This window comes from Centruroides vittatus, unplaced genomic scaffold, assembly GCF_030686945.1.
Source record: "Centruroides vittatus isolate TY-2023 unplaced genomic scaffold, ASM3068694v2 scaffold_464, whole genome shotgun sequence".
NCBI lineage: Eukaryota > Metazoa > Arthropoda > Arachnida > Scorpiones > Buthidae > Centruroides > Centruroides vittatus.
Window position 1 is genome coordinate 1,444,647 of NW_027122710.1, and position 126,130 is coordinate 1,570,776.

Here is a 126,130-nt window from a genome sequence, read left to right on the forward strand (position 1 = left end):
AATTTCAATGCTGTACCAGTAATCGATGTATGTTTACGATGTCGATATATCGAGGAAATCTCGATATCAAACCCGATAGTTATGTTAAAACTTTTGTTTATCACATCCCTACATCGAGACACTCGAGGTTTGTATAATTTTAACTTATTTAATTTATTAATTCTATTATTTTAACAATTTTTTTTTCAAATTAACGCAATCGAAAACCGTCAAAAAATAGTACAAGATACTTCGGATGCTTATTATTATTATTATGTTGGGTTAAGCTAGATATACTCGGTTAACACCGGTGGCTAAGTACTATGCCGGACCAAAGTCAAGGCATAGTAACCAAAACAGAAATTAAAGAAGTGTATCAGTGTGTGTGTCTGTATTCAGGAATTTTCTCACAATATGACATGTATTCAATATAGTGGCCTTCTGTAGAGTGATATATGTGTTTCTATTCAATTCTAATGTGCCCAGGCTTTTGTGTAGTGTGTGTGGTATGACACCTGTAGAGGAGAGAACAACAGGTACAATAAGCACCCTATCCATCCTCCACAGATGCCTTATTTCCTGGGCGAGTTCTGTGTACTTGCTAATTTTTTCAGTGCATGCGTTTTGTATATTGTGAGTGTTTGGAATGGATATGTCTATAATGTATGTGATTTTATTGTGTTTGTCAATGAGTGTGATGTCTGGTCTATTGTGGTAAATTGTTTTATCTGTGATTATGGCTCTGTCGTAGTACATTTTGTGCGTGTTGTTTTCCAATACTGTCTGTGGAATGTATTTGTAATATGGTTCGTGGATGTCTACTAATTTGTGTTTCCTTGCAAGCTCTTGGTGTATTATATTTGCTACTTGATTATGTCTGTGTAAATAATCTGTTTGTGCCAAGAGCTTGCAACCAGAGGTGATGTGTTGTATAGTTTCTGGCATGATGTGACATTTTCTGCATGTGTCATTTGTGAGTGTTGCATCTTTGAGTATGTGTTTTCTGTAGTTTTTAGTATTTATGACCTGATCCTGTATGGCAATCATGAATCCTTCCGTCTCCCCAAAGAGGCATCCCCGAGCTAACCAGCTGTTTGACGCAGTTTTGTCAACAAAATCCTGGGCCAGATCGTAAGGATGCCTGCCATGGAGTGCCTTTCGAGCCCACGATTGCTTAATGGTGTCTATGCTTTTTATATGTTGTGTTGTGTCCTTATGATGTGAGTGTAAGTTTAATGGTGTGTTATTCGAGTCTGCTAGAGTTACTGCTTTATGTAATTGTGATGTTTCTTGTTTTTTGTAGAAAAACTCTCGCAGTGACTGTATTTGTTTGTAGTGAAGGTTAACTATGTCAATCAGGCCACGTCCGCCATCTTTACGTGGAAGGGTTAATCTTTCTGTGGCGGATTTAGGATGATGTTGTTTATGCTTAGTAAGTGTTGTTCTTGTTTTCCTTTGGAGTTGCTCCAGATCTGTGTGAGTCCAATGTATAACTCCAAAAGAATATGTGAGTACTTATTATTATTATTATTATTATTATTATTATAGTTAATTAATTAATTAATTAATGACTAAAAACTAACGGCTTAAAATAGAGGTCCAACGAAATGTATGTTCTGTAATATTTTAAAGTTTCGGGACCACTAATCTAATTTATTAAAAATATTATCGCTGTTCATTAGTAAAGATTTCAAGCAGACTTTTATGATATGAGAATATAAGTTTCCTTTCATACAGTGCTATTTTTATTTACAGTCTTACTTATTAGTGAAAAAATCCGGAAACGAGTTGCTTAACTTTTCTGGCAACAATTGGTGGCGCCATCTGTTATCATATTTTATTTTAAAAAGTTTTTATACTTTTAACTATTACAAAATGACAAAAAGCTTAATTTTGAAGGTAAGGATGAATTTTATAAAATCTTGTTAATAGTAATGACGATTTTATTCGTTATTACTAAGTCCGATCCTACTGGAGATATACACGACCCTCTTTATCTCCCCACCCCCTCGACCTTTAATCACCAGAATTTAAGCATTAATCCCCTAATAAACAAACTTCACTGCAAAATTTCAGATATTTTTGACAAAAAGCATAGGGGTTATTAAGCTTCAAACAAGGTGAACAAAATCCTGCTCCCTACACACATAAACACACACTAAAATCCATACATACAGAAAAATCTTCCGAAAATTTTTACATTTCTCTGCGTTTTAAGGTATCCTGAGTCCAACAATCTTTGTGGGTCATTTTTTTGACCGATTGCCATACTTTCCCTCTGTTCTCCTCCAGCTGGAAAAGTAAAAATTGAAAAATAATTTCATGGAAACGTTTGAAATATAGACCAATATATACAGTAACATATGTATCGGAAAATATGCTTCAAACAGAAAAATTAATAAGAGTAAAAATTTAATATTTCGAAGTGACCTTTTTTAATGCTGCAAAAATAAAGCCTCCATTTTCTCTTCTGGTCACCTAGTCTCGTCTCGAACTATGCGAATAACAACACGAAATTGTTGAGAGTGTCACATGTTACAGACTGGTCCAGTGAATGGTCTCACAGAACCAGTTCATACCATGTGATATTCCAAACACGTTTGTTTCGCTACTCATATAAATCGAGACTACGCACCCTGCATGGAGCGAGGGTACAACTTCGAAATTTCAAATGAAACCCCCAGTTTTTTGTATTTTAAGTTTAATAACTTAAAATAACGAAATCTCATAATAGATGGCGCCACACACAATTTTATTTATTACGATTAATAATAATATAAAAGTTATTTTTTAAATAAAATCTCATAAGTTGGGAAAGTTATGCAACTCGGTGTTGGATTTTTTTCAATTATTTAGCAAATGTTTAAACAAATTTCCATTTTCGTCTGAACTTTTCAGTAATCGAGTGACAAAAATTCGCCGAACGGAAATTTTTGCAGTGTTAAATTTCCGGTATTAAAATGACACCAGAAATGTCGCACTCGCATCTCTTATTCTTTGCTTCATATTTTGAATCGCGGTCGGTTGTTGAAACAAAACTTGATCCTTTATGAAACCCCATACGCAAACTCTTTATGGTTTGCATTTTTATTAGGCCGTTATCTTCCAAATCATGAATAAATATGCTTGTAACTTCTAAATTATCATTTTTGAAAAAATATTCTCAGTGAATGTTTACCATTTTTTAATAGATAATCAAATAATTCCAAAATTTAGGTGTTTCATTTGAACGTTAAATTGCTTCTCGCCTTATCCCAAAAGTTGAGGATAGAAAAGGGCTTTATTTTTACGGAATTAACTAACCGATTTAAATCACATTTTGCATAAAAACAGGATTTTCCTCGGTCTAGGTCATGACCCAAACAGCGTTTTACAATTCGATCTTTGACCGGAGATATACAAGGTCAAAGTTCACAATGTTATGTCTATGGGAGAATGAAGCGAAGTGTGAGCAAACCTAATTTAAAGTTGTTTTGCTTTTTAATATTTAAAATAAAACATGTAATCAATAATAAATTTCAGAGGGCGATCGTTTCCATCACCACCTCTGAATCTGCCCTCCTATATGTATGGTATGTAAATGTTATTTAGATTCTGTATATATAGCAAATTTTGCTTCATGCTTCCATTCCTATAGATTCTATGTATGCCTATATATGTATGTGTATGTGCGACCTAACATAGTACATATAGACCTACAATATGTACTGTGTTATGGAAAGACGATGCATAAAAGTTGTATGATATAATTATATTGGTTATATAGTAACTGTATGCACTATATCTGTATAATAAAGAATATAGACTATAATACATACTTAGATATCAGTCTACTCAATAGAATATAAAAAAGATGCGATGAGGCTGGGCCTGTCACAAATGTTAGGCCAATCTGTCTCTAAAAACATAAAAATTTAAAGAATAAAATCAATAAACAAATAATAAGCAGCATATTTTTACCACTTATTAAAACATTTTAACTTTCTTCATAAAAAATTAAATTTTAAGGCCTCTATCTCGTTGGCTTGGGCCCTAGATACAAGGGGTCTCTTCACTCATCTTTCTGTGATAAACACTCAATATACTTGAATATACAGATTTTCCTTTAGTAAAATGGGCAATTTTCATAAATTTAATTTTAAAATTATTATTAAAAAAATAAAAATAAATATTTAAAAAGTTTAAATATATTTTATAATATAAATTAATTAAATATGATATTCAATTTAGATATAAAAACTAAAATTAAATTAAAATTCAATATTCATAGTAACTCCATTTTAAATTAAATTATTAAAATAAAATTTAAAAAGTAAGTTCAATTTTTAAAAAAGTATTAAAAAAAATAATTGTAACTATAAAAATATTTTTTAAATAAATTTAAAAATAAATAATTTATTATTGTACAATTTTCAATCTATAAAATTAATATAATTTTGTAAAAGAGAAATTATTTTTGTATATGAAAATAGGAAGGAAGAAGGTAATCCTTATATACATAAAAATTATATAAGCTGTTGCACTTTTGAATAAAAAATGTTATTAACAAGAATGAATTGAAGAAGAAATGAAAAGATTTCATAAAATTCCATTTTATTAAAGAATTCTAAGAGCAGAACATTGAACCAAATCAAAATTTATTATAAAAAATCGATATTGCGCTATCATTTTATAAAATCTCGTAAATATTTTCCTTTCCTAAAGTTAAAAAAGAAAAAAAATTAAATCATTTTTGCAAAAATAAAAATAAAATTGTATTTTTTAAAATTATTTTTTAAAAGAAATAAAATTATTTTTAAGTGTAAAACATAATTATTTTTTAAAATGTTAATGTTGTCTTTATTTTAAAAATAATTAATAATTTTAATTTTTGTGAATAAATGTAAAAATAAACTATAAATTAATATAATCATTAAGGTGTTTTAATTAATAGCTAATTTATTAAAATAATTTCCTGCGGATAACTTGCGGGTTGTTTGTTTAAAAGTCAATAGCAGGTGCGGGTTATACGCAGAAATTTACAGTAATTAAACTTAAAATAAGTAAAAATATATTTATTTATTTATTTATCATACTTTTTAATATATTTTATATATTAATTAATTTTTACTAATTTATTTTTCAGAAAAAAAAATGAGAGAATATAATATAAAACTATAAAATTTACAACACTTTAACCTTAAGTTTTAACTTTAAAACAATTAAGTAAATAGTATTTAAAAAATAAAATAATTTTCTTAATTAAAAAAAATATTTTTTTTTATTATTAAATAACACCCAAATTTTATTTAAAAATTTATTATTTTATTGCCATTTGTTTAAAATACAATTAGGTATTAAAAATGAAACGAGAAGAAACATTTAAAAAGTAATTTAATTAATAATAAATTTATTTAAATATATATATAAAATAATTTTATTTTATTATTTTTTTAAAATATCTTTTACATAATTGGTGCTTAAGGAAAATGCATTAATTTTCACGTTTCATCATTAGCGAATTCTTTTGCATTATTCATAAGTTTAGAACAAATTGATTCGTTTAGGGGGGAAGGTTAGAAAATAAAAAATTCTGTATATAATTAATTAATTGGGAGAGACTCATTACTGTTTGTGTATTGTCGAAAAGTTACATTTTCAATTATCTTAATTGATGTCGGAAGATTTGAAGTTACTTATGAAACTATCGTCATTCAAGTTTCCTATTGAATATTAATGGTAGCATGATATAAGCAGAAGTTTATATATTTTAATTAATGGCGATCTATTAATTGATCTTGAAAATTAAATATAACTTTGGTCAAATCTTATAGTTTATGCAATTAATTGTCTTAAGTTATTTTTAAAATATTTCACATCAAGAGAAGAAAAAATTTTGTAGGAAAAATGTAGAAGAAACTCACTTAGGCCTGGTTTTAGATTTATAAGTTTGAAGAGACTCTACCTCTTTAACAAATAGGAAACGATTTTAAAATGGGAAATTCTAATTATATTCTCGTAGTGTAAGGCCCTAAATTGTAAGTTGTTTAGCTTATATGTATGTTAATCTAAGAGATCTTATGCGTGTAAATGTATAGAAATGGTAACGAAATAAAATGGAGAAGAAATTATTTTATAAAACTTTAATTTACACTTGAAAATTTTAGCTGTTTTTCTTTACTTATAAATATATGAATTTATAACATTATAACTAAATGTTATCGGCTATAATCGTATAGGTCTCGGACCACCTATTATAATAAAAAGTTCACTAGTGGTGGAATGAATAAAATCACTGATAGACCATAATAGGTCGGTTAATCAAAAAACAAACCTGATTAACACGACCTGAAATCGCATCCATTGCGGTCGTGGGTTCGAGCCTCACCAATAGACTGGCCACGTGTAGTTTTCCGGGTTTTTTCACGTGTCTAATACCTAAATAAATGTCAGTTTCCTATAGAAAGGCCTCCTGGAAAGCATATTCATTACAGATCATAGTTCGTCGTCGTATCCCAACAAACTAAACCCATTAAAAACAATTTATCAAATTTATAATAGTCTGAAACTTTCGGGTAAATTTAAGATGAATCTTACGTTTAACGATTGAGAATTGTTTGTAATAATCAATGATTTTTATTTAATTATTATTTTATAAATTTTCATTGCCAGAGGTTATCAGAGGTCGAGAGGGAGACTACATCCGTATCTTTTTGAGTCCTTAAAGTAATAAAAACAAAATAACATTAATGAATTTTATTTTTTAAACGAGTAAAAATTTTAAAATATATGATCTCGATTTTAATAATGTACATCACACTTTACATCACACGGTACATCACACGATTTTAATATTGTACATCACACTTTTCTTAATAACAACAGAATCATACCAGTCATTTATCTAATTCTTTTCTCGAGATTAGGGAAGAGAGAGACGAGAGACAGCCAGACATACGGACGGCTATGGGAATTTATAGGATGCAATTTTCAATTGCATCTCTATAATGAAATTTGACAAAAACATTTTTTTTTCTCCTAACACACAAGAAATACAGGAGTAAGCATTAAAAATACTTTTGAGGCCTACGTCAATGTAAAATCTTGCCCAAATGGCCTTACTGGATCAAGTGATAGAAATAAGAAACGTTTTTCAGGCCCCATAAATTTAAGAAATAATTTATGAGGCCTCAAAAACGTTTCTTGTAAATTATTCAATCTCAGGCCCTATGATTTGATTCAGCCAAAGGGATAATATATATCTAATTAAATTATTATAGAAATTTATTAGAGATTAATATTACTTAATAAATATCGATTTTAAAATAAAATATAGTTCCTACACAAACACACATAAACCTGAAAAAAAATCAACCAAATTTTATTAACTTAAATTTTCCACTTCAGTAGCATTTTATTAAAATAAATACAGTATATTATTTATTAAAGGTTTTACGATTGTTTTTATCAAAGATCTACCGAAAATTCACTTTGATTTATAGTTAATTGAGGATATAAAGCATATTTGTGGGCTTGTATTATTTATTTATTTATTTTTCCCTATTGTAGCCCTCAGACTGTTTCCAATTCGTTTGGTAATATCGCAGACGGATTGCAGAAAATAGCAATTTTTCAAAATAAAAATAAATAAAATAAAATATGACAAGAATGCTTTTGCTGTTTGTTGGGATATAATTTTATTGTGACGTGTTTACAGAATTTTTCCTGCTGCAATGGACGAGAAGGGGCAAAGTTTAGTCAAAAATACTACCTTTTTTATCATCGTGGTGCATGGCCAACTTTACACTTCTCGAAATCCACTCAAATATTTCATACTTTTCTACAAAAATCTATCAAAAAATATATATATAGACCTACATAAAAAAATTAATATTTGCAACCTCACGTTGTATTGGTAACATTTCATCAATATATATACAGTATATTACATTCTGTATAAGCAGTATTTTTATATTATATAATATAAAATTTTAAATTGATAATTAGAATAAGTGTTTAATAAATACAGTTAAACCTCGATGTAACGCCCTCCTGATTAAATCCACCCCGATAAAGAGCGTAAACGGATTTTTCTTATGAATTTAAATGCAGTATCTATGACTTACTATGGGATTTTACACTGAATTGAGTGGCACTTCGGTTTAGCGTCCCTCTCGATTTAGAGACGAACGAAATAGTGGAGCTAGATCAAAGTTTACTATTTTTTTATTAATTAAAATAACAGATTGTTGATGTGTTTTTTAATTTATTTAATTTAAAATATATGTTCTCGATCTCAAATGAGTAGTGTCTTGCCCCTGTACATCACACTTTTCCTGATAACAACTGAGTCGTGCGGGTCATCTATCTAAGTCATTCTCGAGATTAAGGAACGACAAACAGACAGGCAGTGGGAATTTATAGGTCTACAAGTTTTTTAAATTGCAGTCTAACAGTACAGTAAAGCTTATATTTAGCGCCAGCATTTGTTTTGCCTCTGAAAATGTGCGTTACCGACTAAATCGTATGTAGTGCTAAATTGGAGTACCTCAAACAATAAGAATTGTAAAGACCTTGTTATTATAAGTAATAACGAGGTCTACACAAATTTTGACTTGAGATTTTTATAGACACGTGATTTAGGTGATAACATTTTCGTTTACAGTGCAAAATCGTAATTTTAATCATAAACAGGTGCTAAAGACTTTTCTATTTAATGTTTATGGAAATGTTCTGTTGGAAAATATTCACTGGAAATTTATGGAAGGGGCGCTATATCGGGGTTTGAATTATAATTTAATAAAAGTTATAGAAATATATCATTTTATTTTACAAATTTCTATTGTTAAAATCAATGGTATTTTTGCTTCTCATTATTTCAATATTGTATTATATTAAACAATAAAAATAAAATAATAATAGATTTACTGTGAATTAAAAGAAAAATGTCTACAAATTTTAGTGCAAATCAGGTAATTTTTTTAAATTAAAAATTAATTTAAAAAATAAAACAGTTTATTTCTTAGAGAATGTGAAAATATTCTTAAAATAATATTTTATGAATTAATTGCAAGTTAACATTACTGAAAATACTAAGTTTTAATTTAATGATACATACGTTTTGTAATTAATAACCATATTAATGAAGAAAATTACTTATTTTCATCATTAATGCGAATATAATTACTGATTTCATTATCTCAGCATAATTACTTACTGCTTGATTTATTAAGAACTAAACCCTTATAACTTTTTATTTTTATTTTTAAGTAGGTCAGATAAGTTTTCTTTAAATAATTATATATACATATATATTTAAAATATAAATATAAATTTAAAATTATTAATATACGTATATTAATAATTTTAAAATATTAATTTAAAATGTTATGACCTACTTTTGTGTTTTATGAATTAATTAGTATGAAGATGCATTTATATCAACGAGACTTTGTCAGTATCAGATATGCAGGAATTTCATAAAAGTAAGAGATTTTATTTGTTAATTATTAATATATATATATATATAATGTTAAAATAACGTTAATAAATATTACAATTAATCTATTTTGTAATTACAAAGAAAAAAACAAATTACAATATGAAATTAACTGAAAACACTACGTTTTTATTTTTCCTGTTGTATAACAGAAGGAAAGTATTTTAATCGGCCAAAAAATGACCCTCCCCAAGATATTTTACATTTTTTGACTCAGGGCACTTTTGAAACGTCGAGAAATGCAAAAAGTCCGGGATTTTTCTGTATGTATGGATGTTAGTGTGTATATGTGTATGTATGTATGTATGGAGGGTACCATTTTGTTCTCCCACTTTGAAGCTTAATAACTCCCGTGCCTTTTGTTGAAAATTTCTGAAATTTTGCGAATTTTGTGTATTAAGAGAAAATATTTATAGTAATTTTCAGGTATATTGGACTATTGGTTTGGGAGATATTAAGGTGGAAAGCCACATCTGGAAAAGCTTTCAACTTATCAATTGTTTTTTTTATTGTTGTTGTTTTTCTTATTTGTACGGATTTTTAGTTTACCAAAAAAATAAATGTATTCGCCTGGAAAGTTATGCAACTCGTTGCTGAATTTTTTAAATTTTCATGTATTTGAAGTACAGTATTTATATCGTGCAATGTTTTGCTGTTCGTAATCAATACTATGAATAAATAGAAATTTAAGTTTGAAGAATTACCAGAATATGTACGGTTACACAATACACATTATTTAGAGATTATTACCTGTTTCCAAATCACCAGCTTGCTATTCTGGAGGATCCGTATTTTGTGGGTTCGTCATCATGGAATTTTTTTACGTTTGTAACAACTAAATAGGAGCCAATTTTCCTCTCAGGAGGCATCTCCATGTTTTGAATTGTTGTATATACAACAAGTAAAAATATAATTAGTGCAAAGACTTGCATTTTTTAGAATTAATTGCTACACAACAATTAATGTTCTAATTGTATTATATAAATTTTACAGTGGCCCAAACGTCGAATTGGAGGAACCAAACCAATAGTTGATGATAATGGTTATCTGTTTACAAGAAAACCGATAGATCGAAACTCTCCTCGAAGCGATATTCATAGTCCGTGGGAACCAATACATAAAGGTCCAGGTAAAAATCTATAACGAAGTGTTTCTTTGTAGGTGGCTAATTAAAATGCATGCATTGTCATTAACTATTAATTAAAATTAACACCTCATACTTAAGTTTAATTGTCATGATTATAAAATAATAACGCCAGACAAGTTGTTATAATATACAGTATAAATTAGACTTGTTGTTTAATCGATAATACAATAAAATATATCACATGATACTTGTCAATTATTAATTAACAAGCCCTAATTAACTCTCTGTCTTCAAAAAAAGCTGAGGAGGATCTTGCTAGACTTTTCTGCGACTCGAATAGTAGGACCATTAAGAAGTCCACAAGGAAAATTTTATATCCTAGTCTAATTTTAATTCTAAGTAATAAAATAGCAAAAGCTCAAAAGTAGTAACTTTGTTGAATTGTGATAGAAATATCCATTTATAAAAATATTTAAGTAACACTATGACACTAGGTGAAAGATAAAATTTGGTGCATCATCTGTTACGAGATGTTATTAAAAATAAGTTCTATATTATTAATTATTGTAAAAAGGCTTAATTTTGAGGATACAGATGGGTTTTTAAAAATATTGTAAATGTCAATAAAGAGTAAAATTTCCATTGTCCGACTCCACTCGAGATATGACACATGACCACCCTCTATCTACGCACCCTCTCGACTTTTAACCACCAAAATTTAATGGCATTAATCACTCTAATACGCAAACCTCCTTACAAAATTTCAGAAATTTTCGACACAAAGCACAGGAGTTATTAAGCTTTAAAGTGGGTAAACAAAACTCACGCGCAGAAACCCGCGAATTCTTTGATGTTATGTGGATAAATAATTTGTCTTTGGATGAATAATTATTTTTGCATTGCTTGATGTTTCAAGGTCCCCGAGTTCAGAGATATAAAAATCTTGGTGGTGGGTCAATTTTTCTGAAACGAAACAGAATAAAAATTATTACAGCTAATTATTGAACACAAATGCAAATTTTTAAATTAACTTTTACAAATTAATTTTTCAAAGCTTTACATTGAAATTACTCTTGTTCTGTGTAAGTCTCAATTATTTTAATAAAAATAAAAAAAAAAAAACACATGCAGACATTTTTCTTGTTATCTAAATTCAACTTTAATAAATGCAATAATTCCTAATTAGAAAAAGAAAACATTCATTTCAATAGAAATATAAACAAACGATTTCAAAATGGATAAAACTCGAAAAGAATATATCAAATTCGGATGGAGATTTATGCAGTGAGTGGAAAATTCGATACTATCTTTGGAAAGGCAACTGCAAGATTTAATGTTAGCTAGGTGGATAATCGATGCAAAGGGGAAAGTTCAAGTAAACAGTTTAAATAAATGGATATTATTTTTTCTTTATTCGATACTCTTTTTTTGTTTCTTGCAAAATTTCTTCTCAAAATATAATTTTTTAAATATATATATATATATTTTTAATAAATTATATAAATATACTGTACAAAGAACTAAAGAATCATGATGTATTGTGTTCAAATATATAAGGTATAAGTTATGTACTGTACATTTTTGATATTTTAATTTATTGTTTAATATAATTTTTTATCTTTATTATTTTAAAATTTATGTTTATTTCAGTTGTATAAAAAATAATAAAATATATTGTTTATTTTTAATTTTATAAATTGTAATTTCACTTGCTTCATTTGTGTTTTAACATTCTTGAAAATTTAAGATATTTTATTATTATTATTATTATAAATAATTTATTATTTAAATTATTTCAAATGTTTGCTGTCACTTTAATCATATTTTATATGTTTATTGCTTCTCTTATTGCCTCCATATTTTATGTTTCTATGTCTCGCCTTAATCTTAATTTTTTTTTTTTTTTTTTTTTTTAGATCTTAAAATGCTTTTAGACCTATTTAAAAGAATTTTTAAGCATAAATCCTTCCTGATAACTTTCTTGATGTCAGGAATATCAAAGGATTCAGAAAAGCATAAAAAATCGAGGAAGAAAAGAACAGAGCATATCCAGATGTCATCTTCCTGGATCCTCTGGAAAGACATGTGGATATAAAATATAAAGTTGATAAAATTATAAAACGTTAAACACAAATGGAGCAAGTGAAATAACAGTTTATAAAATAAACAATATATTTTATTATTCTTCTTCCTGATTTCCAAAATATCCAGGAAGATAGTGGCATATGCAAATGTCTTCCTCCTGGATCCCAGAAGATGCAGAAAGAAGACATCCGGAAATGCCTTTATCTGGGATATTGTAATTAAATTAGAACCTGTATATAATATAAACAAGATAAAATATATTAAGACAAATACAGAATTAATAAGTTTATCCCTTGAAATAAGTTTATCCTAATTAATCCTGTGAAGCATTTACAGAATTATGCCAGAATATTTTTTAATCCTACCTTAAGTCGTTTCAATATAATAGCACGGAAAGAAATAAGTATAAAATTTCCGAACGAATGGACTTAATTTCTAATTACCGGTATTTATTAATGTTAACTCTTATTTCTTTTAGGTACTGTAAAAGGAATTTCTGTAAAACCAGGAATTTGGCTTGTATCGGGTAGAAGAGCTAACTGGATTGAAACTAAATATGATATTAGTCTAGAGCAAAATATTTATGATCACGTTAATATAAATAATTCACATAATATTAATAGAAAGCTCTTTCGGCATCCCTGGTTGTGAAATGAATTCATTCAATAAAGATAATAGTGACAAATATGAAGCACAGGATCGCAATGAAAATATAGAAAGTACTTCAAAATGTGGTGAAAATTTAAGTTATTATAATGTAAAAATACCAGATGAAAGTATTAAACATGTTGAAACATGTGTAGACAAGAAATCGTGCCGCACTAAAAAACCTAAATCGAATTTCTGTGCAAGCAAATCTATTATCTCGAAATTTGATATGTTAAAACACTCTAGAATAAGCTTATTAGATGAATATAAATCGAATATTTCGGATCACATTGCATCAATTGATGATAAATCATCTATAACTGGTCCTTTTAAAATGGGGCAATCAAAATGCTCATCTGAAATGATTTTGGTTCTCTGGAGAACTTGAATGCAGAAAAAGATTATAAATCAATCCCTTCTCAAATATACTCCGTTAAAAATGACAAATAAGATTAATCTTCATTATAAATATATTTGAAAAAACTGTTTTAGATTATAATTATTTTTCAAAATTACTAAGAATTCTGAATGATTTTTAAAATATTATTTTATAAAATTAATTATAATAAGAAGGTAAATATTTCATTAAAAAATTTATTATATATATATTTTTTATCTAATGAGAAATGTCAAAATTTATTAAAATAATTGTTTATTGTTTTGTTGATAAAAAATTTTTTATTTCATTTAAACTAAATATATTTTTGTAAAATTTTGAATGGATAAATACTAAACATATTTTAAACTTTTCTCAAGTTTATTGAGTTACAAACTTACAATTAAAGAATACAGGATATATCTATAAAAAACTTTAGATTAATTAAAATGTTATAAATTTTTTATTAATACAAAAACATACGCAATAAGCAATATAATCGAGTATGGTCGTCGAGAGGGGACCGTCTTTATATAATTAACGTTATTAATAATCTTTTATGTCAACGAAATAACAACCGCAATAAAATAACATTTTAAAAGTCGAAGGCCGGATAACCGAGGTGAAAAAAAATGCTAATCTATCGCTTCGAAGGTTCCGGGTTTAAATTCTGCTCGGATTATAAATTTTTTTGAGTTACTGAGTGAAATTTTTTGGACTCTTCCGGGCCTGCCATCATAAGTTTAAGGCTTCTTAGGATTCTTTCAGACGAGCCATTCGGCTGTGCCACTTACAAGTTAGTCGCGTCCATTCATCTCTACATTTTTGAGGTGTTTTCCACGGGCAGAGAGATGTGGAATTTAAAGTAGACGTAATGTATATTGTATTTCGTCTTTTATACTATGTTTATTCCGTCATGGCATGTTACTTGCGAGATCTGTAATGGTAATGGTATCTCTTGGTAAAATGTAATGGGTATCGCTTGGTTTGCATATCACGCAGTTTTCTTAAATATTAATAGTATCCTAATGTAAAAATCAGTAGTAAATTATTTCTCAAGTAAACTTTGTACTGTAATATGAATATCTATAGTGGCATTATACACATATAGCATAAATTTCATTAACTTTTTTCATTGAAAAATAAACCATCAACGAGTTGATCAATTTCTAGGCTACATTTAAAAGTTTGGTGGCGTCATCTATTATCATATTTTATTAAAATATGTGTTATATTTTTCAATACAGTGGGTGATCGGTTAACGAACAAATCGGATAACGAACACTTTCGCGAAAGATTTTTATGATCGGACAATGAACACATGTTCGGATAACGAACACTTCACTGAACAAACATAAAAATAAGCAACGAAAATAGCAAATACCGATTGATTTTCCCTTGTCTTCAGGTAACAATTCGATACTTTTCGGAGCGCGGGAGACGTCGACATCGACACTCAATCCGATATATACTGATCAGATAGTATTCCTCAAACTTTGAAATACTCTCTTGTAATTCTAGCCTTTTATTTTTCTGACAGAAACAATTCTTTTATAGTATTCGCGAGACTGTCAGGCGGGCACTCGTTAAGTTTTGCGTCAGTTTTTATTTTCGAAAGGTGAGAGTATAATAGTAAAGGTAGAGAGTGGGCAGAAGATGTCTGATGTTGCTGGGCAGTATGGCTTTAACAAATCTACAATACGGCGCAGTTCAATCTTATCTAAGAAAGATACAATATAATCAAGAAGATTCAAGCAGCTAAAGGAGTAACAAAAATCACATCTGAGAAATAAAGAACATTGAAGAGCTCATAATGAAACCTCAAACGGATCTGAACGCCGAGAACTCTTGAATAAAGAACACCAAGAAACTCTGCGAGATATGTTTTCTTCTGAAAAAGAAGATTAATGCCGATATCTGCTATTAATTAAAGATTTTTTGAAGGTGGGGAATGTCAGATCAACGGTCTTAAAATGGCATACATACCAGGTTGAGGTTAATAGGCTTGGGGATCTCTACAATTACAATGCTATTAATTACGTCTGAAAATCCTGAAGAGAGAAAAGCAATCGACATTAGACAGATTCTTTAAACCCCACAAATGGAAAAAACATGGCGTTTTTTATTTTTGGGGGTCTCCAGAACGAATTAATCAAATTCCCATAAAAACTTAAGGTAAATCGATAATCGGTTAACGAACAATTCGGATAGCGGACAAAGTTTTGGAACAGATTATGTTCGTTAACCGATCCCTCACTGTATATTCAGTGAAATGAGAATAATTTTTACGACATGCTTTACCAAAATAAATGAAAATGCATCTAAAAAATATTTAGGGTGCAGTAGGCTGTGGGCCGCATACAAACATTAACTGGACCGCGGGTTGGACATCCCTGGACTAGAGCGTCGATTTGGACCAATTTTAAATTTTTCTGGGATTTCTTCACGTGTCTAACACCATAATAGGGACCAGTTTCCCGTAGAAAGTCTTCCCAGGAGGCAAGGCGTTGCCTTATTTCTATCAATCCAATCCAATCCCTCGTGGTTCACCCAAAGGGGTTTTTGAAAAAAATGGGAATTTTATATTTTATATCAAGCAAGTAAATACGCAAAATTTTCCATTGTAATTAAGTTGTTAAAACTCCGTGCACCAGTATAATAGCTTCTTAATATAGTTTATAAAGTGTGCATTTACTGTTTACTAATGAAGGTAAAAAACCTTTACCTGATGGAAGTAAAAAAAAAAACATTCTTAAATCTCCTTATATTAAATTATTAATTGTTTTCTTCTATGTAGTTTCTTCTATTAATATAACTCGCTTATTTTAAAGATATTTCCGGTTGAATATTTGCAAAAATAAAGAGTACGCCGCCAGTTATTAAGAAACCAAAAGAATTGATCATGTTCTTGGGAAAAAGAATTGTTAATTGTTGTACATATACAACGCTTTTTTCCTCATTAAATAGTGTTTCAATTTTACCATGCATGTGCTTTGATTTCATTTTATGTCCTTTGGTGTACGCTCTTCGTTTAACCAAAAGTCTTATATTTTAATATTGCGTCAGTGAGAAACCTCCTGTAAGATGGCGGTATGAATTCTTCCATTTCGATCACGTCACCGCCGCGCTATGGATTATGCATGTCAAAAAGCAACTTTAATTTTATTTTCTATGTTTCCGAGACGGCAGGACGGACGAGGTGATTATGTATCAGCTTGCCTCTCTGGGGAATTTTCATGGATTTGTCCCGAATACATCGGACCCGCTCCTCACCACTCGACTGCTCCATTGAGTGTTTGGCCGAATCTATGATAGGTCTGAGAAAAGGCCCACTTAGTGCCCATAGAGCGGAGTCAAAAATGAAAATCTAACATAAATATTATTTATGTTTTAAAATAAAATATTATTATTACACTTTTTATAATATGAAAATTTTTCATATACGAAAGCAATAAAAAGTAACGACATAAAAGAATCAAAATTTAAAAAATTGTCCGATCTGGCAACACTCCATCATCTGAATTTGCAATTTAAACTGGCAACGTTGTTGTTAATGGCGGTCGATGTTAGTGTGCGAGTATAAACATCGTCGTTTGTAACTTTCATAGTCTCTAAAATGACACTTTTTCATTTCGGTAATTGTGTAGCGTTAGCGTATGTACCGTATTTTATGACTTACAAGTTCTCTGGGCTGTAAGTTTTGCTTTTTTTTATACATTTATATTGCATCATTTTGAAAAGTTCATCTAAATTAAAAGTTAAATAATTTAAATATAAATAAATGTATCGCTAATGATCAGCTGTAGTAAAAAATTAAGATACTTACGAACAGATTTTATTGCAAAACTACATTTTGAATTCCCGCAATTTTATACATTCGTTTCAAGGTCAATCATTCGGCTCTACCTTAATTTCATTGAGAGTCTATTTGACTAGTAGAATCTCTATATTACCATTATAATTCGTGTAGTCTTCCTTTAAATCTATGGAGTCAAATTGACGATAAAATTCTTATAATAGTTTAATTTTTATAGTACAATTTCTTCCTGTTATGTTATGAATTAAACCAGTTGTTCTCATAGTGTGGTTTGTGGACCTGTATGAAATGAAGCTCTGAATGAGGTAGTTGGGACCTTGTCAAAGCTCTAGAGTAAAAGAGTCTAAGGAACTGGTGCTCCATGTGTGACCTTGGCGAGATGTAGCCCCTCCTAAATCAGCTCGTGTGGAATTTTGAAGACCTTCGAAAATGGGTTAAAATTTAAAAGTGTGTTCGCAAGCGGGCATTGGATAGTTTGCAGAATAACCTACCTACTCATTTTACCACAATGTAATTCTATGCTGTTTGATTTAATTTAATCCTAGAATTTAGTAATCAAATATTGTAGAATTTTTATCTAAATTTTATAATAATCTATTTTTGTGTGTTCTTTTAATGATTCTAATGTATGTTGTTTTTGAGGAAAACCTATAAATAGGACTGGCCGCAGGACGGAGCAAACAGTGCACTGGGAATGGCTCCTTGCTTAGGTTATAACAAAAAATAGTCAAGTAGACTTTTTTGTTATAATGCAAGAATATTTTGCACTGGGCCCTGCTTTTCTTTGGGCTAGTCCTCCTTTTGAAGATGGTTAAAAACATTTGAAATATCATAAATAAGTTTGCTGGAATTATATGACTTAAGTTAATGTGTTAGAACTGTTACATTTAAATTACAACCATCAATTGTTCATAACAAATTAAAGAATAGGTCTTGGAAGTCCAAAAGTAATGAACAAAAAAGAAGTTCTGTGAATAAAATGCCATATTAAAAAAAGAAATTATTGAAGATTGTGTTATAAATAGTCGACTCATTAAAGACTTGGATATTCAAATGTTGAGTCAGTCAATTTGGGAATTTCTGTCTGATGATAATTTCTGAATTGAAGTTATAAAAAAATATCTTCCACTCACAGTTCACAAGGCAGTTACTTTTACTGTAGAGAATTGTTTTTGTCTTGATTATGATTCTGGGCATTATTAACAGTGAAGGAATATTAATTATATAATTTCTTGATGGACACAGCAATGCAGAAAAGTATTTGAACAACTTAAAGATAACTTTACCATTTTGTAATGAGTCTGTTTCTAAGAATAAGTGGATTGGCAACAAGACACACTGCTGTTCAGACCACAAGAATTGCTATGCATTATTTTTTAAAAGAAAAATATTAATGTCCTGGAATGGCCAGCCCCAATCTAAATATAATCAAGAATGTTTGGCACCTAATGTCATCAAAAATTTATGTCAACAATCAGTACAAGCTTGATGGCATAAGGAAATCAATTAAACAATGTACCAGACATTCCCGGTTAAAATTATTGCTGGTCTTTTGAAATAAATTCCAAAATGATTAATTTCTGTTATAGAAAATAAAGATGGTGCCATAAATTATTAATAAGTTAAAATCTGTAAACAATTCCATTTTTTATTTTTTGACAAATAAACAATTTGTTAATAATTTCTAATCATTTGTAGAAATGCAAGAGTAGGCATTGTCTCTTATATCTTTACCTTTTTGGTGTAATTCTTTTAAATGTAGACAAGTGGCATGTGTCTTGTCTGTAATATAGTATAAACTAGCCAAGATAAGAATAAAACATTAAATTTTATAAGCTATACTGTCCAACAATCTCCATGGGATTAAGACATACATAAAATTATAAACACTGGATATGGACTTGTACCTGGAATTGAATTTTCATCTATGGTGGTTCTTTTATGAAAAGCACATGTAAATTATATGGCACTAAAGAGTGATTGAGAATTTATGTCAGCCTGAAATGTAGAAGAGAAAATTGAATAATAAATTGTGCGTGGTTAAACCATTGGATACTTATTTGCTGTAGGAAATACTATACCTGACACAAAGGATTATAGAGTTAAACTAATAAGAATACAGCTAGGAAATATCAATGTTTTTTAATGAGAAATTAAATGATCTCTGATTTTATTTTATATAATTTATGGAGCCATAAAAATATTTTATTTTAATTACATTTAAGTAAGATATATCTTTAAATTACAAGTATTACATAATAAAATATATCCTAATGTATTTATTTTCCTTATTTTAGGTCTGAATATGGAGCATTCTGGAAGTGTATGCAAGCTGGAGCAATGTATCTCTGTACTCAATTAGTGAAAATGCTTGTATTGGCTACTTTTTTCCCTGCTAATGACTCTTCTGCTAATCTACCTGGAATTGAAGTTATTGGGGTAAGAGACAGATATTTAAGTTTTACAACATTCACTTTAAATTTGGTTTATAAAATAAATATTATAAACCTAACATAATTGCTGCTTACTATAATGACAATGTTCTACAAAATTGTTTTTGCTGTGAAGTATAATTTTTGATAAATCATCATTTATTTCTTAGTTTGAAAATGTATTTTCTTTTTATCTCTAAAAACATAGAACATAGAAATACAAGATGTTAAAAAAAGCATTCAGCATTTATATGGTGGTAGATAGTGCACATGTACTGAATAAAATCCTTAGTAAGCATAATATCTTGGAAACTACCTTGAGTTTTTGATCTACTGTGTATGTTGGTATCATGACTTTTTATTGGCTTCTACATGTTTCATGCAAAATGAAAAAGAATAATCTTGCCAAACCTTTACCTTATTATTTACAGGTGTTCCACATGTCCTTTTTCTATTTCTATGCATGCATGGCATTCATCATCATCATTAAGATGCAAACACTCAAAAATTTTGGGTCTTGTTTCTGAGATAACTAATCTGACAAAGCTTTTTACTTATGTTTTTTACTCAGGATGGTATGTATTATCTATCATATAAATGGTTTTTATAACACCTGTATATTTTTATGTTGTTTTAGTCATAGAAGGAAAGAAAAAATCAATTTCTATGTTCTTTTAATTTATGTAGGCCTATACATACTTGTAAAGACAATATTCTATTGAATATACTATAATTATTTTTTTTGAAATAACAATTTACTATTCATATTTTATTGAATAAACATAATTTATAGTTTATCCTGCAATATAATTTACAAATTTGTTAATTTTTAATTTTTTTATTTATTAGTTTTTAATACATTTATAAACTTTTACATAAGAAAAAATCCAAAAATCCATTCTTTTTTTAACATGGAAAATTCTTCTATAACATTTTAACATTACCTCGATTTAATATTATTGACTATATAAAACACACACAAAATATTTATTTAATATAAAAATACAGAAGAAACCAAGATGTCTTCCTTTCCATCCTGTCTAATCATCGGGAACCACAAGAATTGTGTTTCTGTATTTATTTAATGTCTAAACAAGCCAAAATATTTGAAAAAAGATTTCACTCTTGATGAATATGATTAAACAGCTTTTTTTATTATAAGTTACTCATAAAAGAATGAAAATATGCTAATAATTTAGAAATACAATATAACTTTGCTAATTCATCAGGGAAACAGGACAAAAGGTGTAATGGATTAAAGAAATACTGTAGGTGGACTGGTGAATATATGAAGGGATGGTTAAGAACACACACTTTGTACAATTTTATATCTAATTACATATATATACAAAAGTACAAATTACAAACCATATTATTGCAATATATAAATTTAATCAAATGAATACATTTTTTTTATTAATTGAAATTTGAAATTATTTTTGTTTGCTTATGTTTATTATGACACTTTTGCAAAAATGTTTTTTCATATTTGTAAATAAATTAAATAAGAGTTATGCAAAGTGATGCCAGTTAGGTAAAATGAGCCTCCCCAAAACAAAACAGAAGTAAAAATCAAAATATAACAACTCGGCAGTAATAACAGAAAAAATAAATTATAATATGTACTACAGTATATTAACATTACATCAACTAACCTGAAATATGTAATAAAAGCAATTGTTCTGTTGGATATTTTTTGGACTATAATATGACTAATTTTGGCAGATCTTTTGTCTTCTGTTAAATATTTCAGGTTAGTTGATGTAATGTTAATACATTTACACCATTCTGTAGTAAGACCAATAGCTGGCTGAGAACAATAGAGAGCTGTGGGCACAAGATGTCCCCAATCAGGGCAGTTGGTAACATGTGTAGTTATATATAAATTAATACCCTGCCCATTCTTTGCTTCCAGAAGCAAAGAATGGACAGGGTTCCAGGTGGTGTAACTGGTAACACATCTGCAGGGTAAACAGGAGTTGCGGTTTGAGTCTCACTCTAGAACAATCTTTTCTTCTGGAACATCCTAAATTTAAAGTAATTAATTTAAGTATTAAATATATTATGAGGTGGTGGCTTAACCTCTACTTCTTATCAAATTACTTTATATGCAATTATTAAAATTAGTGATTGACATAGCCCAAAAAATCTGGCAGATTGTTTGGTTTATAATACATATAGATCCTCTATATTTTCGACGGAGTTGACAAATCTGTAAAAAGTTCTTTGGGATATTAAAAGTCTAAAAATAGGAGAATAAAAACAAAAAGAGTTATGAGAATTAAAGTTCAATATAGATATGTTAAAATGAATGGGAATAAGACATTATTTTTAAGTACTCTGTCAAAATACAACTTTAACCTGTAGATGCAGAAGACCTAAACAAGAACATGCAATATTAGGAGAGTTAGTAAAAGTTAAAATTGCAAGTTTGTTTTATAATAAATGGTTTTGGAAATGTCATTTATAACTTTGTCTTTCTGCCTCTGCCTCTAACACTAAAATTGTATTAGAGGCAGAGATAGGAAGACAATAATTATTGCTTGGAAATTTCTAAAAATAATTAAATGTGAGATGAAACAATTTTAGAAGATATACATCGGCAGTTTCTCCATAATATTCTTCTGTTTAGGATCAAACTCTTTATAATTACAGTGTTTAAAAGTAAATTTATTGTTAAAATTATGCCTAGATCATTAATGCGGTTGACTATTGTAATATCATAATAGCCTGATTTCACATTTAAAATATACAGAGATCTGATAAGGCAAAAAACATAATAATGATCTTAAGGTTAATTGAGAGATTTAGATATTGTAATTTAAAGGACAGTTTAAATTCTTTTTCTATGTATTGTTCACTGTTAATAATCTTGATATCATTAATCTGCATAAACTATAGTACAGGTATACCTCGAGTTACGTCATTCTCGATTATATGTCGTTTGTCAAAAAAGTATATGGAAAAATAAAAATCAAGTGTAAGTCATTTTATTCGACTTTACATCTGTCCGCCACAAATATGTGCCACAAATGTTGAAGTCGTAATATCGTTTTTTGAACAGACTACGTCTTCTTGAATCGATATTTATTTTATGTTTACATAGAATCCATATATAATGTTATTGATACTTTGTCAAGAATAGAAAAACCATTATTAATCTTGTAAAATGTGCATCCTTGACGAAAATACACATTTGTGCATTATCATTCTCTGAATCACGGATTGACATTTTATTTCAATCAAAATTGTGTGGGTTATTTCTGAATTTCATGTTTACAGCTATTATTATTATTATTATTATTATGTTGAGTTTAGTGAGTTAGCTGCTGGTGCCAACTGAGTACAGTGGAACCTCACTTAACGAGCATAATTTGTTCCAGAGTTTTACTCGTTAAGCTAAACAATTTTTCCCATAGAAATTAATGTAAAATACGATAATGCATTCCATGCTGCAAAAATGCTCAAATGTTTTATGTATAACGTTTATTCAAAAAAAAATTGTACAATATACACTGTTAAGAAGTCTGAATCATCATCATCTTTTCTTCTAGTTTGGAATGAGAATTCGATTTGCAGAAACAAAAAAAAAATCACAGCTAATATGTTTGATAAACACTCCAAACGATATGCCAAATTCTCGGATTATGTAAAGGCTATAATTAAATATTAGAAATTAATTAATTTGACTAGAGTTAGGCAGTTACATTCGCATCTTGTATTAAATTTAATAATTATAAATAGTTAATTTTTAATTCAGACATTTCTAAAATTTAATTTGGAATCAGTCATTAAATTTAATGACCCAAGAATTTGGCATATTGTTTGGCGTGTTTATTATATAACGGGCTATGGTTGATGTTTATAAGTAGTACGAGCGGTGTTCAAAAAGTATCAGACGTTTATTTTTCGCGCGTAAACCAATGACGTGTGAGAGGCCTCCTTTGGTGGAGATGTGGAAGGGACAGTCATGCACAGTCCTGAATTTTTTCCCGCCCGCAGGAAGCGTCAGTTGCTGGCAATCGGCCTATGAGTGAGGACGTGTAGTGAGCGCTCGTCAGATTCCATTAAGTTGGAAAATGACTGAACAACAACATGAGCAGTAATATTGCATCAAATTTTGCCAAAAGCTTGGCGATACCCAAGCGGAAACCATTCACAAGATTCAACAGGCTTTCGGGGGATGATGTCATGAGCAACACATGGATAAAGGAATGGTACAATTGCTTCAAAGATGTTTACTAATAGTCGCACATCAGTCGACAGCAAACTGCATTCAGGCAGATCCACAACAAGCCAAAATGAAACTGTTATTGAGCAAGTGTGGATTTTGGTCATGGTGGACTGTCGTATCACAGTCAGAGAACTTGCGAACGAGACAGGAGCACATCAGTGGACAGTGAACAGCCTGAATGCAGTTCGCTGTTTGCTGGGTATCACCAAGCTTGGCGATACCCGAGCGAGCGCTGGGTATTTTATAATTTAATATTCTGTTCAGTTCTCATGATAATTATTGGCACACTTTGAAAAAGGGCTATAAAGTATTATCATACTTTATAAAATTATAACTAAAAATGTTTATTAGACTTTTTAATTGTACTAGTGACATGCCTCTGTACAATGATACCAAAATATTGTTCCATTAATTAAAATTATACTTAAAATTTTAAGTTGTGTGTTTAGTTTGGCATCAACCATTATAACAATTTTAAAAGTTAGTGGTAATCATTTATGTAACTCTGATGAAAGCCTTTTAAATAAGGTCAAAAATGTTCATTTGTTATTAAAGAATTTATGATTGTTTTTCTGTGATATTTTGTCATTAAACAAATATTATTTTAATAATAAATAGTAAAATGTAAGATAATGTAATGATAAAATTTTAATTTTTTTTTATCTTGCTTCTCACTGGAAGACTTCATTAAAACTGGACATGGTAAGCTTTTATTATATTAAGTGTGATATTAATTCATTTACCTCATTCAAAAGATTAACTTAAATATTTTTGGTGTTGTTTCACATGGTATCTTTAATTATAAATGTTTAAACTTTGATTGCCACATGTGTATGTATCACATTTTTTTATCTTGAATATTATTCTGATGATGTTACTGCTTATTACGGAAACCAAATCTTAATTGGGAACAAATGCTTCAAGCCTGGAATATATTATACAAAAATAGCAATGAATTGAACCTTTAAAGAAATTCCAGGATAATTAATTGCAAATTCGATAATCAATTGCAACCTCTAGTGTTTTCGATCTACTTAGATCTTCCTCAGGATTCATTACATTGGAATGCGGAAATTGGAACGTTTTTAAAAATTATTTAAAAACGTATAAACGTGAATTTTTTAACTAATTCTCTTAAAAATTTAAAATAATATTTTAAATCAATTAAAATATTACCTTAACCAAACGTGCTTTTACCCACTTCACATACTACGAGGACATGTTAAAAGAGCTTAAACATCTTGAGGGCATGGTTATAAAAACACTTTATTCGTAAATTAGCGAACGAGCACTCCTACACCGAATAACATTGTATTGCTAAGTGGGAACGCTCACAACATGTGCCGCATAGTTCTAGATTATAGCCACAACATGAAAAGCTTATCACAGAGGTGATAGATTAGCTTATAGGTATGTTCCCACTATTTATAACATCCTTTATCCTTAGAAATGGAAAGAACAACACCGACATGCTTAGGGTCCCTGGCATTTATAAGATCACTCTGAGAGACAATAGATTCCAGCGTGATCTTGAGTACATCGGCACCACCACACAATCTCTCAAAGTAAGGCTGGCTGAACACAAGTATGATATCAGTAAAGGAAAATACAACACTGCCCTAGCCAGGTATGCCGCAGACGACATTCAAGTCCATCTAGACCAACGGTCGGCAACTGGTGGTCCACGAAAAAATTTGGGTTGATCGTGAAGAAATTTGCTCAACTGAAGGTTACACGAAGTATTACAAAAGAAATGCAAAATGCTTAGTTGCTTTTTTTCACTCTTTGGGGGGTTTTTATTTGAATCAACCCGAATACAAAGTGACTGTTATCAATAAATAATGAACAATATTGTGAGTGTGATTGTCATCCTTCATGGAAAAGTGCTAAAAATCCATAAACTTATTTCAAACATGCAGCAATGAACTTTAGGCTTGCATTAGTTTGTTATAATTAAACACGTGAGTTTCATATTAATATAGTAAAATTAAACTTTTATGATATTATTATACTACAGACTTTGTATTGTTTAAAAAAAATTCACGATAGTGATCTGTGAGGTCAGAAAGGTTGCCAACCACTGATCTAGACCAAGCTTCCATCATAAGACGATCTAAACATGACGACCAAATAAGGACATTGGAAGCTCTTGAGATATTTAAATCCATAAAGAGCAGCCATTGCATTAATTTCAGAGGAAGGACAAGTATCTTATGCATGGCAATCATTATACCTAAGGGAACAGTCTAATTAAAAATTATTTTGGAGAAATTTAAATTTGATTTAAAATATTTTAAATTTTTAAGAGAATTAGTTGAAAAATTCTCATTTATACGTTTCTAAATAATTTTAAAAAAACGTTCCAATTTAATGAATCCTGAGGAAGATCTCCTAAGTAGGTTGAAAACATCAGAGGTTGCAATTGATTATCCTGGAATTTCTTTAAAGGTTCAGTTCATTGCGATCTCTTTAGATCAACGTCAGCCAATGTTTGAATTCAAAGAGAACAAGTGTTTTAAATTTAAAAGGGGCAAGCATATTTTGAAAGAAAATGTAATTAGCTTTCAAATATGAAATAAAATCTTGGCAATGTTATAGGTTAAGGACTTCTTATTTAGCCAATAATATCTAGGGCAGGTTTCCAATTATCAATTAGTGACATGGCATCATTAGCATTAATTACTGTTAAATATATACCTGTTCAAATATCCTGATAGACAAATAGAAACATGTTTGTGGTTACTAGTAAGAATATGGCCTCATTAGTAGCACCGCAGATTAAAAAATTTAAGTTCACTTTAGGTGTTAGAAGATCAGCCTTTCTAAATCTAGAGTTTATACCATGAAGTTGAAGCAAAAATGGGGAGAAATTTTACTACATAGGCTCCATAATAAGATTGGTGTCTAATAGAATTAAGGAACATTACAGGCCTGAAATTGGGCTGGGCCAACTGAGAGTAATCAGTCTACTGGGATAAGCTTGTAAATTTGGGATTTATAAAGATTAACAAAATTAACTTGTATATATGACATCATAAATTGATTCAAATTTTTTTAGGAATCAACTTTTTTCCAACAGAGAATCATCTAGTTGATTCTGTTAAAAATAGTTCTCGTTCTATTTAATTTGTAAATTTCTTTTATTGACTAGAAATGCCTTTCTAGTCAATCAATATTGTTAACCAGCTGTAAAGAGAACATTTGATTTGGAATGTCCACTTTGAGGGCACTATGAAAGTTTTTTTAATGTGTGTCCAAAACCGGGACCAAGGTTTTCAATCCGATCTCGGCATCAGCCTGCTGCTCTGAAGAGTCCTTTACCATTTGACCATTTTAATTGTTCATTAGCCCTTTCCATGCAGTTATACGCCTAAAGGCGTATGTCGCGTGACTTGCCGTTAATTCGTGATGCGGCATACGCCTTTCGGCGTAATTAATCAAAAAATTCGATTATTTTGCGTTATATTCGATTTTCCAGCGATCTTAGCTTTGATTCGCTATTCTGTACATCGATTGACTTTGTTTAAGCCAAAAAGTGTTTTGTGACCACCCCTGGGCCATAAATATTTCGGTAAAATAGACCCTCTCCCTGCCAAGTAATTAGAGACATAGTGTAAATAATGGCAATAACTTCTCCCCTGCTCTAGCTAGAGAGCTGTGGTTTCTTTTATTTAAAAGAAGACAGATGTATCTAACTAACAAATGTACAAAGTTTAGCGATTTTCTGTAAATTAATTATTTTTTTCTTTTGTTTGTAAGCTTCAAACTTTAATATTATTTTAAATTTCTATTAAACTAAAAATTAAACAATCGTAAACTGTGATATGTTCTTAATCAAACACAAAAAAACAGATTAAACATAGCGCGATTTAAAAATTATCCAAAAACTGCAAAAAATGCGCCGCATGACGAATTCCACTCAATTATTTGCTGTAGATCGCCAGCATGGAAAGGGTTAAATTAACATTATTAAAATTCACAGTTTAATGGAAGTTATAATACAAAACATTTGAGAATCATTGTATTTTTATTTAATGAAATACCATGTGAAATGACTACCAATATCTTTGGTTTGTTTGATTTAAAATTTTATAATTTCCAGAGTTGAATCCTGCCTGAATTATTATTTTTTTTTGTAACTTCATATTACTAAATAGATTTCTAATTTAGCATGTATCAGTGAGTTTTATATTTGGATGTAAACAAATAAATCTTTGATTTGTTTATAATCAGTAAAAATTGTCAAGTTTCAAAACTTTTTATCAAGGTGTAAAGAGTTCTGTAGTTAAAATAGAGAATCCTGATGTAGGATTATGTAATTATTAATAGATGAAGTGGTTTTGCTAAAATACGACTTTTAATGTGCATGGAGGACAGAGTTATTGTCTGCAGTGTCTGAGACCACCACTCAATATTTGTAAAACATACTGACACCTCTCCTTACCATGTAACATCATATGGTCTATAAAAAATTTTAATCTTCTTGTTCAACAGAATGTATAATGTTTGAATTCAAATGGTTTTAAGGATAATTTTGTCTTGTTTGATTTTGTTTACTCTATACAAAACAAATGATTTTACAGAAAGATTTATATTAAAAAAACATCTTATAAATCAAGTATTTGTTTAAAAAATAACCAATAACAATTTTAATACTATTAATAAATTTTTTCCATTCTTTTTGTTCAACAAATTCATTGGCTAAAGAACTAGGAGACTGCACAAAGCATTCGTTTTTGTATATCCACATATTGATAAAATGAATCAGTGATTTGTCTTTGGTATCCGTAATTGCAAAGTTAGATCATCTTGCATTGGCTCATTTCCAAAATTTGGGTGAAATAAAAATTTAATCCTACTTTTTTAAGATTGAAATGATAGCATTAAATGATTTCCTAATATTAATTGCTGTAAAATGTGCTTGACTACTGGTATATTTGGCATGAAATCACATGCTTTTAACTAAATTATAATAGAAGCTTATTTTAATGTAAATTTAAATTGCATTATTTTGTTAAAATTTTAGGAATTTTTGAAATCCACGGTGGATCTGGCAGATGTGATCGGACTGCACCTAGTGATGACGAAGGTGGCCGGAAAAGGAGAGACCAAATTTTTGGTGGCCGGTCTGGGTTGGGCCACGGCGGAACTGATTATGACGAGATTTGTCCCCCTCTGGGTCGGCGCCAGGGGTGTAGAATTTGACTGGAAGTACCTACAGATGAGTTTTGATTCCAACATTAGTCTGGTAAGATTTTTACGTTTGTGAATCAAATTCTGCACTCATAAGGTTAGAAAAGATTTCTATATCTAAAGCAGCATTTCTCAAAGTGGGCAATAACGCCCCCTTGTGGGCAGTGAGTAAATCTAGGGGGCACCGGAGGCAGGGTACTGAACAGAGACCAAAGGCAAAAGTTGGGGTCACTGACAGCCGTTCCCTTTCCTAAACAGATAAGAGGAAACATTGCATTTAATGGTTTCCAGATGTTGAGAACAATGTATGGTAAGGGCACAAAGTGTGAGATTCATAGAAAAGTTTTCTTAAGAATATTTCCAATCCTTTCTCACACAAGGGAAAATGGGTTAGGGGGCATTGGGTATAACTTTATGGAACAAAGGGGGTGGTGGATTGAAAAAGTTTGGGAATTGCTGATCTAAAGCATTTTTAGAATGTTACAATTTCGGAAGGTGGAATAATGTGTGTTGGATAGCATTAGTAAAACAAATTTTTATACAGAGCTCCCTAAATTATTTAAAGGTATGAAAGTACAGTCAAACCTGTTTTTATGCGGTGGATAGGGATCGCATGAAACTTCACAAGTGGCTATAAAAAATAGTTTTTTTATGCAGTCAATAGGGACCACATAAAAAAGTCTCACATAGAAAATAACTCAAAACCGTACGAAATAACTAGGAATTGCTTTTTTAAACGAAATCATGATGAGGCTTGGCAGCTACTTGGAATCTTGCCAAACCCTTTTCAATCTGATTTAGAAAATACATAAATAATACAGTACATTTACCTTCAATTACGCTTTGAAATGAATCTTATCTTAATGGTCCAGGAATGTGAAAGCACTTTGAAGGTTTAATTAATGTAATTAAAACAAACATAGAATTTATTGACAACAGATGTCAGCACTTGACTGCATCGTCTTGTCTATCGTCTGTTTTACGTATTTTTGTCCAGGTGGTGTTTTGTTGACTTAAAAAGTAAATTATTTCATTTTTCGCATATTCACGAAATAATATTGCTATAATAAGTCAACGTGAGACATGACAAAACGCATGAGACTAGTCGCCGACTATACCGCACAAATAAAAAAATCGCACAAAAAAAGACCGCATAAAAACAGGTTTGTAATTTTTAATTGTATTTTTAATATCCAAGAATTCACCAATATGATTGTTTAATTGATGTCTAAACAATCATATAAATGCTCTAATTTTATTATTAAAAGTAAAGTAAGTTTAATAATGATCATTTAAATTGTTGTGAAATTTCGTGAAGGTGTTAAACATTTACTCTTAACGTAGGTTCATCACATTACAACTGCAACTCTAGTCTGGCTGTGGAGTAGACATGACTTACAGAAGACTCATTTGCCGATAGTTATGATGCTTTTGGCTTTGGGATGTTACAGGCATCTTATAATGGAGTAAGTTACAAATTCTTTTTTTAGAGAATATGCTTGATATCATTTAATAGACCTGGTGATACACAAAATTTTTTAAAAAACTAAGGACCAAAAAATTAACTTTCCTTCTATATATATTTCTCCATCAGCATTAGAAAACTAAAATTTTGTATTTCTCAGAAAATTGAACTAGACCTTGCAATATTCATCTAACAAATTCAAAACCAAAAGGAATATTGCAAATTTATTAACTTCAGCAGCCCAATGTGGAATATGTATTTTTTGATCTTACCCTGTTTTCATTTATAGCAGGTGTTTATATAATCTTCTGTATTAAAATTAAAAATCATTGAGATCAGAAAGTGATCAATTTTAAATGACCATAGTTTATCCAAGTCGATAAACTATGGTCATTTAAAATATACAATCCATAAGATTGATTTCCTTGATAAATTGCTATTCTAAAGCTTTTTCTTACAAAAGAGTAGGGGTTTGCAAAATTTCATCTTAATTACTCAAGCATTCCAGATTTATTGTCATTTTCTGATATTTTGTAGCAAGTTCTACTCTCTAGCATTGTTATTATCTCTTAAAAAGAATTAAACCAGAAATTAATATTCCATTTTAAAATGAACTTACTATTCTTTCATGTCAGTATGTATTAATAATTTTACCTTCTACATTTCTTCCAGCTTTGTGCTACTGAACAAATTTAGTTTGAGTAATCTAAAAATTTGTGTTCTGCAATAAAAATAATCTTCTAGGCATGAACACCAGTTCAACGTTTGTTTGCTAGTAGGTAATAAACTCTTCTCGAAGGGAGGAAGATGGAGATTGGGAAATTAATAAAGGCACCCAAGACTGATCATTTTCTGGTTAAACTCAACTCATAATTCACACTATTTTGGCATTTGCCTCAAATATTTTTTAGTACATTTCATTCATATAGAAAGGTTGTGAAATACCAATTATATGGATGTGATTCTAAATGCTTCAGAATCCCTTATTCTTGTAATCTCTGCCAATTTGTGAAATTATCTGTGCATATCTCTTGATTTAAGTATGAATTTAATCTGGAAAGGACAAGTTTATTTTGCTTAAAAACACATGTTGCTGCTTGTTTTTCTGACTTTCTTGTATTACTTCTTTGTGGAAAGAATAAAATTCTTCATACTAATTTATGCATATTTCTTTTCAGATTATTCATTCAAGCTCTGGGATTCGGTCCTTGGACAGTATTGCTCATCAAAGCCATGGCCACGGTCGTAATAGGTTTAGTGGCAATGCACATTTACCTAAGTCTAACGCAGAGTCTCAATTCGTACTGATTAGGTCTGTATTGTATCTATAAAGTGTTTCGTAATAAACAAACTTTTGTTTTTGAAGACATTTTCTTCCAGAAATTTTCCAGATTTTTGTCATAACTATGTATTGGCAATCATTCAAAGTCTTATTTTAATGAAATAATTTTGATGTATTTGTATCAGCCACAAGCTGGAATTTCATTTTACTGTGACTGAGCATGTTGGATCTGAGTGATCAATGGTTGAATCTAATGTAAGTACGGTCTAAAGCCAAACTAAGTTTATACAGTCAAAATAAGACTGCAAAAGAATCATTGGGGTTTCGTCTCAAGGTGGATTGACAGTTATGCCACGAGTTGCTTCTCTTTTTCAGCCAATACATAGATTTTGTTGCACTGTTGAGGAAGTATGTAGCATGAAGATATTGTTAATCTTATGAAATGGCCCAGGGACAAGGTTTATAATCATACAAAGAAAGGCATTAAGGAGCCCAAAAGAGGCCTCATGGTCATCATTCTTAAAAAAAGTTAACTAGCAAAATTGCAAGAAATTAATTATTGAGCCTGGTAGCTGGCAAGATGCAGAGTTAATGCATCTTTGTTACTGGTTGATACTATGGAATGCCAGAAGATCAGATATTTCTTCTTTGCAAATTTATCTATATTCTAACATTTGTTCTTTCATAAGAATGGCAGCTGTCATGTGCACTCTCCCACTATCAGCAAACAAACTTATTCACAATTCCTCACTCCTCTAGCTCTTCTCATATGTACGCCCATCTCTGCCTTACATGCTCTGCTCTTCTTATTAGGGTTTCTCAAACGGGATCCCGGGAAATCCAGCAAATTTCTTAAAAATTCACTTTTTTCTTATTTTACGTTAAGGTTGAGGAAATTTTGCAAGTAGAAAGTATAATTAACTCATAAATACAAATGTATTCTGACAGTTTATTAGTTTTTTTTAAAATTTTTGCTCGTTATGGCACGTCACAAATGGTCAATAATCAATACGTAGCTTATTTGTGGCAGGACTCTAAAAATTCTTTACCAGTAATATCTGGAATAAATGTGCTTATGCTGTCTTAATTTTTAACCATGCCCAGTAGCTTCAATGATTGCGTAACGCCAAGTTGTGCAAATTGGGCCAGGATACAAACGAGTACGAAGTCAGCGAGTATGAAGTTTTTCTTCATAATCTGATTATTAAAGACAAACAAACTGCCAAATTATTGGGCTATGATGTTTCTATTAAAGTAGTCAAGATAGACAAATCAAGAATACTAGGGAACAAAAGAAGTACTACAATCTCGAAAACGAACTAGAAATCTTTCAGGATACAGGTGAAAAACATGATATTTGTCTTCTCCTAAACGCATTAAACACGATTTCAATCTCTCAGTAGCAAGACTTTTCGTTACTAAAATAAGAATTAGATTGAGTGATATCGGAGTATTGACCAGCTTTTTAAAATCTTATAAAAATTTACAATATTTTGTAAATTTTATTTAAAAAATCAAAAATTACCTTCTAAGTTAGAAGTTTGATCTAAATTCATTTTTCTTTAAATTTTCAACTCAATTCGAAGTCATTTTTTGTCTCTTTTGTTGATTTTCTGTTGTATGCAGTTTCCAGCAAACTTTAATAAATTTTTTCTATTTGTGAAAATTTCTACGTAATTCAAAATAATTTTTAATGTATATCTTACACAGCATTATTAATATGATTTTGGAGGTTGCAGAACGTATTAAATTACTTTAAAAGACGAAAAATAATTATACAAAATATCACGAAATCAAATGATATAATTAATTTTGTCCCGGGAAACAGTTCACTTTTATCCTGGAATCCCGGGACAAGCAAAAGACCGGGAAATGAGAAACCCTAATTCTTATACAGAGGAACTTCAAAAGATATTTTCCAGTCTTGCAAAACATTATCTAATCACCTCTGATGAAATGAACTTTAAGTCCCAGGTAAGACTGAGTATTAAATATTTGTCCACGTGTAGTGGGCGTCATTCAAATATTCCTTTTGTACTTTGCAATAAGCTTTATCATGTGGACAAATTAACATTGAGCAAAGACATTGTACTAAATTTTTAAAACTCACTTTCTACATCAAATGTTAAAATTGTTTAACATTGTAGCATGTTATGGAAAAGGACTAGGAATTCATGGATTCCTAGTCCTTTTCTGTTTTCTGGCTCACTTTGTCCAGATGACTGATGCAGAGAGTAGACATTTTCTGAATAGCTGTAGCAATATTTTGAGTAAAATCAAATGTATACATCAATATTGGAATAGCTTCACTTACCAACTCCCACACAACACTGATTTGGAAAATCGGGCACTTTAGCACCTTTGGTAGTTGATCCAAAAATTTTTCTTGCTATATTATGGTTTAATCAGGGAAAAGAGGAATTTAAAAGAAGTTATTTACCATTAAAATATTCTACATGAATTCATGCAATAACAAGAATGTTTTTATTTGAGTGTTGAGCTAGGTAGATGTTATCTAGAGCCTATGGAAGATGGCAACTTTACATATATGACATAGGGTGATTCTTCATCGTAAAGGCCATAAATCACAAATTGCCAAAACCAAACCAAAATTATTTTACCTGAAGTAGTTTGCCAGATTGTCAATTATTTGTACAATTTTAATTTCAATCAATATTATTATTATTAATGAGACTGCCTAAAATATCTAGCATCAGATTCTTCTTCAGAATATTGATGGTATCGATATTGGTCTTCTTACTTGTACGTTTCTTCAACCTATGTCCATCTTTACCCTACCATTCAAGGTATGCTTCCTTATTATTATTTCATTCCATCCATTCTTGAAACTCCATATACCTCTTTTTACACAGCACAATTTCTAACTTCATCTCCTTTGCTGATCAAAATGCTCCAGATCTACACACACACTTTTTCTGTTTCTCCATCCATTCATCATTATCCTTGAGATCACTAAATAAAAATTGAGTCACATCCCGCTCCTATCATCATCCTTGTGTCCACACTCCTTAATCACTTATCTCATACCCATAAAGACCACTGCAAACTGCGCAATATCGAAGCAAATTCGATCAACTGCTGCCTGCTTGATGGCCATCGACTTGATGTCACACTAAGTCATACCCTTTGATGGAAAGCACGCAGTCGATTTGATGCCTCAGGCAATGATTGACAAAGCTCATGCACATTTGAAAGTTTATGAGAAAGGAGCATGTGCCACACAGATGATGCACATTTCAGCCATGTATTCATTATGCTGGGATTATAAAACAGCTGTTTGATATATTCTTACTTTATGAAAATTAAATTATTTCATTGATTTCATAAATCTATTGAGTCTCCAATTTCATTTTCGTTTATTAAATTTCTGACAAAATAGTAGCTTCGGCTGCTTCCATTTGTTAACTGATGTTACCTTCAGCTCTTCCATTTGCTGATGCAAGTCATTGTCATCATTTTACAAAACTATCAAACAATAGTTTGTAGAGGGTAGACAAAATGTTCATTGGTTCTGTATAACTATGTCATGGTGATATCACAAGCAGTAAATTAGCCTAATTATCAAAGCAAAACAGTCACGTGACCATAAAAATTGTCTCTGACATCATGTCAAAAGTGATGGCATTGCCTAGTTTGCAGCAGCATTAATATTGATGGATAGCTCTGGATATCCAACAAATTCTGCACAGAACTCAACCAGCCTCAGATATCTCTTTATTCACATCTACACATATTCAGTATCTTATGAAACCTTTTTCAGAACTCATTCTTCTTACTGCTCCCAGTAGACTCACTGGTGCATAGGCAAGAATCAAAGTTATTCTTAGCATTTTCACTTTACCCAAAACCTCTCATTTACACAAAACAAAACCTTCATTATACATCTCTCCTTGTGGTCTCCAGATCACATCACCTTGCCTTTCTTGATATCCTTTGTTTGAGTGAAATAGTCTGTATGCACTACTTTTTCTCACATACTACACTTCAATTCTACATTCACACTTTTGTTTCCTGTTTGCCAGGAAACAACTCTTGCAATCAGGAGCCATATTTCTCTCGTGCTGCCTTTTAATGAATTTGTTTCTATGAGATTGTGGTGTTAGCTCCTTGCTCAACTCCTAGCTGGAGGTTCAGGAATCTCTTTTTGTTTGATTCCTGTCCAACATTGATGACTCTGGGTGTGACGTTGCTTGCTGAGTCATAGGATACAAAGGCCCAAAGAATATCAAGATGAGAATGAAAATAGCATCATTTTTTTCTCAAAGGTATGCTGTAGGAAATTGCTCTAATTCTATTATTCATTGTGGAACAAAAGTAATGGTATAATCATCCATGAAAACTGCAAATTCATGTATTGTAAATCCAAAATGTCAGTTTAATATTTATTTTTGATTCTTGCCTGTTCTAATAATATATGGAGGATGGTAAATTTTAAACACAGTTATCACAAAAGCCTGAAGATGCTTTTGTTACATAGTGATGATCATGCACAAATAGAATTTTTTAAATCCTTTTCTTTAATCACATTGGCAATTTATATTATACTAAACTTTGTTCCAAAACAAGCAGAAAGATCCAACTCATGTAATTGTAAAAAAACCTCTGTATTGTCGCATCAAGAAAGGGAACTGCAAAATCTCTATTTTGATTACGTAAATAATTAGAAGTAAATAAAAAGTGGAAATTAAGTAAATGACAATTTCCTGCCAATATTTTCAGTAATGTGTTAAATTAACATAGAAAGACAACTACATACAAGATCCAAGATAACCACAAACAAAATTATTTTAAATTATGTTTTGTATGCATTTCTTGATACAATTACTTTCTCACTTTCTGGTAAAAACTACAGTCCTTCTTTTGTTAGCATATTGAAATTTAATAACCTGTAATTTTTATTTCATAACATTGTCATTTAATAAATAGAAATGTTTTTCTGTAAATAGATAGTTAATCAATTACAATAACACACTATAAACTAATAATCTATAACAACGTAATCAAAATTATACTTTATTATCTTAATAAATGTAACAATCAAAATTATCTAAGAATAAAATTTGATTGAATTTATATATTATTAACTTTGTAATTGAACTTACCGTCGACTACAAATCGAGTCGCCCGGCGTCTCGAAAGATAATTAATTCTCGGGAAACGCCGGCGAGAAAGCTCTCTTCGGTCGTGATTTCGGGTCAAAAAATGTTAAAACGTTACATCATTTACATACGAGCCACATTTAAATAAAATTTTAATACACTAACAAACAATTGCTTTTGTTGATATATGTATATATAGTTTATTCTCAACCACCTTTTAATACAGTTGGCAAATTTACAACACATAAATAATGTTAAGATGGTTGAGAAAAACAAAGAAAAAGCAGATTGCAAATATTCTAAATCAAGTAATGAAAATATTCCTGCTCGATCTGTCGATATCATACCTTACTTATCTACAAGAATTAAAAAAGAAACAAATTATTGTCAATAGTATTACATGAGACTTCTAAACCTCAAATTTTAATTAAAAAAACAAGCAGTTACTGAGATTTATTTTACATACGATTGCTTCAAGATGAGAATATATAAAATCCATTCGTTTGTGTGACGTATCGATTATTTCAAATTAGTTTTTGTTCTTTTAATACTGATTAAAGTTTTCTAAAGTCAAAACAGTGCAAACTGGCACAACAAATTTTTATCTTACCTATATCCTATAAATTTAAAAGGATTGGATTCTTTGTTTTTCTTCTGTTGAGTTATCAGAATTCAAAGATATTTTGGTTGAATATTACATCTTGGTAAATTTGCCATTCTTAAGCTTAAACAATCAAAGACATGTACTAGGCAGTCAGTTCTAGATATGCAATACACAAACTGCCTTAACCAAACATTATACCAGAGATTTCAAATTCTTTCCAACAACACAGCATATGTTTTGATGATAAAATTTATTATCTATCAGTTTCAGCTAATTTCCATAAAAATCGTCATCTATCATTCAAACAGATAAAAAAAAAGTACAGTTATGTAATTATTTTGTATTGTTTGTATAAATACATCTACAGTTTACCTTCAATATCTCTCATCCACTTTGTTTCCTTGGTAAAAATAGGATTGTCAACTTGAATCCAATCTGTCGTATAAATTATATTCGTACACATTCCCAGCATCACAGTTTTGTTGAAAAATTTGTTATATGTTGATAGAATACATTTATAAATCTTGGTAAAAATACAGATTTAATGTATATAAACAAAGTTATTTGGATAACCTAAATTTGAAAATGTTTAGACAAATCCTTTATGTTAACATTCCTCTTTGTATTTGTCAATGTTTAATGAATTATCATTTTTGATTATGATCAATCAAATGTATTTGGCTTGAAAACCTTCTTTAAAGTGTAAAATTATGTCTTGAACACGACTGAGAAAAAACTACCCTTAGAGAAATTTATTAGTTTGCAATTTAAACCGCTTTTTAAGAGAACATTCTCTACCAAAAGACAATTCCGAAACCAATTTAAGGATAACTTAACTATCCATTTACATAACACTACAAAATTTTACAAATTAAAATATTCCTATACTCTTTATATATATACAGATATTAATAAATGAGCAAATTTCAGTAATTCAAAACTATATTTGGGCAGATACTTTGTGGAAAAAATTTAGCAATTTGTATAAATTTAAAATGAAAACCGATTCTTCCATAAATTGTAACTTTGTTAAAAATATGAATTTCTTTAAAACATAAATCACAGATAAATAAATAAACATTAATAATATATTATTAAGTATAAACAAACCCAATGTGTAATAAATGGGAGAAAAAAAGAGTTCTTATCTAAAAGTCTAATACGTGCTGTTTTCATTGGACTAGTTTGACCCAGTCTATATTACATTAATGACCGAAGGCACCACAACCGATATTTGGCAACTCGTCTCTAGTTTTGGTACGTGTTTCAAGACTGTGAGCACTGGATGGCGTTCGAGTTGTCTGCATCTTCATCTTCTGTGTCGCTGCTCTCCGAACTGCTCTCGCCTCGTTCCTGGCCTTCCATCTGAGCCTAAAGTAGCAACATGCATTAAGTAATGTTGGAAAACATCATTTAGTTATCATTTCAGTATATTAAATAAATTGTAATTTTAAATGTATTTCAATTTTTTAAAACATTGAAGCCTAAATAATTCTAATGATATTACCAGCAATAATTCTTTGTTGTTACCTCACTTGATATTTCGTAAACATGTACAGGAGTAAGGTAGTTTTTTATAACAACTTAATAGCAAATTACATTAAAAAGGAATGACAACTATATTGAAAAATAGGTTAAACTGTGTACTTTCAAATGATTAATTTAATTTTTTAAACACTTTTTCAGTGGGAGACAAAAGTAAAAATTCTTCACTTAATGATTTGAACAAGTTCAAGACTTCATCACGAAGTCTTGAACTTGTCATACAACAAGTATAAGCTAACAAAATGTTTCTTCAGAGGTTCAAAAAGGTAAAAATCAGATTATGATAAGGCTGGACTGTGCACAGGATTGTCCATTACTTCCCACACATACATTTTTAACCAGTCTGAAGTCTGATGTGCTCTGTGGGGAGTTGCATTAATGTGCAACAGGCAAGAAATTTCACACAAATGAAGAGGTCATTTGCAGAACTAGACAAATTGGCTTTTTCTGCTGGAGTGAAGACATTATTCCAGCAGTGTTTCAATTCTCAGAGAATATTATATTGAAAAATAAAAAAATAATTCAACCAGATTTTGTGTTTTATTATAAGCAATTCTGAGAACTTTCTGAACCTCCCACATATACTGCAGGAAAACAAAAAAGGTTTAAAAAAATGAAATTCTTAAAACTGAAGAACTAGTTATTTGGATCACACAGTTTCAAACAGATAAACAGAACCTTCCCTAACTATGTGCACTGTTTTCATTATTATTAATGAAATACCACGATCGCCTTAAAAATTGGGCTATAAATTATATTCAATCATTTAATTAGCCAAAGTAATTTTGCTAGAGGTAGATGTTAGGTACCATCTCTTATTTAAGTTAATAATTATAATTTAAGTAAATATTAACTTAGATAAGAGATGGCACCCAACTTCTACCTCTAGTAACAAATTACTTTATATCAATCATTTAATTAGCCAATTTATAGCCTGATTTTTAAGGCAATTGTTGGTATTTCATTATATACTCACTGGGCTTACTGATGTTTATTTATATTCATTATTATTATTATTAATTTAAATGACAAACATCTGAAAATCAATCATGCTAGTTTTTTGACATTTTCTGAGTGTTTAGAGAAATCTTTTGGACAAATAATCTTATTTAAAATGTGTATTGATACAATTTATTTTATGTTTTAAAAATTTTATGTATCATATTATGACTATAGTCTATTTATCCTAACTTGGCAGCTACTGTAAACAAACTAAGACACACCTCTCTTTGTTTATTGGCTTAAACCCACGTCCATCAATTAGGTACCACGTTGCATCTCATTTGTCCGCAGAAAATAGTTCTTTGTTATTTATAAAATCATTAATGAAATACTAGTCGCTTAGCAATGATTATAAATGTAATTATTTCATATTTGTTAAATTGTTATTTTAATAAATATTTTCACATTCTGAATCACTAAAAATAAACTTTTTCCGGTCATGCGCACTATAATGTCTTGGTTTCGTTTTCCCATTCATTTCAAACTGTGTGTTGTTGAATTACAAAAATGGAAAACTTGAATGTAAATACGATTAAACATCAACAAGGAAAATCGCTGAGGAGCTCGGATAAACGAATAGTATTAAATTTGTTTAATTCTCTAACTGAAACGAATCCGGAACTCTGTGTGAACGATATAGTGAAAATGGTAGCAAAGACAACAGGGATATCAGAAAGAAGCATTTACAGAATTCGCAAAGAATATTTTACTAATGGTAAAGTAATAACTCCTTCGAAAACCCGTAAGCGTACTCAACTTGTTGACAAATATGATGAATTCACAAAATGTGCCATTAGAGGTAAAGTACACAATTTTTATTTCTTAAATGAATTACCTACGGTAGATAAGGTATTACAGGCTGTTAATGATGATCCAGATTTACCAGACTTTACTCGATCCACGATATACAATTTGTTAAAATTACTTAATTTTAAATATACAAACCGTAATAGAAATAGTAGATTAATTGAAAGAGACGATATCATTTTATGGCAAAGACAATATTTACGAAAAATAGAAATAGAGAAATGCGTTCTTTAGGCCGTAAGATTTACTATTTGGACGAAACGTGGATTAATGCGGGCCATACCAAGAATAAAGTATGGAAGGATTGTTCAATTACGTCATGTCACGAAGCTTTTGTGTCTGGACGATCTACTGGATTAAAAAATCCTTCTGGAAAGGGAAAACGAATAGTTCTTGTTCATATAGGCAGCAATTCAGGTTTTCTTAATGGTGGTCTATATGAATTTGAATCAAAGTCAACAAAAGATTACCACGAAGAAATGGATGGAAATAATTTCAAAAAATGGTTTGAAAAAATATTATCGAAATTAGAAAGTAATGCTGTTGTTGTCATGGACAATGCTCCATATCACTCAACTAAAATTGAGAAGATTCCTAATTGTAGTTGGAAAAAAGCTGACATAATTTCTTGGTTGGAAAAAAATAGGGTTCGTCATAACGAAAAAATGTTAAAAATAGAACTTTTGGATATTGTTAAAAAAAATAAAACATAAATACGATAAATATATTATTGATGAAATGGCCAAAGAAATAGGTGTTGATGTGTTACGTTTACCTCCGTATCATTGTAATTTAAATCCTATTGAACTAATATGGGCAGATATGAAAGGTTACATCGCACGTCACAACACAACATTCAAACTGTCGGATGTGCGAATTTTAATGAATAAAGCTATCGAACAAATAACTGAAGAAAGATGGAGAAAATGTATCGAACACATAGAAAAAGAAGAACAACGAATGTGGGAACTCGATGAGATTTCGGAAACTGTTGTAGAAAAACTGATTATTCAGTGGAAGACAAATAGTGACGAAAGCGATATAAATGATTACTTCGAGCAACTATCTTCTGATACAAATGATTAATAAGGTAAGTTTACACTGTAATTATTTAAGAAAATTTTTAATTATATAAATATCACATAGATAAATTCATACATTACAGTAACGTTTTCCTTTAGAGGTTTGAGTATGATTTTTAAGGATTGCTGGAGAATTTGTTTTGTTTTATATCTATTTAATAAAATTGTTGTGTAGATAAAAATTCTGAAGTATGTTCAACTACACAATTATAAATATATTTTGTGTAAGTCTTAATAATATATATTTAATAATTTTTGACTATTTTTAAATGATGGAAATAATTTAAACGGCTACGTAAAAATATTAAAGTAGGCTATAATAAGTTTTCTAAGTATTATATCGGTAATTTTTAAATTGTTGTGACCACTCTGACCTACTTTAACACGTGCAGAGAAAGGGGCTTAACTAGTCAACATGTGTCTAGCCACTTCCGATTGTGATTTGACCAATAAAAATCTCCGGCAGATTAATACGACAAAATCTTTGTTTACAGTAGCTGCCAAGTTAGGATAAATAGACTATAATTATATAATAAATGTGTTAAAATTAATTTTATGTAAAGAGATGATTGTAATGCAAGAAGTAATGAATATGTCTAATATAATTTATAAAAAGTTCATTTAGAAAGTCAAAATGTATTTGTTACTGACACTAAAATTAACCATAATTTTTTAAAATGTAAAAATATCTTACTCTTCTTCTAGCTGATCTTTGCAAGTGCTTTAAAAGAAACCAAAGCATTTGTCCGTCGATGGTATCTGGTTCATCGTGTTTCCTGTCTTCTTCTCTTTCTTTTACATTATTACAAGTTCTCTGCAATAAATAGTAATGATGATAATAATAATAAAGAACTGTCTTTGAAAATGTACACAGTAATCAAGTATGCATAAATCTTATGGATTGAAGGAAAAAACAAAAGTTAAAACTCCATAGATAAATTCTTTTTAAAAAAACTAAATTTTGATTTAAAGTTTTGTTATTTCTATTACAGGCTTTATACTGTTGTTATTAACAAGTAACAAATTTAATTTTATTATTTTAAAAATCTGCAAATTTCCACTTTTTATAATAGAAAACAATTTTATCTATAAAAATTCATATTCCTTTCTCAGAGACAGACATCTTTGTGAAAATAAAAATAACTGAACTGTATGTATCAATTTGGATTCAGAAAAAGTAAACAGCTTTTACCGTATATCAATGATTTTAATATTTTAATGAATAACTCTAATTTAATAAAAGCAATAGACTAATGGAATATCATAATCATTTACGATAAAAATGAAGATAGAATATAGAAGTAACATAAAATAACAAACAACTGGAAAATAAATTGCACAATAAGAACAACACAGGGCATCACATACATGAAACCCAAAAACAACATTACCAGAGACACTATATAATACATGTGCCTTCGTACATTCTACAAAATACTCTCGTGTCATGAATCACAACAAAATATATCATTACATAGAACAACACAATATTCTCACAGATCAATAAAAAGACTCATAGAAAATCATATTGGTTGCAAAGAACAGTTACTTATAGAGTCAAACATTCTACAACAAGCACACAAACAACACAGAAATATACATACAGCATAGGAAGGCATTTGACTGCATCCAACATCCATTACATTTTCAGAAAATACAATGAAACACTGGAGAACAGACCTACCCTCAGACTTCACAACACACATTAAAACAAGTATGCATAAGACAAGACATTTTCTGGGTAGGCTAAGTCCAATTTGGTTTTATTGGGGCAAAAATAAAAAAACACCATGCACATGCCTAATGGAAAATAGGCACAAAAAGCAAAAACATAAGAACAAAGCAATTGACACAGAACAAATGCAAAGAATTGCCTGTCCATGACCAGCAAGTACAGTAGAACCTCACTTAACAAGCATAATTCGTTCCAGAGTCTTACTCGTAATGCAAAACACTCATTAAGCGAAACAATTTTTCCCATAGAAATTAATGTAAAATATGATAATGCATTCCACGCTGAAAAAATGCTCAAATGTTTTATGTATAATGTTTATTCAAAAAAATTGTACAATATACACTGTTAAGAAGTGTGTATCATCATCTTTTCTTCTAGCGCAGAATGAACCATCCCGGAATGAGAATTTGATTTGCGGAAACAAAAAAAAAATCACAGCTAATATGTTTGATAAACACTCCAAACGATATGCCAAATTCTTGGATTATATAAAGGCTATAATTAAATATTAGAAATTAATTAATTTGACTAGAGGTAGGCAGCTATGTTTCCATCTCATATTAAATTTAATAATTATAAATAGTTAATTTTTAATTCAGACATTTCTAAAATTTAATTTGGAATCGGTCATTAAATTTAATGACCCAAGAATTTGGCATAACTGTGGGTACCGAGGAGGGATGACGAGGTCAGACCTCTGTTTAGTGTCGGCAACAAGTCGGAGGGACTTGCCCACGAGTCAGAGATGGCTTATTTGTCGGTAGAGATCCCATAGGGACGGGACTGCTTTTTATCTGGTCAAGTGTAGGAGGGAAAGTGGAGTCGTGGTAAGACGATAGGCGAATATTCGAGCAACCAAGACACCATTTAACAGGATAACAACGATTTAATGGAAACAAAATATACATTACAAAAATCTGACATTAAAAGGGGTGACATATATATATATATAGCTATATATCCCTATCACGCGAAGAGAGAGAGAGTTCACATAAGTGGGTTCCATACCTCTTGGACAATCAGTAATTCAAATATGCTGTTCGTCACGATGATCGAATATTCCTTTCTAGGGAAGATTCGATGGTACTTGAGGCACAATAGTCAAATATATTCTGTAGGCACACAGGGTAAGATCGCGACTCGATCTTAATCGATGAAAGACTCTCCACCGGGGGGAAGAAGGAAACATCTTATATATATCTTTTTGCTGGGAATTTTGGTCACGTGCAGGTGCTTAGGCCATAGGTGTTCCCGGGATTGGAAACAATACGGCGAATTCGGGCGCTAACTATAAACTTAAGTTGCAAGATGATCTGTGCTCAGCGTAAGAACAATGGATAGTTGACAGTTATACGGCCGGGGACGCATGTTTTCTCGTCCAGGACCGTTTGTAGGCAGGATGTTTATATCCAGGACAGTTTTTAGCAGGATGTTTATAATAGGAAAATTTTCGAGTCGATATGGGGAACAATTTTATTATAATTCGTATTATATTCGGATTATATCCGGATATAAGAAAGGGGTAATTATTAATTCGGATATAATTTATTATAATTTTGTGTCAAAGGGGATTTCCAGATCTCACATATCATTTGGTGTGTTTATTACATAATGGACTATGGTTGTTGATGTTTATAAGTAATATGTATGAACACAAGTTTTGAAAAATATGTGATCACAAGCGACACTAAGATGCTAGCAAAACAAGTGCTAAACACAGACTGATGGAGCATGCCGCATGCACACAATTTGGGACTTCACCTCTCCTCATCACTTGTTAAGTGAGGCAAAGTTTTACAATTTGTTTTGCTCATTATGAGAAATACTCATTGTGCGAGGTGCTCATTAAGCAAGATTCCACTGTATAAGGATTGCCTTCTTGTGTGGCCTGCAACTGTTTTCTTATGATGAAATACACACACACTTCTTTCTCACTCTCATATAACTATCCATACACATTTCAGCACTCAGGATAGATAGAGAAAAAGATAATTTATATGTACTAATACAAATTTAAAAATTTTTAATTACAAAATGCTCCATCTTAATTTTATCATGATACAACAAAGTCACATGGTGTCCCTAGTATATTGTATCAAATAATAATAATTCAAATTAAATAAATAAATAATTTAAACAATAAAAAACAGCATTTATTTATTTGAAGTAAACTTCTGTTAACAAGAAAAATATATAATTGAAATTCTGTGCTCAAGCAAATACTTTTATATTCAATTACTCACTGAAAGATTTTACACTGATTTAATGATGTCTAAAAATTCTATAAAGAAAAAACTTGAAATATTGCATATATTGTTACAAAATTCATAAATAAAGTCAAACCTGTTTTTATGCAGTCTTTTTTTGTGTGATTTTTTTATGCGATTTTTTATTTGTGCGGTATAGTTGGCGACTAGTCTCGTGCGATTTGTCATGTCTCACGTTGACTTATTGTAGCTAAATAAACTTATTATAGCATAAATGAACTTATTATAGTAATATTATTGCATGAATATGCGAAAAATGAAATAATTTATTTTTTAAGTCAACAAAACACCACCTGGACAAAAATATGTAAAACAGACGATAGACGAGACGATGCAGTCAAGTGCTGACATCTGTTGTCAATAAATTCTATTTCGTACGGTTTTGAGTTATTTTCTATGTGAGACTTTTTTTTATGTGGTTCCTATTGACTGCATAAAAAAAAATATTTTTTTAATTGTGTTGCGAAAACTATTTTTTATAGCCACTCGTGAAGTTTCGTGCGATTTTTTTTTTAATGCATTTTTTAATGCGGTCCCTATCCACCGCATAAAAACAGGTTTGACTGTATAAGATCTTAAGAATCAACAATGTTTTAGCATATCAATAAACAAAAACTTACGGCTCTAATACTTGAAAGATCAGGTGAATGTTCACACGATGGCACCCAGATTTTTATATCATCATCTAATCCACTAGTAGCAAGAAATGGACTTGTAGGATGAGGTTCTAAACAATTAACCTAAAATAATATTTTCTATTATACAAGATTTAATTATAATAATTACATTTATTAAAATACTTAACTGTCCTATGGTATTAAAAACACTCAAACAATGAAAGTTGTAAAATTGTAATATTATAATTAATCATGAGACTTTTGAAAATATTTACAGTACTATATTCAGGCAATTAAAACAAAAATAAGAACATTACAATGTAAATATAAAGAATGTTGAATAATTTGAAAATTTAACATAAACATTGTAAATTAAAAAAAAAATTTTCTTTATAAAGTAAACAAGCCCAATTTAATAGAAGTGTTCTAATATTTTAGTGTGTGTCAATACTATTTTAACAATTACATTTAAACATAATATTTCTGTTTAAAACAACAGTATATTTCTATAAGCATTTAATCATTAATTTATCTTAATAAAAAAACAAATATCAACTTACAACCCCTCCTTCATCACCGTACGTACAGTGTACTATATGCTCACTATCGTGTTCCCAGAAAAAAATATATCCACAGTCACTTCCGCTTATTATATATTCACTCTTTGATCCAAAGTAGTTGACACCTTTAACTAAATTGAAATAAAATTTCAAGTTTTTTTATTAAAAATTATATATAAGAGGATTTAAATCATTTAGTTCATTAAATACACTACTTATTCTTTATTTTTTAAATCTTGTGATACGATCATAAAATTAATATAATTTCATATAGTAATAGGAGTTAAAAATAACAAAAACATCATATATTTATAATTTAAATAGTGATTGATTCATTCATCAATATTCTTGTTTCAAATTAGTTATTCTTGTTCTTAACTTTATTTAGAATGCCACTCTAGTTAAACTTGAAAGCAAGAATCTTAATTACTCAAATTAAATTGTAAAATTAGAAATTAAATGTGTCAAAATTTTGAAATTTTTTCTTACTTGTTTGATTATTTCTATGACCGCGATATCTATGCGTATATTCGGCACCATCAGAATGCTGACTGTTGAAAGTATATATGTCTTCGTCATTATAAGAAGCTAATATTTCTAAAGGAGTATAAACAAATTATTATTAACTGAAACAAGGTGTGTCCTATAATTATACATTCAATCATTTTAACTACAAAAATACAGTATTAAAATCATTTATTTGATCAATAAAACAAATTTATACTTCAGATTTCTTTATTAACTACTTTAAATTTGGAAAAAGTAATCTTTTTCATATTAAAAGATATTTTTTCCAAATTTAAAGTAATTAGTTAATAAATTTGATCAATTCCTTATTTTTTGACCTTTCTTTTATATAACATTTAACAATTTTCATGAATTTCTGGTTATTGCACTTTTGTTTATTACTTACTAATATAAAAAATTTAAAGATAAAGTTAATTTATAAATTTAAATATTTATAATTCTCACAACAAATGTGGAATGAAATTTTTAAATATATTAAATTTAATAAAGCTGGATGTATAATATTTACCTGTTCCATTATAATTATAAACTAAGCAAGTCACATTGGCTCGAATATCACTATTCACCTTAAAAATAAAGTGTTTTATTATAAAACTTTTATATACCTTTGTCAATCATTTTGATTTTTATTAAAAGTATATTTTTATGGTTACTTCAACAATAAAACACACAGATTAATATTTTTCTCATCAAAAAACTTTCAAACATCCATTTCTTTATGACAAGAATGCAGTCTTCATGGCAATTCTCCATGAAATTCTGAATGTAATACAAAATATTTTTAATTACATTTTCTCTTAAACAACTCAGCATTAAGCTATGGATTCCTTATTCATATATTGCTGATTTAAATAAATATATATCTAAAGAATAATAATAATATATACAGGTATCCCTTGATTAATGCAATTAATTAATTCCTCTAAGCCACCATTTATATCAAAATTGCATTAATCAAATAGGCCTACAATGGTACCTTGGTACTTGACCGAACAATCGCGACCTACCAGAATAACTTTTCAGTTAATAACAAATATTTTTATTGTAGAATGATGCCAAATGGTAATTACATTTTAAAATATTAAAAATTAATTTTTTGAAGACAGTCTGTTGAAATAGGCACTGCCATTTATTCTATTTTCAATATTTTGGAAAACATTTTTGACGACCAACCTCTTCTTGAAGGCTACTTGGCTGTGAAAATTAAAAATGTCCTTTAAAAACAATGAAAAAATAGTCCAATTAAAAAACACAAATTTAAAATTAGAACTGGTGATGCCTCAGATGTCTTGCATTTTCCATCCTTACTACTTGGGGACTGTAAAGAACAAGGAATACCATCTCACATTAGCAGTAATCTGTTAAATTTCACAACTATCATAACTACATACCTACATCGAAAATTACCCTCAGATGAAAACAGAAAATTCACCAACATCTTATTTGCTGAGAAAAGCACATCTACGTTGAGTAAAGATGGCCATTAAAGCCACATTGATTAAAACTTCTGCCACATGGAAGGAATTGCCACAATCAATTTTGTGCATTAATCAAATCCTGCATTAAATGAAACCACATTAAGCAAGGGATACCTGTATACAGTTGAACTGGTCTATCTTGAATCTCATGGGAATGAGAAAAAAAATTTGAGACAGATTTTGATATATAGAGATTCATACATAGAAAACAACAGTAATAGGTTTGATCGAAGATATGATATTGTATTAATACAATACCAAGTACAGTACAAACCTGTATTAGGGATAAATAAAATATTTTTGACATACCTTAATAGAAACAGTTTGTCAATAATTTCTGATGCCTGACTTTCTTCAACCAATAATATGTAAGCCAAATTTGTAGCCACTCAGAAAAAAGCAATATTAATTGCAATTACAGTATATACAGCAAGAACTGTTTTCACAAAAATGAAAATTACTGTCCTAGAGATCTAACCCTTGATATGAGAACTAGAATAATCAGAAGATGTGTGTTTCTGGTGCTATTGTCTAGTGGAATCTTGGATCACATCCAAAACATCTGAAAATAAGATCAAAGCCTTCAAATTGTGGATTTACCAAAGGCTTCTAAGAATATCCTGGATAGAACATGTGACCAGCGTAGAAATATTGCAACAAATGGATAAACAACAAGAACTGTTCAACACTATCAAACAAAGAAAGCTTCAATACTTTGGCCACATGATGAGAAATGATATCAAGTACCAAATCCTACAATTCATTATACAAGGAAAATCTCTGGAAAAAGAAGGCTGGGACAATATTGAATCTCATGGCTGAAAAACTTGAGGGACTGGTATGAAATGCCTTCAGAAGAACTGTTCAAAAGAGTCAGCAATAGAAATATGTTAGCCATGACAACAGCCAACGTCCAGAATGGATATTTAATTAATAAAGCTGGATGTATAATATTTACCTGTTCCATTATAATTATAAACTAAGCACACTTTGAATCTCATGGCCATTGTTAAAAATTGTATTAAAATACAATTTTTAACAATGTTTTTATTTCCCAGGTTTATTCAAAGAGCAGGATTTAATCAAAGAAATACAGTATATTAGATATTTAAAGATACAGAAAACAAAATTTTTTATAACCAATTCAGAAATAAATAAATAACATGCAACAGTAGCAATATGCTATGTAACTGTTGATTTACTATTCATAAAAAACTGTAGTCTCATTTAGAAAAAAACAATTTCATATTTCAGTTTAAAATATTAATAAGTTAATAAATAAAAATTAATAAAAAACACTGTTATTTAATTATTATTATTTTTTTAATAATTACACACAAAATATTTTTATTCTCTTTTTTTGAAAAAATATACAATATATTACAAATAAAAAAATCATGATACATACCAAATGATGAGGACAAAACTTTTTAACTGTACCATTATCATTTTCAATAAATCGCTTGTCATATATCCTATTTAATGTAAAATTAAAATTCAATTTTCACCAAATATTAATTACATTTTAAAAAATATTAGGCATAAACTATTCGAACTTATATTGGCACTTGAAAGACCCTACAGGTGGTAGGACCTAGCTTTATATGATTATTCCACAAGTGGAATAGCATAAGTTTTGATGTTTGAGTTTTTATTGCTTATAAGGTATTTGTTTAGGTTTAGCATGGAATTAAAAGTAGATATAACAGAGCACTCACTAGCAGGTAAACTTCTTTGACTAATTACTCGTGAAAAATGTTAGTCAAATTCAGTACAGCTCTATTTTCTCAAAATATCGACACACTTTTTTTCTACATGGTGATATTACTACTCTATACAACTCATTTTATTGCAACATAAAGACCCTGTTAAAACTGCACTACTACAGAAAACAGCAAAACTAAGAAATTTTCAATTTTTAATTTTGCAACTTTAATGTTTAATAATAATTATTTTTATTATAAATTAAGTGAAAATTTTTGCTATTTCTATTAATGATAAAATTCTTGAAAGTATTATTTACAGTTTTGTTTTGAAATGACATCACTTACTAATGAAATATAGCAATTTTTCATATTTTAAATAACATTAGGATATTTTAAATCTGATACATAACATTAGGTTTAATTTTGTAATCTTGTCAAAATTATTAATTGGAATGTTCACATGAGATGGAGCAATTATAGATGCAATGTAGAATTAAATAATGCAAATGTACTTTGTTTTTGACTCTGCAACAGTCACAAAGAAACTGTCAGAGAAACAGTTTTGTAAGTCAAAACTTTGTTTTGGCTTACAGAATTAGTAAATAGAAGATGTTAGAACAACAAATGCTATTCATTGTTGACTTTAATTATTCAAGCCAAAGCATACAGTTTACTTTCTCATTGACTGTCATTATTTTGGATCACTAAAGGGATCTGTAAATAAAATTAGTTGGAAATTAAAAAAAATTATCATGTGAAAAACTTCAAAAGTTAGGCTATCAAATATTATTTACAGTACAGTTTTAACACTTGTATATTACTAGTTATTGAAATGTAAAACTGCACACAGACTTTTTGATAATCTTGTATCTAGAATAGTGAAAATTAACACATTAAAGTTTTTTTATATTGGTATTGTTTTATGAAAGACTACAGCAGAATGTTTGTAATATGAAATACCTATATGCAAACTTATTATTATTAGCAAATAAGAGGTATAAATATTAAAGTTCAACTTTTCATAAAATCAAGTATAGCTGTATTGATAGATGATAAATTCTCTCTACATCTTACTGGTATAATATATTCTTTCTTCTCTACCTCAGTTATCTTCTGTGTGTCAGACAATAAATTATATCATTTCATAAACTATAAAAAGTGTGATATAGCATACATATGCCACAAAAACCTTCATTTCAATGACATAGTCATTTAAACTAATGTATCATCATTATCAGTTAATTTTTTAAGTCAATGATTTTGCAATTTAAAATTTTAGAATTTCTCTTAGATGTAAAAAAATGTTCTTCAAAGCCAGACAAATTAATATTATATTTTGCTAAACAGTTTGATTACCGTATTTTACGGACTATAAGATGCACCTTAATTTTTAAGCAATTTTTAAAAAAAATATTTATAAGATGCTACGGACTATAAGATGCACCTGAATTTTAAAGGCAATTTTTCAAAGAAAAAAGTGCATCTTATAGTCCGTAAAATACGGTATATTGTATATTTTTATAATGTCTAAAATATATAAACAAACAAATAATCATCTATTTATACATAAAAAACTCACCTTATAAAATGATCTCTACCTCCAACTGCAAACTCATAAGGATTGTTTGGATTTACAAATATTGTATATAAAGGTATAATCTGATCATCTCTACATGTAACAATTCTAGAAAAACAAAAATATATTCAATTTATATAGTTATTTCTATAATTTATAAAGTATTCTTAATAAAAATCATCCCATTAAATTAATTTCATATTGAGAAAATTTTATTTCCATCATTTTAATAATGAACCTAATTATAATCCAACTCCGTTTAAATAAATATTCACTTTTTGTTAACAATACTTATATAAACTTTTCAACTAAAAAATGTTTTTTATGTAACTCCGACAATTTATCACCTTACCATTTAATATTAAAATGTGAAAAATTAAATGATATCCGTGAACACTATGAAATGGCTCAGATTTGTAATTGCAACTCGCTAACAGAATTGTTCATAAACTTCAATAAAATGAGCAAAAAGGACATATAAAATTTATAATTACTTTAGTAAAATAATCGACATTTGTAACAACAAAACAAGTTAATATTAACTAAGATTCAAAATAAGATATCATTAATGTAATATGACAAAAAAATTGTAATAATTAAAATAAAAATGTATGAGACGTATTTGTGAAATAATATGTGTAAATTAAAAAATCAAAAAGTATTGTTATGAAAAAAACAAGAAAACAACGTAAATGTAAACCCCCCTTGTAACAGGGAAAAAATTCCCAATGGATAATAATAAATGATGATGATGATAATGAACCTAATTAATAATTAACTTCTTACTTGAGAATAGAACATATTTGTTCTTGTATTAAAATTTAAATAGTAAAATCAAAAATAAACCAAACTTTTGATATTGTTAAATAGCAGCTATAATCGCATACAGTACATGCACACTTGAACATTTTCTTAGACATGCCAATATTTGTTGGATACAGAGTAGATGCCTATATATGAATGGATTACAACACAAAACATCAAAGTATTGGAATATGAAGATGTGCCATTGAAATTCTGAAAGGATGCATCAAGAACAGAAAATCAACATTAAATTACTTGATTGCTTACTGTTCTCTGAATTTGCTGTATTTCCTTTGGAATTAAAACATGGGTGCTGTTGGAAACAAATCACACAGGAACTCTTTTTTTGAGTTGAAAAAGTAGATTTATTTTCTATAATAAATCTACTTTTTCCACTCAAAAAAAGAGTTCCTGTGTGATTTGTTTTCAACGGCAACTTTGTGCTAATTCTGAAGGAAATGCAACATTAAATTCTGTGTCAAACTTGATAAACCTTACTGAAATTAAATATTTAATTTGCTAAATGAAACAAATCACACAGACAAAAACATGTTGTCTACAAAAGTGGACAAATTACATAAGCATTTTAAAGCAATGAATCAATAGAGAATAATCTCATTCAGGTATGTCAGCTTTGAGAAGAAATGACTTCCCAAGTTTACAAAGAGAGTCATTAGACTCCAGACAATCATTAAACAAGCTGATCAACATTTTAAGAATTTTTCATGGCTCCATACATACCATTCCTCATAATAACCTGAAAATGCATTATGTTTAGTTAATATGCCTTTGTGTCCTTAACGTAATTTAAACTTCTCTCGTCTACTAGTACTTTATCAATTAACAGGACTTATTATACTGGATTTATGGATGCAGCAATGTCTTACAGATCAGAAATAATATTGTTTATTTAAATCATCCATAAATCCAGTATAATAAGTCCTGTTAATTGATAAAGTACTAGTAGACGAGATAAGTTTAAATGCATTATGTTTGTTTATGCACTATTCTGAGGAAGTTAACATATGAGAACATGCATCCCAATTAGAGGAAAACTGATAGACACATTTGATTAAAAAAATTAAAGTATTCTGAACAGAGTTATTACTAGCAATAAAAATCTGATGTTTTTTTTGTATGATCTAAAGAGCAAACATGCCTGATCAATATGAAACAATTACCTCAAGGAGTTAACACAGAATGGGCAACAAAACTGTTTTAATACATGGAATGAACATTGCTGGAAGTGTGTAGCTGCAAAAAGTGTTTATTTTAAAGGTGTCTTCTGTAAATATTTATACTATTAATGTATAGGGTTGTTCGGAAAGTAATTTCGTTTTTTCCATAGAAAAGTAAATGCAATATTCTTATAATAAATAAATATTTTATTGAATTATATATTGACCATTTTGGTCAAATACCTGTTGTCATTGTTTCTGGTAGTAGCATGATTTCACATTCATAAAAATTTTGATTGTTGTTTACAAAAAACTGATCCAAGTGATTTTTGACATTGTCATTTCAAGTAAATGTCTTACAGTTAAAAAAAATTTGTATAGACCGGAACAAGTAATAATCTGAGTGTGTCCGATCTGGCGAATATGGTTGGTGTGATAACACAACCCATCTAAGCTATAACAGTTTCTGACGAGTTACCAAACTTGTGTGAAATTTGGCATTATCATGATAAAACACTACACTTTGTTTGTTCATCAATTCTGGCCTTTTCTGTTTGATGATATTACTCAGTTTGTTTACCCGATGGCAGTACACTTTCGAATCAATTGTTAAATTGTCTGGTAAAAGCTCAAAAAAAAATTTCTTTAAAATCCCACCATAGAGAGCATCTCCCTTTAATAACATGTGGAACCCATATATCAAGCTTTGAAACAAAACAAATTCATTTTAAGTAATAATAAACGATTCAATTTAACAGATTTAATCTCGTAGTGATTTCACGTGTTGTTATACGGCAGAGTGCTTCAATCAGTACCTTTATTTTGTTTTCATTGGCTTCAAATGGCCATCCAGAATGTAGTTTATCTTCAATATTAAAATTGCCAGAACGCAATTTTGTAAACCAGTTTTGGCACTGTCTTTCTCTCAACACATCATCTCCAAACATGTACCACAATTTTTTTCTTGTTTGGACAGCATTTTGATTTTTTAGTTATAAAAAAGCAAAATATGCCGAAAATGATGCTTTCGATTTTCCATATTTGATGGGTCACCGAAAAAAAAACAATTGTACAGAATCAAACAAAATTTTTTACAAATAAGCCTTAAAATGTCAGCTGTCGAAGTATATAATGAAAATGTGGCTTAAAATAAAATTGGCTGGTAAAAATACATTAATTCCTCTAGTAATAAAAAAACGAAAATTACTTTCCGAACAACCCAATCAAAAGTAAACTGAACTGTTAATGTCATATTAACAGTTCAGTTTACTTTTGAATATCACACATTTATTTACAAGACAAAAACTGATTTTAGAATATAAATAAAATCTCAACATTAATAAATCAATTAAAAAAAAAATTTAAATCATCTCTACAAAGCACTATTAAAATATTCAACAAATATTTTAAAGTTAATTAGCTGATTTTAATCATAAACTAAATCTTAAAATAATTTCATTCTTTTTCAAATCATAATCAAAGTCTATTCATGAGTAGTACATGTCATAATACATGTCATAATGAAGTCAGACTTGATGACTCTGTGAGCCAACCATGCTTGTTATTGCCTTGCTATGTGTCATGAGAAACACCTCTTGAACATACATTCACTATGAACTCAAGAATTTTGAAATTCTAAGTAAATAAATAAAAATTCCATGTATATTTCTCACTTTATACAATCAAAATAAAATAATTTAATCACTAGATAAATGTCAAATATTTCTTGGGATTCAATTGTAAATGCACCAAAATGTTTTGAAGTCTTCCTTCAAATAAAATTTTGTTTACAAGAATTTTTGTTGTTACACACGTACCCTGTGGACTACCAGCTATTAAAAGTTTGTAAACATAAACCTTTGCAGTATTTTCACATAAACTACATGTATGTTGTCTTAATTTTCAGTAGTTTTTTTCTCTATGTAACTTTCCACTACAAACAATCTCCGTTCCTTAGTGTATTTCATTTCCAATTATAATGACACACATTTTAAATAACAATAATCTTACACTAGACTTAGGAGTCAGTGTGGCATAATGAATCATTAAGCAATCATTAAGCTGTACATAGAAGCCCAGGATTATTTTGACATAGCCTACAAAAAAGGGTTGATGTCAAGATCATTTTTAATTTGTAAGTTTTTTAATTGTGTTTGTTGGTTATTTTTAGAAGTTTTGCTTCAAGTCGCTGGCTGTTTTGTGGTTCCTGGACTGGAATAAAAGGATATTAATAGGCAAAAGGACTCAAACTTTCTTTTGTATAGTCTAAATTTTCATTAATGAAATCATTAAGCTGATTTGTGACATTGCCAAGTTCATTCCTTAAAAATAAATTTTTCATTTGATCATCCAATATAATTCTCTACAGTTACTTGTTAAAATATTATTTCAGATAATAAATATTTTCAACAAATTCACAATTAAAAAAAAACTGTAGAAAATAAATTAGTTACTTCTCTGGCTTATTTCCTCTCAAATCAACTTCATGTACTACTCCATCTTCTCCACAAGTTAGAAATGTATGAGGAGTATCAAGTATAAGAGAAAGCTACAAAATAAAACACTTTTCTAAAATTTGATATCATAAATATATACACTTAAAATAATTATTCAGCTTAAAATTATTATTAATTAATGACATTGCCTGCCTGATGAATAATTAGCACAATATAGTAAAATATAATACTGTATTATATTAATTCTACTTATAATTTTGGCACATAATAAAATTACAGTCGACTCTGCATAAGTCGTCACCTGGATAAGTCAACACCATCGGTTAAGTAGTCAGTTTTCTGTGGTCCCAGCCAACTTACATAGGCATTAATGTTAAAAATACTCCGGTTTACTCGACACCGTTTAACTCGTCACCACTGGATAAGTCGACATACTTTTGCTGTCCCACACTCTGATAAGTCATCATCCCCTCCTGAAAAAATGAATTCACTCCGCACAGGTGGTACAAACTCATTTTTTTTCAGGAGGGGAGTCAATTTATTTATTAATATATTATTATTATTATTAATATATATATATATATATATATATATTAATAAAAATGCCTTAACATTTTGTGTATTTTTATGTATAAAAAAATAATAGATAAACAAAAGGAAAATATACAATCTACATCAACGTCACACCAGAATCTAATTTTGCATTTTCTCACATAGAGGCATTAAGAATCCTTAGACGTTACTTGCCAACAATTGACAATTGCGAAGATAGTGTTTTCAAGGTGTTTGTGATCATTGAAAAAGAAAATCAAGACAGTTAAGTGCTCAAAACAAACAACACTAAACGAATTTTTCAGTTTTTCATCTACAGAGTAATTGTAAATGGAGGACACAATGTATTGTAAGCCTATACTACTGTATAATGCACTTTTGTATTTTCCTAATTGTATTTTTTTGGTTCTTTTTCCAACTTTGCTTTAGTCGTCACATCGGATAACTCGACACATTTCCACTTTCCCTTGGGGTGTTGGCTTATGCGGACTCGACTGTATAATTATTTTGTCAATATATTTGCACTAGTTGATGACTATAGAGACACAATTGCACTTTAATGATTTGTCCACATGTCATCATTATAAAATATCTTGGAATTATAATTGCTGTTAATAAACATTAAAATAAATGAAAAGTGTCTTCACCTTTTGTCACATTTTATTAATATGTTTTTTTATAATTGTGCAATTGCCAGAAGAAAATTTTTAGAGTTTTGCATATTGAGGCAGATTACCTTTATAAACTTTGAATCTGAATGAAACATTATTAATAGGAAATGTTCTTGTAAAACAATTGTTATGAAAAAACATTTCCATTATATATATGGAAATTATATAAAGTGGCAAAACAAACTTTTCTTTCTGCTAAACATTTAGCATATATTAAATATTTAATTTTTTTGATTCTGAAAGCATTATCAAGTTTATTCCTACAAAAATATTTATAAATTTAAAATCAGATACCTTTATAAAAATCATTAAAACCTCTGAAATATGTATGAGTAATTAGCTTTTTCCTAAATCTAACAATTTTAATCAAATATGTTCCTACCAATTTTTATAGCTCAAAAAGGGGAAGAAAACTCAGTTATTTGGTGTTATCAATAAATAAAAATATTTTTTTATAATTCAAATGTTTCCGATATTTCAAAATTTCATCTTCAAGAAAACAACAAACGAGCCAGAGTAAGTAAATTTGAGCATAGCTGAATTCTGAAAATTTGTACAAAATTAAAAATATTGATTATTGAACACTGAAAAACTTCAGCCTCTTTTCTTTATTTTTGCATTAAAAATTTGTGGTTTACAACTTTCCTAGTCTATTTTTAAATTTTATAGCATTTTTCTTTTAGTTCTTACATTTTATATATTTTTGTATTGAATATTCCCTACAAATATAAACAGCAATATATAATTACAAACAAATTAACCAACAGTTTAAGATCAAAATTTTTAAATAAATATTTTTAAAAAAAATAATTTTGAGAATCAATCTAGTCAATAGTTTTCTTTTATCAGAAAAAAATAGTTCATATAGAAAAATAGTGCCAAAGGATATTAAGATCATTTTATTAGAATACATTAAAATTATAGTTCAAATTCAACTGAATATTCTGAAGTATGAATAAATCTTCTATAAAATTAATGTAATGATTATCATTACCTTTTTCTTAATACTGGAACGAATCACAAACTCACTTTAAACAACCTTTAAAGTCCAGTAACAAAAACTTTATTAATAAAAACCATTTGTCAGAAGTTTTTTTATTAAAAAAAATTTTTTGTTACTGAACTTTAAAGGTTGTTTAAAGTGTGTTTGTGATCGTTATCTTAATATAATTTTGTAATATGTTTTTAGACTTTAGACTACTTTTTATATTTACTTTTCTAACACTCTTTAATTACTTTTCAGTTTATTTCTTCTTTCGAATATACTTTTACATCGTGTAATTCAATTAAATAATTTTTTAAACTTAAAATTTAGCATAAACATGCTGATTTTAAGCTTATAGAGCTTACGTATAAGAAAAGCTCAAAACTGTATCTTTACAATTTATTGAAATTTATATGAAATACACAAACTTGCCTTATGTACTGCTCCTTGATGTTGAGCTAATTTTCTAGTACCTTTACAAACACCTGTGCTTGAAAGTTCTGCTAACCGCACCTGACCATCTCTTGCGCAGCTCACTAGATGACAATCTCCACTTAAAGGCATAAATTTTGCCTGTAAAAAAATTGTATATCATTTTCTTTTAATAATCAATGAAACAAAAAAATTTACTTGGCTAAAACTGATTAGAAATATATTTATTTAACAAATTTCTTATTACAAACAGGCATCTTTAGTCCTAGATTTTTTTAACATTAATAAATTTATTAGCCTAAAATTAAACAATCAGAAACAAAGTTAAATCAAATCATCTCAACAAAAATCGTTAATTAATAATATGATATGCCTTTTGAACATGGGAGAATTAGTACATTTCTGGACAAGTAGATCACTGGCAACCAACTTTACAATCTGCTCCCTAGCCTGTAGAAGTGAAGCCAGAAAAACAAAAGGTATTTCTATTGGCATATCACAGAATATCAAGTAGCAAATTATCTACCATCAATATGATGCTTTACTCTACAGAGCGAGTCAAGCAGCCTGTCACCAATGGCATCATCATCAATGTTTAACAGAATCAATAAGAAGTACAGTAAGACCCCACTTAACACTGCCCCGCTTAATGCTGTTTCAGTATTACGCAGTAGTATTGAAATTCCCCAAGATCGCATGCAGTGTTGGGATCAAGACATAATATCAAATTTTAAAGCTTATTATCTGCGGCGGACATTCCGACAACTAATTAATAAAACAGATGGAGCAGATAAACAATCCATTAGAGATTTTGGAAAAACTAGAATATCATGGATGCTGTAGACAACATCACTCTTTCCTGGAATGAGATGACCGAGAAATGTTTGAAAGGAGTATGGAAGAATGTATGGCCGGAGCTAAGCAAGGATGTTGACACAAGAGAATCCATTGTTGATGTTGATGAAATTGTCAAGCTAGCTAATGAAACAGAGTTGGATAATATAAATGCACAGAATATTAAAGAATTATTGCAAGTTACAACTGGAGAAAGTTTTTCCAATGACGATCTTAAAGAATTAGTAGAATAACAGGTGCATGAAGATGACAAAATTAGCGTTTCTGAAGATGAAGAACAAAAGAAACTTTCAACGGATTTTCTAAAAAAAAGTTTAGCCACTATAACGGAAATTATGGATCAATTTATACAAAATGATTTCAATTTTGATAGAAGTTCAAAGGCAAGACAAAGTGTCATGGATGCAATGTCTTGCTATCGACAACTGCTAGCTGAACGAAACAGGAAAAGGCAAACAACATTAGATGACTTCTCCACAAAGAAACAAAAAATGTCAAATGAAGAAGAACCTTCCTCATCACAAACATAACTTCTTTACTCAAACTTTTTTTTATTTTCATGAATGTTTTATGAATAAATTTCGATATTAGCAACAAATAAGTCTATAATTAATGTAATAAAAAAGTATTTAACAATAAATACTACAAAATAAAACAAAAAAAAACTGATAAATTTTTCTCATTCTCTGTTCTGTTTCACGTATTCCCCTTATTTACATGTTAAGATGGACTCTGTTTAACACTGTTTCGTTTAGCGCTCTGTCATCTAGGAACACATCCTCCGCGTTAAGCGGGGTCTTACTATATATACAAAGTTCTTAGAAACCCCACTCTACAAACTCAATATAATTACAATCAGGGAGCATCCTTTCCACTCCAACAGGACAAATGGAAGATTACTGATATCGGCAGAACTCCTGAAAGACTATTTTGGCTGCATCTATCCTAAAGGTTGTTCCTCATCCCTCACCATAGGATAGTGTCTTGGAACCAAAATATAAACTTCATAAAGATTGATTGGATCATGCTATCCATGATACTCAGAACAGTATGCCAAAAAGAGACAAAATCCCTTCTTGGCACACATATTAATCCAAGAATTTGTTCCTAAAGATAGGAGGTGAGTTGTTTATTAAGAACAACCATTAAGACTATCAGAACTCAAATTATAGATTGAACTATACCTAAAGGAGGAATGAGTCAGGGTCAATTAGAAAACTCATTCTAACCCTACTCAAAGTCAAATAATTACCAGTTAAGCCAGAGCAACAATAGACAATATACAAGGGTCAATCAAAAAGTAATGTACCATAATTGGGAGCCATGTCATGGTCTTTGGTTAAACAAAGATCATGACATGGTTCACTTTTGAGGAGTTATACCTGGAAGCTTTGCTAACATTGTGGAAAATTTCAAGTCCCACTGCCAGGCAGAACCACTGCAACTTCATTGAAAAATGGCAATTGTCAGCAATGTACATTCCAAGCAGCATGCAATAATAGATGTTTTATTACATAAAACTAATTTATCCTGTTATTAACCCACAACTGTAGATCTGTACAACTTCAAACAAGGAGAAAAAGCAGTTATAAATTTTTTTATTATTCATTAATACATCGCATAACCTATTACAAAAATAAAAATATATTAAATTTGTCCCTTAATTAACATCATAAACTTATTAAAATATTTAAAAAATCTAGCAAGTCATTGTTTAACTTTCTCAGCAACATTTGATGGTTGCCATCTGTTATCATATTTTATTTAAAAACTTTTTATACTATTTTTAACTAGGCCTATTATAAAATGGCAAAAAGCTTAATTTTGAGAGTAGGGATGGGTTTTATAAAGAATTGCAAATGCTAATAACAAGTAAAATCCTCATTAAGTTTGACTCTACTGGAGATAAACATAACCCCCTTTATCTCCCCACCCCCTCGACCATCACCAAAATTCAATAGCATCAATCTCCCTAATACACAAACCTCCCGGCAAATTTTCAAAATTTTTGACAAAAAGCACAGGAATTATTAAGCCTCAAACAGGGTGAAAAAAATCATGCCCCTCTCCAACAAACATTCATACATACAGGAAAAAAAATCCAAATTTTTTTGTATTTCTCAATGTTTCAAGGTCCCTAGTCCAAAAATGTAAATATATTGGGTGGGTCATTTTTGACTGATCACTGTACTTTCCCATTGTTATATATAACAGCCAGAAAAATAAAAAACTGGAATAAAATTTAATCAAAAATTAATTTTCATTAAATTTTGCTATACAATGAAAATTATTAAAAAAAAACTATAGCAAGCAATTATTTATTGTCACACGGTCACAATGGCGGGCTGCAATTTTCAATCATACTTTTAATTTATTTAATTTAAAATATATGTCCTCCACCTCAAATTAGTAGTGACTTGCTTCTGTACTTCATACTGCTCCTTTAACAATAGAGTTGTGCTGGTCATCTATCTACACCTTTCGGGGGGGGGGATTTTTGAATTGAAATAATGTGACTTCTGGTTTACATTGGAAGTTCATGTATAGTTAATCAGGACCTCTTGCCCTAAGGTTTCCACACCTGGTCTCATCTTTCATCTATCAAGTCCATTCTCCAGATTAAGGAAAGACAGACAGACGAACAGCAGTGAGAATTCATTGGTCTACAATTTTTTCAAATTGCAACCCAATTAATTCTTTTAAATTATAATTTTTTATTTTTGTACTTTGTTTTCATTAATACCTTCCCTCAAACTTAGGGTACAAAGTGTAATTGGAGGAGTTAGGAAAGTGTTATATACTATATTTATAGTATTTAAAAAACTTTTAATTAATATCTGATTATTCAAAGTGTTACAGATTACACATTATTATGAATTTACGAGAAAAAAACACAATTTTCAAAATCTTAAAATATTTTAAAATTTAAATATGGCAAGTGATATATTTTATTAGGAGCTCAGTCCCTTTGGTGGCCTATCGCCAGAATTTTCTGATATACTATATAATGCATTTTATAATTCTTTACAAATAATTAATATTAGTTTTAAAGTTTTTTCTTAGGATATTTTTAAAACTGAAAAATGTAAAAGCAGATAAATTTAAAAATTATTTGCAACTGCCAGTGAAAAAAATAAGCATCTGTATTAGATACACAATGTGGTCATGATTCATTCAATCTAATCTAATTTTGACTGATTTTAAAATTACATTTGTAAAAATTAAAATTAACTCAACAGATATATTTGTGAGAAGTTTAAAAAAACTGCATATGAAGTTAATCTCTAGCTATAGTAACAAAGTCAGTCAGTAAAAATAGATTTATAAAATGATGATATATAAACAATAAATGAAGTTATATGATAAAACTTTTGTTTATTGAATAACAATAGTTTGTTCAATAGGCATTTATGTCTTCCACACATGAAGTTTAGTTGTTTCCTTATCAGTATTGTGTTTGCATCTCACTTAGCCACTATAACAGAAATTATGGATCAGGCACTTACATCTACAATGAAGTATAATAGAAAAACAATGTTTTAATATTTGAGATGGTATCTTCTAGACAGCATACCAAAAAATGATATGCTATCAATGGCTGCTCTGGAAATGCAGAGTATACAATGGAACAAGTTATGCAAAGGTTTTGTTTCCATTCTAGCAATTTTCTGCAAAGTATACACTGTCACAGATTATATGCACAGAAATACATTAATTTGACTATTACTTGAGAAAATTGGTGAGGTGAACCTAAAGTAAATATTACTAAATTAAATTACAAACTTCATTATAAAACAGATCAATATTTTTTTTCTCTTTTATCAACATAGCTACCAATTTGGCAAAATTGATAATATATGGTTATCATTATTGCTGTCAGCAGGTGAGAAAGTTGAGTAGAACTTCTAATTAGACAATTAATATAAATGTAGTTTAAGGGATCAGTATCTATTGTTTTTTAAAAAGTTTTAAATGAATTAAAAAAGATAAATAACTTAATTTTTGGAACTATTATTGTAAGTAAATTTTTGTATTACTTATAATTTTATAAATGTACACATCGGCCCAATAAAGTTTTCACCTTTGCGTCACAGGTAGGTGGTACTTTTATGTCATTCATGTGACTTTACATCATTTCTATCTGTAATCCTATTGATTTGAAATAAATTGCTCCACTCTGCACAGTAATGAAGGGTGATGGAAATGATTAAAAAAGGAATTTTGTAGTGATGTAAGCTTATAAAACTAATCTCTGCTCATGTCATTATTTTTCCATTTGTCACGAGTGTTTTTTATAATACAATAAACAACTTCTAATAACACTGTAGTGCGTAACACAGAGAAACACATTAAAACCTTTCACAGTGAGAGGTTTTAATCTGTGTCTCTGTGTTTTTTATTCTAAAATTGTAAAACTGTGACCATTGCAATATCAAATTATGATTGTATCATTGTTTACATAATTTTTCTTCCTTCTAATGTTTATTACGGTTTTATTATTGTAATTTGATCCAAAAAGCAATAAAATAAGCATATCTAGTTTCAGGTCACTGTAAATTGTCTCAAGTTTCAAGAATTGAAGTCTTCTTTCTAATGAAAGAAGAACTGGGTTCCATTTCAAGGTCATAGTAGTAAAAGTTTATTACTTTGGCAGGAGAGTGTCATTTGAGACATCCAACTGCTAATGTCAACAAAGTGCAAATTGTTTTATTATCCTGTAAACAAAACCTCCCTTTCCCTCCCCACGCCTAAGTGGGTCAAATGACAATGTTATTGTCTTATTGTATTCCAAAGAATGTTGTTCTTGACAGTTAGGAATCAGTTTTGTCAAAAATGTTTAATTTTAATTAAACTAGAAATAGATTATCTTAATAGCTTTGCTATAATTGATTAATTTGTTTCATTTACAAATATATTTTTATGATGTTTTAAATCAACTCATTTTAGAAATAATATATAAATTTTACAAATTATAATGTAAAAATTGTAATGAAAATGTTATCATCATTGATGAAACTTTTCATCAAATCAGATCAAATAAATATTAAAATTTTAACTCAATTGTTGTTATATAAAATTAATAATTTTGTGTTATATAATAAAACATTAATAATGTTTTACATACCTGAAATACATTGCTACGATGTCCACTATCATATAATAAGACTGGTTCATTGATGGCCCAGTCCCATATAACAATACTTAAATCATCTGAACCACTGACCAATTTAGTACCAGTAGTGTTAAAATGTAATGAATTAACACATCCTTCGTGCTTTTTCATTTTGTACATAAGTTCAAGTCGTTCAATCATATGTAAACTACTGTAGCTATTATATCTAAACCAATCATTAGAATAACGATTGGGAACTCCGTACTGACGATTAATAACTTCTTTACAAAGAAACCATTTATGTTTAGGTCTTTCAGTCTTTGGTGTTGGATCATAATCATCATCATCATCTGAACTTAATTTTACAGGTTCATCACTTTTTGTAGAAAGGAAATCTTCATCTGAATCATCATTTTTACTATCCTTTGCAGTAGACAAAGTACTTTTTTTATTTTTATGTGAAAAATCCTTAACAGGATCAGCTTCATTTTTAGTTTCAACAGTTCCAATTGAATAAGAACTATCAGGATTGCCTGAATCAGGAGAATTTTGGCCACTTGTTTTATGAGATTCTGCAATATTCTCGACAATTTCATTTTCACTTTCATCACACATTTCATCTGAAATTTTCTCTACATCGATTCCACTATCGTCTTTTTTCATTTTTCTTCTTGTCGCTTTTCCGGCTCTTAAATCTTGTGTTTCAGTCTGTTCATCTTCCAATTGCATATCTGAGGCTTCATTACTTTGTGATTTATCATTATGTTTGGTAGATTGTTCAACATCCATAGAGTCAGAAACATTCAGTGAACTGGAGGCAGATAAATCCTCATTTGAAGGTTTTAAAGACATTTTTCTTATGAATTTGGCAAACTAATAATTCTCTTATTTCTGAAAAAGTTAATATATTAAATAATTAATTTTCATATAAAAGTTTTTAAGAAATATAAAAAATTATTATTTGTATCAGTTTGTGTGACTCTTGCATAAATAACCCAATTAAATATTTTGAAACAAAAATAAAATATACACACACATTTTTTTAACAGTAAAAATACAGTGATGTGAATATACATGATGATATAATACAAGAATCATTAGAATGGTTTTTTTAGTCATTGCATGTTTGGATATTATCATCATCATCAAAGAAAATATAAATATCTATCTATAAATCTCAGTACAGATATTCCTGGGTTGCTGGCTACTCAAGTGCAGAAACAATATCACTGCCTATATTAATTTATTATTTAATTATGAATTTGATACTTCTGTATAATGATTTTAACCCCTTAACCTCCTATTCAAGTGCTGGAAGCATTGTGTAATAACTCTTGCTAGTCCTTTTTTAAACATTTTTAGCATCAGATCCTTTAAATATAACTTGTTGGACTTTATATTTAAAGTTCAATACTGTTTTGTTTTTCTATTTATATCTGTTCTTCACTGTTATGGAACACTAAATATCAAAAATATTCACAAATGAAAAGAAACAGTGAAATGTCTTCATATCTTGTCCTAATTCAACAACTTCAGGAACACAACAGTCTTTATGAGAGAAGGTGACCTTTTATTTGAGGCTACAGTATTTGTCTGCATTGTTATACAAAAGCATTCAAAAATTCCTAGGTGGTGGTACAATCACAATAAAAATATTTTAATTACTAATACATTAATTAATAAACAAAATGGCCAAGAACAATAATAAATATTTAAAAAATTATTCACAAAAAAAGAAGAAACAATAAACTAAACTAAATAAAACAAAAACAATAAAATGTGTTCAAATCTTGTCTTTCAACAACCTTTTATTAATTAATGTATTAGTAATTGAAATATTCTTAAATATCAATCAAATTAATCAGATAACCATTTCACAGGGGTCCCGATATTGATTGCCCATTGCAATTGCAACCCCCCTTTCTTTGGGTGTAGACAATTCCCCAAATTTCCCCATTAAATTGAAGTATAGAATTAGGAAAGGGAATCCTGATGGGCAGTCCAGTATCAAGACCTCTGGTTATCCGACAGTTAGAACACAAGGTCCTACCAAAATTCCTTCCCAGCATTGTCCTCTACAAATTGGAATTATAAAAAAGTGAATAGTTATGTAGATTACATCCCAGAAGAGCAAGCAAGCATCTGCTCCTATAAAACAGTAAAGGTTGCAAAATTTTCTAATTTTTGCTTCCATCCTGGGAAGCAAAAATTAAAAAATTTATGATCTGAACATTGCCACTGTATCTTCTATTTTGTAAACACTAAACTGAAATCTGGATTTTTTGGATCTGCAACTCCAAAAAATTGTTCCTTAAAATCCAAGTTTGGGGTGAATTCAAAAATGATAAACTAAAAACTTGAAACCTAAATTCAATTATTTTTAGTAGTCCCAATTCATTCTTAATTGTCCAACTATTAAAAATCCAATGTATAATTGGGGTAAATATTAAATCAAGAACTTTAAAATGGGATTTCACTGTATATTGAAATCATACAATATTAAGTTTAACAAATGTTTTGATTTTATTACAACTAAAAATATACACAAAACCAAAGTATTTTAACACAAATAAAAAGCAGAAAATTTACTTAATATATTGGTCATGGAGTTAATATTGTTATTTAAATATTAGTAAAAATTCTCCTAATTTCAGGGAAAATTGCTAAAACAGCTTAGAAAAATCTGGAGCAGATAGAGATAAACATGTAGAAATGAAGATCATGAGAAAAAGACCCTCAATAAGCTTCAGTGGGGCTTGATTAAATACTAGAAAACTATTGTTGAGATTTACAGATTAAAAATATTATATATTTAATTTGATGAAATTTAAAGTTTATCTATACAAACATTTCTAAATCCAATATATTTGTAATAAGCCAAATAACTACTGGATAACATCAGGCTACTTTTCCGCAATTATATTTAATTCATTTCTATTTGTCCTAGAGGGAGACATTACCTCATAAGGAAACTCTTTCCCTTGCTCCGCCAAAGGCACTACAGGGTTTTAGAGACTATGCCTTAATCATGGGCCTTGGTCTCTTACCCGAAGGCAGTCACGGACTCTTTTGTTTTTAGTTGGGGCGCTGAAAGACATCTCCTGGGCTCCCATCCATCCTCTTAGCCCCAGCTCACTAACTTGGCATAACTTTTGTTTATTGTGCAGCCTGTTCTGCATGGTAGACAGCTTTGTTCCCTTTAGCTCACTTTGTCTCTAACACTATCAGTATGATAGTCAGGCAGCGGGATCCTCCCTCCCTACAAGAAGAGGACCCATCAGTGCGTCCACTAAGTCAGGGTCTAAAGATCTAGAAGATCTGTGACCCTACGAAGCCGCCGCTGTTCTTCAGTGTCCTCGAACCGCTCATCGCACAAAAAGTGCGAGCGGAGCAGTACCTCTAACGACTCCTCCTGAGTGGAGGTTAAGGTACCATCGGGTTTTTTGATGGACTCCAAGACCGTACTACGTTTGAGTATGCCCACCACTAACTTGTAGGGTAGACAGAACGGGTTCTCGTCACTGATTTCCTGACAGAAACTGAGCCATGAGGTCTTTTTAGCATTGTTCAACTTATACTTGTACTCGGCACTGGCCCTCTGGAACTCCAGTTTCCTGGTAACCTGAAGGTCACTGTCCTTGCAATGTTGGAAGCGTCGGCGGAGCGCCCTCGTGCGCTTCCGTAGGACACTCAATTCCTGGGTCCACCAGGGAACTGACTGGTGTTTGTTGGGCCACCGTTGCACGAGTGTGCAGTCTTCCACTCCTCTGACTGACCATATTCTAGAAGAGAAGAATTGGCCAGGAGCAGGACTCAAACCTGCAACTGGCAACACATCTGTACAGTAAGTGGGAGTTGCAGGTTCGAGTCCAATTCTGAGCCAATTCCTTTCTTCCAGAATATTCTAAATTATTAAATTTAATAAGAGATGGCACCTAACGCCTCCCTCTAGGACAAATTATTTAGAAATGAATTAAATATAATTACGGAAAAGTAGCCTGATGTTATCAGGCAGTTATCTGGCTAAAGTTTACCATTGAGTAATCCTAGGATCTTGCATTACATACAATATTTATTTTAATAAAAAATGTTCTCTCTATTATGTTTTTCAGCTTTCGACTGCACTGTTTATTAGACAGCATCTATTATTCCTACTTTACTGTGAATGAGATATGATTATTATTCAAAGGCAACTATTAATGGAATAAATCTAGTAAATTTTTCACTTTATTGCTGTATAAAAAACAACATAACACTGATATTTTATTTTAATACAAAGTAAGAATGACAATACCTAATTGTAAATGCTATTTTTCAGTTTATAATAGACAGTGCACTTACTATTAGAGTGAGTTGTCTATTAATCTTTTCAACTTCTAATAACTTTATTACATGCCCTTATTAGAGGGCATTTAATAAGTTATTAGAGGCCACTGTTAGAATAAATATGATACACAAATATAGGAAGAGCAGAATTGAAAATATGAGAATATAAATTATATGTACTTATTTAGAAAAAAGTTGATCCTGTATTATCACTTAAAACATGGACAATAGGCAAAAAGCACAATATTTCTTTACTTTCCTATTTAAAAAAGTATGAAAAGTAAGAAAAACAGAATGAATATGAGACCTACAAAGTTCTTGCATGAATGTTATAAAATTCAAAAAGTAAATGACTTTATATTGAAGAACACACACATGCTTTTGGAACAAAAATAGAAATGAACCATTCAAAGTAAAAAGTGCTGTCACTTTCTACATTGAATGGTTACATGTACTACAGTATTGCCATATTGCTTCAAGAACTGTAAAAATTCTTAAATTTAACTTTAACATATTAAAATTTTTTATCATGACTTAGAAACTAATTAATAAAATCATCATACAGACTGGCATAAAAAGTGAACTGTGAAATTTATAAATAAGTAAATGATAACCAACTGATAACATTCAACAGGGTAAAAAAAAAAACTAAAATTAGTGGAAATTCTGACTTAAAGATTTATTTATTAATTAATGATAATTTATTTTTGCTTGAATTTTGAAATAAATCTTTAAATCAACGGTTAGCATAAAATTCAAGTAAGAAATACCAACAATTTTACATTACATATGATTAAAATGATTAACATTTAATGTTCAAAGCACTGGTGACAATGGCACATTATTAGCCACATATTGTGGCAAATAGTACAAAAAGTCAGCTTTTTGGCTACTTACCTAATGATGATGATAACAATCATCAAAGTTTCCTGTGTGTATTTTCTTGTTTCTAGAATCTGCTAATTGTGATAATTAAACAACCAATGATAATACCATAATTACATTAAACAGATTCTACTGCATAAAATATTGAATTTCTTTTACATGCTAAAAAACTTAAATTTCTTAAATTTAAAATTTTACTTATTAAAATTTGTATCACTGTAATGATGACAACATAGTTTTGCAATTTGAAATTTAAGCAACAAAAATTAGGCAAAATTCTTTATTTCATAAAACAAGTATTTTCAACTAATTCATAATCAAGGTTTAAACTTGACATTAGACTCAAAATAACGGTTTTATTTATTGCATACAAAATATACTACTTTTTGCAAGACAAATATTATCCTGCAGAAAGTACAATTTTCAAGGACAATAAATATTGCCCTTGAAAGGGTATCTGCAGTCAAGGCTATGCTTCAAAACTTCAGCTGCTATTTAAATGTATTGAAACAAAATAATTTTTAATAAAAACTAGACATAAGAAGGCATTAAACATACAATTATATTCAAATCTTTTATCACATAGTATATTTTAAAACTGAATTATCATTAATTTTTACTGCCTTTTATAATGTCACTCATTTTAAAATCAGTTTTTATATTATAAAAATTTTAAAATACAATTAAAAATAATAGTAAGTATTCATTAATCAAGATAAAAATAAATCAGTACTTTAACATCTGAATAATCAAGAACACCTCTAGAAAAGAGATAGTACCATATGTTTTTACTGTACATTAAACAATGATTTATAAAATGTTATATTTAGCTCATGAGAATATTTTGGTACTTGTTACTAAATTTTTCTTCGATTCTAGTTGTATTCAGTGAGTAATGTGTTTATCATTCTGTTATATTTAAATTCTTGTATTATTTCCTGTTCATACATTATCATCCCTACTTGTCAAAATAAAAATTATAGCTCATCATTATCATTTGATCCTAAATATCAACAGTTTTTCAAAAAAAAGTCATGGTAATTTTTGAAAAATCCATATCATTTCCTTTTCTTCTCAATAAAAATTTTAGAAAAAGTGCTCACAAGAAAAATAATACAGCCTTAACTTTGTGAGGGAAAACCTGACTTTGTTTTGTTCTTGATCACTTATTTTGTTAGTTATGTTAATTTTGCAGATTTTGTTTAGTTCAGGGCAATAATTCACTTCCCAACTAGAAAGACATACTACAAATGGTAAGATGCTTTTGAATTTTGTCTTTAACTATCACATAAAGTTTTTTATGCTTATTTTAAAAATGGCAAGTAATTTGGAAATTTAGTGACTAATAAATCTGTTTTAACCAAAAATGTACTAAAGTTCAAAGAAAATTAATGCATTATTAATGCCACATATCATCATTAACACAAAAACCTCAAAAGTGTCAAATAAGTTTTGTTATAGTTGTGTAGATCCTTGGAATATGAATGTTTTGAAAAATCTCAGAAACATTTAACCAATAGGATTGGCTATACTGTTATGTATAAGCTTTTATATAATTCTCAATCTGCATTGTTGAGGAAACCTTGTAAATAATTATATGATTATAACTTAATAAATCCTCACACAAAAAATGTTACACTAATATATTCAATATTAATTACCTTTTTTTGCTCCTATAAAATTTGATTTTTGGTGCTTTTATAGGTTGTCATGTGTCAATGATTTGTAATTTAATGTACTTTTTTGTTAATAATAATAAAGTAATAGATTATTGCCATGTATAAGAACTTAAGTTATTCTCAAGTAGTAATAGAAACTAGTGGTGTGACAAGCGTCCCACTTCAAAGTGACCCTGACATGCTTAACCCCTCGAGATCATTTCAGATATTCCTTAGTACAAATACACTACAAACAAACTATATTTTGCAGATGTAGTCTGCTCAAATGATAAGCAGAATTTGTAGATTTGATTCCTATCCCAGGTCAATCTTTTCATCCAGAATAAATTAGTGTAAATTTAATGCTAAAATGATTGTAATTATTAGTATTAATTAGTACAAGATAGTGGCCTAGCTGCCTATCTTTAGACCAAATTACTTTGTTTTGATATTTAACAGTCCAAAATAATTCAGTAATTGAAGAATTGTTTATATTTTCATAACAGAATTGAACATGAGAGACTACTTTAACTTAAGATTTCAAACAAGTTCAGAAAATTATCAATCACTGCTTTTGAATATGCTATCTTTAAATTTTTCCCTTTTTAACTGACATAAAATCATCATTTATACTGGTTAAGTAGAATTAATCACAATGTTATACTGAATGATGCTTAAATTATTCATGCACCCAGAATGTTTATAATAATCAGAGATAACAAGAGGCCTGAGCTTCATAATTCATATACAAACATCACAAAACCTGATATATTTGTAATAAGCCAAACAGCCACCAGATTACATCAGGCTACTTCCAGAATATTCTAAATTATTTATTAATTTAATTATAATTATTAAATTTAATAAGAGATAACACCTAACGCCTCCCCTCTAGTGACAATTATTTAGAAATTGATTAAATATAATTGTAGAAAAGTAGTCCAATGTAATCCAGTGACTGTTTGGCTTCATATTTTGACTGCTTTACTTCATAATTCAGGCAAAATGCATATAGTATTGTTGATATAGTAAATACAGCAGTAAAAAATAAAATAAATATTTTACTTTTTACTGCTGTATTTTGCTCAAAAGAAAAAGATTTAATCTTTTTCTTTTGAGAATTATTCTCTGTCTTTACCAAATTTTGGATTTAATCTATTTAACAAAAAAATCTGAAGTGAAATAATACCAATTCCATCAATTTTAAAATTTTTTATATCTTTATTTTAAAACATTATTTTTATTATTATATAACTTTTGGGTACAACTTTACTTCATAAAAATTATGATAATAAATTTAATGTTATTGTTATGTACTATCACTTACATCCAAAAATAACTTCACCTTCAACCAAAGTAAAAGCAAAGTAGAGTAAATTATAAAGTCATTATTTTTGACAGAAGAATTTTGAATCCCAATTCAACATCTAAAAATAGCTTCCAAACTGAATAAATTAAAATTTATAAATTTTTATATATAATCTACATTCCTTAAACTAAACTTTTTAAAAAAAGAAAAAAAAATATGCTGAAATTGTTAAAATAAAAACAATAAAAAAAAATTTCAAAGTTTTCTGTAAATAGCAAATCAACTAAAATTCATCATATTTAATTTTTACAGACCATCACCAAATATTAACATAAAGCCCACAATTAAAATTATCAATACTGACTTCTATAACTCAGTTTATTTCTCGATCTTCATAACAAATATCAGATAAAGGAAAGAAAACACACTGAGTGCAGCATTAACAGTTTTTTATTTTCACTAGAGCTTTCAACAAACTTATGTTCATTCATCTTCATTACATTTAAAAACAGAATACGATGTTCTAATGTAAGTGGAAAACATATTACTTAAATTAAAATTAAAAACTGTTATGAGCATGCAACAAAATTTGATTACGCTAGATGTTGTAACGTCATGCAGCACATGTGGATATAGACCCACATTAAAGGCGTGATAGCAAACATATATCACTATTTAACCATTAAAAAACTCTTAATGCCACACTCAGTGTGTTTTCCTTCTTTTTATGCCTTAAAATATAGCCTGATAAAATCTGGCAGATTGGTTAACTCTAATTTACTACAAATTGTATTGATTTCTTTTTGGGAACCTTTATTTGAAATAAAGCTCAAAATTATCAAATCAAAAATATTCAGGTTGATTCAACTCTTATTATTTCAAATTATCACCAAGTATCACCGGTGGAATCATTTTTATTTTCAAAAATTTCAAGTATCACCAGTGGAATCATTTTTATTTTCATTTTTTATTTTTCATTTTTTACTTCTTATTTCCACTATAACGATTTTATTGTATATTTCTTTATTTATATTACCATGTTCTTCCTTTTTTGTTTTTATTTTTTTGTCCGTTACTAATGATTTGAATTTTTTCAAACAATTGTATTCTTTTAATGGAATGATAATGTTCCTTTTTTCGAAAGTTAAAACCTGAAGATGGCTTATTGAGTAAGCCGAAAACGTTAGTTTTCTCAATAAAATTATCTCAGCTATAAGTAAAACGTGTTATTTTGTGAATTAGACTAATTATTGGCTGAGCTAGTATCTGCTTTATCTTATTATTTCTAACATTATTGGCATACAGAGTGCTAAGTTCATAGACTGAATTTATTAACAGACTTTAAAATATTCCTCCACGATCTATACAAATTTTTGCAGACTATTAATTCATGTATTTCATGCTTACGAAAAGATCTTTTAGAATGCTATTTAGTTTTTTCTGTACAGCCTCTTGAATTTCTAACGTTGTCTCCTTTTCAAAACAAATTTTAATCTTGGAAACAGGAAGTAGTCAGTTGGGGCTTGTCTAACTGCTGAGGACTCCTGTTCCCCAAATTAAAATTTACTGTAAAAGACAGACAATTTCAATCAATTTTGGAAATCTTAGAGGCTGTATGGAGGGAAATAAAAATAAACAGCATTCTAAAAAAGTCTGACATGAGTGTCCCATCACTACTATTGTAGTATGTACAGTACCATCAGGCATCTGATTGGCCACTCCTGTCATTAGATTCAATAGGCTTGCACTGCAGATATCAATGAATTAAAGCATATTTAATGACATAACTCTATCATAAACCTTATAACCGGTGAAAGTCTGTTTAATTTTCTACGGCAAACGTTTTCAGACTCCACTCTGGGTCCATTCTCAAGCCTAAATTCTCTTCAAAACGATTTTTGACCAATCGAATACTTATTACTCGGAATCGTGTGCCATTCGAAAATTCAAAAATGTTCCATTAGATTCTGTAGAAACTTTACCCGAAAACACGTTTTCTTCGTTCACTTTATAAATCTTAAAAAGTTCAAAACTCTTTAATAAAAAGACCACAATTTTTCGGGTAAAGTTTCTACAGAAGCTAGTGGAACATTTTTGAATTTTCGAATGGCACACGATTCCGAGTAATAAGTATTCGATTGGTCAAAAACCGTTTTGAAGAGAATTTAGGCTTGAGAATGGACCCAGAGTGGAGTCCAAAAACATTTGCCGTAGAAAATTAAATAGACTTTCACCGGTTATAAGGTTTATGACAGAGTTATGTTTACAACCTGGTGTTTATAGGAGTTTATTTATATTTAATGACTATTATTATTTATATGTTGGATACTTTTTACAGTTTTCTTTAATCATTTTCTGCCTTTAGATTTAGTTTTACCATTTTTATGGTTTTCATTATCTTGTGAAACATTATATCATAATTTTAGTTCATTCCATTACTGATAAATCAGTCCTCACTGTTTATAAAGCTATAAATAACACTAGCACATACAGAAGATATCATTAGAGGACTTGATCTGAGACTGGAACAATTACACCTTGCATCCCAAATTTGCATTAGCACATTCATACATCACTAGACTCAACAGTTTTTATTATGGAACCCAAAATTTTATTGGTGGAACTCTAGGGTTCCACAGAACACAGTTGAGAACCCCTGGGTTAGGGAAAGAAAGACAAGAACATGACACTGATTAGATTATAAAATAAATAAATACAGAGTTGTCAAAAGTCTTTCTTTGATTTAAATAAACTGTAAAAAATGAACCAAGTTAGTTAGAAACATAATTTTTTCAAACAACATTCTTGAAATTCAGAATTTGTTTCCCTGTCATCAATGCACCTCATTGTAGGTTCTGTTTGAAGTGAGGATTAATTCTCTAATAATAAGAGTAATCAATAATCAATCATTCCATTGAAAAACATTAATACTTTTTAAATTTAAAATTATTAAATTAACATTACAAATCCAGCAACAAGTTGCATAACTTTCCCAGAAAAAATTTAAAATTGTGGTGGCACCATCTGTTATGATATTTTATAAAAAAAAAACTTTTTATTCTTAATTATTATAAAATGGCAAAATGCTTAATTTTCAGAGTAGAAATGAGTTTTATAAAAAAAAATTGTAAATGCTAGTAACCAGTAAAATCTTCATTTTAAGTCCGACCCCATTCAAGATATTTTATGACTCCCCTTCCCTTTGCCCTCTAACCAATTAAAATTTAACAGTATCAATCCCCCTAATACACAAACTTCTTTGCAAAATTTCAGATATTTTCAACCAAAAACAGAGAAGTTAAGCTTTACATTGCATGAACAAAACAGTGTCCCCACACAAACATCCACACACACAAAAATAACTGAATTTTTTTTGCATTTTTTGACATTTTAAGGTCCTGAGTCCAAAAATGTAAAAATCTAGGGAGTCATTTTTTGACCTATTGCCATACTTTTCCTCTGTTATATATAACAGCTAGAAAAGTAAATTTGAATAATGTTCAAAGAAATGATAGCTTTGTTAAACCAATAATTCAGGATAATCATGACAACACATCCAGTTCCATTACAAATCACTAGGTTCTGTATATTTTCGTCTGAAATTTTTATTCAAACTGAAAACGTTCTGTTAGAGTACTAATAGATTTTTTTGAAATACAGTATATATCTTTTAAAGAATAAGCTCCAATCACATTCACAGCTGATTATCATATTTGATCTATTAATTTTCAGTACTATCAGCCTGTTTTTGAAAGAAATTTTTCATTTTTGAACAAGATTTATTACATTATCAACTATTCCATATTATTTTGTTAACTAAATTGCACTTGAAAGAATGTTTGATGTGAAATAATTGTATAGTAAGTCAATTAATTTACCAACTAATAATTGAAGTGCAACCATCTGAAATATTAAAGTCATTGCAACTATTTGCTCAGAATTGCATCAGAATAGAATTGCCAAGAAATGGCAGTTCTATTCTATACAAGACCTATAATCCACATTAAAAAAATAACAAAATATTGTCTTGAATCAATACCAAGAAACTTAATATAATCAAAATTATCACAGTACATTACTAAATGAAACGGTTACCTAAGTATACGAGGTGACTATCTGGAGACACAGAGGGAACAGAGAAAAAGAAAGTATGTAGTATCCAGGCACTTTTAATTTAAGAATACCATGTAGTTAAAGGAAGTAGGTGTTATCTGCCACTTGCACTAGTTTTAAGTCAACTACATAGCCAATCATGCAATTCTTACATATCACACAAGCAGGCCTGCTAGAATACAATGTGGCAAAAGAGACCCCGATCCTGTTTTTATTACTGTGGCACAATTATGCAGTATACCTTCTATTGAATAAACCAATACAGATTGTAGGATTTCTCACTGACTAACAGTGACAGAAGAGAAAACAAAACAATCAAAGCTTTTCACTTCTTTGTGTATAAATCAAATTGTGACTACTAAAATTAATAGCAGTAATCCAATATGATTGATGGCTAAATGGGCTAAGCAGTTAAGGTGTCAACCTACTACTCTTAGGATCCAAGGCTAAATCCAGGTATGTCAAAAAATCCAAGGAATTTTTTGGAAGGTACAGTACCAACCCTATTCCTCACCACCAGTCATCCTATGAAAGGCCTGATAAAAAAGGTCCTCTCTGTGCCTATAAGGCAGGGGGCAGGGAACTTTTTTAGCCATTACCCCAAAATATATTTGTGTAAGTTGACATTACCCCCCTCATTTTGAAAAGGAGAAAATCGACACAAATTTAAAATAAATACTATTTATTGAATCATTTTACACTGAAAATAATAAATAATAGACAAACCAAATAAAATTATCATTTTGGAACACAATAATTTCATTGAAAACTTTTACTCTAGGTTTTAGAAAAATTCTTTATTACCCCAATAATTTCATTTTTACCCCATTTGGGGTAATTTACCCCGTTTCCCCGACCGCTGCTATAAGGCAAAAACAGTAAAAAAAAAAAACTTGATTGAGGCAATTTATGTAATTTATTTTTCAACATTTTCAGTTTAAGTTGGCAGTAGTTTTCAACCAGGACACTGCAAAGTGAATTGATGGAAGGTGATCTGTCAAAGAGGAATGCCTCTTGGGAAGACTTTCTTTGGGAATAGGCCCTATTTAGGTGTTAAGAAAAAGAAAACCTGGAAAAACTCCATGTGATCATCCATTGATACAGCCCTCACACCCAACTACCAGTGTTCAATGATTTTATCACTCAGCCAATGGTAGGTATTCGTGCCATGAAATATAGTGCTCAGCAGTGTCATAAACACCTGCAATGTTCTCATTCAGATAAAACAAACAAAGGTGCTCACTGAATGATATCAACAAAATTTTTCTCATGTTTTTGATTTGTTTTTTTGTTTTATCTTTATATTTATGTACCAAACAAGACAGGATTCTTACTAATTTTTGTATGGCCTACAACTTTCTAATTGACATTTTTAGTCTTGAATGCAGTGTTTTAGATATTTTTTAAATGACCTTGAAAATGCCCTTTGAGGTCAATTTTATGGTCACTGTTGGATTTGCCATGCATCATAATATATACTCCCAATCACACTTGCCAACCTTTAGTATGGGGAATAACCAAGACATTGATTAGAAAATGCTAATTTTTGAATAAAAATGATGATAGCATAAAAAGTGAAAAAAAAATTTTTTAACTGATATTAAAACAAGGCTTATATTAAATACCTTTCATAAATAAAATTTAATTTATTCCTGCATATATTATTTTATAAAGCTATAAGCTCTCTGCCTATAATTTTTGCACTACTGATAGAGACCTCTTGCAGTAAAATAGTGAACTTTGTAGTGTTACACTACAAAGCCATGTTAGCTCAATCGTAATCAGTTACGATTGAGCTAACATGGCAAAATCGGTGAATTTTCTTCTGAAATAAAGAAACAAAATATTTGTAGTATAGTAGGATGTAATAAGTTTTACAGTAATACCACAGTAGTAGTATTTTTTTAAATTTTTTCCGAATGAATAAAAGACACAGAAGAAACGTATGGATTAATGCTGAACTTTTATTTGTCCATCTTCATTAATTATAAAAGCATTCCTAAGGTTAGATGGATATTTTATTTCCAATAAACAATAATGTCTGTCACTGTTTCTGATAATGCCATCTAGAGAATAGCATAGCCATGGCATTTCTGGGCAATGCACTCTTCATTGAGCAGATACTATCTAAAGAGTTTTCCATCAGTATACTATATTTGGATCAGCTGGAGATATGTGTTGGTTTGTTTTTCTATCTTTTTCTTGTTCCAAAAATGTGGCTAAGCCTTGTTGCTAGTTATTATTCATTTTTAAAGTTGCTGGTTTATTCCAAGCTTGTGATAAGCTTGTTCTTGGTTCTATTTTTTCTTCTTTACCAATAAAAAAGTAAGATGTGCTGCATGCTTGCAACTACCAAGAAGTCCTGTCCTACATCAAAATGAATTAATCATTTTCCATTGGTCATTAAGCTGAAAAAAATAATATATGGCCATTAAGTTAATATGCTTATGTTAATTCTTTTATCAGTTCTCTTGTGTCCTATGATGGTGAATCTCCTAATGTTGAATGAGTGCAAAGGGTGCAGTCAATCTACCGAAGATGACAAATTGAGGATGTGAAGTTTGATCCGGAGAATGTGGGTTACCCAGCAGAGATGGAGGTTCTCTTAGAGTCAAATTGGCAGCACAGCAGTGGTACATGGTGGCAGCCAACACAGACTCAATGATAGATCAACGGCTTGAACTTCGACTTCAGCAATGTTGACAACTCACTTTGTTGGTACCCTACAGCGACTTCTAGACACTGGCAACAATGACTAACTTGCTTTCAATGGCAGCGACTCACCTTGTCCTTGCAAGTCATTCCCATTTATACAATTCAGACCCAAGATCCAAATCTTCCTATTGCCTTCATTGGCTCTCACTTGTTGCTAGGGTCCAAGTTCAGATTGGAGGGAATGAATGTCTTCCTCATTCCCACACTAGAGCTATCACTTCTCCCAGCATTCACTTATGAACCCCTGGGGAGATAGTCCATAATTAGCAAACTCCCTCAGGTGAGGACCTGTAATCAGGGAAGGGAGGTGTTTTATCTCCCAAAAGTCGGGACATCTGGACCGATTACCTTATTGTCGCGTAAAGTGCTTTCCTTGTCTCTCTTGTAAATTCAGCTGGAAATTGCCAGTTTTATGAATCTCAACTTTTTCATTGATTATTTTCCCAGCTTAATTTCTCACCATGACATTGTCTCTCCCATTTCCAGTTTGGCAAAATACATTAACTTTTACAATTGTGTTTTTGAAGACTGCAAAAAAAGAAGACAAAAACGTAAACAAGTGAGGGGTTACAGACCTCTCACGAATATCTCACAAAGGGTAGTGTGAAATTCTGGGGTGGTGTGAAACCCCTCATTCAGAGCTTAAATCTTACCCATTGCTGTACAGTACATATCAACTGGCATCCCATTAACAGAAAAGTACCTAAATGGCTTAAATATTTAAATAACATGGATATAGCCTTCTATTATGCTTGTCACCAATTTTGACCTTCAAGATCAAAGGAAAGCACTCTCCCATCGATTGATTATAGAGACTTAAAACATAGCTGAAGTAGTGATAAAAGTTTTCCAAAACACACAACTTATGAAGGTCACTTTTGAAAAAGAAAAATGAAGTGATATGGGTTTGATAGTGAGAATGAAATCAGATATATTATTCACTTTAACACATTAGAATGTTTATCAAATCAATAATTATAATAATCCTTATGTTGCTTAAAGTATCTAGGATTAAAGTTTGTTGCATATTATCATAGTTTAACAATAGAATATGGATTATCATCATCATAAATCACTCTGATTACAAATTCTATAATGATTTATATTTAGAACATAAACTGTGTTTTAATAATAAACAATTATTATAAGTATATAAGTGTATTATATATATATGTATGTGTGTGTGTGTGTGTGTGTGTGTGTGTGTGTTTTAAAATATAAAATTAAAGATAAAAATGAGTTAACATTATTTAATTTCAATATTACTAAGATGAATAACTGAACCAAACCAAACCATACCAGTAAAAATATTTTTAAAAAAGAGGAGAGGAAGTTTACAGCATAAATATTTTTAAGTAACTCATCAGATAAAATTAATACTTGTTTAAAAAAAACTCAAATTAATATAATAATTAAAACATTACTGACTGCTGTATTATGTTCTTTATTACTGACTGTCATTGAATTACTTGTTACCAAACATTACTTTGTGAAATGTGAATAAATGAAAAATATTACTTAAGTTTAGACAATATTCTTGTTTTAAATTTTAAATAACAACTAACAACACAAAAGTTTTTGTGTTATTTTGTCTAGTATGACAATTATATATAATCAATAAATTTCCTTTTCCTTTTGAGGTGATTGTTTTCAATAATAGATAGATGACATTCAAGAAATTAAGTAAAATTAAGTAAATACAATTCTGTTAATCACCAGGGTAATCTATTTGCTTTGGAAGATTTACAAAAATTTCAATTAAATGAATTAAATTTTTAGATTGTTCTCTTAACTTTCTCTAATAATATTCTCCAATTACTTTTTTCTTAAAATAATTACTGCAAAATTCTTAACATAACAGATTTAATTTTCACTCATCCTTATTTAATTCATGTATTACAATTATATTTAATTGTTAATTTTTCATATTCAACATTTAATTGTATAATGCTTTATCATCTAATAATGCATAATATGCTTTCACTTTATGTAAATAGTGAATTATCAGCTTATCTAAACCTTGACTTCTTTACTGATTCTAGTTAAAGCTTTATCGTTTTATTTCCTTATTTTAAGTTTATTTTCAAGTCTTTATTGTATGACAGATTTGCTAGTTATGCAAAAACTGCACATTTCCACTACAGTTTCCTTCTGCAATTGACAACGACATTCAATTTATCAGAAGTCATTATTTTTGTTTTGAATTTTAAGTAATAACTAGCAACATGCAAAGTTTTTGTTACTTTGTATGAAATGACAGTTATATTTAATCAATAAAATTTTTTTTCACAATGTTTTTGTTTTCAATTTGTCATCATAATCAAACTTTTTACAATATAGTAGATTATCAATTAACTGGCACCCATAGGGATTGGGTAGATGCCAGAAAAATATAAGGCATGTTTCCTTGTCAAGCAGCTAAGTAAGCAAACCAATGACATAGTTCGTTTCATATTGGCTTGCTTACTTCATTACTTGACAAGGAAATACATCCACAGTTTCTAGTTGCTCGAGAGTTACTATTAAAAACAAGCCTAACTAATACTGCACTCCACACTAAACCATACAGACTTGATAACAATATTGAAATACAGTAATTAAAAGCAAATAATGATAAAACTTAATATAACAGTTTTTTTTTTATAAAAGCAGCTAAACACACGACAAATAGGCAGGAATACGAGACATGCTTTAAGCTTGCATTTCTGCTAGAAATTGTTTTTAATTTTTATTTAAATCATTAGTTCTTTGATTTTTTTTGCCAGTCGCTCGAATTTCGTCTAACAAGGAGTCTACCTCATCTTAATTCGTAATAAATTCATTAACACTCCAGTCTTTAATTATAAATCAAACAATGGCTTCATTTGGAGTACAACAATTTAATAGGATTTTTTTACATTTTTATATTATATAATTGTACTCCAAATAAAGTAATTTCTGATTTAATTGTTTCGAACTGTAAATTTACTATTAATAAAACATGACTGACAACTCAATTGCACAACCTGAATTAGTATTTATAGCCCCTATTTATCTAATTTAATGAGGAAAAATCCATTTTTATCCACAATATTGAGTGTATTTTACCGAAATAACTCTGTTTTTCTGCTATTTTTAACCTGTCTTCGGCTCGTGTACAGTAAATAAACAAATCACCTTCCAAATCTCAATTATTTCAACAAAATTGTGGAAGAAGGAAAATGGCTCAAGAACTTTTTGATAGACAAGCACATGAAATGGTCGAAGATTAGTTCTTTTTTGAACAGAATTAGAAGAAATTTAGCTTAAAACACGTCGGAGATCTTTAATTAACATCTAACGCGACTTTTAATAAACATTAATTTATAATAATTACGTCGTGACATAAAAATATTAAGAGCTCGTACCTCTGCGAACATCTAAAACTTAAATCAATGACGAAACTTCTATTCACTCTTCCCAACTTATTTGTAAACACTAACTGCGAACTTGAAAACTTGAACAAAAATATTCGTTTTATTTAAATTAATATTGTATTAATATTCCTTACGACGGGATATTTAATAATATTTTATAATTGATTATATATCTTAGAGAATATATTTTCGGTAATTTTTATTTTGTAATAGAAATGTCTTATAATTCGTGATTTGTAAAGATTTTATTAAAAATTTGGAGAAAAATAATATAAATTTAGATTATCCAAGGCAAAAGATGTGTCCGAAAACTCATGAAACATGTCTGGGGTTGCATGCTCGGATCCGATCCTGGGCCCCCCAGAATCTGTCATCCGCCCTCGGCACAATGCATTGAGGTTAAATGGCTTATCCCAATTATATCCAAAATGGAATCGTCAGTATTGAGAATGAGAAAAGATTAAGAAAAATGACTCGTCGACCCGCGTTTAAATTACGGTCGGATGAGGCTTATTTACTTTTTTAACTCTTTCTGCTCTGTGGCACTAAGAGGGCCATTTTAGCAAGTCTATTTTAGGTTCAGCGGACTCACAATGTGGCGACCGGGTGATGATAAAAAGGCCCGATATATCCGAATGGATTCCCTCCCAGAGAATTCTTGGGGTTTTTCGACCCGTTCGGATTCGATTCCAAGGCCGCCAGAGTATTAGGCTGTCACCCTAATTGCGCGACCATCCGGCTGTAGGATGAAGCGGTTATGCTGTTTGCTACCACTCTGGGGAATCCGGGATCGAATCAAGGAAGTAACCGCTCATCATCAGAAATTTTTCGGACATGTAGTCATCCCGGATGTATTGGATCCTGTCCTTCACCATTCGGCCACCCCGCTGTGGGCCTGGTCGAATCTATAATGAGAGTGGAAAATGAGCCTCTTAGAATCCATAGGGTAAAGAGTCAAAAATAAAAAAAAACACACACTCCAAATTAGCAGATTGCTTCAATAATGTATCTAAGCTATAGCAAATAGGACACGTACTGTACTCTGAGCGTCACTTGAGATATGACCTCACTTCCTAAAATCTCCCGAACCACTTATCTGATTTTCCTGAAAATTTCTATAAACATTTCTCTCTAATATACAAACCTTCTTGGAAAATTTCAGAAATTTTTAACAGAAGGCACAGGAATTATTAAGCTTCAAAGTAAATGAAAAAGTCGCGCCCCACATACACAAACATTCATATAAACAGAGAACCCCTTTAACTTTTTTGCATTTCCGACGTTTGAAGGTCCAGAGTCCAGAAATGTAAAAATCTTTGACCGATCGCCATACTTTTCCTTTGCTATATTACAGCCTGGAAAGTAAAACTGTAATTTGCGTATACAGAATGGCTCAAACATCGTTGTCGTATTGTATGAAAGCTTACCTCCAAAAACCTCTAAGTATAATAGAAAATACGGTCGAGTCTACTTAAAAAGGTGTCAAAATATAAAAGAACAAACAGCGCTGATCACAGGTACAGTACGTACTCATCTCGAGGAAACAAAGCATGAAGTAATTAGCGACCTGGTCACATGACCTTATTTTAAGGTAGTACTGTATTTATTTGTTTTATACTGTACTGCACGTCCCACCTATTAAAGAACATTCAGAAATTTTGAAGCAAGAATGTTTACATCTGTTTCTAGGCCTCCTACTGTATTTCTGAGAATAACTGAAAGTAATATAATTATTCGAAAGAACAATAAAATTGATGTAAAAAATGGAAACTGATATGCAAGTACAATATTTAAAATTGTGTGATGAGGAATTTTAACGTTTAAAAGTGTGTTATAAATTACATGGAGCTCCTAAGACATGAAAAAAAAGAGAGAATCGACTATCATTAATAATTCTTTCCATGCTCTTGTTACTCTAGATAAGGGAGCAATTGGGATAAGAGAACATGACGCAGAGATCCCAAGTATGCTCTCTTATGAGAACTCGACTGTAGTTCTGGAAAGTCTAGATTATTATGAATTTTTCAAAAAGTGTATAAATTTATTATCAAGCTAAATAAAAGCAGTAACTACATGGACCGTTTTTTCCGTACCATTTAAAACATCGAACATTTTATTTAAATAATTAACGTGTAATTTTTTATTAATATTTCAAAGTCGCCAGTTTTCTTATTCTCGCACCCTGCTTCTACTGCTGATTTTTCTTGCCTTTCATTTTGAAGGAACAGAATTTTAGCACGTTTTGTTTCTTAATTTCAATTACTATTTAACTTTTAAAACAGATTCTTTCTTTCCTAACTTGTATCTAAATTCCTAAATTTTGAGAGAAATCCCTACACCTGGCAATCTGATTACAATCTGCGTAGTTTTTTTCTTTTGATAAAGGTATTTGTTAATTTTACTTTTGCTTTGGATTCAATACATCTACAGCCAAAGCTTTAGAAACAAACCTCTAAAAATATCACTAAATATAACTCAACTTTAGACAAAGAAAAAACCCTTTAATTCTGAAGGCAAAATCTCTAAAACAGTAAGTATGGACCTAGAAGTCAGCAAACAAAATAAGAATAAAATTGAATTTTATAATTAATTCATTTAACTCTCAAAAGATGGCGTGAAATTCGTAACTGATTTGGAATGCAGTTTAGAATAGATATTAAAAAAAAAAAAAAAAAAATCTCACTGTCAGTTTGGTTGAAACACGCTTATATATTAATTTGACGTCATTTCTATAGTTTACTAGAACTGTACTTTTAAAAGTGACGTCAAATTGACATAAAAGTGTGCAGTGTTCCAAATAATTCCAACCGTTTTTATTTTATTTTATAATTTAAAAACGAAATCTGAGAAATTTCATCCTTAAATTCAAGAGAATTTCCTTATAATTTTTAGTTTCCTGTCTTTTTAAAATCTACCTGCAGGTTACTCTTAACCTCATTCGTCCAAAGCCTATAACCTTCTCTAAATTATGGTCTGAAGAAATTTCAACTCTGCTTTGAATAAACATTTGGTTAATGCATTATATTATCTAGTGATTAATCCAGTGATGTGCTGCATCTGGCACGCACCAATTCATGCCATTCAATTGTTACAATAAAAATGTAAATTGATTTTAAATTAATAAAAATTAATACAGTAGAGCATCGATTATCCGACTTCCGATTAACCGACTTATCGGTTAACCGACCGCGTTCTAGTCGGCAAATTCAAATGTCCGCTAGTGATGTGGCGCTACAATATTTGGTTATGTCTTGGCTACTTTAATATTATTTTTGTTAAATTTTTGCATGTTTTAGCTGGCAGCACTGGCTCGCCATGAAAGGGAGGATAGTATTTAAACCAGGCCTAATACACTATACTAATGTATTTTTTCATACTTTTCGGTTATCCGACTTTTCAGTTATCCGACCAACCCCAGTCCCCAATTAAGTCGGATAATCGATGCTCTACTGTATATTATTATTATTATTAATCGAAACTTTTGTATTCTAAATTGCTATAACTCGTTAAAGCTAACAATCAATATATTTATAGGTTATACCAGCCAATTGTCCATACCACTGTAGTGTGCTGGTTAGGCCTATCTATTTTCCATCTTACGTTTAACAATTTCAAAAACAAATTAAAAAGAATACTGTAAATAGTTATTAACTAATGTAATTGAGTAACATTCTTCAAAAAACAATAGGGCACGTGTCTTGTTACCCAGTAAAATCTGTTTTCAGTAGCACTCTATTCTCAAAATCCTGGCTACGCCATTGCAGCTGGTGATCAAGTTTATTAATGCTAGAAAGACAAAATACAACATATCCAAAATAACAGTAACATAAAAAATTCTCAGTGTCTTAAAAGATTATTGACATAAATAAACTATTAAGCACTGCATTTTACATAAACAAAAATGTTTGATAATAGAAATCTTACCTATAGATTTCAAGATTTACATTTCTGAGAAATTTAACTTTCTGAGAAATTTAACTTTTACCTATTTATATAAAGATTCAAAATGGTGGATTTTGTTAACAAGAAACGTGACATCGTATTGCTGCTGTGTAATATAAACGGCATCCTCACAAACGTATACTTGTCCAAATACTTGTCTCCAAAACCTGCTGCAGCACAAATTTCTATATCATTCTCCAAACTTCATCTTCATCCAATCGTATTTGAGCCGAGTACAATGATGAATCACTGAATTCATCATCGTGCCAATTGGCAAAATTTTTTGACCAATGGCTACATGCCACGTTTGCTTGATTACTAATTACTGTTGTAATTAGTCCATTTTCTACTAGGAGGGCACTTCCCAATAACAGTCAATTTTTTGCGGACACTTCTTTTTGAACAAAATGCACATAAAATAACCTTCAATCAAAGGTTTCACCTCTAAAAATCTTATTTTTAACCCTCTCTGCAAGGGCCACTGACGCACAGAAAATAATGCACCGTGCAAAATTTGTCATTATTGATAAGATACTAAATTTAACTATTGGCTTTTCAAATGATTAATAAATTTGATTAAGAACGTAAAAATAATTTTTATTACAAAACATCAAGGACTAAGTACTTATAACATTAGAGACAATAGCAAATAAAAAAAAAAAATTATACAAAATTCTTTCTCGAATGTGCAGAGAATTCCTAGGAACACAGATATAAATACAGCTTTTACTTGTGTTACTACTTACATTAAAGAATGTAAAAACATAAGGAACATTGTCCTTTGCCGGCGGTGATAATTAATAAACCTCAACACCAAGGACTAACTGCGCTTTAGGTGTTTTAAGAATTGAAGAAATGTTATAGCCATACTGCTGAAAGATGTCATTTCATTTTTGCATACGAGTTTTTTTAACGTTAGAGAACCTTTGTGCAAACATTTTTTGTGTGATTTTCTGTTACAAGGGTAGCCAAGCCTTCTCAGCAAACTTGCAAAAATATTTTATATGTGTAAGTAGTATATACCAAGTTTGTACAAGAAAATTATATAGCCACAGTATAGCACAGTGGAAAATTATATAGTACAGTACAGGAAATTATACAGCAAATATCTATAAAATCCACATGCGGCTAGCGAGCCGCAGTTTTGACATTATAGAAACACAGTGGCCAAAATAATAAATTAAGTTTTCTTCAACTTATACATCCTGTGTAATTTTGAGCTCATCTCCATACAATGGTCATTTTTTATTTTCCCGTCAGTGGCCGTTGTTCAGAGGTTTGATTGTTTAACAAAAAAATCATTCCTCATTATAAAGTGCGTATATTAAAATACTGCATATAGTACTTTACCTAATATACTAATATATATTTTCATCTACACTCCAATCCATTCTACGCTTTTTCTTGTGCAATTTCCAATCCTCCATCTTTCGTTCTTTGATAGGGTGATAATATGAAGTGTTCAGTACCTCCTCCATCTTGTTTATCGTTGCTCTTTATAATGCAGCTGAACAGTAAGAATTTTTTAAGAATTAGCAAGTTGCAACCTTCAGAAAAAGAAAGAACTATAAAATTTGGAGAAAAATGCACATTTTTGGAAAGGAAACGCTGGCTATCACAAAATCATAATTGATACATATATTGGACACAATATTGCACAACTCTTAAAATACTGAATTAATTGCGTTTTGTTCCTACATGTCGACTAGGGACACGAGTAGAACATGATGTCACCATGTTCTACTCGTGTATTGAATCTACCATAGAGTAAATTTATTCTATTGCCTTATAAACTACTCGTTGACAAAATAGCCGCACGAGGGCGCACAGTGAAGTCAATGTTTTTAATCTAGCTCTTTTTGCACTAGATTTAGTGCTGTTTTATAATACTGGCGCGAAGAAAAATATGTTGAGAGTGCGGATACATTAAATTAGCATTTTTTCAACTAGTTTAAAACAAATGTATTGCTTTTTAAATTTTGAACATTTTAACTTGACGCTGGAAACGCGGAAATAACACTATGTCACTGGAAAAGTATGGAAACCGCGATAGGATACGTTTCCTAATAAAGCGGCTTTAATCTTTTTGTTTTTTGAACAAAAGAAATAAATAGAATGTTTTTTATTAATAAAAAAAATCTTGCAGGTTTTATTTTCTGTTAGTGAAAATACTGTTAATTTTATAAGAGTAGGAAAAATTTAGGACACTACGGGTCCTAAATTTTTCTGGGAAAAATTCCCAGCTTTCCCACACTCCCCACAGTATGTGTATATATGGAGATTGGCGCCATATAATTGCATGGTTGTTGTTCATTAATCATCATCGAACGAAACAATTTAATTTTTTCACTTATAAATTACATAATTCAAGTTCAAATCTTCGGGTCACGAGTTCCCTCACGCTTACACACGCTAATTTGTTCCAAACGTAAACGTAAGCACGAAAGGGTCAGGTATTTGATATTTTGCGTGTTGTTATTCACATTAACATCGTCCAATAAAAACTCGATTCTATTATGTAAACATTACTTTCACACTAGTAATAGCTTCGTTAAAATAACAGATTAACAAAATAATCGTTAACAGAAAATATTTATTGAAAATATTCAAAATTTTAAAGAATAAACAAACACAAATATTCACTCGACCACAGAAAAAAATACACAACAGTAAAACAATTTGTATCTTTCACTTCGTATAATAAAAGTTTACTTTAAACGTATTCCGTGAGAAAGTATATAAATATTCATTAAATATTCAATAATTTAAAATATTAAAAAGTTACTTCGAATATTTAATGTTACATTTGACATCAGCAAAGTTTATTTTTTCATTTTTTTTCCTTATAGTATCATTACAAAGAACTCTACGACCTTGATTTCTATATTTAATAATGAATATGGGATAACATTTAATTATAATTTTATATTATTACACATATAAGAATTTACAATATGTACAATTTTTATGTATATATTTATATATAAAATGTATAAGTTTATTTTTACATATCTGAATACCATTTTGTTGTTAATTATTTGAACTTGCAGCATCGGTTTATAACCTGAGAGTTATTTTCCCTCAGGAATTATGTTGGCCTATTTTTAAAGGACTGACTATTAATATCATTCTTATATTAAAAAAAAAGTTAATATGAATTATCTTAAATCTGCTGTTCTACAGCTAAATGGTTTTATCGGCTTCATATACAAGGCCAAATAACATACAGTAAATTATTTACATTAATTAACATATTTCCGGAGTTGACTGCTTACGTGCAATGTGCGATAAAATGATAACAACGAAGAAAATTTTTGATTTTTCCCCATAAATATTAAAAATTAAAAGATATAGCGAAGAGTTACTCAATTAATTACTGAATCATGCGAGTTCTTCCACACGAATTTGAACTTGCAAACTTCTCGACATCAGCCATTTTCTCGCCATCCCTCATTTAAATAACCTTGAGATAGTACTTGTAGAGACTAGATTTGAGAAAAGGACCCTTAGAATAAAACTTTAAACCCGAGTTTAAAGAATTTAAAAAATTAAAAATTCATCGAGAGAATAATAAAGTTATAGGACTTCAGTAGAAAATGTTAATTTGAGCCATACAAAAAGATTCGGTGGATCGAGTTCGTGTTTTCAACATCATAGACATTAAACGGATCATAATTATTCGCGTAGACTCGTTGATGATTCGTTTCTTTTTTCATTTAGGACCACGTTACTGACGATTTCTTCTGATCTGAAGTCCACTAGATAACACGACGTAATCTTCGGGAAGGAAACTTCCGGATCTCTTTGTAAAGCCCTGATATGGATGAAATTGAGGCGATTCCGTAGCCTTAGTTGTTAATGGATGCAAAAGATACAGATTTTGGTTCAGTAGAATGGGATGGAAAGGTGTTTGAGGTTCCTCTTGTGGTTCTACGCCCAAAGCTGACAGTTGATCGAAAGGGACAATATCGTTGTAAACTATAAATAATTACAAATTTAGTTACGTAAATTCGAAAAATCTTAATTTCAAATACATATTGCAAGATTCTTACAATCGTTATTTGTGTTTGGCTGTCGGACGTTATCTGCTTCGGGATCTGTAACAATTATAGAGTAATAAAGTACCACGTCTTTGGGTATTCTGTGTTCAATGTTATCTTCCTCAGCAATTAATATCTCTGCCGCTCTCCTTTTTCGACCGTAACCTCTTCTAGTGCCATTTGTACAATGTGCCTAAAGTGTAAATAATTTTCTTTTTTAATATGCAAATTTTCTAAAAATACATATTAAAGAATTATATATATATATACTGACTGTTTGGCATTCGTCCACGCAATACTTAATCGTCACTTTAAAATTGACAATGGAGTCATTTGGAAATTTGAAGGCTTTGAAACGTCCTTGAAGATCTTTAGAACCTGAGATTTTCGTTAGTTGACCGAAAACTGCCGGTTCCACCACGCATCTAATTTAATATTAATAAATTTAATCAACTTTATATGTGATATAAATAATTAAAAAACAAATATTTCACATAATAAATATCTGAAACATTGTTAAAGAAATTCAGGTTTTTTACGTAAAGTTGTGTTAACAGGATTTGAAGAAAAATAAGGATTTGATTGTAAATTCTGTTAAAATGACTTCACCATTAAAAAAAATTGATTTTTTTCTATTTTTTACATTTATTGAATTAAGAACATTTAATAATAAGTTAATAAAATAAAATCAAACGTACCCAGCAGAATTCACCAAAACCAACGCATGTGATCCACTGCTGCTAGAGGCTACTAAATCAGCAGCAAATATGCCAAATAGTTCTGTACGAAATGCACAAATATACGTATAAAAAACATACAAAATGCAATCACTATAATTCATGTACTTCTGCCATTCAGAAGATCGTGATAGATCCTTGCTGATGGGTACGCATCGATATATTCAGTATCAATGGTACACGTCAGCATAAATTCAATGTCTAAAATTATATAAAATTACGAATAATGGACTTACTTTCGTCATCCATATCAACAGTTAAAATTAATTCTTGACCTATATTAGCATGCGTTATGTCATTTCCTGTTAAATCCGTAATTCTTAGTTTCACTCCAGGCGACAAAGATTTCTCATTGAACTTGGAAGCGGGTAGTATTCCATTATGATTACCCCTTAATTAAGTTCATTAATATAGGTATATTATATACAAATTTATATATTAATATTTAACTTTAAAGTTTAAAAATAAATAAATATTTAAGCGTGCGTTTAGGCGTTAGTTATGCGCCAGTAAAGTTTATGACTTACTTCACTTCTATTACATTGCTAACAATAGTTTTCTCTCGAAATACTTCCGGAAAGGTGCATAAAACTTTATAAGATTCATCGTCACCAAGTACTATTCTAGGATGACGCTGAATAATGACTTTTGTAGCGAAAGTTCCGTTTTTCTGTCCGAAGAAGAGGAATCGAAACTTTAAAAGTGCCCCAAAAATTACACGTTTTATAGATTTTTTTTTTTTTTTTTTTTGGTAAACTTACTGTGTTTACGACTCCACAGACGGATGGATGATAGAATAACTTCAATGAAATTACTTTATTACCATCTCCTGTGGCACGACATCGAGGAGAACGGTAATGATCCTTAACATATATTTGTCCTCTGAAGGGTTCTCTGCTTTGTACAGTTAAAGTCATCGAGTCGTAACCACAACTTAAAGATACTAAAATATATAAATATACATTAATAAATTTCATGGTCAGTGAATGTATTTTAATAATAGAAAATTACTTACTGCGATAATATTTGCTTTCGTAGCCATCTGAATGAAATGGTTTGAAGTACTGTCCATTCAGGAAAACTACCCAGGAGGAGGAGATGATGATACATTGAAGCAATAAGTTTAGAAGCATCTCCTCGATAAAATTCCTAAATTAAGTAAAATTTTTATAACTAAATTTTTTATAACTAAATTAAGTAGAATTATATAAAAATATCTTAAATACTTAAAATAGAATTCGGAATTTACATAAATGGATGGTGATGTGGTCCTTTTATGAAGCACTTTATTTATATTACAATTTCCATGCACCCACTTTTGTTTGATTTTTAAAACTTCATGCTTTAAAAGTTTTCATGTCTTTCAAAATATTAACATAAATTAAACATGTGTTGAATATTAAAATTAAGCATTGAAAACAATCGTGGTCCAATCATGGAAACGTTAATGGATGGAATGATGAAAAGAGAGGAGAAGAGTGGAAATCAAGATGTTTAGGAATTAAATCATAACATATGTCGATGCAAAATGTGAATAATTACTTCAAAACATTCCATTAAAAGTGATTGATGGTTTAATTTTGGTGAAGATTAAGAAGATGATGGTAATTCTTCATCAATAACGTGAAGAACCGATTGGAAAAAACAACGCAAAGAAAAAGTTCATGGACTAAATCAGAAGATATGTTAATGCAAAATGTGAAGAGCATCTTCAAATCAATTTATCCAAAAGGATTGATGAGTTTAGAAAACAATGTCGGTGGTTACTTCTAATCAATGAGATGGAGAATCGATAGGGAAAAAAACAGATAAATCGCAAAGAAAAAAATGTTAACTGAATCGTAGAAAATTTTTAAAACGTGCAAACAACTTCAATGCTTGACGATGACCATGATTAATTCTTTTTGTTAACATTATTAATGATGGATGATGTCGAACTTTAAACCCAAGATCTTCTGTACTTCAAAGCTCATCCAAAACTAGTTTCTTGAAAAATACAATATTGTTTTTATATCAATAAAAACATCCGGAATGACTCGTTTTATCAACTCGTCACTCGATTATGTTAGTTTTTTAAATTCAAGAATGATATTGATAATAAATATTTTATTTTGGACACACGCACATAAATATATATTACACATATACGGACGAATCATAAATATTTAATGTGTTTTCATATGTAGATCTAAAACCACAGATAAAAGCAATCCAACATAACTTTCAACACTCTAAAAGTTGCATAACCGGAATTTAAGAACAGCTTGTCACGTGGCACGCGGTTTTTCTCTACTCCAGTTTAATTAATTCATATGTGGTTACGGTTTGTGCATAAATTATCACATTAAGAAACTACATAATGAGGTTACGATGTACGGAACTCATATTAAATAGCGGAATCATCTAAGGACGACGACTTTAACATTATTGTCTTAATGAATTTAAATTTGATATAAATGCAATAAGAAATGTTTTTCGTATTGTTTATAATATTAAGAATGTAATTTTTTTAAATGACACAATAAATTATCTCCCTAATCTCCATTAAGCAATATTTTAATTAGTATAAATTCGAGCGAACAGCACACTTACATAAAGAAATGTGTAAAAACTGAATAAAGTAATATTTATTATTCTTTTTCTTGTTATAAAGTAAATATATAATTTATAAATTATCTTATAAGACGATGTATAACGAGACATCACTTCAGAAGTCGGAGGAGGAACGTGACCTTAGACAAGAGCACTATCAAGCGGAACTTGATTGACAAGGATACTAAACAAGTGGTTAGATCATCGCAATCGTGACAGCTTTTGGAAATACTTTATGCATTTTCTAATCGGGTATTTCAGTCTCGGAGACACTGAAATGTCTAAATTTCCCGAAAACAGATAACAATATCAACTAACCCATTCATAATTTAGAATACGTCCCGTACAAAATGTCGTATCGACCTAAGGAGCGAGTGTTCCTAGCTGAATATAAATCCACTTTTTTTCCCCAATTTAAAGATTTATATATATAGCTTTTTAATTTATAAAATGAATCATAGAAGCCCACATGAAACCCCATTTAATATTGTTTTTCTATAGAACTAAAATAGTTGATCTTAGATGCAAAGTTATAAAAAGAATAGACTCACAAACCGGATTTACCTGAAGAAATATCTATAAAAGTTAACGTTATAAAGTAGTAAATCAGTTTAAATGTATTTTACTTTAAATGGCAAATTTAAATCTTTAAAAAAAATCAAAAATTTTAATTGGCATCGAATCAAATGTTCATAAATATGACATATTGCGTGTTCAGGCGCGATACAAAGTTATGAATCCGTCCATGTCCATAAATTTTTTCCAAGATTTAAATAAAATGTCTAAAATAATTTAATTAAATTTTAATGTAATTTAAATTAAATTTACTAATTTCATTATTAAAAAAAATTCTCTATAACTGTCTTCTACAGTTTTATTTTTTATTCATAAGATAACCTCTCGTGCGCGACACGGCGTGACCTTTAAAGATAACCTTTACGTAACCGTCATTCTTATAAAATGTCGAACAAAATTTGTAATTTGACTAACATAAATATTATAAATTTCATCATATATTAATGTTTGTTACATAAGTAAACAATAAAGTTAATATCTGTACTTTGTTTTTGCTTTTTGTTTTTTTAAGGAAAATATAAAAATATATAAACAAACTAGTACTTATAAGTCTAAGTACAAATATGTATATATATTTAATAATTTAATTAATATTATTTATAATATTAAAAAATGTTTTATTTGTTTTTATCTATTTTCTCCTCTAAGAAGCGTGTATAATGCGCACTTACTTTTACCTAAATAACATTCGTGTTTAACAGATTTTATTCTTAAATATTACTTGTGGAATGTTTTATAGTAATTTTGTGAGACATGCCCAAAATTTCACTTAAAAATTGCAATTTTTATTACATATTTTAGCAGACACTTAAATTGCACTTGTAACATAAATATTCTACACATGTTTAAAAAAAAACGTGATTCGTTTGAAATAAAAAGAAAATATATAAAATTTACAAGATTTTTATCAAAAATGCAAAGTAATTTTAATGTTTTGTATGCATATTTGCTTATTTGAAAACAAAAACAATCATTATTTTTCGAGTTAAATTGTGAATGAGAGATGAATATCTCTTGAACATACAAGTCTTGTTTTCTTTGTTCTCATTGTGTAATTTATTGAATAACAAATTAAAATTTTTACATTTATTTTTAAAATATATAAAAATTATATAAATCTAAGAAAAGCAGAATTTTTTTAAAAAGTTCCACTAAATTTGTATCAATTAAAAACCCAAAAATTTCACCGAAATGTTATAAAATAGTGTTATTTAACAATGAAATTCTACGTGAATCATTATAAAATTGCTTGGAATTCATTACACAAAAAAACACCTCGTTAGTAAGGAAAATTGCTAAAGGGGGAAGAATTATAACCGTTATAAACCTATTGAAATTTATCAAGGCGGGTAAGACAAGGACAGCCATGAAGTCAGATACTATAATTAAATGCAGCAACATCAAAGACAAAGTCTACTCGAACCTACGAGAATAAAAAATAAAATAAAATAAAATAATAAATAAATAAATTCCGTCACGTTAAAATGAGATTCTTAGAAAGATGTCAAGGGCATAACGCCTTTAAAACCATACAAAACACCAAGAACACAATACACTTTGAATGAGACCTTATATTTATCAGTACAAAACGTATCAAATTTAAAAAAATAAAAATACATTTTATCTGTAGAGCTCTTCAAATCTTGGCTTCGCCACATTCTTCTCCTTTATAGAAACGTTTTAAAGATAATTGTGATAGGTATACGGGGGTGATAAATCATAAGAAATTGCTATTCGTGATCATGAAAGTCTAGTTAACCCATTTAACATTAATTCTTTCATGTGACACGAATCTTCTTCGTATGACATCTTCAACATTATCTGATTCACGCTCTCTTTGCTTGAAAACGAAAGTCTGATTCTACTTAAATTTTCTTTTTTCACGTCAGAATTCTTGATTAAAATGTCAGATGCATGCTTAGAAACAAAGAAAATTAAGTGTAATATATTTAAAATGGCGAATTTATTTTGTTCCAACGAATAGAACGTAAGTTTTTTTTGTTGGAACTCGTATTTTTTTAAAATATTAATGTAATGAATATTATTAAGAGAATTTTTAAAATTTTCAGCAAGAACTTTTTTAGAAATTGTCTGAATTTTGACGATTTTATAAAAATTTTTAGAATTTTTTTCTTAATTTTGGCATTTTTATAAGAATTTTTAAAGAAGCACTTATTCAATTTTAACTTGTAATCAGGAATATCCTTTACAAGACAATATTTTGTACGAATAAATCCTAAATTTTGACTGATAGAAGAGAATTCTTTTTAAAAACTCCCGAAATTTTAGGAATTTTCCATTAAAAAGAATTTTTCTAATAAATTATTTTTCAGTTTTGACACTCACCAGTAATTTATTTATTTAACTTTTTCCAAAGAAATTCTCTATATATATTTATCTAAAATATAAAATTTTTCTAAAATAAAAAGCAGAACAGAACCCAACAACGATAATTTTATTTAAAAATATATTCATTGTATTTGGAGCGGAACAATACCAGACCCATTTCGATCCTCATGTAATTTACAATCAAATTTGTTCTTCCGAAAAATCGTTGGATCTAATTATAAATCGCTTCACGAATCTCTTATCTAGAATTAGATACAAATTTCTATTTTAAAAAAACAGCAATTTGGATCCAAAAACTGATAAACGAATTGTAAAAATTGTGCCATTTTTCCTCCTTTGCCTCCAAAAAAAAATTATGCAAATTTCAAATAGAAATCAAGAGCTAAATCAATAATTAATTCAATTAATTTTCCTTTCGAAAATTCAATGATTTTATTGTGTATTTTTGTGTATGTGTGCATTTTTAACAATTGAAATCTGTGTAGAAATTTCCTGTAGCGTGCATGCATTTGTCAACGTTGCTCCGAACGTGACGTCGGTGCAAAGGTCGCGAACTTGAGGTCACCGTTACTCTAACTGTCTACCATCGACCGGTATTGTTGCCAAATTCTTCCTCTAGAATCTCCAGAAAAATGACGACATCGCCCCAGTCCTAGAAAAATCCTGAAGATGTCAAGGATTACGGAAATGATATCACGCTCCATTCTATGTTGCAGTTTCCATCGTGAGTTGAAGATTAAAGGATCTTTCTAATGTATTATATATATATATATATAAATTACGAATTAATTTAGGAATTTTTGTGAAAATTTTTCCGAAAATTCCCATTTTCCAAATGATTTAGCCCTCGACAAATTAAAATTAGGTGCTTCAAACTCCAACCTAATTAACACTAAATTTCACTATACCAAAATTAGAAGAAATTCTGACATCACCATCGCAAAATACTTCGAATTTACAAGAAAAATCATAAATAATTCCATTTAAATTGTAAATATTTTCCATAAATATACCCCTACGACCTTAATTTGTTCAGGAATTAGCATTAATTTACTGTTTTTTGGCTATTCAAAAAAGGAACACCACGTCTAAACGTTGAAAGGAGGGTTGAGAGAGGACATAGGCCTTAAATTCTCATTAGTTTCTGAAAAAATGAATTGCGGAAATTATTTTTATCGCTTTATTTTTCACGAAATTTATATAATCTACACTAAGAAAAGCTTAAACGACCTCCCAGTATTGTCAATTTTATGGAACAAGGGAGTCTACACGAGAAACTCCTACCATTCACCTCGTCTTTATTTAAATTTTTTTGAAATAAAGTAAACATAAATAAATCACCAGAAAATAAGAGAAAGTGAGAAAGTACCTTCTTGAATTTTTTGGAGCTTGAAAACACGAGAAATTCCCTTCGAAAATGCAAAAAAAAAAAAAAAAAAAAAAAAAAAATACACTCAAACTAGTGTAATTAAAGTGTGTGGTAGTAGTGTACATTATTTTAATTTAAATCTTCAAATTCCCTCGTAAAATTCGGAAAAAATTCGAGTTAATACCACAGTTAATTAAACTTGTTACACTAACACGTAACAGTTACGCGTTACGGATGACTTATTTATGCATAAATATATAAAAATAAACTCACCTCGTCGGTTATATTGTAATCTATATTTTCGATTATTTAACATTCATATTTTCTATTATTGTGACGATGCGTTAAGCTTCACTTGCTATCGAATTTTTGTGTATAGATGGCCCACTGCGATACATACACACACACACACACACACACACACCACACCACTGACGCAAATAGATCTACTACTGAGTTTGGTAGCAATCGTTGACCCTCATCTGAAAGAGTGAGCAACTTCCTACTTCCGGTCTGCACTGTATTTGTAACTATTTTTTGTCAATGGTTTAAACAATATTCCTAGTGTGACGACAAACTTTCTAACAATCCCCCCCCAGGCAGGAGGCGTTGTAACTTTCGAATTTTTATGCGTTATGACCCAGACTTTTTATGTTATTACTTCTTTTTTATAGAATATAATAACCTATTTTCTTACACTTGTTGACTTTTACTGATGATTTTTTTTTTTTAGAAGAGGCGCGAGGAAGAAGATGATGATGATCATCATCTTGGTAAACGTCATTAACGATACAGAAACGTGACAATGGCCCCCTTGCAATGTGTTTTTCAAATGATGCTCTGGCCTCTTCCAAATGACACGGGTCAAGGTTTCGATGACCCAAATGACATTTTATTCACACGAATCTAAAAAAGAATACTCTTAAACGTGTATTTTCTTTATTGTTTTAAAATCGTATTGTATGAGTTTATGGTTTTATAAATACAGTAAACCTCTATTCGGTTTTATGTTTATGTTTGTGTTTACGACGTATAAAAAATCTTCAATGAATGATGCTCTTAGATTCATACCTTTTAATTTTGATCCTTTTTTTTTTCTTTTGGATTTTTAATAATAATCTTTAGTGGGGATGTTTTTAGATTTAATGATGTGTTTTTTTGGAGTTATGAGAATTTTTTTAGATCCAATATTGTATTTTTATACCGGATGAAAGTGTATATAGACTCAATTGATGTGTTTGTTAGATCGAATATTATTTTTTTATACTGGATAGAAGGATCTTTAGACTCTATTGTTGTGTTTTCTAGATCCAATATTGTTTTTTTATACTAGGAAAAAGTGTTTTTAGACTATTATATCTATAAAACACACTAATTTTGTTTTTTTAACTGGATAAAAGTGTCTTTAGACTCAATTAGAACGATTGTTTTTTAGATTAAAAATACGTTTTTAGATTCTAAGATACTATGTTTAAAAATGTACTTATAAAAATGTTAATTTTTAAAATTTAATATTGTATTTTTAGACTGACGAAGTGTTTTTAGATTGAAAATGTCTTTGAATTTTATTAAAAAATATTCATAAAGGATAGTTTTAGAATGTTGAAAATTTTTCTTATTACATTCAAACCATGGGTGTTTTTAGAATGAAGGTGATATTTTTAGATTTTAAAAATTAATAAAAATATTTTTAAGTTTAATAGCATCTTCATACAGTAAAGAATACTTCTTCACACTTAATTATGTGTTTTTTAAATTGCAGAATATGTATTTTTACATTCTAAAAGTCTTCAATGTGAAAAATTTTTATCTAGATTTTCTATACTTAATATAATTTTAGATCATAAAAACTATTTTAAAATTTATCCAAAAAATTTTAAAAAATCAGCAAAAATAATATCCATATTTTCCAATTATATTATATATATAATAAATACACAAATTAAAATAAATTCACAGCAAAACAATATAATTTTAGATCATAAAAACTATTTTAATTAAAATAAATGATTTTCAAACATAATTTAAAAATTTAAAAACAATAAATCATAAAATAAAAATGAAATTATTGCAGAAACACGCGACAAATTACATACAAATCGTAAAATATTTATATATTATTCGGGGAAATTACAGTAAAAATGGCCACGCTCGTGGTAAATAAAATAAAATTAATTTACTTTTTTTAAAGATTTTAAATAAAAAAAATATTTTAAAAAACTCACGAATTTCAAAGTTTAGACTCACACTCGACGACGCTGTGGTGACAAGTTTGCTCCTCTAATACACTATTTAACTTCTCAGCATAAGTGATGCCTAGAGAGAGGGAGAGAGATGAGAGAGAAGTAGGAGGGATGTTGGAGATACCTTCTAACATCCCATTGGAAGTTTAATGTGGGTCAGAGTGACCTTCTGCCAACCATGGACTTTGACCCGGGCTAACGTCATTGCTGGCAGTAACGAATTGGAATGACGTTGTCATTTCGGTATGTGGTCTAAACTTTAATAAGTCTTTCTGCATGTGCATGTGCACGTGCACTTAACACATTATTAATGTGTCTAGTTTATAAAGTTTATCTCTTATAAGAGATTTAACGATAAGAGAACGAGTTTGGTATGAATATTACGCAATTATTTTTACGAGTTGATTCTTAATTTGATTTTATTTTGCATTCATTTCTAAGGCGTTGGAAGCCATTTTGATCAAGTCCCTCTTCCTCTTCATACGTACGATGTATACCGTTAATGTTATTGTTATTGATATAATTACTGCTGCTCCAAACATGAGAGGAACGTAACGTTTCCACGCCTTTTCTCCTAAATTACATTTAAAAATAAGTAAATTAATATCTAATTATGTAATATAATGAATTATTTAGTGCTGTACTTTAATATACAGCGATTAATGACTACACCAAACTTAAAATTATTTAAATTGAAAAGTACAGATACAATAATGGCTGTAATTTCTAGAAATTTAGGAGTAGGGAGCCTCAAATATAATATATTATAAGTTTATACAGAATCGTCAGTATAGAAGAATATATATAAAGTTCTCAAAGTGGATATCGCGGTTGACTAGGGATGAAGTTAGCGGAATAACTTTATATTTTATCTTTTAACTAAGACAATACCAAATTAGAGCACTCGAAAAGCATTAAAAATAGATGAAAATCTATATTATTTATTTAGGAAAACAATTATATTGTTGGTTCGTTTCTATGTTAAAGCCTCACAGATCTATACTGTGGCGCATTTAGCTTCATGGGCCAAAGTAAATTTGAATTAGGAGATCCATGTACAGTGTTGAATTCAAACATTTTTCTTCGAGGGAATTTTTTGGGGAAATATTTTCTCATAAAAGATCGGTTTGAGGCCCCCTGTTGGTGGGGGCCCCAGACAATTGCCCTTTTTACCCACAGGACATAAGGTTATATAGTTTCAGTGGCGCGTTAACTCATTTAGTGTCATACAATGTTAATTGTGTTTTATTTTAATCATTTCCTTCGTAAAACAACACCAAAAATACAAGATAATTACGTACAAACAAAGAATATAGGCTTATAACTTCATTATTAAGATTTATATCCTAATAATAAGTCATAAGCCATATCATTTAATTCCATTTAGAAGATTCCTGGGCTTTAGGATTTAGGTTACTGGCAATGATATAAATTTACAGGCCACAAACATAAATCCTATAACTTTATATATTAGGATTTACAGCAAAGTGTAAACTTTACCTTTTTTTCACAGAATTAGAAAAATCCAATGGAGAGTCATTTATCGAGAAGAATGTGATCTTTAATAAGATTAAAGTAAAACAAAGAACGAAAAATAATGGATACAATTGAACGGAAGTCTATAATAAACCATTGAATCGTTCATTGCTGAACTGAGCTCTTCAGCGAGAGAATCGTCAAGGATTTTGACAGTGAAAATGGGTCATAAATGGTCGACTAAAGGATTTTTCCATTGTTTCTAACTAACCCTTTACAAGTTTAGAAAGTTCTAATTATATTCTAGACCTTGATTTTGAACTACAACTTGAAATTCGAATAAATAAATAATAAATAAATAAATAAAAAAGTATCAAAATTTAATTAGTTTTCTTAATTTATTCTCGAATATGAACATATATACACGAGAATTGCAATAAATAAATAAATAAAAAATTCTCTCTTTCCAGTATAATTACAAACAACAAAGAAATGACCTCTCGTTTAAAGTGCAGTACGTAGGTGTTTTCACGTGAAATCATCTACTCCAAACCACCCTTTTTCGTAATTATTTGTCTAATTGTTTAACAAACGGGAGTAATTCAACTTTGTTTACAATTTCTTCAAAATTCAACGATATTCAGTAATGATTTGATTAATTAACACGAGAATCAACACACTGTAGGCTATGCAACGTGCCAAAATTATGTCCATGACGACATTCCTATAATGGGTGCTCCACTTCAATCCTGTTATGCCCATATAATGCTTCATTCCTATAATGGAATGAAGCATTATATGGACATAGGGCATGGATGAGACATAAACGAATGATGCCCCGGCTGCTACGGCTCTTAAATTATGGAGGTTCTGAGTTGGAGCCCAGATCCTCCTAATAACACCTTGTCTCGTGGCTGTTTTCTAGTGGTTTGACTTATTTCTCCACTATTTTACGAATAACAAAGCAATAAACAATTAATGCCTAATATTAAAACATATTGAATTTATATCAGGAATCTTAACCGATATTATGCATTAAAAGTAAATCGAGTAAAAAATTATCATTTAACGTGAAGAAAACGTATTTTAAATAATTACATATTATACAGTCGAAACTCTAATAACGTCGACTTCTAAATGACGGCCATTTTTTGTATAAGAGTGTTTCTCTTTTGTATGCGTACAAAATAACCTGTAAATAACGACCACCTCCGTACAACGGACCCACGAATGGCCGAGCGAGTGGTTTAAACCACCGAACACAGGTAGTCGGTCGCAGGTTCGCACCTACCTGCCCGACGAGCTGACCTGGATTTTTCCCGGGTTTTCTTCACAACCCCATACAAAATCCTTCCCTTGGCAGATCGACCAAGTGTTCCGTTGCCTTATGCCATTATATCAAATCTTTATATGTTCCCATCAGTGTCCGCTGTTCAGAGGTTTGACTCTGTAAATACTTTTCAAACGAAATATATCAATTTTGGCTCAAGAAACACACTTAAACCTGAGAATATAACAAGTTTAAGCATGTTTCTATCAAATTTATATAAAAATATACAGTCGATCCCCGATTTTACACGTTCCTAAACGTATACTAAAGTTCGAATTTGGCGTACAGAACAGAGTTAAAGCGTACATTGTGTATTTGGAGGCATTAACCCATTCGATACCAGTAAAATCTAGGAAAAACAAATTAAAATAATACCTTGAGACGTGTCCTTAAAGGAATTATTCTTTACTAGTTCGCAAGTACCATTAACACAAACGGTTTTATTGTGTGCTTGTACGCATTCTTCGTTCGACGTGCAATTTTCTCTTAAACCTAAAGCTGTATATTTAAATTATTTTTTAAATATTAATTAATTATTACAAAATAACGTATAGTATAATAATAAAAAATATGCCAAATAATTTATATTAAATGAATAAACTTTAAGGAAAAAACTAATTCTGTAAAAAAACAAATTAAGAATGTAGCGAAATCCCTCCTCTTTTAGTTATTCGATAGTGACTTAAGCAGTGAATATATTTTCAAAATTTTTACTTATTAATACAAATAAATAAACTATTTTTATATGCAACGAACTCTAGATTATCCGGGAGCGAAATGTTATCCCGGTTAATTTGGTGCCATTTAAATCCTGTACCAAGTAGTTAATCCTAATCCATCTCACTTAGTTAATCCTAATAAAATGGACACTTTCATTTAATTTCTTAAGAAATGTCCTATAAAGGTGCTAAACTTATTAAAACTAATAAAAATAAGGCTCAATTAGGATATGATATTAAACAGGTTCAACGAAACCTGACTAACTTATAACTGACTGAGCCTATTGAACAGGCTCTATTCAGGCAACTTTTTCTATTTAAAATCGGTAAGAAAAGCGTACAATTGTTTATTCCAAGTTAATTTACTCTATTTTATAGAATATATATCATTATATTAACCCTATAAATCTATAACATTACCCTTTCGACTCTAAGATTATCATCATTAACATGTACTTTCAGTAAACAATAAAGCCATATCTACATTGTATTTTGATGATTGTCCTATCTAAAAATACTTAAAATATTAAATTAAAATTACATGAAAAACAGTCAAACCTCTTAACAACGGCCACCTCTATACGGTTGCCGTTGTTAAGAGGTTCGACCGTATAAATAATTTTTAAAGGGCAATAACTTACCTTTCCAGGTGTGAACAGATAAACATATAAATAATACGATCCAAATTGATATTAAAGAATTCGCCATATTGCTTAATTATTATATAAAAGTATTTTTAAATATATTTATTTTAAAATACGAATTTTTCTCCATACTTTTAAACAGTTTACAGTTGCATTATACAGATTACAATCTATCTCTTGCAACACTTACTGGTTCTTTAACAATTGATAAAAGTATTAAATGATTAGTTATCTGCTACCGTTAACAAAATTCAATTTGAAATATTTAAATAATCACGTATATATTACGTATTTTAAAAGATAAATAGAGTTTTATTTGCACGTCACGAATTTGGATTGTAAAAATAAAAAAATGGAGAAAGTGGGTTCGGATCCGAATTGGAGGGAAATCGTGTTTCTGTTTGAGTGGATCTTGAATTAATTATGTATATACTCGTAGATATATAACTTTTTATAGTCTGTTTTTTCACGTGATGCTTGCATAATTATTAATTTTTATTAATAAATAACAATACCTAAAGTTTACACTAAACTAGACACGTGATTATTATACATTACATCTAGAGGAGGAAGACTGGATCGATAGGATAAGGCGATCTGCCAGGGGAGGTGCCTCTCGAGAGGACTTTTATGGGTAACTGGCCCCTAATTAGGTGTTAGACAAGTGATGAACACCCGGAAAACGCCAATTCGTTGATGGGACGCGAACCCGCGACCTAAAGTGGTTTTTTGGTTTATCTAATTACGGCAACACAACACAGGCGATCTGCCAAAAAGAGGTGCCTACCGGGAGAATTTTTATTAGAAACTGGCTCCTATTTAGGTGTTATCCACGTGAAGAAAACCTGGAAAACTCGACGTGGCCTACCTGCTTTTCAGGCACGAACCCGCACCTGTATGCTCAGTGGTTTATCCACACGGCCATTAAAGGAGAAAGAAAATATGGCTTGGTTTCCAATAAGATCGAACCCAAAACCTGATATTGCAGCGAAACGTATACTTAATTACGTTTCTCACAGACGAGTCAGCAAGGCTACTTGGCCATGGACGTACATTTACGGGACCTCGAAAACATTTGTTACAAATTGTTACATTGTATCTATTAAGAAAAGTCTTTATATTTTATCAAATTTTACTATTTAAAAAATACATATATAATTTTTAACGCTATTTTCTGATACCGGGACTACAGTAAATGGCCAAGGCCTCTCGATATTTCAAAAGGCCCTAACTTAAACATGGAATCTTAGAATTAACTGGTTTGAAATCAATAATGTCATATAACAGGATAATCAACAATTAAAAGTATGATTTAATTGTATAAAAAATAATATATATATTTTTTTCCTGTGAGAGATGTTATTATTTATTTATTTTTTCATCTTTTAATTAACTTAAAATAATTTAAAGACTAAATTTAGATTAAAATTAAATCACAATTACAATCATTACTTAAGCAAATCGTAATAATTTAATTGTTATAATAATAATAATTATTATTATTAAATTAGAATTTTAAATATAAATTTACAAATTTTTAATTAATTAAAATAAATCATTATTTTGTTATCCTGGCAAAATAAGGAAATTTAAAAAATATAAAACAACTTAAATAACTATTGTATATCAATAAATTAAACAAAATAATTAAAAAATATATTAAATAAATATTTAACAATGAATAAAACATTACATTTTTAAAAATTCCAATTTATTGTTAAAGAAAAACTTAACTTTATAAATGACTAAGGCATATAAAATATTCATTATGATTACATTTATAACCAGGTTTGATGAAATTTTAAAATTAAATGGTAATTTCCATTTATTATTTTTATTTTATTTAAAAATATTAAATATATAACTTCTAATTACATCAAATAATAGTTTAATTCATCTTTTCACTCCAGATTATTCACAACACAAATATTCGAATCCAATCAACATGAAAAATTCTACTGAAAAAAATGAAAATTATTCCATATTTTCTACAATTTATTCCTTTTTCAATCAAGTATTTATTCAAATTAAAGTAATTATAGTAAATTTAATATTAATATATACATATTTTATTTACAAGTTTCTAATCTTTTATATTTTATAGCATTAATTTTCTATAAATTAGATTTTCACAAAGTTTTTCATTCAGAGTTTCGTTTGTAACGTCATCGACATCAACACACACTGATTAGAATTAGTAGTTTTATGAACGACTCATTAGTAATTCGTATAACTCGTTCGAATTTACGAACGTACCGTTAGATTGTAGATGAATCTGACCTGATAGCTAGAAAAGGCTGAGAAATAAATATACAATTGGTAGACAACAGCTTCCAAAGGAAGATTCTCAACCCGAAAGGGGTGTGTTTTCGACTATGAGTATACAAGTGTATTACAGTATCAGGTTAGCTGTAAATTCAGCAGGGCTTTATTCCTGTTAAGTACACAGATGGCCTGATTAGACTTAAGAATTAAGTACTGTTTACAATTTATTACTATCAAAGTTATTAAACTTGCAGAGAACTTTATAGTGAACTGTATATAACACTTATTTATTTAATAGAAATTTTAACATTACAATACAGATTTTTATTTTAAAAAAATTCGTCAAATCTTAAGAATAAATCGCATTTAATCGGATTTTATAAGATAAAAATCTGAAACAGGATATTATATTTCAACTGATAAGAATCTCAAAGTATTTAAAAAAGATTTTAATCCGATTATGTCCGAAAATAGCATTTATTTTCGACTTTTCTAGGTCATTTAATGATTTCTCCTCTCCATCCTCCTCTTCCTCCATGCCTGTAGTATAACATTGACGACATATTGTTAATGTTATACTATACACGATTACTTATTATTTTTATATCTACTTTCTTCTATGTTATGAAAGAAATTTTAACTTAAATTCCATTAAACTTGTTGAAAAACTTTTAAAAAGTTTAATGTGAATTTTATTAACTTACTTGTTTACATATTCTTATATAAAAATATTGAATATTCTGACTGAATATTTAATATTTATATTTTATATATATATATATAAATATCTTTATATATCCAATATAAAGATATATTTAAATAATAATATAAAATTGCATTGATTAAAATTACAGAAATATTTGTATAAGATGTATCATTCTCTGAATATATCCAAATTTTCAAGAAAAAGTATAGCAAATTTATAATTCGGTATAAGTAAAAATACATTAAAACCTGTGTAAGCCGGAATATTTTTCCACTTTAAACAGGTTTTACTGTATTACCGGTAATCATTTCTTCAAAATTTTATTCAGAAAAAATAGCAAAAAATATTCAAACGATAGTCGTAAAGCTCACTTTACGACTATTAACTGGTTAGGTCGTAAAGAGAATCGTTCTATTTTTGCATTAACTAAACCTCAATTTATGACACATTTTCTGCAAATACATTTTAATTGCGCGGAGGCGGGCTAATAAACACATTACTTAAATACGGCACGTCACATGGTCGTTGACAGAAAAAAACATGGAAAGCAAAAGTCTATTGTAAATAAGTTAAAATCTATAATTTTGTGTCATCGAAGTGTACAAATGGATTTAAAAATATATAAAATAATAATAAAATACCTAAAGCTAAAATTTTAAAATGCAGTAATGTCCGGCCAAGTATATTTGTGTATTTCGTATACAGCGTTACTACTTAATATAGAAATATTTTTTGTTTTAGAAAATAAAGATATTTATTAGTTTAATTACAGAAATTTTTATATTTTTATTATTATTAATTGAGTGTAAAAACACGCAACTTATTAGTAGTATACAAGTACAGTACAACGAAGCATGGCGACTTGTGTAATGTCTTCCAGTTAAGACCGGAAATTTGTTTATTTACAATACTTGTCATTCCGATTTTTCCCGTTGGATGACGCCTTAATAGGCACAGATATTTTGATGCGACTTAATTGGTTTCTGGAAATCCGTCGTAAAGCGAACCGCCTTATTTTCCATAAATTTAGACTACTGGGAATGGTTTTAACAGTATGATCCCACACAGAAATAATCGACAAAAATACTGTAATACTGTATTTATACTGTAATTAATAAAGCCATACCAGGGCTGTGGAGTCGTGGAGTTTGGTATTTTCGTCGGAGTCGGAGTCATCAAAAATCTCCCCGACTCCGACTCCTTTTTACTTTCCCAACTTGTTATGTATATAAAAAACGAAAAAAAGTATTTGAATCCGGTCACATTTGACTCTCCGAGTTTTTGCAAATCTATACGTTTGGAGATCTCTCGAACCCAAAAAATGTCAAATAAAAGGAAAGATTCGCGCGTCCACGCGTGTATGTTGGCGTCTAATTTGTTTAATTTCTTTATTCTGTTCTGAACTATTAAACAATATCTCGGAATGAGTAAAGTTTAAGAAACAAAATTTGGCACAGTAACATAAAAGGCATTAATGCTATTAAATTTTGGTTCTTTATTAAAGGTCGACAGGGTAGAGACATAGAAGTGGTCATGTGTCATATCTCTAGTGTGGTCGGACTTAATGAATATTTTACTCGTTATTAGTATTCACAATCTTATAATCGAGATAGGTTTAATAATAATAATAATAATAATAGCTCTCCCGTGGTCACCACCTGGTCGTGGTGGGAGAGCCCAGTAATTTTACTGATCCATAGGGCAATGCAGGCTGGAGCATAAGCTCCTGGTAGGGACACCCATGCCAGTAAGGTCTATGGGGAGAAATGAAGCTAAGAGTGACCACGCCCACATTCTGTGGAGATATTCATCATGGTAATAACTAGATCAAAGTGTGATACCGGCTCGGACGTCGCCCGGGTTAACAAGGTCCGCGTTCGTGGGTTAGGCAGAGGCTCACGTTCGAAAAATAGGTCACAGTCTCCCTTGGTTACCGGTGGCGAAAGCAGCACCGGCCCAAGCATGGCTACTGCAATGCCCTCAACAGATGTGAGGAACCAACCCAGCCTTGGTGTTTCTGTGGCAATGCATCCACAGACCACAAAGGCTGGAAAACCACGCCAACGGATGAAATGGACAGTAGAAATGAACGAGTTTATCATCCGTACTTATTACACCATCACAAAACTCGAAACAAACATGACAGCATACAGACAACAACTACACCATAGATTCACACAACAGTATCCTCATCTCACTGTCACCGAACAAAGGGTTGTTGATCAAAAAAGAACAATTATACACAACAACCTTATTCCACAAACAACACTTGAACTTATCAAACAACAGGTTGCTGATCAAATACATCAACAGACAGAAACATCTAACATTAATGAAGATCATGTAACCTGTCAGGATAATCCAGCAACAAGCATTGATAATAACACACATACAACAATTACCACTAATGATACTACAGACACTTCCTCATCCATCACTGATAACATAGACTTGGATTTAGTTAATACGCTCTCACTTATATTTCAGGAAACACTCACTAAATATACAGGTACAGATCCCACACAACGACCACGAATACCAAAAATCAACACGTCAAAGAAGTAGGAAAAACACTAAATTATGTAAACACTCACTTACTACCACACTACATTCATTCAATTTCTACACTCGCAGACATTCATACATTAGTTTATGCTGGGGCAGTCACAGTAGTGACACACCATGGACTGAAAGTACAATCACAGACAAATACACAGAAAACACAATTCTATCACAAGCCTGCCTGGCAGAGAAGAATAGAAACACAAATAAATGACATTAGACAGCAATTAGGCAGGCTGACACAATACACTAAAAACAACATAACACCCAAATTAAGGAAACAGCTCAAAAACATTTTCAAGAAAATAAAAACACACACAAAACATGAACATCACAACACACGCATTACAGAATACATTGATACACTAAAACAAAAACTTGCTGCCAAAGCACGTAGACTCAAACGATACAAAACATGTACACTACGAAAACAACAAAATAAATTATTTACAAACAATGAAAAACTCTTTTACAGACAAATTAATAACAAAGCAAACACTGATACACAGCACAGTGGCACACCAACAGAAGAAGAACTCACAACATATTGGTCTTCTCTTTGGTCCAGTGCTGTCACGCACAATGCTGATGCAGGCTGGATCGAGGAGGAGAACAGAAACTTGCACAACATACCAACTATGCCCTGTGCTGAAATAAACATACATGATTTCCAATACACTGTTAACAGAACACACAACTGGAAGACACCTGGTGTAGACAACATTCACAATTTCTGGTACAAAAAGTTCACATCACTGCACCAGGAACTAGCTAAACACCTAACACACATCATCATCAATCCACAAGACATGCCAAATTTTCTTACTCAGGGCATCACCTACATGAAACCTAAAAACAACAATACCACAGACCCCACACAATACAGACCAATTACATGTCTTCCAACACTCTACAAATTATTGACATCCTGTATTGCAAACAAAATATACAAACATGTTGAAGAACACGACATTCTAACAGAACAACAAAAAGGTTGTCGTAGAAACCACAGGGGATGCAAAGAACAGTTACTCATAGATTCAGTCATTCTACGGCAAGCACACAGACAACACAGAAACATACACATGGCATATATAGACTACAGAAAAGCATTCGACAGTGTTCCACACAGTTGGCTGCTACATATCCTACACATGTACAAAATACATCCATCACTCATTGCATTCTTTCAAAACACTATGCAGCACTGGAGAACAACACTACATCTCAGGGTTAGTAACACTTCCATACAAACAAACCAAATTTTTATTAGGCGAGGAATTTTTCAAGGAGATTCCTTGAGTCCTCTCTGGTTCTGCCTAGCCTTGAATCCATTATCCAACTTGTTAAACAACAGGCAATATGGTTACAATATCAGACACAAAAAAACAACACAGTTTACACTGTCACATCTCATGTACATGGATGACATAAAACTTTATGCATCCACACAAAAACAACTTCATCAACTCCTACAAATCACACATTCATACACCAAGGACATACAAATGAAATTTGGCCTAGATAAATGCAAAACACTTCACATAGAAAAAGGAATCCTGAAGAAAGAAGATTTTGCACTTGGAAATGGAGACATTATTGAATCCATGGAAGAGGGTGAGCTCTACAAGTATTTAGGATTCCAACAGGCCAAACTAACAGAACATGCACAAATAAAGCAAAGATTGATTAAAGAATACCAAAGTAGGTTAAATGCTATTCTCAGAACACAGTTAAATGCAAAACACACAGTTAAAGCAATAAACACATATGTCATCCCAGTACTCACATATTCTTTTGGAGTTATACATTGGACTCACACAGATCTCGAGCAACTCCAAAGGAAAACAAGAACTACACTTACTAAGCATAAACAACATCATCCTAAATCTGCCACAGAAAGATTAACCCTTCCACGTAAAGATGGCGGACGTGGCCTGATTGACATAGTTAACCTTCACTACAAACAAATACAGTCACTGCGAGAGTTTTTCTACAAAAAACAAGAAACATCACAATTACATAAAGCAGTAACTCTAGCAGACTCGAATAACACACCATTAAACTTACACTCACATCATATGGACACAACGCAACATATAAAAAGCATAGACACCATTAAGCAATCGTGGGCTCGAAAGGCACTCCATGGCAGGCATCCTTACGATCTGGCCCAGGATTTTGTTGACAAAACTGCGTCAAACAGCTGGTTAGCTCGGGGATGCCTCTTTGGGGAGACGGAAGGATTCATGATTGCCATACAGGATCAGGTCATACATACTAAAAACTACAGAAAACACATACTCAAAGATACAACACTCACAAATGACACATGCAGAAAATGTCACATCATGTCAGAAACTATACAACACATCACCTCTGGTTGCAAGCTCTTGGCACAGACAGATTATTTACACAGACATAACCAAGTAGCAAATATAATACACCAAGAGCTTGCAAAGAAACACAAATTAGTAGACATCCACGAACCATACTACAAATACATTCCACAGACAGTATTGGAAAACAACACGCACAAAATGTACTACGACAGAGCCATAATCACAGATAAAACAATTTACCACAACAGACCAGACATCACACTCATTGACAAACACAATAAAATCACATACATTATAGACATATCCATTCCAAACACTCACAATATACAAAACGCATGCACTGAAAAAATTAGCAAGTACACAGAACTCGCCCAGGAAATAAGGCATCTGTGGAGGATGGATAGGGTGCTTATTGTACCTGTTGTTCTCTCCTCTACAGGTGTCATACCACACACACTACACAAAAGCCTGGGCACATTAGAATTGAATAGAAACACATACATCACACTACAGAAGGCCACTATATTGAATACATGTCATATTGTGAGAAAATTCCTGAATACAGACACACACACTGATACACTTCTTTAATTTCTGTTTTGGTTACTATGCCTTGACTTTGGTCCGGCATAGTACACAGCCACCGGTGTTAACCGAGTATATCTCACTTAACCCAACATAATAATAATAAGCTCTCCCAGGGTCACCACCTGGTCGTGGTGGGAGAGCCCAGTAATTTTACTGATCCATAGGGCAATGCAGGCTGGAGCATAAGCTCCTGGTAGGGACACCCATGCCAGTAAGGTCTATGGGGAGAAATGAAGCTAAGAGTGACCACGCCCACATTCTGTGGAGATATTCATCATGGTAATAACTAGATCAAAGTGTGATACCGGCTCGGACGTCGCCCGGGTTAACAAGGTCCGCGTTCGTGGGTTAGGCAGAGGCTCACGTTCGAAAAATAGGTCACAGTCTCCCTTGGTTACCGGTGGCGAAAGCAGCACCGGCCCAAGCATGGCTACTGCAATGCCCTCAACAGATGTGAGGAACCAACCCAGCCTTGGTGTTTCTGTGGCAATGCATCCACAGACCACAAAGGCCGGAAAACCACGCCAACGGATGAAATGGACAGTAGAAATGAACGAGTTTATCATCCGTAATTATTACACCATCACAAAACTCGAAACAAACATGACAGCATACAGACAACAACTACACCATAGATTCACGCAACAGTATCCTCATCTCACTGTCACCGAACAAAGGGTTGTTGATCAAAAAAGAACAATTATACACAACAACCTTATTCCACAAACAACACTTGAACTTATCAAACAACAGGTTGCTGATCAAATACATCAACAGACAGAAACATCTAACATTAATGAAGATCATGTAACCTGTCAGGATAATCCAGCAACAAGCATTGATAATAACACACATACAACAATTACCACTAATGATACTACAGACACTTCCTCATCCATCACTGATAACATAGACTTGGATTTAGTTAATACGCTCTCACTTATATTTCAGGAAACACTCACTAAATATACAGGTACAGATCCCACACAACGACCACGAATACCAAAAATCAACACGTCAAAGAAAGTAGGAAAAACACTAAATTATGTAAACACTCACTTACTACCACACTACATTCATTCAATTTCTACACTCGCAGACATTCATACATTAGTTTATGCTGGGGCAGTCACAGTAGTGACACACCATGGACTGAAAGTACAATCACAGACAAATACACAGAAAACACAATTCTATCACAAGCCTGCCTGGCAGAGAAGAATAGAAACACAAATAAATGACATTAGACAGCAATTAGGCAGGCTAACACAATACACTAAAAACAACATAACACCCAAATTAAGGAAACAGCTCAAAAACATTTTCAAGAAAATAAAAACACACACAAAACATGAACATCACAACACACGCATTACAGAATACATTGATACACTAAAACAAAAACTTGCTGCCAAAGCACGTAGACTCAAACGTTACAAAACATGTACACTACGAAAACAACAAAATAAATTATTTACAAACAATGAAAAACTCTTTTACAGACAAATTAATAACAAAGCAAACACTGATACACAGCACAGTGGCACACCAACAGAAGAAGAACTCACAACATATTGGTCTTCTCTTTGGTCCAGTGCTGTCACGCATAATGCTGATGCAGGCTGAATTGAGGAGGAGAACAGAAACTTGCACAACATACCAACTATGCCCTGTGTTGAAATAAACATACATGATTTCCAATACACTGTTAACAGAACACACAACTGGAAGACACCTGGTGTAGACAACATTCACAATTTCTGGTACAAAAAGTTCACATCACTGCACCAGGAACTAGCTAAACACCTAACACACATCATCATCAATCCACAAGACATGCCAAATTTTCTTACCCAGGGCATCACCTACATGAAACCTAAAAACAACAATACCACAGACCCCACACAATACAGACCAATTACATGTCTTCCAACACTCTACAAATTATTGACATCCTGTATTGCAAACAAAATATACAAACATATTGAAGAACACGACATTCTAACAGAACAACAAAAAGGTTGTCGTAGAAACCACAGGGGATGCAAAGAACAGTTACTCATAGATTCAGTCATTCTACGGCAAGCACACAAACAACACAGAAACATACACATGGCATATATAGACTACAGAAAAGCATTCGACAGTGTTCCACACAGTTGGCTGCTACATATTCTACACATGTACAAAATACATCCATCACTCATTGCATTCTTTCAAAACACTATGCAGCACTGGAGAACAACACTACATCTCAGGGTTAGTAACACTTCCATACAAACAAACCAAATTTTTATTAGGCGAGGAATTTTTCAAGGAGATTCCTTGAGTCCTCTCTGGTTCTGCTTAGCCCTGAACCCATTATCCAACATGTTAAACAACACGCAATATGGTTACAATATCAGACACGAAAAAACAACACAGTTTACACTGTCACATCTCATGTACATGGATGACATAAAACTTTATGCATCCACACAAAAACAACTTCATCAACTCCTACAAATCACACATTCATACACCAAGGACATACAAATGGAATTTGGCCTAGATAAATGCAAAACAGTTCACATAGAAAAAGGAATCCTGAAGAAAGAAGATTTTGCACTTGGAAATGGAGACATTATTGAATCCATGGAAGAGGGCGAGTTCTACAAGTATTTAGGATTCCAACAGGCCAAACTAACAGAACATACACAAATAAAGCAAAGATTAATTAAAGAATACCAAAGTAGGTTAAATGCTATTCTCAGAACACAATTAAATGCAAAACACACAGTTAAAGCAATAAACACATATGTCATCCCAGTACTCACATATTCTTTTGGAGTTATACATTGGACTCACACAGATCTTGAGCAACTCCAAAGGAAAACAAGAACAACACTTACTAAGCATAAACAACATCATCCTAAATCCGCCACAGAAAGATTAACCCTTCCACGTAAAGATGGCGGACGTGGCCTGATTGACATAGTTAACCTTCACTACAAACAAATACAGTCACTGCGAGAGTTTTTCTACAAAAAACAAGAAACATCACAATTACATAAAGCAGTAACTCTAGCAGACTCAAATAACACACCATTAAACTTACACTCACATCATACGGACACAACACAACATATAAAAAGCATAGACACCATTAAGCAATCGTGGGCTCGAAAGACACTCCATGGCAGGCATCCTTACGATCTGGCCCAGGATTTTGTTGACAAAACTGCGTCAAACAGCTGGTTAGCTCGGGGATGCCTCTTTGGGGAGACGGAAGGATTCATGATTGCCATACAGGATCAGGTCATAAATACTAAAAACTACAGAAAACACATACTCAAAGATGCAACACTCACAAATGACACATGCAGAAAATGTCACATCATGCCAGAAACTATACAACACATCACCTCTGGTTGCAAGCTCTTGGCACAGACAGATTATTTACACAGACATAATCAAGTAGCAAATATAATACACCAAGAGCTTGCAAACAAACACAAATTAGTAGACATCCACGAACCATACTACAAATACATTCCACAGACAGTATTGGAAAACAACACGCACAAAATGTACTACGACAGAGCCATAATCACAGATAAAACAATTTACCACAACAGACCAGACATCACACTCATTGACAAACACAATAAAATCACATACATTATAGACATATCCATTCCAAACACTCACAATATACAAAACGCATGCACTGAAAAAATTAGCAAGTACACAGAACTCGCCCAGGAAATAAGGCATCTGTGGAGGATGGATAGGGTGCTTATTGTACCTGTTGTTCTCTCCTCTACAGGTGTCATACCACACACACTACACAAAAGCCTGGGCACATTAGAACTGAATAGAAACACATACATCACACTACAGAAGGCCACTATATTGAATACATGTCATATTGTGAGAAAATTCCTGAATACAGACACACACACTGATACACTTCTTTAATTTCTGTTTTGGTTACTATGCCTTGACTTTGGTCCGGCATAGTACACAGCCACCGGTGTTAACCGAGTATATCTCACTTAACCCAACATAATAATAATAATAATACTGTAATAATAATAATGATATGCTCAGAGTTCAAACGATTAAGAGTTGAAATTTGGTACACAGTTAGGATTAGGGTTTCTCAAACGGGATCCCGGTTGTTTTTTCAACACGGGAAATTTTTCTTATCCCGGGAAATCCCGCAAATTTCTTAAAAATTCACTTTTTTCTTATTTTGTGTTAAAGTTCCAGAAATTTTGCAAATACAAAGTATAATTAACTCATAAACTGTCAGAATACATTTGTATTTATTAATTTTAAACCTACTTATTAGTTTTTTAAATTTTTGCTCGTTATGGCAAGTCACAAATGGTCAATATCAATGCGTAGCTTATTTGTGGCAGGATTCTGAAAATTCTTTACTTGTCAGAACCTGTAATATCTGGAATAATTGTGATTATGCTCTTTTACTTTTTAACCATACCCAGTAGCTTCAATAACTGCGTAACGCCAGGTTGTGCAAATTGGGCCAGGATGCAAACGAGTACGAAGTCTGCAAGTATGAAGTTTTTCTTCATAAACCTAATTATTAAAGACAAACTGTCGAATTATCGGGCTACAAGCTTAATACCGCTATTAAAGCAGCCAAGGAAATAATTTAACACATAAAAAATATACAATATATTCGTCCAATAAAGATGTCGCAGTCATAAATTGCATTTTATAACTTATGTTTTGATATTGATTTCTATTAATATCTACTGTATTGTACTGTAGATACAATTATTAGAATTATAGTAAAAAACTTCAACATGATCTATTGTTGTCCGTCCGTCCGTCCGTCTTTAATCTCAAGGACGAAGTTAGGTACAGGAAAGTCGAGACCAGGTATGGAAACCTTAGGGGTAGGAAATCCCCGATTAATTATATACAAACCGAAAGTCACGTTATTTTAATTCAAAACTTTTCCCCCGAAAGGTGATAGATAGATGACAGCACGACTCTATTGTTAACAGGAAAAGTATGATGTACAGGGGCAAAACACTACTAATTTGAGCTGGAGAGCATATACAGTCAAACCTGTTTTTGTGCGGTCTTTTTCTGTGCGATTTTTATTTGTGCGATCTTTTTTGTGCGGTATATGAAAATTTCAATCAAATTGGAACATAATTGACTCCTGTAAAATTTTTAAAAACTCTATTGGTTGTTTTCTATGACATCAGCAGGTTTTTTCATTTTTTATTCAGTAAAATTTTTTTCTCATACGTTTATTTCGGTCCCCTCTTATTTTAATAGCATAAAAACCATAAATATTATGTTATATTTGAACAGATGCGGTAAGTTAGCTCCCCTCCAGCTTTAGACTGCAAATGTGAAATTTCACGCCTTGTTAAATGAAATAACACTTCCTGCAGCTATATTTATCAAATAAAATCATTATTTAACGATTATTTTTAACTTTTTAATGTTAGATTCGTATTTAAGTGGAAATAATTAATTAATATAAAAATTAAAATTCTTAGAGAATTTTTTCCCTATTAGGTGTTGCAGAAAAAGGCCCAAGGAGTTAAAAAAGCAATTCCTAGTTATTTCGTACGGTTTCGAGTTATTTTCTACGTGAGACTTTTTTTATGCTGTCCCTATTCACCGCATAAAAAAATATTTTTTGTGTTGCGAAAACTATTTTTTATAGCCACTCGTGAAGTTTCGTGCGATTTTTTTATGCATTTTCTTTTATGCAGTCCCTATCCCCCGCATAAAAACAGGTTTGACTGTATTTTAAATTAAATTAATTAAAAATACGATTAACATTGCAGCCCGGCATTGTGACGAAAATAATTGCTCGTTAGCATTTAGAATATTAGCATTGCCATTTTATAATATTAATAGTATTAAAAGTTTCAAAATAAAACCTTGTTAACAGATGGCGCCACAACACAATTTTAACTTTATGCCATGATTGTCAAGTGGGGTACCTGGCAGGATGGACGTCCAGCGAGTTCCGTTATGATTTATTCAAACATATTACAGAATACATACCATAAAACCCTTTTTTAAGATTGATACAATAAGACAATTCAACATATGGATGATTGTCAAGTGGGGTACCTGGCAGGATGGACGTCCAGCGAGTTCCGTTATGATTTATTCAAACATATTACAGAATACATACCATAAAACCCTTTTTTAAGATTGATACAATAAGACAATTCAACATATGGATGATTGTCAAGTGGGGTACCTGGCAGGATGGACGTCCAGCGAGTTCCGTTATGATTTATTCAAACATATTACAGAATACATACCATAAAACCCTTTTTTAAGATTGATACAATAAGACAATTCAACATATGGATGATTGTCAAGTGGGGTACCTGGCCGGATGGCCGAGCGGTCAAAGTGGCAGCCTACCGCTCTGGGGGACCCGGGATCGAATCCAAACGGGTCGAAAATCCCCAGGAATTTTTCGGGGGGTGGTCCGTTCGGATATGTCAGGCCCCGTCCCTCACCACCCGGTCGCCCCATTGTGGGCCTGGCCGAACCCATAATGGGCCTTCTAAAAGAGGCCCTCTTAGTGCCCACAGAGCGGAAAGAGTTAAAAATAAAAAGAAAAAAAAAAGTGGGGTACCTCACAAGAGGACTTTGTGGAAACTGGCTCCTATTTAGGTATTAAACACATGAAGAAAATTCTGAAAACTCCATATAACTTGCATGTTATTGCAAGTATGCATGTTAACACTTGCATACACTTTAGTGTTTTTAAAATGTAAAAAGTATACATTTACATATTTTGACGTGAATACGTCTTTTAATTTGCTTCCGTAGTGGGAGGCAATTCAGAAAACTGATGATAACAAAATCAGTGGATACAGTTTGGCATTGCAGCTACATATCTATCATCTACATCCAAAATTTAATTACACCACTCGGTAGTTAAAGGATCAAATAATTCATTACGTTGAGTGGACTGTGACGCATCGCTCGCGGCGGAAGGGGAAGCGCTGCCATTCTGAGGTCGTTTCGCCGCGTCACATACTTTCTGTTTAGTATACATTTTGACTTGAAGCTACGACGCTCGTTTGAGTTTCAATTTACAGCTCTCGTCAATATTTATCGATTGCGTACACAAAACATTAGTGTGGTATAGTTATGGTGAATATATATGGTGCTAAAGTTAAAAATTAAGAAAACGTAATGCAATGTCGGCCTATACTCGTCGAAAAGCCAAATCAAAATATAGAAATCGTATACGGTTGGAAAGGGTTTCTCCAGAGCAATCCAGTGATACCCATAAAACACATGATAGAGTGAAGCGGTGCCGGGAACGTAAAATACTCGGCTCTGTATGTTACGATCGTTGCTAAAGTATTCTAAAAACATCATTAAGATTATACCCGATTACGAACCAGATCTCACTACACCAATCATGATCGTCGGAGACTTTAATGTTAACAGCTAGGCTGAGGCCGAAGTTTTAAACGCGAAAACGTGTACAGGTACGTCGGACGTTCAGCGCCGCTTTCCTGTAAGCCTAGAAGTTTGACAATGGCGTTTGAAAAGTCAGTGGAATCATGCTCGACATTCCAAACGCCATTGTCAAACTTCTAGGCTTACAGGAAAGCGGCGCTGAACGTCCGACGTACTACACGTTTTCGCGTTTAAAACTTCGGCCTCAACCTCGCTATTAATAAAATTATAACACACTATTTATTTGTCTACTTGATTTCTTTCCTGAACCCGACGAAAGGAAAATGTTGCCATCATAAATAAAACATGGAGATCTGAAGGATTTCTTACTGTTAAAGAATATAATACGCTCAAAGAAAATATTACCCGTTAACGTACACGTATCCACGTAAAATATATGGCCGTGTCCCCTACACAGCCAAACCCCTTTTTTACATTTAATTATTTATGGTGAAGCAAAAGTTTCCAAATATAGATAAAGAGCTTAGCTTCAAGCCATAAAATATGTTCTACGTGGATAACATTTAACTGAATGCACACACAAATGTTCTTGTCTAAGGGTGCGACTATGCAGACGCGAATTTAAAGCGAGCGAGAGGTGCGGGCGATTTAGTTTTCGCAAAGGAAAACCACACACAAGCGAGAAGCGAGAAATAACGCTGGCGAGAGCGAATTTCTGGTTCTCGCACATATCTGACATGTTTTGATATTTATCGCGTCTCGCCTCTTCTCGCCACATATTCTCGCTCGCTCGCGTCTGCATAGTCTCACCCTAACTCTTGAAGACAAAGGAATTTTAATCTCAGCAACTGTTAAAAGGAATAGAAGTCTTCCTGATCTCCATCCTCAGGGAGACTTTTGACACTGTAAATTCTCAATTCTAAGCTGTAAAAGATAAACATTCCATAAACGTATTTTTAAATTATTACTCAGAAATAACTTAATATTTTTTATATAATAGAGAATAATTTTAAAAATTTATAAAATTATGAATTTCAAAATATCTAATATTTGAGTTTAATACATAACATTTAAACTGAAAAGATTTAATCATGAAAAAGTATTGTATTTGACAGATATTCCTTAATTGGATCGGTAGAAAAGTTTCACAAGTGCAAGATTGCCAACTGTGGAACAAATCTAAGATTTGGAAGAATGATACAAGCAGTTACAGTAATGAGTCATTGAACAATTTATTTAAAAAATTAGAAGATGTCATCTTTCTCTTAAAAAATTGCAAGAAATCACTAGATGTAATAAAACAACCTGTAGTAACAGAATACTCATTATCATGCCAATAATACAGGAAACTATTTCATTGAAGTCAAAGAAATAAATATCAATTTATTACTACTTTTAGATCACTTGTCCCTCTTCAGGAAATCTGAAAACATATATATTGGGATTTTATGTTGATGTTGGTGAGAAAATCCGTTGTCCCAGTAAATAAACTAACTAAATAAAATGCAACCTAAATTAAACAAAACATTACTCCTCCTTCGGATTGATGGAATATGGCAATGCGACACGTGGACAATCTGTCGAGGGATGTCTCTCGAGCACTTTCTATGGGGAAACTGGCCCCTATTTAGGTGTTTCGCACGTGAAGAACACCCAGAAAAATCCACGTGGCCAGCCCATTGGTCGAGCGAATCTCGTAACCAACTACTAGTGTTTGGTGGTTCTATCTATCTTTCACTGAGTAGACATTTTCTTTTCTTTGACTCCAACTAAATAGTTTATTCTATGAACAATCTTTAAAAAATTTAGTATAATCATATTAAAGTTAAAATAAAATATATGTGATGGATATAATTTATTAAGAATACTTGATAATATAATATCTATATTTTGCATGTTTAATTAGAACTTGATACAAATGATTTATTTCACTTAATATCTTGAAGATGTTAATAATTTTTTTAAAAATATCTCTAATATTTAGTTGAAAAATCTTAATAAAAACTGTGAAGAATATATTCATTCATTTTATTCTAAATTAAAATTAGAGAATAAGCCATATAACTTTAAGATTTCTTACTGCATACTATTGCTGTTTGTATTACTATTGCTAAAGGTAAGATAATATATATATATATTTAGTTCAATTATTTTAAATCTCATTAACCACTTTTTAAATTTAAACAGATGATATTTAATTATATATCTTTAAAAAAAATTTATTGTGTTATAAAAGTTTACACTGTACAAAAATGGAAAGCCATGACTAAAGTAAGTATTAATTACATATTAATTTATAATTAATTAATTTAATATTCAATATATTTACATACATTAGAAGAAAAACAATGAAATTGATATTAGACTTGAAGAAAGCTGTACTTCTTTAGAAAATGTAAATTATAAATTTATTTTGTATTAAATTTTTTTAAAATAAATTATATAAATTATTTCAAAAAATTATTAAATAAAATATAGACAAAACAAGAAATATGGAGATTTTATGAGGACAAAAAGAAAGAAAATGAATCTGAAGAAGATAGAGATTTCTTATTCAAGTAATTAACACTTTTTATTGCAGAGTCCCTGATTAATGCAGCAGACATGTTGCTCAAGAATAGCACATTAAGCAAACTCTAAACCAGTGATTCCCAAAGTGGGCACTACCACCTCCTTGAAGGGGATGGAAGACTGGAGGGGACACTAGAAAGCATTACAGGTGTTGGAAGAGGAGGAGGACAATTCATTTTGAAACAAAACCAAAAATATATATGAGATATAAATGCACTAAAAGGAGGCAGTAGTCCAAAAAGTTTGGGAAACACTACTCTATACAATGACTAACGGTGATCTTCGAAATCACATTACATTTAAAAAATGGTCTAACATGATACTTTAATTACGAAAAAATTGCCCATAATTAATGAATGATGTTAATTAAAATCCACCAAACAAAAGTGTCTTATTATTGTCAAGTATTGTCTATACAAAAGAATCATTTGAAGAAAATGTTTCATTGTTTGTATTTTATAAAATTCGTTTTCCTTAAATTTATATTGTTTACATTTATTAAATTATATTACAGAGAGGAATTTTTCAAAAATACAGAGGCTATTAAAAATAGTTTTTTAGAAATTCATAGAAGTTATTTGCAGTTTCGTCGCCTACTTCATAATGAAAAGTTAAAAATATTCAAATTATGTAGCTCTGTAGATAATACCATGAAAGAAAATATCAAATTAGAATATGAGTTAAGTGAAAACAAAGCCTCTTTAGAAGATATACTTAAAAGAATTGACAGAATTGAACAAATGTTAGTATATTTAAATATTTAAAAGAAAATGTTTATGTTTATAAAAAATTTACTGACAGTTTATAAATGTTCTCTGTGCAGTTTAGGAAACGACTTACAAAAAGAACATGAAAATATTTCCTGAAAAAGACAATTTTAAAATGAAATGAAGTGTTTTTGTTTACAGAAATAGTATTATTAGCATCTGAATTTCATACAAATAGAGTATTTAGTGCACACAAAATATTTTGTAAAATATTCAACATTAAAATATTTAAGATTGCAGTTTTATTCTCTACATTGTATGACATTTCTAATTAACCAGTAACGAACAATACCTCTGGTTTTAATAGGGCTATAATACAACTACTTAGTCTGGAGGTTGATAGTTAAGCTGCCATCTTGTATAATATTTAAAAATTAGAAAATTATGTAATTAACTGGTATATATAAATATATACTAGTTAATTACATATTTTATGTACTAATTCAAAAAGATGCAAAATATAAATTACATTATAATTAGATAGTAAAAATTAACATGTTCAGTGTTTATCAGTTTTTAATGAGATGAAGATATTAATTAGGTAGATTAGATGCATGAAAAAAATAAAAGTCTATTTACATACTTAATTTTTATCCTGTAAAAATACAGTACAAACTGAACTAGAGTTGAAAGTTTATAAAGATCTTACAGATAATAAAGTACCAAAGAAAGAGAAATTCTATCACATGATCAAGCAACATTCCATCACTTGTCAAGAATTTTGTAGAAAA

The 126,130-nt window shown here is 30.3% G+C and overlaps 5 protein-coding genes across 6 annotated transcripts; 3 read left to right on the plus strand and 2 right to left on the minus strand.

Annotated features, from left to right (window-relative positions):
* Positions 1 to 8,802: 8,802 nt before the first annotated feature.
* Positions 8,803 to 13,954, plus strand: LOC136989328 (protein Flattop homolog). Its single transcript, XM_067287459.1, has 4 exons — positions 8,803 to 8,930; positions 9,381 to 9,443; positions 10,451 to 10,586; positions 13,108 to 13,954. The coding sequence occupies exons 1-4, from the start codon at positions 8,904 to 8,906 to the stop codon at positions 13,278 to 13,280; spliced, it is 399 nt and encodes a 132-aa protein (XP_067143560.1). The 5' UTR covers positions 8,803 to 8,903; the 3' UTR covers positions 13,281 to 13,954.
* A 3,219-nt stretch (positions 13,955 to 17,173) lies between these two features.
* LOC136989326 (BOS complex subunit TMEM147) lies at positions 17,174 to 32,159 on the plus strand. 2 transcript variants are annotated; one of them, XM_067287456.1, is made up of 6 exons: positions 17,174 to 17,346; positions 19,768 to 19,909; positions 24,818 to 24,838; positions 29,163 to 29,384; positions 30,674 to 30,795; positions 31,973 to 32,159. In XM_067287456.1, exons 1-6 carry the CDS (start codon positions 17,270 to 17,272, stop codon positions 32,100 to 32,102), a joined length of 714 nt encoding a protein of 237 aa, XP_067143557.1. In that variant the 5' UTR covers positions 17,174 to 17,269; the 3' UTR covers positions 32,103 to 32,159. The 2 variants fall into 2 exon arrangements, with proteins under 2 accessions (XP_067143557.1, XP_067143558.1); XM_067287457.1 differs by lacking the exon at positions 24,818 to 24,838 and having other exon boundaries at positions 17,177 to 17,346.
* A 4,935-nt stretch (positions 32,160 to 37,094) lies between these two features.
* On the minus strand, positions 37,095 to 84,230 carry LOC136989313 (DDB1- and CUL4-associated factor 8-like). Its single transcript, XM_067287435.1, has 12 exons — positions 84,142 to 84,230; positions 65,762 to 66,640; positions 59,782 to 59,922; positions 57,139 to 57,233; positions 52,707 to 52,811; positions 50,830 to 50,896; positions 48,452 to 48,509; positions 47,905 to 48,012; positions 47,416 to 47,546; positions 46,859 to 46,978; positions 42,931 to 43,050; positions 37,095 to 39,171 (listed from the first exon to the last, which is right to left on the minus strand). Exons 2-12 carry the CDS (start codon positions 66,599 to 66,601, stop codon positions 39,067 to 39,069), a joined length of 1,890 nt encoding a protein of 629 aa, XP_067143536.1. The 5' UTR covers positions 66,602 to 66,640; positions 84,142 to 84,230; the 3' UTR covers positions 37,095 to 39,066.
* Positions 84,231 to 90,668: 6,438 nt separating this feature from the next.
* Positions 90,669 to 106,334, minus strand: LOC136989319 (cuticlin-1-like). The gene is made up of 11 exons (XM_067287443.1): positions 106,165 to 106,334; positions 105,180 to 105,302; positions 101,981 to 102,572; positions 93,885 to 94,018; positions 93,631 to 93,812; positions 93,397 to 93,539; positions 93,106 to 93,260; positions 92,831 to 92,912; positions 92,407 to 92,557; positions 92,145 to 92,325; positions 90,669 to 92,070 (listed from the first exon to the last, which is right to left on the minus strand). Exons 4-11 carry the CDS (start codon positions 94,000 to 94,002, stop codon positions 91,820 to 91,822), a joined length of 1,263 nt encoding a protein of 420 aa, XP_067143544.1. The 5' UTR covers positions 94,003 to 94,018; positions 101,981 to 102,572; positions 105,180 to 105,302; positions 106,165 to 106,334; the 3' UTR covers positions 90,669 to 91,819.
* Positions 106,335 to 107,950: 1,616 nt separating this feature from the next.
* Positions 107,951 to 125,669, plus strand: LOC136989290 (uncharacterized). The gene is made up of 9 exons (XM_067287411.1): positions 107,951 to 107,981; positions 108,078 to 108,199; positions 123,177 to 123,353; positions 124,046 to 124,177; positions 124,249 to 124,332; positions 124,400 to 124,456; positions 124,540 to 124,619; positions 125,147 to 125,378; positions 125,461 to 125,669. Exons 2-9 carry the CDS (start codon positions 108,113 to 108,115, stop codon positions 125,521 to 125,523), a joined length of 912 nt encoding a protein of 303 aa, XP_067143512.1. The 5' UTR covers positions 107,951 to 107,981; positions 108,078 to 108,112; the 3' UTR covers positions 125,524 to 125,669.
* The last annotated feature ends 461 nt before the right edge of the window (positions 125,670 to 126,130 follow it).

Coding starts and splice junctions, on each gene's coding strand:
- LOC136989328 (XM_067287459.1), top strand. CDS start 8,904: ATGTCTACAAATTTTAGTGCAAATCAG. Junction 9,444..10,450: donor TATGCAGGAATTTCATAAAA/GTAAGAGATTTT, acceptor TAAATTTTACAG/TGGCCCAAACGTCGAATTGG. Junction 10,587..13,107: donor ACCAATACATAAAGGTCCAG/GTAAAAATCTAT, acceptor TATTTCTTTTAG/GTACTGTAAAAGGAATTTCT.
- LOC136989326 (XM_067287456.1), top strand. CDS start 17,270: ATGACACTTTTTCATTTCGGTAATTGTGTAGCGTTAGCGTATGTACCG. Junction 17,347..19,767: donor ACTTACAAGTTCTCTGGGCT/GTAAGTTTTGCT, acceptor TCCTTATTTTAG/GTCTGAATATGGAGCATTCT. Junction 29,385..30,673: donor TTGATTCCAACATTAGTCTG/GTAAGATTTTTA, acceptor CTCTTAACGTAG/GTTCATCACATTACAACTGC.
- LOC136989313 (XM_067287435.1), bottom strand. CDS start 66,601: ATGTCTTTAAAACCTTCAAATGAGGATTTATCTGCCTCCAGTTCACTG. Junction 52,812..57,138: donor AGAGGAAATAAGCCAGAGAA/GTAACTAATTTA, acceptor TTGTTTTTCTAG/AATTGTTACATGTAGAGATG. Junction 50,897..52,706: donor GGTAGAGATCATTTTATAAG/GTGAGTTTTTTA, acceptor TACATTAAATAG/GATATATGACAAGCGATTTA.
- LOC136989319 (XM_067287443.1), bottom strand. CDS start 94,002: ATGCTTCTAAACTTATTGCTTCAATGTATCATCATCTCCTCCTCCTGG. Junction 93,813..93,884: donor CGAAAGCAAATATTATCGCA/GTAAGTAATTTT, acceptor TATATATTTTAG/TATCTTTAAGTTGTGGTTAC. Junction 92,913..93,105: donor TGTTGATATGGATGACGAAA/GTAAGTCCATTA, acceptor CATTTCGTACAG/AACTATTTGGCATATTTGCT.
- LOC136989290 (XM_067287411.1), top strand. CDS start 108,113: ATGAAAAATTCTACTGAAAAAAATGAAAATTATTCCATATTTTCTACA. Junction 123,354..124,045: donor ATTGCAAGAAATCACTAGAT/GTAATAAAACAA, acceptor TCTAATATTTAG/TTGAAAAATCTTAATAAAAA. Junction 124,333..124,399: donor AATGGAAAGCCATGACTAAA/GTAAGTATTAAT, acceptor TACATACATTAG/AAGAAAAACAATGAAATTGA.